The following is a 129,046-nucleotide window of genomic DNA, read 5'->3' as shown; positions in this document are numbered from 1 at the left end:
CACATTTAGTAACTGTTTGTCAAGATGTGTCTGCCAGAAAGAACAAAGTGTGTTTGCAGTTTTTCACATCATTGACTCCGCGAACACACTGCCCTGAATCCTGGACCCTACTCTCTAAAAAAAATCGAGTGAAAATTTTCACTCTAAAAAGAGTGAATGCAAAAAGAGTGAATTTCGAGTGAAATCGGAGTGAATTTTGAGTGAAAATGCTCATTTTCACTCATATTGGAGTGACGTCAGGGATCACTCGAAGATTTTGGAGTGATCCCTGACGTCACTCCAAAATGAGTGAAAATGAGCATTTTCACTCAAAATTCACTCCAATTTCACTCGAAATTCACTCTTTTTGTATTCACTCTTTTTAGAGTGAAAATTTTCACTCGATTTTTTTTAGAGAGTACTGGTTGCGGTGCGTTCAAAGAGTCGACCATGATGGGAACACACCGTGTTCACATTGTTAAGACGTTCAAATTTAACTCTCTATGTTTCACACTGGTTTTTTTTTTCATTTGCAGAGGTACAAACATTCAAAATAATTACTTGTTTCAGATTTTCGTGATGTACTCAACCCTTGAGCCTCGATATTTTGCTAGAGACGCGACTAAGCTATTCGAGGTCACCTCTACATGTATTTTCACAAGAAACGGGGGGAAACAATCTTTGTCATTTTGTTCTCATGATATTAGAGGATAAGAATACTAACCATGCCAGTCTGACAGTTTGCGAAAAAAAAAATCATCACAAGTATTCTCACCGGATTTTCCTGATCATCCTAGTCCTAGTTATGTTGACAATCATCCCCCAGTGGATACCTTCCACTGTCTAGTGAGTAATGGAGCTTTAAAAAAAAAGAACATTACTGATGCCCATTATAGTGAGTGACATAATATATGTCCTACAACCCTCATAAAAAGATAGAAATTTCCGCAGAATAAGAAAGAAATCCAAGTTGAACATAACAATAACAATCAGATGCTAACAGAGCGAGCGTTGAAAAAGTCAAACAAACTAACAAACAAACAAACACTGTGCTTGTGACGTCCCTATTTATGACGGTCATTATATCATTGATAATGACGTCTCATTTTTTATTCGTCACGTGAGTTATCTTTGACGAGTCCCAGCGGGAAAATTTTGTGTGTTTGTTTGTTGCTGCTTTTGTTTGATACCTACAATTGTAATTGCGTTCCAGAGTGCTTGTATTGTATAGCACGTGCATGTTAATAAACATATTTTAATATCCTTAATGTATTTCGGTAGTTGCTGGTCATAATAACTTGACCTCTTTGATTAACCAACAATAAGTGGATTGTTGCTTACGATCATTTTGAAAACAGTATCGCAGAAGTCACAATGCTGGAGCCATGGTGTTACCATGGACCTTATGGTCCATGGTGTTACCAACCAGGGGCCCTCATATACCCACACTGCCCGCGACATGACACTAACGATATCGTGTCTCGAAATCGTGATCGATCGCTGTCATCTCGTGTCGTCTGGTGTGTGCGTTGCGTGCTCCCCAGAGTGTGTTAATCAACGCTTGACAAGCTAAACTCTATTATGTATTCCGCCAGGACGCAATTTTCCTTCTCTAAATCTCGACTCGGCATAATAAACAACGCGAGAAGTCCACTAGTGCCTGTCAGTGACAAATATCCACAAACGAGATGACTTCAATTTTCCAAATTTGGATATAAGGCATTCCTGCCGAGATTTAGCGGAGAGCGAGAAAGGTCTGTGTGGTTACAATCAGAAATGTGGTTGTGTCTTCATCCTGTTTCTTTAATCTTTTGTTGCTCTGTAATGGATGAAGAAATTCGTATCCTTCGCGAATGCTTTAGATGGGTTTGCTGATGAATTACTGCAAATTCAATATCTGCCATATACATCACACTGCAGCCAAAATTTAAAAACAAAGATAACAGAGTCTATGACAGAATAGTCAACTCGCACTGCTCTATTCAGTATTAGTTTTTCTTTGATTTATACTAGTACATCGCTTTATAATCGCTATGTATTTAAACTTCCCAACGTCAGGAGTGAGCTTACATAGAGCTCAACATGTACTAACTTGAAAAGTAGAATCTTTCAAGCAAGAAACAAATACATGTCTTAAAAAAGAAAAAAAAAGAAGAAATATGTTTTTGTTACTGGCAGAGGTTTATTGTACAATAAACCACAGTGTTGGCCAAACTAGAGCAGCTCAAGCGGTGTGTGAAATGGCACATAAGTGTGCACCATTGTATTCGGCGACCTCTATAGAAGTCTGTCAAATGAGTCGACTTTCCCAAATATGTATGTCGACAAGTCGACTTGCCAAAATAATTTATGTCGCAATGTCGACATGCACATTTCGCGAAGTCGACTTGGCAAAATAATGTATATCGTCATGTCGACATACTTTTGGGGAACTCGACTTGACGATATACTGTGTGTGGCCATGGCATGTTAACTTACACTCTTTGAGAAGTCGACTTTGCGTGATAATCTATGTCACCATGCCGACTTTTTTAAGTTGTTACGTCGATATGGTAAGTTACATAATCATTTTGACATGTCGACATGATTATGAATATTGAGTCGACTTGATAAGAATTTAAGTATCTCGCCATGTCGCAAAGTAAAATGGCACTTGAAAGCTTCCAGCAAGAAGGAACCTCTTGGAACGGTTTCGTTTCCCTCGATTTCTAGGTGCACAGTAAATCTCTGACTGTCAGTTGACTGTGCGGGGAGTCCAGTACCTATGTCGTTGGCCAAGTCGTCGCGATCGGAGTCTTTTAATTTCTTATTTCTCTGCGGATGCCGAATTCACAGTCGTCTGGCCTGCAAGCACGCGCTTCGAAGAGATCAAAATAAACAGCCAATTCTACAATCACATTATTCCGCCCACTTACCCGTAAACAAAGGCAGCGATTAATAATTGACATGTACCGGCGTTGCCTTTGACTTTCTTCCGACTTTCTCCCCGGACACGACCCCGTGCGAAGCCACTTGTCAAGTTTTAACTACCAGAATATGTTGCACATACGAATCGGGGCGACACTACCTCAACATTGTATGACATCGTTAAAGTAAAGCCGGGAAGTAAAGCCGTTGAGTCAAGCATTGTAAAAATTAATAACGCCAATGCGATGCAGAAATATGCTCTGAGCGTAACATATTTTATGGATGAAAATGAATTAGTTGTAAGTTATGGTTTCTACACGATGATGTTTAAACTTATCAACAAACAGCAACAGTGGTTTACAGGCACCATTAAAAAAATACACTTTTCCTTAAATTTCATTCGAATTTCTTCAAAATGATCGAGAAATCATATTCCTAATGAAATGATTACACCAACGATAATTGAACTCTGCTTGATCTATATGCAAGTATGTAAAGAAAGAATCGACGACTTGGAACAGTACAAAATGTATAATGTATTGTATGTGTATATGTATACGCATATGAATATGTGTATGTGTATGTATATGTACTATGTATAAGTATATATTTATATGTGTACATGTTTAGGCGATATGTATAATTTATGTATGTATTATATATGATTAAATGTAATGCATAATCTCATATATACTTCACGCGAAGTTTATGTTTGTTTGTATATTTTTTACACATCAGCAAACTATATATTAGGATGTAATATTTGTTACGTACCTCCCATTGCCAACAATGAAAAAAAAAAGTTCCAAATTACGAATTCGTTCGTCATTTTCATTTCTTCCCTTTTTGTAAACTTTTTATTCCTGTGAAACTCACGCACACAAACAAATTACAGCACGAAACAGAGGGTGGCCATTAATTCGATAACATACTTTACCCCTAGGTTGTCTACTGCAAGATCATGAAAAAGAACATTGGAAATCATTTGTTCGCATCTGATGTTTGTCATTCAATTTAACCCTACACCTTCTAAATCCCGCGTTTTCTAACAACCATCTATGACGTAATTAAGTGACAATCAGCGGGCGATCATCTTTTATCATCGTGGCAATTACACATCATTCCAGGACGTAGGTGTATATGTCATTATACATCAATATGAGAGGGAGAGCAAGAGAGAAAGGTGAGGGAGGAGGGAGTAGAGGAGTTTCTACAACAACTACAATAATTAACTTTGTCAATTAGAGTGCGTCATAGAAAAACGATTGGAATTATGCTTCAACTTGATAGTTTTAAAAGTATCTATGCACTTACTACACACTGCGCCGAACGGACGACGGATATCCGTTACAGTGGTAGAACATTTATTCGACTAGACCGTGTGAACGGAGAAGGACCTCATATATCACGTGATCACTCTTTGGAGACTTTCACGTCACCTTCCATTGTGACGTTACTCGGTCATTACCGTTGTTTCGCGGTTCGCTGGTGGGAAGCCGAAAACCGATCCGCCTCCTAGGTAATCTTGAATATGATATCCGATAAAAAATACAGATGACTGATGCTCTGATTACATTTATTAGACGCACGATTTAGACAATCGTATAAGACGGCAGATGGGGTAGTCTCCGGGGAGCAGAGAGGCGGTAATGGTATAATGTTGCACTCGCATCGCTATGTTCAAATTCGCGCCAAACATTAAATGACAGCGTCATAAAGTGAATCCAGTAAGAGACACTTCGGATTGTGGCAATAAGGTGAACCCCGTATGCCATGATTAAAAAGTCTTTTAATTTTAACATAAATCAATCAAGTGAATGCGTTAATAATAAAGGGCCTACTTTTTTTTCATCGTAACACCAGCAACTTCAAAAAATCAAAACTCTAATCAGATAGTCTGATTTTCCTCAAACGCTCACTGATGTGTTCTACTAATATTGCTGCATTCACTCAATCCGCATGTATATGAAAGATGAACTTGTCCTTTGAGTGCGCATACTAGTGCTAAAGCTCGTTAATTAGAAGATTCTTATTTTGGAAGTTGTCATTCGGAAGGCTCGCTTTTCTTGAATTTGATGATGAAAAGCACTTTATAATCCGAAAATGAGAAGAAAGGGTTCTCGAATCCAAAACTGATAAATGGGGGGGGGGGGGGAGGAGGTAGGCTGCTGGCTTCATCATCATCAATAAGGTGTGAAGCCTTATAAGGAATTGTATAGTTTGGGCTGAGATGGGGATTCAGATTTTAACTTATTGCGAGATAATTAGAAACCACTAACGAAAAATTAAAGATCATACAATTCTCAGAGAAATTTAAAGTGTTTTTGATGAAAATCGGTTTTGAAATGGCTGAGATATCCAAAAACAAAGTAAAACAAAATGGTCCTAATAAAAGGTGGCTCCCACCTTTCATTTATCATTTTTGGATATCTCAGCCTTTTTAAAAACCAATCTTCATCAAATGAGCTTTGAATCTATCATAGAATGGTATTCTCTTTTATATTTCATCACAGGGTTTTGTTTTTCATTACATAACAAAAAGTCCCTTCTCACCAAAACTATGCCATCCCTTTAAAATTCTCCAGATTCTTAGTTTTACATCTTTATGCAGATTCTACTATTCCGTTTGTCAGATTTGACTCTCTTTATGAAGACCAACTTGAACACGGTCTGCAATTGATTCTTGACACTTCCGTAGATTTTCTTTTAACATTTATTTATTCATTCTCCACTCATGGGAAAGATTTCCCTTTCAGCCATAGTTGGGGCTGATTTTCAAAGGATCAAAGTGCAACAAGATTTAAACCCCTGTGTATCGTCGGCGTTGCTGTGAGTTCACAACGGTAATGCTCGTGAGTAATAATAATTGAACTCGTGTACAGCATCGGATGCTTCCAATCTGAAGTGATACTGGATACACAAAAGAAAAAAAGACAAAGAACAAACTAATTTCGAGTCAACCAATTCAAAGGAGTTTGGCTATTGGATGAGTTTATGAGTGCAAGCACGTGGTGAAACATTGTACCGCATAGAGATACACACTAAGAATATCTCTATGGTCAGAGTGGCGTATCGATAGAAAGTGTGTGTTACTTAAGAGTGTGCTGCGTGCGTGAGTGCGTGCAAATTTGCAAAATCACTTTCCGTGTGCGGGTGGATTCTCCTTTCGTGCATTGTCTTTCTGTAAATTAATGTGACATTGAATCGAACCCCAAGCATTGTTGAACTGACACGCATGATAGGATTAACATTTCTCAAAGACAATGAGTCTGTATTGACTGGGTGCAATGTCCCCCTTGAATATCATTCGTCTCTTGTCTTGGTTTGGTTTTAGTTTCAAAAGACCATTATTCTTTCAGTTGCTCGACATTTATAACGTTCTCGTATCATTGCTCGATGTCTGTCTGGCTTTATTTCTGTGCGTTTACTTTGATGTAGTTATGCCAACTAGTTCATAGCATTCGCTTCACAAAGCAAGCTTTAAAACACACTCTGTGTTAGAATATAGGCCGTCATAATATTCCAGAATCAGCCCATACCGGTGGTATTTGGGTAAATGTTTCACATGTGATTTTGTTTTTCTTTCTCAACACACGTCGCTGCAATGAAGTACAAGTTTAACGTTTGATTAAGGAGTTGAATTAAATGAGTTTGTTATAAGGCGCCTATGATTCCACTCGGCGCTTTCTGCCTTTATGACATCCTCGTTGGACAGGCCCGTAACTAGGGGGGTTCAGGGGGTTCGAGCGAACCCCCCCCCCCCCCCCCGCTAGCGAGCAGGGTGAAGAATTGATTGTTTTTACATTTGAAAATATACCCCTCCCAGAGTGAGACCCTATCCCGCTTGGTTGCTTAACTCCCTCAGAAAGGTCCACTATTTCCAATTTTGACCCCACCCCCCATAAAAATCCTAGTTACGGGCCTGCTGGATTTAATGTAAAAGGTCTCCCCAAATGCATAAACTCGAGCAAGAGGAAGAATCTTCAGTGTATTCGAAAGAGAGCTGCCAAACTTACTTTTACTTTAGGAAATACCTCCTTGCACCGAATAGAGGTAAAGTGTTTCTTTAACTAAAATAGGCCGCTTTAGAGCATTTCATGAGTGCAACAAGTCATCTAGCGAACATGAAAACGACGGAACTGATAGAACTTAAATTTACAATTATACGAGCAGGTAAGCCTTTAGATGAGACTTGAACGTTAATTAAATGGAGAATCATTTGATCTAACTATCAGGGAATTGATTCCAGAGATCCGGGGTTACCTATAAACCACACTGAATAAGATTATACACACACACACACACACACACATATATATATATATATATATATATATATATATATATAATAATAATAATAATAATAATGATAATAATAATAATAATGATAATAATAATAATAATAATAATTATTATTATTATTATTATTGTTATTATTATTATTATTAATAATAATGATATTAACTCTATAAACAGTCATCTTAGCCAAATCACTATACAGGTGCAGAATACTCCAAGCCAATCATGCCAATGACTCTTTTCATCAAAAGAAAAATAAATAAAGACGTTGGAGACAGCGTAATGTCAACCAGTGGGAGACTTGCATGCATGCACGGTGTTAATGACATCATCACCTCAAGGGATTGATTTAAGTTAAATCTCATTCTATTCTTTGCAGTCAGTTTAAAAACACAGTTAAGTTGTTCTTATGAACGATGATATTTTTGTTCTCCCCTTGTGACTCAGTTATATATCCTCATGATTAGGCAAACGTGCACTTGCAAAATTCCCCCAACAATGTCCAAGTGCATTATTTATACCGTTATTAAAGATGCATAAACTGAAGCTTTAGCTTTCAAAGACCATACCAAGTAAAGGCGGGAAGTCTTGTAATGATGGGGCAACCTTTCACCCAATTGAATTTGAGACATCACTGTATGAAGCAATCATTTCCTGATGAGGATTTCCTTTGTTTTGGCAAGACTTTTTGAAGAAACATCTTAAGTCGATTGGGAAATTCTCTACTCTCAAGTAGCGGAGGAACCGGCGGCATCAAAACGTATTCGAAAGATAACAACTTGTCAATCAAAGTTATGTTCTTGAGTAATCAAGTGTGGATCTTGACAACCGACATACCTTTCATATAAATATATGCTATTGTTGCAACACAACTGAGTCCCATTTTATTAAAAAAAAAGTATGCTATGATAGCAACTCCTGCTGGAATAGCAATGGTCATAGTATAACGACAAGAATCAATCTCCCTTATTGGCTGTTGCTACAAAAAGTTGTCATTTTAGCAAAAGTTGCTATTCTATCATCTTTCATAAAATGGGACCCGGGGTGTTTCATAAAGCTGTTCGTTAAGTTACGAACGACTTACGAACGGCTGGTAATCAGTTCTTGTGCTGAATTATTGAAATTCTGATAAGTATAGCACATCACAACTGATCACCAGTTGCTCGTAAGTTGTTCGTAACTTTAAGAACAGCTTCATGAAACACCCTCAGGATTTTTAACGGAAGAAGGAAACATGTCATGTTTTTGCAGAACAGGAAATTTGATGAAGACTTTTGAGATCACTTTCCATCTTGCTTTTGTGGTTGCTACTATATTATCTCTACTTTTGTATTTTATGACAAGGTGTGAAACTTTAAACAATCCTTAACTTTCTTTTTTTTTATTTCAGGTTCGAATTTGATGAAACCTCGTTCATTTGGTGATGTTTGATATTGCTATGATCTAAATACAACAAGATGGAACACGGACTAAAATTACATTAAAATAATGATTGTAAAACCGATAATCTGTAAATGTAATGACTATGGTATGATTGAGTCAGAATATCAATGAGGCAATTTTCTCTTTCAGGCCACACATACACAGCGAGTATCGTAATATTGTGGTATCAACAGTAACCTTGTTATTGCAACCACGATGTTTTATCACTTCCGTGTTTGGGGAGTTTTTATAGAGATGAATCGGAGTTTCTCTACGAAATCTGATTAATAATAGCCGCAGAATGAAAATAGCATTGACCCGTGCAAGTTCTGGTTCCTATCAAAGTGGAAGTGAATGGATCATAGTACTATAATGTTATCAATCACTGGAAGTGATAAGTTCATCAAAAGCCATTTAATATTTCTTCCTCGGTTACATGAACGGTTTCGTGCTTGGTCAGCGCCATGCACGCATACATTCTTTTAAAAGGAGAATTCCACCTCGTATCCAAGTTGACCAAAAAAAAAATGAGTATAAAGATACTAGGATAACATCGAAAGAGTTTCCTGAGTTGAAATAAATATAGAAGGCGGTGAAATCATAAAGAGTCATATTGTTTGGGTATTTTGCTTTTTTTTTTAATGAAGCAAGGATCTTGGTTGAAATGTCTACAGTGCACAGATGGGGTGAGAAGATAATTCTTTATCTGCACCTATTTATTTGCTTTGCACTTAACTCTGTTGAAAGGCATTACAGATGTATGCTTATCTATTTCCAAAACTGCTGATCACTAGATAATATGTATTTTTATCATAGTATTCATAAAAAAATAACTTTTGGTATCAAAGCAGTTTTTCTACTTAAGCATTCCTATTTTTGGTTATGGAAAGTGAAAATGACAGTCGAGTTTATTGCTTTGTCGAATTGTATGCGTTTTTCTAGTTGCCTTGACAACGCTTGAGACAGGAAATAGAAATATACTATACAAAGTATTATGTGGCGGTTGATTAACATCGGATGTAAGTCGGATGTAAGATCACGTTCATCATCAATAATTCTGTTTTCATGTATACTAGTTTCGGAACTGTTGGACTTCCCCCGTGACAACCAATGTTTCGATTTTCATTTGAATATCTATTTATAGATACATATAGAAGAGACATGCGAAGAAGTCTTTAAAAGGCACCGAAGGTCCGGATGGAAAAAACACTGACTACATTTCTGCAACCTGCGACGATTTCATGCTTGCCTGTGACTGAGCCAGGAATACAAACTATAATCATTCCTCCCAGTGAAATACAGACGAAGAATCCGCGCGACGTATTGGTCTGTTGGAGAGTGACGTCACAATTGCTTTGGTTTCTCTCTCCCTCTGTACGTCTTGAATCTCAAAAATCGAGCGGAGTTGGAAAGTCGAGAGCAGCTCTTCAGTGATAGTTCATGGCTCATCAGTGACAGGAGCATTTCTAGCGGAACCACGTGCAAAAGGATGCACACATGCCTGGATGTATAGCTGCGCATGACTTGTTGGCTACTTGAAGTTTTGGACGTTGAATCGAGTATTACGCCACCAGTATGTGGAGTCAGTATTTTCTCCGACCTGCGACTGTGACAATATAACCAAAGAATTTGACACTTTGCTTTCACTGGACGCCATAAAGGGAGGATGTCCTTTCGGTGAAACTCAATGGTTGGATCAGGGGAAATGCATATTTGCATAGCCTTTCATTTCCAGCGGACGCAGGTGCAGCTGCATTTTCTTACGTAAATTGAGTATAGATCCTTGATGTCTTTTGGAGCGAATTGGTGAAACAGGATTGTGTCCGCACTGATGTATTAGTGTTCGGATTGCTCAAAACCGAAACATTTTCTTGCTATTCCCATTGATTGCAATGAGCCACTGGCAGGCCTATCGACCTATCGGAAGAGAAAGCTAGTGTAGAAACAGACATTGGAAGTTTGAGGAAGCCCGGACATCTGTAATGACACATAGAGCAAAGAGATGCTATAGTCTTTAAGTTGTCATTGATTGAGTCTTCACGTGTACGCATTCATGGAATACACATGGAATAACTTTTGGCTGACAATCTGAATCGGAAGAGATAAGTTTCCGTACCATAGTATAATTAGAGTACCGATTACATCCGAGCCATCATTCCACTACCCAAGATGTCAGTCTTTGCATCAATTATCTGTCTCTTCACCTTGTGGTTGAGCGGGACCTTCCCGGGAAGCTTGGCCCAGCTACCGGCCTGCACCGTCCCTCCGGATGGGACGGTCACATCAGGGATATGCTCCTGCTTCGCGTCCCAGGACCCTCCCGCTTCGGTTGTGGACTGCAGTAACCGACAGTTGACCGAAGTTCCGCCTGGCTTCCCGGCCAATACAGCTTACCTGTGAGTGTATATAATCATCCCTTTTTAAGCTGTTTTAACAGAACTCTTGAAATACATTGTGTATCGATCGAATATTGTAATTAGTTAATTGTTGGGTGGTCATGTCACGAAAAAGCATCAAATAAAACCACAACTGCATCTTCAGGTTGTCTATAAGTAAATAAAGTAAAATCAGGCAAACATGACAGATGTTTCATGAGAATTGGACACGGAATATGAAAGTTATGGGATCGGACAGTTTCACTGTATATTTTCAATAAAGTTATGATAATGTTATCACGTCACAACTCTTAAATCCTTTGTTTGTATACAAAATGTTGTATATATCGATGTTCTGTTCAAGCTTCTTCTTTTGTTTTCAGTTATAATTTCATCTTTGCTCAATTTTTCACTAATAAATTATTATTCGATTCTGATCAGTTTCCCTTTGTTTGCGTTTATTACAATTTCATCTTCATAAATCCAAGTCAGAAGGAAATTTCGATGCAGATTTATACATTCGTTGGCAGGTCGAGAGAGATATTTGAGAGGATGACATCTTCATCTTAGCTGATATGTGCAAAATGCTTCTTAGAAACATTCTAAACTTTAGAATAATCTCACTTTCTTATTCTGTGTCTGACTTTGATGACGCTATACCAAAATGTTGTTTCTTTGATTTGACTCTTTTGTTCAAAACTAATTGGAAACAATGAGTGGAGCATCATTTGATAAACATTTCGCTATATTTGTGACAAATGAGTCACTATATTCACAGCCATTATGATGTATGAGGATTTTTCAACTGTGTTGCTGCAGATGGATATCGATTTTTTTTAAATCTAGTTTGCTTTTCCGAAGATTTGTTGTTTCAAATGTTCGTTGATCAAAAAAAAAATGAAATAAGGTTCGTTATTCAGGAGATTCGTTATTCCGAAAATTATTATTCCAAAAGAGAAACGAGGTTTGTTATTCCGAAGGTCCGTTTATCCGAAAACGAAAAAAGGTTCGCAATTCTAAAGGGTCATTAGTGTCCTCCTTTTTCACTGTTTTTATATATTTTTGGATTAATGAACCTCCGGAATAACGAACATTATTTCACTTTTCGGATTAACGAACTCTGGGAATAAGAAACATCACCTATTTTATGTGGGAACAAATTGATCATTCATTCATTCATAATGTAGAGTTTTTGTTCTATTTTTTTTTTAACTGAGCAAATCTATTTACAAACGACACTCTTAATAATGATCGAGTTATAGGCCTATCAATCGATGTCATTCACCCTGCAATTTGTAATTGCACTGAAACTTGACTCCATGCATGTTGCGATGCGTGGAGATGGAATATGATATTATAGCAATGACCTGGCTACTCATAATTATCCAACCAGAACCTCGACAAACGTGCACCTAGAAAATCCAAGAACTACTCTTGCCAACCAATCCATACATTATGCTGGTCCTGACATCTGGAATTCTCTTTCTCATGAAATGCGACTGTGCCAAACAAAATGTACTTTTAGAAGACAAGTAAAGAATACCCTTCTTTGCAAATATATTTTAAGCAATACCAGTTGCATGGTTTTTGCCTGTACCCCTATTAGTTCACGGGTTAATTTTGTCATGCGTGCATCACGTAGACATAATAGTACGCTTAACGATTGAGTCTTTCCTTGTTACCAGAATTATCAAGTTTGAATGATGTAGCGTACCCCTCTTCTTATTTTCCTCTTTATCTTTCTTCCTTTCTGTCTCCGCTCACATCCCTATCTATGATCCACTGAACTGCATAAATATACTTTAAAAAAATAAGTTTCTGTACATAATTATGTGTAAGTTATCCCTACTGGACGTCCCATTCAAGCTTTACAACTTATGACGATCCACACAAAATGTATAATAACATATTCCACGTACTATTATGTGCATACTTGTGTATAATGTATATTATGCATTTTATGAATTAATCAAATCAAATCAAATCAATGACCATTTCGGCAATCTCTTTGTGCAAAAGTAGAATAATCTGTTCTACGTATGTGTAAACGCAAGAAACGCTGTGAAATCAGTTTGCGAAGTAGCTACTTTGATACACATCTTTTGAAAAGTATTTTCATACTTCATGATCTTTTTTTTTAATTTCTGATCTAAATATTTTCTTCGTTTTCCTTCGTTCTCTATTCTGAACCACACTGCTTCTGTTATTACCTGGCCGACAGTTCCCTGCAAGGAAATTCGATCACGTCATTATCGTCTTCTGCTCTTCGGGGCCTGTACCATCTGAAAACACTGTGAGTATATTCTCAAGTCAATGGCATACTGACACAGATATAGATGCATACGTTCAATGATTATCAGCAAAGACAGCAATGCATAAAAACGATATGCATTTAAACAATCTATATTTATTTATCTATCTATCTATCAATGTATAGTTTGATTTCAAGAAGACAACTTCTTTTCTTATCTTGCATCAAAGAGTGTAAATTAAGGTAATATTAACTTGTTCGATTAGCGTCGCTTAACCTATACGTTAGAAGAAGGACGATCGAAGAAAGTATTATGTAAAGAGACTTTACTTTACTTTGCTTAGATTATGCTAATGTCATATTGTATGCTTCCGTCGGAAATGAAATAAAATGAAATGAATGAAGAGTTTTCGAGCCAAAATGCAACAGTGGGTGTGACGTGTTTTGACAAGACATTATTGTTCTCGTCTGGTGATGTTTTCATCTTAGTCAGCTGCAGGACAACGGCTTGCGGACCGACCTGATAGCCGAAGGGGCTTTCAGCGGGCTGGAGAACCTGACGTCCCTGTAAGTAAATGTAGCAGACACAGTGATCTGAAGAAATTAAAAAAAAGATAAATAAATGTGGAGTTGATTAAAAGAACATAACTGTATTTTATATCCTTTCAAAATGTGAAAAATCTGTTGAGAATATGGACATTAACTTCCTCCATGCATCCTTAAAGATTTGAAGGTCTACAGTGTATCCCCCTGTTCTCTATCTCTCTCCTTCTTTCTTCCTCAATTTCAAGTACTTTACAACTGCAAACTATAATGGATTGGTAAAGGGAAAAAAGAGTAGTTTACAAATTTCAGGATTTACAATCTTTATTATCAGTTACGCCAATTTTTCTTTCAAAAAACGCTTCTTAAAGTAATTATCGACATTTTTATCTTCCTTTCCGATATCGTCGTCTTCTTTGACGAGGTCCAGTTGGGATCAAGATATTACCACCTCCCTTTCCTTAACAAATTCTTCGAAAATCATAATATAAACCTTTTTTGCTCTCATTCGCGTTCCCATCTACCATTTCACCGTATACCTGGTGTGAATATCGATTGACAACGGTATGAGGTACATTACAGACCTTTTCACCCTAGTTAGTGTCGCAGGAGTATAGAGTTCCCATCACGTTTGCGACGTTATCGGCGGGAAACTGTGGCATCTCTGTGACGTCAGGACAATGTCGGCCTGTCATCATCGCTGTAATCTGACGAATATTACTGCGTGACGATCATAAGCAGACAAATAAATCGTAAACCATGAAGAAGTTCTTTCACGTTTTGCGTCGGCTTTGAATAATCATACTAATAATTGTGTGTCAAAGTATTTTGACGTACATTATACGTCATGTTTACTAACATGATCATAACATGGTTTGTAATGACCTATATCGAATGCTCAAACGATATAATGTTAAACCCTCCTCTGCCCAGGTAAAAAAAAATACACTTAACAATTGATATATGTCCGTAAATCATATATCAAAATGGTAATCAATAAACGAGAAAAACTTGACCTGTAGAAGGACGTATATGTCCCAGACGAAAATTTGGGTATAATATCGAGAGTTGCATAAGTGTGGCGGCCATGGATTCTTACACGAAATAATATCACGGATATTAATTTCCCAGTGGAACGTAGTCCTGACCTACTTTCGTTTTCAGATAACTGGTACAGATAGAAAGTAATAGAAAGTCGGGAGAATAAGGGGGGGGGGGGGTAAGAGCTCGCAATGGAGAAAATTTTTCAGCCATGGAAGTGAAAAGAATTCCTGTATCTGTCATCGGAGAAATCCGCATCAAGATTTCTGTGATCGAGGTCGCGAACCTAACACGTAATGATCCGTTAAACGCGAAACGCTCTTGAACTCAACTCGGTTGTACTGCGTACGGTGCCGGTGAGCCTTGTTCAAGACTGTTGGTATCATACTTTTTAGTAAAAACGGTGCAACGAGCCTTACGGTTCCGATGGTTTAAATTACCAATATACATGTTGCTTTCTGCTAGCATTTGTACTCCATGTATACTGCTGTATAATGTACTACTACAGGCATTCCATTACTTCTACCACAATGACAGTCATATGAAATTATGCTAGTGTTGCGTTGTGGATTAATTTCATACACACACATATATATATGTATATATATATCATATTTTATATATATATATATATATATATATATATATATATATATCATATTATATATATATATATATATATATATATATATATATATATATATATATAGTCATTTACCTTGGGCGCACGGAGACCGCTACCGACGATCTTCAGGCGGAAGTTAGGTGTGTGTGTGTGTGCTAAGATAGCAGCTCAGTAAGGTTGTTCACAACCTTACCGAGCTGCTGCTATCTTAGCACATACACACCTAACTTCAGCACGCCTACCTCCACCTATCACCACTAAATGTTTCCCGCAACCGGTTGCCAACTGATTGCCGGCTTGCAACCAGCCCCAATGTGAATTGTACATCACATCTCTTGATAAAGGGCAGGACCCGAAAGCTTGAGAATAAAAATCAAACTGTGAGGATTCAAGCTACGTCTATCGTCTCATCCTTCCTCTCACCTAACACTACTAAGATGCGACGACCCAGGGGTCTAACAACTGAAAACACACCTTTCACACTATATATATATACGAGGGGCGACTGAAAAGTTTTGAGCCTAACATAGAAAGGATTAAGATATGAAGGCCAAATTTGGTCCATGAAGTCTTCATTATATCTTAATCCTACCAACCAAATTTCTTGGTCATAAAAATTTTAATCCCTATTTTACAGGTTCTTGAACTTTCTGTATCAGGTGATTCATAAAAAATGGACAAAATGATCACAAAAGGTGTCTTGTTTCACCAGGACAATGCTCCAGCGCATTCATCAGCGGTTGCAATGGCAACCATTCATGACTGTGGGTTTCAACTAGTTCTGCACCCATCGTATTCACCAGATCTAGCCCCATCGGACTTCCACCTCTTTCCAAACCTCAAAAAAGATTTGGCTGGACAACGCTTCACCACTGATGTGGAGGTCATTGATGCTGTCTGCTCCTACCTGGAGGACCAACCAAAGAACTTCTACTGCAGCGGCAAAGAGGCACTATGTCACCTCTGGAGGAAGTGTGTGGACTCACAAGGGGACTATGTAGAAAAATAGAGCAATAAAGTACTTCTGCCTCTTACCATCTCTTGAAGGCTCAAAACTTATCAGTCGCCCCTCGTATATATATATATATATATATATATATATATATATGGTCTCCGCCGGGAATCGAACACGGGTCTTTGGCATGGAACGCCAACGCCTTACCGCTCGGCCACGGAGACGTCATAGCGCTTCAGGCAGACCCAAGCTCGAATACCCGACGGCCTATATATATATATATATATATATATATATATATATATATATATAGTCCTAGATAGGCCCCATATACATTGTTTACTTATGTATTTATATAATATATCAATATTCAAACAAAGAGAAAGAGAGAGGAAAGGAGAGAAGGAAGATATGAAATGTGGAAGTCGTATTTTCTGTGTTTTCCTCCAATTTCTTCTTTGTTATGACTTTGACCCCATATTTTCTCTAATCTATTCACCCTAACATCAGGGACTTGTCCGGGAACCGCATCCTACTTTCTGATGTCATGGTCAAAAGCCTTCGACCTCTGACGGGCCTCAAAACACTGTAAGTTGACTCGAAATTGAGGAAACATTTTTGGCTCATCTGAGCCAAAAGCTCTGAAGTTTGTTATTCATTGTCGTCGGCCAGTCGTGTTCGCGCGTCGTGCGTAAACCTTTTACATCTTCTTCCTGAATATCGATAGCTGCTTATCGATAATGGTCTCCTCCACCTGTCTACTTCAAAGATATGCCATGAAATATGTTTACGTATTGTTCACATGATCATATGTTTGTAATGATAAGTCTTGTCTATATTTTCATGACTTAGAATCAATTTGCTATTTTTGATTTTGTCGTACTTTTTTTTCTTTACAAGTGAAAACAAAAACTTACTGAAACCGGAAACTCCATGATAGCAATAATAAGCACAGAATCTGCTGCTGTACAACGACAACTACTACTATGCATTATGTCTCACAGGCAGTTGGTAAAAACGTTTTCACTATACCTCCGGGTCATAATAACTTATGGAATAGCAAGCCCCCAAAAATAAAAAAGAAAAGAAAAGACAGAGAATCACTAGCTAAAGGATAGCCTATAGACAGTTATAATGATATACACAGTGTAACACACACCTGCATGCGAATGAGGAATCAAAGCGAATCAAAATTCCGCTGAAATCCAAACCCAAATGTCATTTCCATCAATTCACTCGTTTTTGGACAGGGGAAGCGCCTCGTATAATATAAGAGAGTTACCCTCGTTGCCTCCAATTTAGAGGGTTCGAGTAGCGATGGACATGATACTCAAATTGGAATGTTGCTCTTGCGAGCACACCTTTATAATTTATCTGCGAGTTTTTACGAGGGGAAGGGAGACTTTTGAATAAATCCAAGTTTTATGGGGAAAAGGCAGAATGTGGAGCGGTTCAAGTTTATTTCTTCTTTCCGGGTCGTAGCTCGCCTTGTCAAAACATACATTCATCAAGGGTTGTCTGCTGCGTTAATTGAAATAAATCTAGCTTAGATAGAAGACGATGGAAAATGGTACAATGTTGTGCTACATATTAGAGCAAGGAAGAGGGTAAAGAGTTCGATGAGCCAATATTCCTTCAATCATTGAATAATGCGCGAAATTTGCAGACTTTACAGGAATTCGATATATTACTTTGTAATTCTATCGGAAATTGCAATAGAAATGACAGTAATGTAAGAATACATGAATGGATACATTTCTTGTTATAATGGGAGTACCAGTATATTATGGACAAACATCATAAGCAATGCAACAAGTACATGTACAAAAGAAAAGCTTTGCATTCCCATCATTCCCAAGCAGTACTGCTTGATTACCTGCATGCTATTATATCCAAACGTCCAAATGATTGTATCATGATTTTGTTATCAGTCACTGTTACTATGATGATATCAAATTATTAATAGAGATAAAACTTACAAAAAGTGTATATTTATAATCGTCGTGTTTGTATTAATATTCCTGATACCGTGGCAATAAGAGTTATAAAATGACTATATTGATATTGATAAGCATCATCGTCGTTGCACTATCTCTCATCAGCATGGTATCGTGCTATGGTATGCCACTGAAAGCGAATGTATGTAGATTATGGCTTTTCTTTTGTGATAAATAAATCTCAACCAAAATTATACAATCCTTTTAACATAATCATTTGCCGAAGTCTGATAAGTTAGACGCTCTCTCTCTCTCTCTCTTATTCTTTCTCTTATTCAATCATTCTATCTTTCTATCTATCTATCTATCTATCTACCTGTGTGTCTATCTATCTATAACCTATCTATCCATCTAACTATCCTCTCGTTTCCCTTTCTCGCTCGTTTGCACTCTTGCTCTCTGCAGGACACTGACCAATAACAATATCCATACAATCCACCCCTCAGCGGTTCGGATACTGGATCGTCTTGAGAAACTGTAAGTCACACGTTGCCCCTTAATTGTTTTGTTTTGCTTGTGACGGCGTATATGTGTGAGTGTGTTTGTGTGTTTGTCGTGTGTATGCGTGTGTTTGTCGTGTGTATGCGTGTGTGTGTGTGTGTGTGTGTGTGTGTGTGTGTGTGTGTGTGTGTGTGTTTGTATCTGTCTGTTTGTGTGATGAGTGTGAATCTCAAACTCAGCACCTTCAGAGAGTGATTAGAATCGGAAAATGAGTACTGTGTGGGAGTAAAACGATCGGCTCCAACCTCTATTCAGGGTCCATAGCAAGACATTGCAAGAGGCAATTAGCTCCTGTCCCGTCGTGTCATATTCGCCGAAGATAATAACAGAGGTAATAAATGTCACATTGTTATCCAATATCAGATGATACCTTACCAAACATTATCGTTTACAGAGAGACAAACCCACATACCGAAACTGAGGAGAAGTCTCCGTGAATTTCTTCTACTATAAAAGACGTTTTCACTGTGTGAATGTGTAAGGAAATATTTCAAAACCGAAACAACCCAGACAACTTATCCGTTTGTGATAGGGAAAGGCATTCATTTGAGTGGGAGGTACATAATATATATATATATATATATATATATATATATATATATATATATATATATATTTAAAGGACGTTTATATCGCACAGCTATCATGATTCTGATACTCTGGTGGGCATTTTACAATAATAGTTATGACATACATGATCTTAACTTAAATAGCATTTTTACGAAGGTGAGTTTATATATACAGTATATATAATATATATATGTAGGCATTTAGGCTATATATATATATATAGGACGTTTATGTCGTACAGCTATCATGATTCTGATACTCTGCTGCGCATTTTACAATAATAGTTATGACATACATGATCTAAACTTAAATAGCATTTTTACGAAGGTGAGTTTATATATACAGTATATATGATATTATATTATGTAGGCATTTAGGCTATATATATATATATATATATATATATATATATATATACGTGTATGTATATGACACTGTGAGCGAGAGAAAGACAGCTTGAAAGAGGGGGAAGAGAGAGAGAGAGAGAGAGAGAGAGAGAGAACGAGAGAGATCAGCAGACAAATTGATATTTTGGAATGAAAAAGTATATGCTACCATGGTAACTCCCTGTACTGGGGCTCTCCGACAGCTCTGGCCTTACACTAATGTATACGCAACCCATCATGTCAGCTTAAATGAAACCTATGAGTATGCACACGATGTGTTTCGTGTTCTTCAAGGCGACACAATCGACAGTGGGATTTTTCAAAGGAGTCGACTGGAAAGTATGCAGTCATCACACATTTTCAGCTCTGTACAGAACTTTCTACATAGCGAAATATTGAGGACGTTTTTAACACAAGTCCCAAGCAAAACAAGCACGTTAAGAATATTTCATGAAACAGGAAAGCACTCATAAATATCACACACACACACACACATACGAGACACTCACGCACACAAGAAAAAAATTCCATCTTTCATTTGAACCTTATAATTACATAAAATGTGTATTATATCATTCCTTTTTTTTTTTCGTCTTCTGGATCAGCGACCTCACTGGCAATCAATTGGTGTGCGACTGCGACCTTGCTTGGTTCAGGAACTGGCTCTACAACACGGACCACCTCGATCACCGAATCATGGGCGTCACCTGCTCGGCGCCGCAGCAGTTCTTGAGGAGCTCCGTTACGGATGCCGGCTTCTGCTCATCCGGTGAGTTGTTGCTCTGATCTATACATAGCTCTTGTTCTTATTCTTGCTCTTGCATTTGCACTAGCTCTTCATAGCTCTTGTGCTTGCTTTTGCTCTTGAACTTACTCTTGGTTTTGTTTTTGTATACCCGTTCTTTATTGCACTTATTTCTAGCTTTTCCTCTTGCTCTAGTCCTCGGTCTTACTTCTGCTTTTGCGATAAATTGTTCTCGCTATTGATGTTGTTTTTGCGCGCGTTCTTTATTGCTCTTGTTTTAGCTTTTGCACTTGCTCTTGCTGTTGTTCTTGATCTTGTTTTGCTTTCGCTTTTGTTCTTGTTTTTGTAGTTGTTCGGTTTTTCCTCTTGCTTTTGTTCTTGCTATAAAATTGCTCTTCTTGCTTGGTGTTATTTCAATTTACAATTCTGTTTCCCCCCCCCCCAAAAAAAAAACACACAAACAAACAAACAAACATGGAAGCATACATGCTTTGATACATTGTTGTTGTTGTTGTTGTTGTTGTTATGCAACGGTATAATAGAAAGAATACTTCTACCTAATTGTGATAGCATAGATCAATACAAATGTAACACACGCATTATTCCCTTGCTGGAAAAAAAGTGTGACGCTTACTGAAGAAATACAGAATGCAGGAATACATCTTAAGACATTTCTTTGTCCTTGCTCTTGCTCTTTGCGTTCTTTTATTTGAGCTTGATTTCATTCTCGTTCGAGGACCCGTTCTTCTCGTTCTTGTTTTTCTGCATATTCTTGGACTAATTCCTGTTTCGTTCCTGCACTCAGCAGGTAGATGAGTCATATAGAGGCATGAGGCATAAGCCCCAAAGACAAACCTGGGCCTTGGTTCATAAAGATATTCGTAAAATTACGCATGACTGTACGAATGACTGGAATATGAAGTGCCAATGAGTGTGCCCATTATTTTTCCCCTTACATTTTAACAAAGTACAGCTGTAAGTCAATATTTCATCTACGTTGGGGCAAAAATATACTTTCAACTAAAAACGTGTGTTAAAACGTAAAAATAATCATCATCTGCAAAGTTCAATTGCAGCTATTGAAATTAACAGTGATTAAGAAACCACTTAGCTTGCCATATCTAAGTCATTCGTAAAGTCGTGCTTAACTTTACGAACAGCTGTGTGAAACAAGTCCCAGCCTGTGTTTGTAGAGAAGTAATAATGAATTTTGCCGATTTTCCCTTTTCCAGGCCTGTAAACATGGTAAAATATGTAACAAATGAGATGGAAAATGTCAAGTTCGTCGTCGAGTTGTCACTCATGTATTTGCTGTCAAACTTTGGCTGCTGTGAGTATTAGTAATCGAGTGGACTTATTTTATAATGACTGACTTATTTCGTATTTCGAGAGCTCTGTACAGATGCCCGATCCGAAAAGAGGAGGAAATTTCTTAGGTTACAGCTTTTAATGAACTAATGAAGAATGAGTGTACTAGCAAACAACATGTCTGCATCATCTAACACCTCAAGATGATTCTAACTTAATATCCCTCCAGGTCGGTGCTACTCCTGTGTAGGGGATAGCGATGAGGATTGTAACAATAAGCCGGCGTCCGAGCAAGAATGTAGCACGAATGAGGTAAGTCTTCAGCTCCACTGGCATTCATCCGAACAATTTAGAGTCTTTACCACCGTCGTTTGGCCTGTCCTTGAAAGATCACACTATCTATTATAGTCATGAGATCTCAACTTGTTCAAGTTGGATGCAGAGCCCACGAGGGCCCAAGGTGACAGTTACAAATGTTAAAATGTAAAACAGAGGTAATTATCAATTTTCTCCCACCACTATGATATAAAGTCAGGTTTGTTAATAACTATAGTCTCCAAGTATAGCCTATGTAGATGGATGAAAAATAATAGTGACACACTGCTTTGCTTTGTCGGTTGGTTGCTTTTGGTAAACGAGGATGGGAGGTCTGTGGTGGGGAGTAAGGGCCAAAGGCTTATTATGTTGTGAGCAACGATGTGAAAAAAAAAAAATTAACAAGGGATGCCCTCCCTTCCACCTTTCTGTTGAGATGAGCATGTTGAAAATACACTGTTAAAGACACAGCTTAAGGCCAATTCTATGATTTGGATGATATAGCATGCATAGCCATTCCTTTTGCAAATAGTTCCGAGCCGATGCCGAGTAACTATAATCACATATTATCATTGTAAAAGTGCTAATATATGCCGAAAACATGAACACCCGATAAAAACTTACCAAATAAACAAACGTCAGCAGTTGATTATGGGAGAATATTGACAGTGTGAGTAAGAGCGATATGATTAGTAAGTTTGAACTGTAGTCATATTGAATAAGTGACTAAGCAGAGCAATTACAGATGTACAAGAGATTTGTGATAGTTCCCGATTAAAATCAGTCTTTATCAAATTTGCGTTTAAAGTCAGATGCTAAACAAGTCAACAAAACTGAATAACTAAGAACTAGATTATAAATACTACTGACATCTTTCAGTTCCGATTGTGCTTCTGCGAGTAATGTATGAATAATTATCCAATGTTTTGATGATATCTCCTTGATCGAACAGTAGGCTGCTCTGAACAAATTAATTATATTGAATATCCACTAAACTCTGACGTCATATTCTCATGATATGCACGAAGATTATTTCAAAGTAATGGTTTAAGAGTAACGTCAAAGGAACTAACGCATCTCTGGAGGAAATGTATAATTAGAGATATTTGATGAATGCGACAAAAGGAAGAATACGAACAATATCTGTCCGAATATGAAGCCATGTCTATCCACCTGATTGCACTCAACTGTTTCTGACAAAAAAAAATGCTAACGCTAAAAATATCACTGAATTTCACAATTTAGTTAACCTCTTTCTTCCAATATAACAGACCCACTTCATAGTTGGACCTAACCTCTCCTTCTAGGCCAAAGAAGATAAACGCCCTAAAGTCTAGAACTCTTGTTAAGTTGTATTGGCGCTTTACTTATATCTGCGTTGTTCAGTTTTTATTGTATCATCTATCCCACTGCTCCATTCAGGATGCGTGTCAGAACGAAATAAGGGTGTCCAACGGCGTTTATAGGATCGAGAAGACTTGCAAGCAACTCCAGGCCTGTCGCAACAATGTTGCCAACAATGTCAACGAGTGCAACAATGGAAGCGTCAACTCTGTGTGTCGCACGTGTTGCCAAGGTAACCTGTGCAATGGGCCCGCTTCAGGGGTTGTCGGTAAGTTCTGGCGGGAACGTGTATACCCACACTTTCTCATATCACATTCATACAGAGTAAGACTTTTTTTTTATTATTATCATTAGTAGTAGTCAGGGGATTAGACCAGGCGGTCAGTCTCGATAAGTGGGATCTCGTTTGAATCCCTAAGCAACAGAGGTAGTACTAGTCTTGGAAGTGGGTAGGGCCTGCTCACTCACTGAATAGTCCACCGGAATGTAGTTTTAGCCGTCTGCTCCGCAGCTTTTTTTTTTTTTTTAACATCCTCATTGTTACTTCAAATGAATTTAAACTCATTTGTGCGTGCGGGCATGTTATATGATTGGGTGGATTGCTATAGAAAGTACGTGCCTCTGCTAATGATTCTATCATTTATTATGGTCTGGATGTGTTGATTCTGTTTACAATCATGTACTCTGTGGTTTCATTTATTTTATGATAAACGAGGCAATCAATATACACAACGAACTTTGGTTTGTCGTCCCCATGACTGCTTATTCAGTAAATTAGATCAACACCAACAAGGAAGTGGGAGTACTCAAATCAGTTAGGCCCCTATTTGGAGTGTTACCTTTAAGAAAATCCCGGTATACTCTGGTCCAAACAACTCGTATCTATTGAAAAATTATACACTTGCCAGGTTGCTCGTCTTGAATTTGTCATCATTATGCGTAAAAGCACTATCACACTCAAGCAACCAAGTAGGATGTTTATAAAGATTGCACATGTGACTCTCAATACCTAATATCATGTCAGACCACTGGATGTATACCCTGCTAGAAATAACACAGTGTCCCACAGTGTGTTTATAGTGTGTTCACATAGCTCAATTTGTGAAAACGCTCGAATTTAAAGGACAAGTTCACCTTCATAGACATGTGGGTTGAGTGAATGCAACAATATTAGTAGAACACATCAGTGAGAGTTTGAGCAAAATCGGACAATCCGTTAAAAAGTTATGAATTTTTGAAGTTTCTCCTCAGTCACGGCTGGATGAAAAGACTACTATAGCTGGTGATGTCACATGAGTACAACGATATAAAGAAAGAATAAAGAAAATTCAGCATATTTCCATTTTTCTCGCATGACAAAAGAACACTCGACTTCTCTCTTTCAGAAGGCAGGGGTAATAATATTACCCTTAATATACGTCAGTAGCAAGTCGAAGAACTGTGCACTTTATTCAAAAAGTAAAGTTTTGTGAAATTCTCTTTTTATTTGCCTTATATCGTTGTACGCATGTGACATCATACACTGTAGTAGTCTTCTCTTCCAGCAGTGACTGCGCAGATACTTTTTTTTAAATATTCGTAACTTTTGAACGGATTGTCCAATTTTCCTCAAACTTTCACTGATGTGTTCTACTAATATTGCTGCATTCTCTCAATCCTTATGTATATGAAGGTGGACTTGTCCTTTAACAGTGTGAAGATGATTTCACACTGTGATGTGGTTTTCACAGAGTGTTCACATAGTAATGCTTTGTTTCACACTGTAAATTGATGACTCACGTTGTGTTCACACTGTTAAACGCTCGAATTTAACAGCGTGAAAGGATTTCACACTGTGTTCACACTGTGTTTTTCACACTGTGTTTCTCAATATTGTTGTACACTGAGTTCTTTCCAGCAGAGTAGGAGTAGTGATGTTGAAGCATGACATGGATAAACCCATTATATATATATATATATATATATATATATATATTGTGGATTAATTGCTGCGAAGAGTTGTTCTATATGCAAAAGCTCGTGCGTGCACGCACTTTGTGGCTGATCGAACCCCCAATTTCCTTTGCTAATGAGATGACCAGCGCCTTATTTAGCCTGACCTACAAATATCACAGAGTTCATGTGTGTGTGTGTGTGTGTGTGTGTGTGTGATATTTTTATTTCTTCCTCTCCTTCCTATTTCTCTCCATCTTATTTAACTCTACAGACAACTATGTGCTACCCGGGTTTCCCGCCGACCCCAATTTCTCAGAGCAGACAACAACCGCTCCATCGGGAAGAAGTTCAACAATGCAACCATCACGTACGTGTTTCCTTACAGTAATCGATCTTTCTTTCATCTTAAATCTGTTACCCTATCCTTTTTTTTCAACGAGTTCCTCCCTCATCCCAGTTTTGTAGTAGTTGCGGGGTTTTTTTTCTCCAAAGTATCATTATGTTTTTTATTGAGTTTAATCATAACCAATCGATAGATATTAGAATAAAGATACTAGTCCGGCAGCCAAACCCGGATTTTGGGGCTAAGGTTGCATTGGAATGTTATAGTTTTTTTTTTAAAGTGATATTGAATATTTAGACCTTCTATTTTATCAATCCACATGCTGGAGCTCTGTCAGCATTGAGCAATTTGAAATATACGCTGAAATCCAAGATGGCCGCCGGCGGCCATCTTGAAAATGCTATTTACTTTTTTTAACCCCCCTAGCGCATAAAAAATGGGCATTGAAGGTTTTTAGGAATGGAAAATTCAAATCTGAGGTTAGTTTCAGGATATTACTATGTTTTGATGTCTTAAAATAAACTGGCGGCCATTTTTCAAGATGGCCGCCATATGAACATGCTGTAGTGTAGACTATGTAGAATCGCGCAAAGACCTGACTTATCATTTAAGTTTTCCTCTTTTTTTTGGACAAGGGAGGTGCATAATGTAAAAAAAAATATGAAGAGTAAGGCCTAAAGCTTAGATTCATTGATAAAAATAATACAGGTTAATCCTGTTATAACAAAGTCGTTTATAACGAATGACCGCTTACAACGAAGCAATGCTAGCTGAAGTCCCGATTCTCTGTAAATACAAACCTATAGCACAACGAAATTCGCTTATAACGAAGTGTTTTATGTGATCCCAAGCATTTCGTTATAACAGGATTCGACTGTAGTATTATCAGAAGTATTTCAAAATAGTCATGTTGCCTTTCTGTATACATTATTGGAATACACATTCAAGGTATCTCTTTGATATGATTTGTTAGATACTTCTTGATTGTTTTGAAAGTGATCTCTTTTGGGTGATACAATATAATGATCAAACTGGAACCTTAATGCCTGTTGAAGTTTTTTTTTTTACATCACCCTGCTGTTGGAGGATCTGTCGTTGCAGAAGAGTACCTGAATGAAGTGCTTGTTCCCTTGTAGTGTCACCATTGGTTACACTGCTACAGGCAGAGGTGATAAAACAGATCTTCTGTTCTGGCAAGAAGCAAATATTTAAGTTTGTCTACTAACTGACCAAGAAGCAACCCCTGTTGAAGTTCATCCAGATTGGTCACTAACACAGAGGCAGGATTTGTCCACTAAACATTAGGAAGCCGACACCATCATTGCCACGCAAGCCATCAAACTGGCATCCGATGAAGGAAGTTTCACTCGAGTGATCGCCGACGATACAGATGTGTATATCCTTCTGCTCCATCATTATCACGAGCAAGGTCTTACATCACCTTTCGTGATGGAGTGCCCAATCAAAGACAGGACAGTCATTGACATACCTGCAACAGTCAACAAGCACAAAGATATCGTCCACCTGATGCTGCCTGGTCACGCACTGACCGGCTGTGACACAGTTGGGGCATGTTTCAGCATCGGTTAAGGAATTCTGCTGAAAGTCCTTAGAAACAATCCTGGGATACGGTTGGAGTCAGTAGGAGACATTGAGGCTGACATGGCTGATGTTATGCGTGAAGCGACTGCACTTATTGGAGCGTGTTACGGGCAACCAAGTGCTACATCAATGACAGAGGCACGTTGGAGCACATGGCGATCAAAAGTAGGACGACCAGGGGCAACGAGCATGCCAAATCTGTCTTCCTTGCCACCGACAACAGAAGCCTTCACTGAAAATGTGAAACGTGCCCACCTTCAAACATGGATTTGGAGAAAGGCCCTGGATCTCAATCCTACAGTACCAGACCCAACAAAGTATGGATATATGAAGGAAGAGAAAACAAAATCCCTCCTACCAGTGACACTTTCTCCAGAAATAAAGCATCCTCAAACTTATTCAGTGTACATGTTCCAGTGAAATGCCTTGCAGAACATCTGGCTGTGGCTGCCATCAGGCCTGTACAATATTTTGTGCGTGTAACGGCTCATTAACTTGTCGCAATGACCAAACGAGAGAGGCAAGAGATATAACCAGCCATCCAGAAGAAGCAGATGAAATAGATGCATAAACAGTAAGTATCTTCAGGAAAAAGACTGATATTCAGGAACATGATCCATACATCTGAACCCAAAAGAGATCACTTTCAAAACAATCAAGAAGTATTTAAAAAATCATATCAAAAAGATACCTTGAATGTGTATACCAATAATGTATACAGAAAAGCAACATGACTATTTTGAAATACTTCTGATACTACAGTCGAATCCTGTTATAACGAAATGCTTGGGATCACATAAAATACTTCGTTATCAGCGAATTTCGTTGTGCTATAGATTTGTATTTACAGAGAATCGGGACTTCATCTAGCATTGCTTCGTTGTAAGCGGTCATTCGTTATAAGCGACTTTGTTATAACAGGATTAACCTGTATTATTTTTATCAATGAATCTAAGCTTTAGGCCTTAATCTTCATAATTTTTTTACGTTATGCACCTCCCTTGTCCAAAAAAAAAAGGAAAACTTAAATGATAAGTCAGGTCTTTGCGCGATTCTACATAGTCTACACTACAGCATGTTTATATGGCGGCCATCTTGAAAAATGGCCGGCATTTTATTTTAAGACATCAAAACATAGTAATATCCTGAAACTAACCTCAGATTTAAATTCCCAATCCCTAAAAACCTTCAATGCCCATTTTTGACGCGCTAGGGGGGTTAAAAAAAAAGTAAATACCATTTTCAAGATGGCCGATTGAGAATAATAGTGCCAGTCAATGATTATAATGATCATGATAATCATACTTTTCTCTAAATGCTAGATGTATCAAGTAACTGGTTACAACAGGAAAGTGGAAGAGTATGATATCATCCTACCTCCGAATTGACAAAGTTGTAATATGCCCCGCCCACCCACCCACCCCCCCCCCCCCCCACCCATCCCACATCCCTACCCCGGTTGTCATTAGAATATCTCAGCTCAAACATTGCTTCATATTTTTATATTTTCCCCGAACCCTTCACTCTCTCCATCCCCTCAGCCCCCTCCCCCCCCCCCCACTACTGCCACTTGGCCGCCTAATATAGTCCACCCTGATCGATTCCCCGTATAATCATCATTTTCTTGATTCTGAGCACCAGTCTCACCATGGAGCCGAAATCTTCTATCCTGTCCGTATTATGATTCAGTGTGGTCCCGCTCACATTCTCATTAGATTTCATACGACGACGCCAGGCCAAAAATGACGGCGGATTAGACAACAATTTGGAAAGACCAGCACCGAGTATTTATACCACGTCCTTAAAACCTTTGCACGGAACAGCCTTAGAAGCTTTCATAAATGTCTGGATAATTTTGCAACATGAAGTATTGTTTTTGCTCTGTTGAACACAGCGAAAGAAAAAAAAAACCACAGCACAATCATAAAATAAGTTTATCATGCTCTACCTTGTTCGCCTGATATTGAGGGATCAAAGTAAACTTTGAAAAACTGAAATCTTTCGCGTAGACATTAAAAACTTCGGCACTGCTGAAAAGTAGAAGGTCGCTGCAGGCTGAATTATTATGCTGTCATTTTGTTTAAATAATTAATAATAATATACGTGGCTCTTTACAAAAATAACTGGCAATATCGCAGCGGTCTCAACTATTATTAGACCTAGTTTATAGACACTACTAATACGAGAGGTGTAACTTCACGCTCTGTAGTTCCAGTTTCAGGTTGGTTTATTTCTCCACTTGTACAAAACAAATTATCATGACATAACAATAAACGCTCACATGAAAATATGGATAAGAGGACTTAAAGAGTAAGTACTTAAAAGAAATATAGATATAATTGTCTGTGTGCACGAACATGCATGTTAGATTGGATCGTGAGGTATAGTTAGAGGACATTGTCATCAATAAGGAGTTTGCTTGACTGGGATAACAGCCCGTGGGCGATACTTGATTACACAGTCACATATTATAAAATGGGCTTTAGAATCTCTGCAATCTGATTGGTCAATTGTCATGCATTGATTTTTACCGATCCACACTGAGCCATGCGTCCGGTAAAATCCGAACTTATGGCTCAAGTCTTGTACAGTGTAGTAGGTGTACCGGACGCATGATGGGGGAAATGGTTGTACATGTATTTCATGAATTTACGGGCCCATTTTATAACACAAAATGATGCACAGGCCTATTTCGTGGATCATAGCAGTGATAATTGGATGCTCTCGTTTAATTTTGGAACGGTCTAAAACCCACTTTACCCCCGCCTCCCTACCACCACTTGTGTGTGTGTGTGTTTGTGAGTTTGTTTGTGAGTTTGTTTGTGTTTGTGTCAGTGAAACCTACTTAATAGAAAGACCAGCAAAAACAGAAAAGGCAGTCCTTGAAAACAGGTTCATCAGCATGAAAAATGGTTTGAAGAGAAACAAAATGTATGGGAATATCAACTTTAGCAATGGACAGCTCTAGATAAGCTAGACGGTGAAATATCACACCATTGTCAGAGGTAAAACCAATTTTTTTCCAACATATTCATTTTCTAGGTAGGTACTATGAATTGGCTGTGGCCCAGAGAAGCATTTCTGACACAACAGAACACAACAAAACGCACCAGCAAATACACTAATTTATTCTGACTATAGCGAGTGAATCAATTCCTGTACATGGGCATCACCCATTACCCCCCTTTTCTTTTCTTTTCTTTCGTATTTCATGTAGACATATAGTTGTTATATCAACAGCAACTTCGACACACTTCGCACAAGAGTTTACCACATGCTGCAAACATTACTTATTCTGTACTTCAGGCGTGCACGTCCAAATCCATGCACTATAATCCATAGCACGCGCCAACTTACCGTCCAAAGATGTTATAATACTATAAAACGAATATAAGGTGGACTGCGTCACGTGCGTTGTGCGCCGACATAGGTTTCATCCGCCATTTTGGAAAGGGGCATCGTTATCTCAGGGTGCTTTTCAGGCACGGTACACCTGGATTAGACGGGGAACACACTTAAAATGCCCTATAAGACGTGTCTGATTTGATTATTTTAGAAGTATGCAAAAAGTAAATTCATGGAAATTGTAGGAATCTAATTTCAAATGCATTGTGTTCAAGAATTTGGCACTTCATTATGATTACGAGTTTCCTCCGAGATCACTTTTCCCTTTACAAACTTTTAGCTGATTTACCCTCAGAGTGCCAGATTAATTTCTTGTCCATAGGCTGAAGTGTGTAAAATTCTTGACATTTGACCCCCTGGCACAGAAAGGATAAAAAAACAACAACAATAATAATGCGCTGCACATGAATTATATTATTATGTGCAGAAAAGTAACGCAAGGCCTGTGTTAAAATAATGATCGTTTGTAAACGATTAATAACTACACTCCCTTCACATTCACATATTAAATACTTCAGGTAAGCAGCATGAATTTTATTCTCAGCTCTTCAGTAAGTCTATGTCTTTATAGGAACCAGGTGGAAAAATAGCGTGGTGTTCTCCATCAGCAGTGAAATTAATTTTTTAGGAATGCATCGTGCAGCAAAGTGACCTCTAGAAATGTAAGACTTTCTTTGATAATTCAATGTATCACACTTCAGTCTGTGATCGTTGATTTATTTTTTGCTTTTCTAATGTGTTAGGTTCTCTATGAGTAAATTATTGTTCATATTGTATTTTGATTTCTATAACCCCAAATTGGTATATTTACAATGAGAAAAGTCAACATGAAGTGTCCTTTGATTTATTTGTACCCGTTCGATGCGTCCTCTTCTTTCTATTATGACCAAAATGAAGAAAAAAAAATAAGCAATGCACACTTTTCACAATAAAATTTCAATAATATAGCCTTGATTTTCTCATCTTTTTACATATGCAAATGTTTGATTCACGTACTCTTACTCAAACCTTATCCGTCCTTCTATTCATCTTTTAATTTAACCCGTTTAACCCGCCAGCACTCTATCGTCTTTGGTCCTTACCATTTGAAAAGTACATACAGGAGAAGCACAGTGCAGAAGCATAAGTGTATAACCACTTTTTGATTGCGTTACTTTTTATGTAAGCCTACATCATCAAAATCTTAGAGTTGCTAAATGCTAATGCATTATGGAAAAACATACTGAAAACGTCTTTTGTTACTCGATATTGTCTAGAAAATGTTATACACTGATATGATTATTATGTCACTCTGCATAAAATCACGCACAGTCGAATAGGGTATCCAAGCTCTTCTTGCAGCTCATCCCATTTTAATTATGGCAGACCGCAATCCCACAGCTCTGTTTGTTTGTTTTTGTAGTTCCGTATTCCACATTCAACAAAATAAATCACAAGCAAAACAAGAAATTGAAGTAGTGAATTGTAGAATACAGCAAACAAAATAGTTAGGCATGTGAAATATGAGGAAGTTACATAAATGTTCTGTTTGTACTTGTTGTAAGGCGTAGATTCCCAGATGCTGACGTGAGATGAATTTTTACGAGAAATTTACAATTGAAAGAAATGACAAATTATGAAGTAGGGAATTATAGACCTCGGAGAATACAAGAAAAAAAAAGCAGAAAGAAAACTAGAAATGTCGCTATGGTGACTGATGCCTTCGCCATAATGCATGATTCTCCCAATAGGTGTACAGTACAATGTCTTCACAATGTGTGATGACAGTTTCACATAACTGGCAAAATATTGATATGACAGGTTTGTCAGAAATGTCTTGAATGTTCACTTTTCTCAAACTGGGTTTGCTATAATTGTCTAAGAGTGCAGGTACATATATTTGGGGAATTGAGGATTTTAACTTGACTTCTGACCGACCTTGTTATAAGTTTATGCATTGAGTAATTTTTAAGGTATGAAGATTAAGAGTGTAATTACAGTACAAAACATTTGTACTGTAAAGAGTGTAATTACAGTAAAAAAGAGTGTAATCACAGTACATCTAAACCTGACCTTTGATCTTTGACCTTCTGGCTGAAAATTTCCCAGAGAATCTCCAATAGGTAATACATGTATATATTAAATTTTAAAACTAATAATGCAAGCATTGCATATACTAGTATATGAGGGAAACAGTACAATTTTGAGGAGTTGACCTTGACCTTTGACCCCTGACTATTGACCCATGACCCCTAAATTCCCTAAAATAATCCCTGCCAGTCAGTACATGCATATGTACCAAGTTCCATGAAGATATATTGAACCATTTGAGAGAAAAGTGAAATTGCAACATTTTCACCTAATCTTTGACCTTTTGACCTTTGACCTTATGACATGAAACTCTCTCTGGAGAATCTGTACACAGTAGTACATGTCTACACTAAGTTTCAATAAAATACCTTCTGGCATTGCATAGATATGGGGGAAAAACATTTTTAGCATTTGAACTTGACCTTTTGACCTTTGACCTCTGCCTGATTTCACTAAAAAACCCTCAACTATTTGCCCCATCATACATCATCCTTGGACCAAGTTTGGTGAAAGCTGCTTCACCCAGTTTTGAGTTATCACGTAAACAGATAAATTTTAGGATTTGACCTTGATCTTTGACCTTTGACCTCTGTCCGATTTCACTAAAAAACTAATCATGTAATTGTCCTATCATACATCATCCTCAGACAAAGTTTGGTGAAATTTGCTCTACCCAGTCTTGAGTTATCGCGTAAACGGATACAATTTCATGATTCGACCTTGACCTTGACCCTTGCCGATTTCACCCAAAATCTAATCAAGCAATTGCCCCATCATACTTTATACTTTGACCAAGATTGGTAAAATTCCAGTCAATATTTCTCAAGTTATCGCGTAAACGAATGCGGACGGACGTACGTACGGACGTACGGACAACCCGAAAACATAATGCCTCTGGCACCACTTCGTGGCGGAGGCATAAAAAAATAATGTCCGCCACACCAGACTGCTAGAGAGTGGCGTGATCAAGTGTGGTGAGTTGTGCACTCTTAAAAAAAAAAATGATTTGGTGAATCAATACTTTAAATGTTGGCACTCCTTCAACTTTTCTGTAAATGTTACATTTCATACCACTGATGATGGCTTTATAACAATGTACACAGTATACTTACATGAGTTGTCTGCTGTAGACCCTATGTGCTCAGGCAAATTAATACAGATACGTCCATATTGTTTTCCCAGTTGCCAGCACTGTGCCCACCTTTACGCCGTGGCAGTCTGCAGCCGCCACATCGCGGCCAACCACGAGCTCGATGACGACGAACCAGTCCGAGTATTCGACCACCTGTCCCGAAGAGACCCTATCGGACGAGCACGGTCAAATCACATGGGCAGAGACAGCTCCGCGTAAGATAGCCGATGCAGCTTGTCCTTACGGCTATGTCAGTTCACCGTCAACGCTAGCTTCTAGGCAGTGGTGAGCAGTATAAAATATGCGCGTCGAGACAACGCCGCCAACAGTCAGTCGCCAGTCTGCTGTATCTTCGGGGGGGGGGGGGGGGGAGAGGTAGAATTTATCCTGAAAATATGTGTAAGCGAGACAGACTAATTACCCGACACCTCTTCATTTTTTTAAAATGACATATTTCACGTTCTCGTTTTCTGTTTCTGAGATGTATCTTCTGAAGTAGTGCTGGTCCGTTGTCCTAGAAAAAAAATTCTTTATGGTGAATTGTATAATTATTAAATTCCTTTTACACCATGAAACCACACACGGTATAGTGGCTGAGGTCCCGTCCAGAGAGGGAGTTTCGTTACACTTGATCTTATCGTAGGATTTGCTTCGTATTGAAGTGATCTGTGATACTATTTTGCGACGACTGCACCTTATGCTACGATGGATAGCATGTGTTCTAGTTGTGTTTTGATGCTTTTCTTTTGTTGTTGTATCAAACCCAGCTGCATATTTTTTCCAGAGTCATCCGTCACACATGGTGACGTAAAGTGAGTCCAGACACGCCTAGAAACCCTTCTGATTGATTTTCATATAATATACAATATCTTCGGATGTATCCATTTCTCAGCACCCTAGTCTCTGACAAAGCCGTTTGGAACAATCCCGATTTAGACGGATGTCTCAATGCAACTGCTGCACTGCTGATGCTGGCCAACACTACTGTAACACCTGGTAAGATGACGAAACACCTAACCTTTATCTTAAGACTTAAAATTGGCTTTACAATCACACCGTAGCTACGCAGTGCATGTTTTGAATTCCTTTTTGTTCCCGCTTTTTCTTAATATTATTCTCTGATTGGTTTGTCAGATTGTATTTGTAATCTAAGATGCCTATTTAAAGGCTGGACTGGTTGAAGACCCCTTGATCTGTCACATGACAGGGGAAATCCCGCCTTATTCATCATGAAAACAAGAACAAACAGAACTGCGTCTCAATATGATATAATAATAACAGTCCTAATTGAACGCGTAGCACTGCTTTAGAGTATGTATAGTTTGCAGGCACAAACCCTTGTTGGTCGTAAAGGAGTCTGTGCCAAGACTGCTACATGCGCCACATGCACTGTCCCATAGGCCATGTACTGTACCCTCGTTGAGAGCAGCTATACAGCAGAGGGAATATGAAAGAGATGCTTAGGCACAGACTCCTATACGACCAACAAGGGTTTGTGCCTGCAAACCAGAGTATGCATGCGGCGCCAGTAGTGCTACACTTAGCAATGTCTCTGACGTCACGGTGTTTTTCTCCGAAAATGCAGAAAATGCAGGGAATATCTCTTCCGAACTGCTGACCTTGACGAGATTGCCGAAAACTTTGACAGAAGACGACATTACCCTCGCCGTCGACACGATGGAAAATATCGTCGAGGTCGCCGGCGACTTCGGGAACAACAGCGAAGCCGTGGTGGAAAACGTGATCGAGACGGTGGCCAACCTCACCGGAGCCAAGATGGAGATCCTGCTCGCTAGTCAACAGAGAGATGAGAGTGCAGCTAGGTGAGTGGTGATGGTACAAAAGGAGGGTAGCAAAAAAGTCATTTAAATTTGAACACAAAGTAAGAAAGTTTTGAGCGTTATTTCATTAAAACCCAAGTGATATCAGGCGTAGTCATGATAGACAAGTGAGATGAGGCGGTGATTATCATCACCTCAAAACATCAAACTATATAAATATATAAATATATAAACATATATATATATATATATTCATATATATATATACATTTTGTACAATGCGCAGAGAGTCGTTGAGCGAGTCATGTGATGTTCTGGTCGACAATTCAGGAATTGCAAACCCTTGTATCTAAAAATGATTACCGGTACTCAATTATATAGTTTTCCAAGCCTATATAATGTCATGTTTTGATGTGAAAGAAACACCTGATTCTTAGAAAAGAAGAAGATAACTTAAGTTAGTGAAGACTTGTAAGAAGGTGAAAAGCGAGATGAGGGGATGAAACCATTCTACATTCTTTAACCCTGTCTATGCCAGTGAGTCAAAATGTCACACACAAACCTATAGACAGGTAACAAATGTGGCACGTAGCGAGTTAAATAACATGACGATGCTCAATGCTACACGTGAATCATAAGATACCACATCTCCCTTCATTTCATATCCGATATTAATGAAATTTAGCTACCACCATGTTTTGCCGATTTTACCACAGTTAATGAATGCCATCTAAAATACACCATGGAATGTATCCCACAACCATGGCGGATTCATTGAGGTATGATATCTAGCCGCTTTTCCCGATTCATACGACAGAATTCTCCACCTGGTCGATGAGTTAGCCCTCAACGTTCGTTTCGAGGACGCCGTCTTAGAAGCGACCACCGACCGCGTCGACCTCGTCATTGTCCGCATCGAGGGTGACGTTGAGGGCGTGACGCTGAGGAGCGTTCTCGACGGCGACGGCCATGCTGTGGTGAGTTACTTCCCCTCCGCTATTTCTGTCTCAATGTGTTTGTTTGTGTGTGTGTGTGTGTGTGTGTGTGTGTGTCATTTAAGCTGGTAACAATCGGGAGATATAATATAAAATTTCATAGTGTGTTTTTTTAGCACATTTCTCCACAAGTTGCCGAGACATTTTGATGGATCCTCTGCCTCCTCTGTTTGATTGTAATCTCGACTCATTATCAGATGATTCTATATCGTATTTACGTACGTTTTCTCCCCGGTGAAAAGGCCGGTATCTTAGTAAATGACCTGAATCGTACTTGTCCATGCACTACGACTTCTGTGTTTGGAGTTCAGCCGATAACAAAAAGCAAAAAATAAATAAATAAATAAATAAATGAAAATAGGAAAACGAAGAAGCAAAATGCACCTGACATGGCCTGATATATCCCCTCATTCACTTTTCAATCTGAAAGACAATGATGGCAAAGCTTTTAGAGATATCCCTTCGTGTGTTCTTGAAGTGCTATACATTGAAACTTTATTTTCTCTTTCCTCACACAATCTTATACTGTTTTACGTAATCGTGTTTACCCATAAAGCCCGTGCTCACTCTGAACGGAACGGACCCAGAGCCCAACCTCGCGGCCCAGGCGTCGATTGAGCTCCCAGCTACGTTGTTTGCAGATTACAAGGATATGTTTGATAGGCTTCGATTCGTGATATATAAGGACGTCACCTATTTTGAGGTAAACACTTTGATCTCCAATATCATGAATGTGCCTTCAAGAGTTTATGGAAATTCAATAAGAAAGAGAGAGAGAGAGAGGGGGGGGGGGGGAGATATTGCCCTCACGCCAGACGGGCAAGTTGTCGAAACTCACAGAACAATTTAAGCACTCACAAAATTGAGTGTTGTGGTTTAGCGGATGTTTCTGAAAGGAAACATGATCATACTTTAATGTTCTTTTTTTCTACTATTCCTCCTCTTCGGCTTTGCCAATTAGTCTTGTCTTTTCCAGTTGTAGGGCCTATTTGTAATTTTTAGCTAAATAAATAACTGAATAGATGATAAGTTGATATAAAAGAATAAATGAATGTATGAATTGTTACGACCAAAATCACTCCGAGAATGATCGCACAAAAGAAACAATCAACTGATGTTCAGGCGGTTTATTGACAGTGATATTGTGGGTACAGACTGGTAATCGGCGTCACATCAGTACAACAATGATCAATAGAAACAGTTATAAATCGGTAGTGGAATCACTTACACGTATTAAATAATCCTTTGAAAGTGTCCAAATACGATGTTCGATGCACAGACGAATGATCCGCGACGCACCGATGAATGATTCCTCCGACGTAACTCCAGAGGCGCAGGTTACGATAGTCCACGGTATAGATCCGGGGTAAAATCCACGATATGTGTCCACGGCGAAACGTGCAGAGTCCAAACGTTGTGACGACCACGTCCAGTTGATGCGTTGAATGATGATTCACTTAATAATGTTCAGCTAGGAATCCAGCCCGTCACAGCTTTGCCGTAGCAATGTCCATTGATACAAAAATATGGAGTCCAATGAAGGCACATTAATTCTCTGCAGGCAAAATGTCTCCCAGGCCAAGTATCTCCACAAACATAACAGGTCAGCAGGTAACACAGGACTGACTATAACAAGTCGCTTCAGAGCCAGAAGTGACGTAACTCTCAGAGCAGAGGTGTTGGGTACTCTGCCTACTGCAGAATTTCTCTAGCTTATATACTATCTATTCACCCCTTCTAGCACATTCTGTAACTCTCTCCAACCTGGGGCCACACATTCTAGCTAGTCCAAGTTCCAGGAATCCTGGATGACTCACTGCCTAACTATGTACAAATTACAAAACATCATTACCAAAAATAACTACCAATCACATTGGGCTACAGGGACAGTGCCTCACTCAGCCAAACATGTAAGCACTTCCCAGAAAATTCTGGAAAGGGTGAAATCATTCTAGATTGAGTGAGTTATAATGTATTTCCTGTTACATGCATGTACTCTATAGCTACATAGTATACCACCTAGAAAATTCTCCACTGATCTGGTCAGCCTGTATGTACAATATCTATACCACATAGAATGTTCTCCATTAATCTGGTCAACCTGTGTACATGTATACACATTAAAACAATCATGCATGCAGTACATCACACATGCACATAACTACTAGTGTGTACATTTGTGACACCATCCCCCATGGGAAAAAGAAAGCCTTGCCGTAGCAAGGGTTTCTTTTACCTTCACAATGTCTCATTATCATTTATAATGAATGTGAGGTAAAATCCAAATCAAGCTACAATAATCACATACTATCACATGCCTTTTGGATAGCTGTATTAATTCCATGTTCTCTTTTCATGGATACCATTTACAATGATATTGCTTGGATTCTCGGAGCTTATACAATCATATCAAACTGTTTTGCACACATTAATGAATATGCTAAACACATACACTGGAAATGATATGCGGTGAAAACTTTTCACCTTTGATACTCTCTTCATGTTACACTCTTGACAGAGCGTCGGCAATTACATTGTTTTTGCCTGCCACATGTTTGATTTTGAGTGCATATGGCTGCGTCATCATGCTCCATCTGAACAACCTGTTGTTCTTCATTTTGAACCGGTCTAAAAAGACCAAGGGGTTGTGGTCAGTATAGACCGTGATCTCCCCTTTGCTATTTGTCAAGTACACTTCGTATTGCTGGAGGGCAAGGATGAGACTGAGAGCCTCCTTCTCAATTGTGGAGTACTTCTTCTGGTACGTGTTCAATTTTTTGGAGAAGTAGCTAACTGGTCGTTCAGTGCCTTCTTCATCTTCTTGGAGCAAAACCGCTCCCACTCCTACATCGTTAGCATCTATTGCCACCTTGAATGGCTTTGAGAAGTCAGGAGCTGCCAAAACAGGCTCATTAGCAAGGACTGCCTTTAGTTTCTCGAAGGCTCTTTGACACTCATCAGTCCAGGTGTACTTTGCCTTGCCCTTCAGCAGGTTTGTTAGGGGGGTGACTACAGTGCTGAAATTCGGTACAAATTTCCTGTAGAAACCAGCCATGCCCAGAAATCTGAGCAACTCCTTCTTGGATTGGGGGATGGGAAAGCCTAGTATAGCCTCTACCTTGGCTTCTCTTGGCAATACTTGTCCCTGACCGACTACATGCCCGAGATACACTACTTTGGCCTTTGCAAATTCAGTCTTTGCCAGATTAATCACCAATCCGGCCTCCTTGAGTCGATCAAAAAGTTGCCGCAAGTGTGTAATGTGCTCCTCCCACGTGTCACTGTACACTAGGATGTCATCAATGTATACTACACAATTGTTAAGTCCGGCAATGATTTGGTTTGTCAGCCGTTGGAAGGTGGCCGGAGCATTTTTCATGCCGAATGGCATTACTTTGCATTGGAACAAGCCATCTGGTGTAGCAAAGGCAGAAATCTCTCTGGCTTTGTCGGTCAAGGGCACTTGCCAGTATCCCTTTAGAAGGTCTATCTTACTGACATATGCAGAATTTCCGACCCTGTCAATGCAATCTTCTAGTCTGGGAATGGGGAAAGAGTCTGTTTTCGTCACGGCATTCACCTTTCTGTAATCTATACAGAATCTTTGAGACCCATCCGGTTTGGGCACCATGACGATTGGAGAGCTCCAACTGCTTTTACTCGGTTCTATTATGTCATTGTCTAGCATGTATTGAACCTCTTCCCTTACTTTTTGCAGTTTGCTTGGGTTTAGTCTGTAAGGGTTTTGCTTGATAGGGTCAGCATCTCCTACATCAACATCATGTACAGCCAGAGGGGTGCAGCCTGGTTTGTCTTTACACAATTCTTTGTACTCATGTAACAGACTAGTCACATCTTTCCTCTGATTTTCAGGTAGGTAGTTCAGTGCCTCATCTACTTTCCCTAACATCTCTGAGTTAGACAACCTGGCACTAGAGGGCTCACTTCCATTCTCATCTTGAGCTTCTTCCTCTTCATCTACTTCTTCTACCACCTGAGCTACACCTACCGGCTGACTAGCCTTTCTCTCATAGTACTCTTTCAGCATGTTTATGTGACACACCCTCTGATCTTTTCGTCTGTCTGGCGTACTGATCACATAGTTCACATCATTGAGTTTCTTTTTGACACAGTATGGGCCACTAAACTTGGCTTTCAGTGGTTCACCTTGTATGGGCAGCAGTACAAGAACTTTGTCACCTGGGTTGAAAGTTCGGGCTTTGGCATTTTTGTCTGCCTTTCTCTTCATAGAGTCTTGTGACACTTTCAAGTGTTCCCTAGCTACCTCACAAGCCTTTGAAAGCCTTTCACGAAACTTTGACACATAGTCAAGTAGGTGGACCTCATCATCCTCAGTCATGAATTTCTCTTTGATGAGCTTCAGTGGGCCCCTAACTTCATGACCGTACACCAACTCAAATGGGCTGAAACCCGTCGACTCATTTGGGGAGTCCCTCGTTGCGAACAGCAGGAAAGGGATGCCTTTATCCCAATCCTCGGGATACTCCTCACAGAACGCCCTAATCATTGTCTTTAGGGTCTGGTGGTAGCGCTCCAACGCACCTTGGGACTGGGGATGATAAGCTGATGACTTCAGCTGCTTCACACCCAAACGATACATCACCTCTTGAAATATGCCTGACATGAAATTTGACCCTTGGTCAGACTGCACTTCCTTGGGCAACCCATACCTAGTGAAAAACTGTACTAGAGCATCTACCACAGTCTTAGCAGTGATATTTCGCAATGGGATAGCCTCTGGAAACCGTGTAGACATATCCATGATTGTCAAGAGGTACTTATGACCCGACCTAGTCCTAGGCAAAGGTCCAACACAGTCAACTAGAACCCGACTGAATGGTTCTTCAAACGCAGGTATCGGAATCAATGGCGCCGGCTTCACTGAATGCTGTGGTTTACCAGCCACCTGACATGTGTGACAAGTCTTGCAAAACTCAGCCACATCCACATTCAACCCTGGCCAATAGAAATGCCTCATGATCCGATCCTTTGTCTTTCTGACGCCTAAATGGCCGCCAACAGGTAACTCGTGAGCAATCCTCAAGATCTCACCGCGGTAACTAGGAGGGACAACAACTTGACGGACCACCGTCCAATCCTCATCAGCTGGCCTATGGGGAGGTCTCCACTTCCTCATCAAAATGCCATCTTTGACATAATAGCACTCAGGGACCTTTTCAGCCTCAGCCTCAGAACACGCCGTCTGAGACAAGCCTTTCAACTCAGAGTCTGCCTGCTGTGCTTCAACCAAGGAAGACTTGCTAAACAGCCCATCACTGTTAGCCTCGGAGCCTAATACAGCAACCCCATCATTCAAATCCTTGAAAAAGGTTTCTGCCAACCAAACACCGGAATTCTCCTCCACATCAACAGAATCCGCATCATCTTGAACAGCTCTACGAGCCTGAGACCTAGTCACAACACAATCTGGGAAAATCCCAGGAAACTCCTCCTGCAACTGCTCAGTTTCAGCAACCACCACTGGTTTCTCCGAAACAACTGGAAACGCAACCACCTTGTCCCCAGCCAAGTCATTCCCCAACAGGAAATCAATCCCTGCCATGGGCAACTCAGGAACAACTCCAACAGTGACAGGACCAGAAACTAGGTCACACTTCAAATCCACTCTATACAGTGGCACTGACATATAACTGCCATCAACAGTCTGAATCAAGACTTTTGCATTCACTGCACTATCTGGTGGAAAAGTCATACCACCATCCACCATCAAGGACTGAGAGGCCCCTGTATCCCGCAGGATGACCACTGGCTTACCTGCCTCACCAGAAGTACATGGGGTCACCTCACCATCAAACAAAAAGCTACGATAGCTCTCATCCACCTGCTTCATCCTATCTTTGAATTTGGGAGATTGACTTTCAATGGCCTGTGTTTCACTGAACGGGACACTGTTTTCGGGTAGGACACTTTTTGATATGACAAGTCCCAAGTCCTTCTTTGTTTTGTTTTGCAACTTCCAACACTGTGACTTTACATGCCCTGTCTTGTTACAGTGAAAACATTTGATGACATTTGCACTTGTACTGGACCCTTTGTCAGATTGAGGCTTTGGTGCCGATGAAGTTTCAGAACTCGTGCCTTTTTCAGGACCAGCATTCTTTGGACTGCTCGACTGAATTTTGTCTCTCTTATTTCCAGAGAAATTCCTGAAAGGTGGTCTGTTGTCATTTCTGTGGGTCAGCTCATACTCATCAGCCATCAAGGCTGCTTTATGCAAACTTGTCACTTTGTGATCATCCAAATGCGACCTCACACTGAAAGCAACACTCTTTTTGAATTCTTCCAAGAGAACAACCTCACGTAGGTTATCAAAGTCCTGATCCACTTTCAGGGATCTGTACCACCTATCAAACATCATTTCTTTTTCACGAGCAAACTCAACATGTGTCTGGCCTGATCTGCGGTACGAATTTCTGAACTTGTGTCTGTACGCCTCTGGCACCAACTCATAAGCGTTCAACACTGCCTTCTTGACTGTAGCATAGTCACGTGATTGCTCTTCAGAGAGAGATGAGTACACATCGGCTGCTTTGCCGACAAACACACTTTGAAGGAGCAAGGGCCAAAATTCCTGTGGCCAGTTCAAACTGTTAGCCACCTTCTCAAATGACACAAAATATGCATCAACTCTGCTTTCTTCAAACTTTGGCACCAATCGAATGTTCTTGGCCAAATCAAATTCAGAGGGAGCCTTTTCATGATTTCCAATTGTCCGTGCATGAGTCAATTCCATCTCACGCAACTTCATTTGCTGCTCCATTTCGAATTTCCTCATTTCTATTTCTCTTTGTTCTCTTTCCCTCTCTCTTTCCATTTCTCTTTGTTTTTCCTTTTCCTTCATTTCCATTTCTAGTCTCATCTTCTCTTTCTCCAGTTCTAATTCCCTTGCTCTTTCTCTCTCCTTCATTTCCAATTTAGCAAGCTCAAGCCTCGTTTGATCTGAAATTTGAGCTAGATCTTGAGTGTCAATTTCTTCTTTGAGCTCCATGTGACCAGCTACCAAGTCAAGAATCTCTGCCTTTCTTACACCTTGTGGAACATCAACATTCAAATGCTGTGCAATAGCAGTCAAATCACATTTGCGTAACCTTTGCAAATCCTTGAGGGACAAATCTGTCCTCTGAACAAATGCCTGAACATCCATTGTACTGATTGACATTGTCACACTGTATTACATACAATATACAATTGAGCAATCAACTCAACCGGTATTTTGTCTGTACCAATATTCTGGATTCCGGAACGTTCCAAATTCTAAGTTTTGGCTTAAATTCACTTCCCGGACAAGCCCCCAATTTTGTTACGACCAAAATCACTCCGAGAATGATCGCACAAAAGAAACAATCAACTGATGTTCAGGCGGTTTATTGACAGTGATATTGTGGGTACAGACTGGTAATCGGCGTCACATCAGTACAACAATGATCAATAGAAACAGTTATAAATCGGTAGTGGAATCACTTACACGTATTAAATAATCCTTTGAAAGTGTCCAAATACGATGTTCGATGCACAGACGAATGATCCGCGACGCACCGATGAATGATTCCTCCGACGTAACTCCAGAGGCGCAGGTTACGATAGTCCACGGTATAGATCCGGGGTAAAATCCACGATATATGTCCACGGCGAAACGTGCAGAGTCCAAACGTTGTGACGACCACGTCCAGTTGATGCGTTGAATGATGATTCACTTAATAATGTTCAGCTAGGAATCCAGCCCGTCACAGCTTTGCCGTAGCAATGTCCATTGATACAAAAATATGGAGTCCAATGAAGGCACATTAATTCTCTGCAGGCAAAATGTCTCCCAGGCCAAGTATCTCCACAAACATAACAGGTCAGCAGGTAACACAGGACTGACTATAACAAGTCGCTTCAGAGCCAGAAGTGACGTAACTCTCAGAGCAGAGGTGTTGGGTACTCTGCCTACTGCAGAATTTCTCTAGCTTATATACTATCTATTCACCCCTTCTAGCACATTCTGTAACTCTCTCCAACCTGGGGCCACACATTCTAGCTAGTCCAAGTTCCAGGAATCCTGGATGACTCACTGCCTAACTATGTACAAATTACAAAACATCATTACCAAAAATAACTACCAATCACATTGGGCTACAGGGACAGTGCCTCACTCAGCCAAACATGTAAGCACTTCCCAGAAAATTCTGGAAAGGGTGAAATCATTCTAGATTGAGTGAGTTATAATGTATTTCCTGTTACATGCATGTACTCTATAGCTACATAGTATACCACCTAGAAAATTCTCCACTGATCTGGTCAGCCTGTATGTACAATATCTATACCACATAGAATGTTCTCCATTAATCTGGTCAACCTGTGTACATGTATACACATTAAAACAACCATGCATGCAGTACATCACACATGCACATAACTACTAGTGTGTACATTTGTGACAGAATAAAAAGAAGAAAAATACATTGATTGATACATGAATGCATAGGTAAGTACATTTATTGATATGTAGATGAATGAGCATCATATCAGGTAGCCTACTACATGCAAATGGATGCATAGGTAGGTAAATTACTATGGTCTGGAAAATGTCACAGCTGTGGAATGGTGAAGAAAACACTTGAATGACATCGATGCTGCCCGATTCAAACTGCAGAATATGCTTTGTTTCATGAGAGACTCTTTCATTTTTAATGGTTTTATTTTATTAACCTAGTAAACCTACTGCATACATTCTCTACAACTCGCCTTCTTACGTCCTGTTGAATGCCGTCCCTAGCATTCACCTACTGTACCTCTAGAAGACCCTAACAAACGTCCTCCGAGGAGAGTGCATGCTCGCACAACGAACGTGATGTTACCGAGAACCATTTTGATGGAGTCTCAAAAGGAAATGTCAGCACAAAGCTCTCATTGCTAATATCAGTCTCTATTTCGCTCAATGTTGTCTTGATTTGTGTTATTTTGGAACAATTTCAAAACTTCCATATTTCTGAGCCCGATTTTGATGAAACTTTTAACAGCATGACATTCTGTTCTGTTGTGTGCATTGAAGATCATCCGCAAAGCCGGTGAGACACGCTACAGTGATGAAAGAACGAACACGCCTGCCGTGGTTAACACGTCCGCCGGTGACGTGGAAAGGGATGCCCTCAACAGTGTCGTCATCTCGGCCACTGTAGGGGATCTCGATATAACAGGGCTGAATGATGGTGTAAAGACGTCATTCGTCCACCAGAGCCCAAAGGTGAGATCAAAATAAAAATAGGAAGTGATATATCGTTATTCCGAACATGAAATAGAGTTCGTTAATCCAAACAATTGTAGCGCTGTTCAAAAGCTTAGTTATTCTAGAAGCTCGGTAATCCGAAAATGAAATAGGACTCGTTAATCCAAACATTTAAATGACGCTTTTCCAAAGGTTCGTTATTCTGCAAGTTTGTTCATGCCAAAAATGAAATAGGGCTTGTTAATCCGAATATAGAATTTGTAAACTCTGAGAAACTGCGTTACCATACTCCTTCAAACGTCTGATAAGCAAATATTTCACAATCAGCAAACCTTTCTGTGTTTGTTTGTTTGTTTGTTTTAACTCAAAATGACTGACTTTGTCTGGCAGTTTTGTGTGTCATATGTTTACAGATAGCACACTGCTTATCTAGTCTGAAGCAGTTTTGATTTGATCCATGAAATAAAATGTCTGACTGGTTCTTCTTTCAGAGAGCGGACAATCCCACGTGTGTATTCTGGAACTCCAGTGGATCTGGTTAGTATACACAGTACAGTAGCAATATTTCATAACCTATGGGAAGAACATTTACACATGATTTAATGTTGGACGTAGTGCTGAACAACTCTGATGTGTTCATGAGTGATTGTAAACAAACACACAAAACAAACAAACAAACAAACCAAACTAAACTAAACCAAACTAAAGCAAACCAAAGAAAAATCAGAATATACAAAAGTCAATTATTAGAAAACAGAATGCCTTGTTAGGTATCCGTGTGTCCTGATAGAAATATTTCGTATTTATTATTTTTCCTTTGTTTAATTTGTTGGTTTGCCTAATTAGATTCTGTCGTCAGTATAGTACACGTGTAAGCGGGCTACCAGGATTACGCACTCTTTGTTGACATCCTGCCTCTTAAAGATCTGGCAATGTCTTCGAAATAACGACAAAAACCTTATAATTCATCATACCTTATTATGACATCAAATTTGGACACCAAAGTTTCACACGTATGTGTCGAGTGAATACTATCTAGCTTTTAGAGCATTTATTTGGTAAATCTTTGTTGTCTGTCATTTCTGCATTCCCATGGGCTTCATTTACTGGGTTAAGGGTCATGGTCGTCGGAAGGTTGCCACGTTTTGTCAAGTGAGGATAACAGGACGGAGTGTGAATGCGACCACCTCACCAACTTTGCGCTTCTCATGGTTAGTACATGCATCATCGGGCTGCTCGTAATTTTTGATCGCACTGTTGAATTACTGAACATGAATCTGATCCTGAAATTCTGTTCCTCATATCTTTGGTCAGAAACTAACTAGCGGGACTCTGGCTTTATTACTTTTTCGAAAAGTTATGAACAATATTAGTTTGTATTTTGCATATTTCTCGCTGGGCATGACATATTTACAGCAAACTAATCTATGCTGTTGTCAATCAAATATTGTGCACATACCGATGTCTCACACCACGTTAAAGCTGGGACAGCATATAATATGAACTCAAAATGGAAAATCAAATCTATTTTTGTTGTTGTTGTTGTTATGAGACAATATTTTGATAAAAATCTATCCCTTGCTTTAATTTGTATGTGTTGGTATCATCCAGCAATTTTGACTTTTAGGGTGAAAATGGTTATAGTTTCACATTATTGATAAAAACTCACAATGATTATTTGTCGCATTGTCTCAGTCCAAAGACCAATATCAGAGAAATCCACTGGAAGAGCTTTGGAGGTGATGTCATCTGCACCTCACATGACTTTTTATGGATAGTTGCGCCATTATCAATAATATCATTCGGTGTAAACACACAAAAAGTTCTTTAACTTCCTTGTTATGTTCAAGTTTTAAGAAACTGATTTTACTTTATAGATGTTTTCTTTGTAATGTTACTCTCAGTAAATAAGATCGTATGCTCGATCTGTATTGTTATAAACACCGTAGTGAAAAAGAAGGAACCAGCCTGAGTTTCGAATCTGCTTCACATACTGCTTACCGGGCCGCGACACAACCACTGAGCTGAAGCCACTCTATGGCAGTGACACCGCCATGATGTTAGAACAAAATAGCCAAAGCCTCACTTTTCTTTCATTTACTCGTTGTCTTATTCATATCCCAGGCCAGGGCCCCGTTTTTATAAAACTTTTTATCAGTGACAAGTTGTCATAGTTGTTATAAGCTACTAAAATCCCTGCATCTTATTGGCTAAGAGCAAATTTGTCACAGAAATGTGGCAGTTGTCACTGATAACAAGTTTTATGAAACGGGACCATGTTGATACTTTTTTTCACTTGGTGTTCATGATGACATATCGAGCATACGATCTTATTTAGAGCAATTGTAACAAGGCAACCATTAATATCTGCATAATATGTAAGTCAGAACACCCCTTTAGCGTATTAAAGGTCACTTTCTTCAAGCCATTGTCGTCTAAACAATTGAATTTTGCTTTTCTTTCCTCGCGTAATCAGGATCTTTACGGCGTCACCTCGTCGTACGATGACGGGCATCAGAGGGCACTATCCATCATTAGCTACGTCGGCTGCGGCCTGTCCATCATTGGACTTACCTTGACTTTCATATCTTACATGATGATCAGGTGAGATCCTTTGGACGGTCTTGGCTCTTTGCTATTCTATTTGAGCAAGCATTTTCAAATCATCCAATGTGACACATGAGGAAACAGTGTGTAATGATTTCGGGTGTAGATAATGAAAACATAGTAGATGAGGATGTTAACGCAAGTTTTTATCTTTATTAGCAATTAGAAATGTATTCTTGGGTCTTTTCTATTTGTAGGGTTTCATCTAAAGGGTTTCATTATTACATTTTCAAAAAGTAGTGATATCAAAGCCCCACAATTCTACATCGACCTATGACTACTCGCAAGTTTTCACTTATATTGCCTTTTGAGAGGTGAAAGACGCAAAAAATGGGAGAATTCGAAATATCGTAACACAAGTTGTGTAATTGATCTTAAGTTGCGTGATTAACAACTTCTTTCATGAATCCTCCCTGTTCTGTTCACCTAAATTTCCTCTCTTTAGTAAAACCAACGTAAACATGGTGTTAAAATATTGCTTTTTCTCAAAATTAAAGATTCAGTGAAGTATAGTTATGACGCTATTCACGCGTACATTTTCATTGAATGTAGGCCTACATCAAGACGAATGTTCCTCAGTGTTGCTTTTTTATACTAGATTCGATCCTATTTCCCGGCGATTAAAGCAATCAGATATCCGTGTTTTGATTTCTCAGGACCGTAAAGATGGCCACCAACAAGAAGAGGTAACAGAGTGACCCCTCCTCCTCCCCCTCTCATTACCCCTATTTTCCATTGCATGAATCCTGCACACTGTTCGTATTAAACGTATCACCTGTTTCTCGTTTTCTTCAATTGGTGTACAGGGATTCATTTCCATTTCTCTTCGTAGCTTTTCACTCTCTAATCCGACGATCCTGAATGAAGTTGCTGACATCTGTAGGAAAAAAAAACCTTTCCCGCTACAATCATTTTCTTTCAAGCTGTAGATAATGTTCGTTGAGTGCATGCGTTGTGGAATTACTCAAGTATTTCATTATTGATTTGCCTTATTGTTTTGACGAAGAAAGAGAACATATTATGAAGAGCTTTAACGCAAAATGAGCTAAATCCACTTCTGTTAAATTGAGATATTTGTGATTAAAGCTGCTAAAACAAAGAAAATAATAAACTGATAATAAAATACAGGCTATTTTTAATCATAACTTTTAGAATATTCCTTGTTATGTTTAAAAACAAGTGAGGGATTGCTGGAAAGGCTTAATTTTGCTCTATCTAATAATGGACTTACTTTGAAATGTTTAAAAAATGGCGCTTAGCTCATTTTGCAATACAACTCTTCATATTTTCTTTAAATCTTGGTTAAAAAGCAGACATCACGCGGATAGGAGCTGTGTATGTATAAGTGGTTGTGAGGATTTTGTATGTTAATGTTACTTTGATCATTTGTCCTTTTCTTAAAGCAGAAATTTATAGAGAATCTAGAAATATGACAAGTTTGATATCTACGGAAAGCCAAGAAGCTAGTTAACAAAACTGGATATCTTTTAGACGATGTAACGTTACCCCAAACTGTTTTTGAGATTGAAAAAACACCCAATTTCTATGACCACGTAGCTCCGTTCGCTACAAGAAACTTCGGATTTGAGCGACGTCATCAAATGTGTATGAGCTGATTTGCCGTACGGCTATATGAGACCCGCTCTGGCAAAACCCGAAACTTCTCGGCAAATGTGATTTCGCGCTACAGCCCGAAAAAGGTAAAAAAAAAATGACCTCAGGGACCAAATTGACATTTTGGTATCACGTTGTAGGGGAAATTTTCTAGTTTCTGATTGATATCAACAATATTTCGAAATATAACCTACAAAATGTGGAATTTTGAAGAGAAATGTGGGATGTCAATCTCAAAAGTTGGCCAAAATCTTACGTCTAAAGACCAAATCGCCTTCGCTTACGGCGATAATAACTGTTCTTTTGGCGATCGTGTCCTAGATATTCTGCTTTGAACCCTGACATGTTTGGTACCTACAGAAAGCTCTACCTCTGCTTATTCCAAATATGGTCATGGCATAATGTCATGCTACTCACTTTCATTCATAAATTCGTCTGAAGCATGCGTAAGTTTATGAAAATCGTCTCCCAGACGCGTAAACAGCCTGTTACCAAGACACTAATCTTGATCGAAATACGTGCAACCTACGTGTTATACTATGGGGATCGCTGCAGCAGCGGTGCATGCTTGCGTGCAACACGATTGCTGCTCAGCACGGAAATGTTGCAGTTTCCCGCTTTGTTAGACTGTTCTTTTTAGCAAGTTGAGGTAGAAATTAGAATGTAAACCAACACACAAGAGAAAAAGAAAGTCACATTTTATCTAACAAACCTTCATCATGCAATTTCGAAGAAGAATCAAGCTGAAATCACGGCATCAAGGAATACCTCTTCACTGCCGATTCTGCTGGTACTGTTGTGCGTACACCTGATCACGGCGATCGCGAATCTTGAGCTGCTTACGGTAGGTTTTGTGCTTTTCAAACGTCGTATTTCCGTAAATTTATGGGTGTAAAAATGATTTCCAATCAATTACAGCTCTTTGACTTAGTTATCATCCTTCATGAGTATGTAAGATTACCTCAGCTATACGCAATTCCCCAACAATGATCGATTTGTTGTGTCAATAAGAACAGCAAATTGTGGCTGTACGAAGGAACAGCTGATCACGGCGATCGTGAATCTTGAGCTGACGATAGGTTTTGTGCTTTTAAAACTTTGTTTTTCCGTAAATTTATGGGTGTAAAAAATGATTCCAATGAACACAAACAAACAATTTCACGACGTGAATATATAGTTTTGGCGGACGATTTATTCTAGATTGACAACAAATTACACACAAATTCCCTGAAAAGTGCACACAGTTTGCCTATAGATACGTAAATCCCACTGGGTTGCATACACATTTGGTGACGTCGCAGATTTGGCACTTTTCGTAGCCGTATCGAACTTTTTCCAGTGCTCAATTTTGTAAAAATAAAGATTCTTATATTCAAAGCAGAGACAACTGTATTGCATGATTTATGTCAGAAATTAACCAAAATAACATTAAATGATGGAAAACAGTCAATTTATATGATATTATTTCCTATAAATTTCTTCTTTAAATCTATTACAATTGTATTTGGTACTTGATACCACCATAAGTGATTCCTGTGCACCGTAGTCTTTTGTCAAGATATTATGATACGATGGTAAGTTGTGAATAATATTGACCACTCTGTGTATTTCACCCATCGCTGCTCAATTCTGCATCAAATTGTGATAAAAGATATCTATTTCTGTGCCACACTTCTCCTTGATTTTCATTGTGAAATTTGCTTACTTCTGTCAGATTTTGAAAAGTCTTCACTACTCTCCACAAGGTGACTTAATACCACTCTTCTGTGTCACCAACAGCTAACAATGTTTGAAGAGTTTGGTCGCAAAACGAGTTAGGATATTTGTGATTAAAGCTGCTAGCCCCCCCCCCCCCCCCCCCCCCCCCACTAACAAAGAAAACGATAATAAAATATGATTTTTGTTTAGATTATAACTTCACAAATATTCCTTGTAATATAACAAGTGAGGTATCACTGAAAATGTTTAATTTTTCTCTATCTGATGACGTAGTTAGTTTTAAATATTTGAAAATAGCGCTTAATCCATTTTGCGACCAAACACTTCAACTATTTGCACTTTGTTTCACGGGCGAGACTCGACAAATCACAAATCACCGCAAAGAAATGATGTATCTCATCGGTACTTTATCCTTATCTGAACTGTCCACGATTGCAGTAATAAAAGTCTCAAAGTTCAACATGTGAAATCATTCCTTTCTCTGCTTTGCCACTCGACTTTTTGAATGTACGCCATCTGGAGGAATCTGTTGTGTATTGGATATCTTGGTTTCGAATCCTGCCTAGCTTAGGATCGAAGATTACTTCACACTATTAAGTTCGGTGTATAATAGTGCACATCAGTGGTGCGGTAATCCATGGCCGGGCTACTCTCGGAGAACTGTGAATGCACTATAGCTGGACAGCCTGGGTAGATGGCATAGTCCATCTTTTCTTTTTCATTTATCATCAATGACTTCTAATATGTACAGTATGAAAGGGATTCGTATGCTTAGGACAGAACTTGTATGACATAGCTTACTTTCTAGCTATACGCACTGTTATTCCAATCATGTTACTTTGTTCTCTCTGCGTCACTGTCTGTAACATCGTCTGCATGCCTGTGTTTGTGTGTTCAGTAACGCGTAGAGTAGGAAATATCTTACCTTAATTCTTTTAAGTTTCAGCGTACTCATTCTTCTTGACTGTTAATTCCTGCGCCATTCTATTTCAAGCATCATCTCCCCCCCCCAAACACCAGCATTGATCATTACTGATTTGAAAAATTTTCTGACCAAACCAAATATCAGTTTTACTCGTTTCTCCCTGCGAGAGTAAATTATATGAATTACAAAGGTGCGAGCATGGAAAAGAATAGACAAAATTTGTCTCATTGTTGACTCGTAAACTGCAACAAGCTGGAAATCAATGCCAAGACCTTGTTAGACCATTGTGAACACATCATATTCAATTCTAAAAAAAAAAAACACACACATTCGTACGCCTTTCTCACTAGCAGAGATTATTTCATATGAATATGCAGATAAATACAGTGTTTGTTTGTTTGTTTGTTCTAGTAGGCCTAATTATGTACATTAAACTCATTAAATACTTTGGTGGGAATTCTCCTTATCTCCTCTCTTAGACAACTCCGCAGTGATCGTCGTACTCGCGTCCTGCTCAATCTCCTCGTCGCCCTCCTTCTCATGAACGTCTTCTTCATCGTCGATGCCGCTATCAGCGAATCCGCCATTAGCGAGTCCGCGTCCGGTAACCCTGGCGACGTGTCCTGTAAACTCCTGGGGGCGCTACTCCACTTTGGTCTCCTGACAGCCGTGGCGTGGATGGGCCTCGAGGCCTGGCACATGTACCTCGCCCTGGTGAAGGTCTTCGATAGTTACAGATCACACCTCATGAAGAAAATGGGCGCCATCGGCTGGGGTGAGTCACTGCACAGACCTCATCACAACTGTGAATAGAATGGACCAGCCCGAAAAGATAGTAGCAGAAATTGCTGAGATTTTATGAAAATGAGGCAAACCAGTTTGATAAGAACTGACTACTTGTTGTTGATAGGCTATGCGAATATCTTTGGAAAATGCGCCTTAGTTTGAGATTGGAGTGCTGGACGCATTTTCTTCTACATTAGAAATTTGACTTGTTTAGGCGTAGATGCAGAAGACGCGTGCAATGTTTGAGATGGAGAATTCATAGTCTTTTTTACAAACCTAAAAATCTCTGAGCGTGCATTGAGCAGGAAAACAGTTTTGAAACTCTAGGATTTGGTCCATAATTGGTCTTTGCGAGTGCTTCGTAATGGTTAGGGGAATCAGTCGGAACTAAAGGTGTGCCTCATTGTCATGGCCAACATACTAAATGTCTGGTTCCATTTCTAGCAATCTGAGATTTTCATAAAATACAGATATGATTTCAGCAGTATGATATCAGTAATGCTCCAGTTACCTATTCTAGGGTCGATATCGCGGGCCTATAAAAGCCACTAATTTAGTCACCTATTTTTTTCTCAAATTTTTATTATTTTTAGGACTTGATAACGATGTCGATGCGAATGTCATACGGCTGTTGCTTTCTTATATCCAGGTCTGCCACTCGTCATTGTCGGAGTTACCCTAGGGGTCGACCTGGATCATTACGACTTCTACCAAAACTTGTGAGTTGATTAGGTATTTGTTTTCTCTTTTGACTCTTACTGTGATTAGTCTGGTTTGGCGAGATTTCTGTTTTCCCCGCAAGAAGAAAGTGACAGAACAAAGAGTGAACGACAACCTTGTGTCTTCACATTACTGATTATTCAGTCGAGTTGTTTTTCAGTATAGGAACTGATTGACAAATCGCAATTCATCGACGTAAATGCAAATGTCAGTCAGTTGTAAACTTGTAACTTTTTCACTCTTCTTAAAACTTCTTGATTTTCCCCCCTTTTCACTGCCCCTCCTGTCGACCCTCTTATACGATTTCTATTTTTCATTTTCCCTTCATTTTTCTGGATTGAGTGTAAAGGAAGAACCTGCACAATAAGTCGTTGTAACATCATGTAAAAGTACGAGCGTGTGTATGTGTGTGTGTTTTTTTTCCCCACCAGTTGTTGGTTAGAGGTGGGCGGCGTCGTGTTCTACGTCACCTTCGTGGCTCCGGCCCTCTTCATGCTTCTCTTCAACGCCGTCATCTTCTGCCTGGTCACCAACCAGCTCTGCTCGCTGCGTCGACGCTCGATCTCCTCCTCGGAGAGTTTCGACGGCGCTTCGCAGCTGCGCGCCTCGCTCAGCATCACCGTGCTCCTGGGGCTCACGTGGGCGCTGGCGATCTTCATGATCGGGGAGGCGGGGCTGGCCTTCAGCTATCTCTTCGCCATCTTCAACTCCTCCCAGGGGCTCTGCATCTTCCTCTTCCACTGCGTCCTGAACGAGGAGGTGCGTCTCGGCTGGAGGACGATCCTGTGTCCGCAGTGCCTCACTCTCGAGGAACTGGCGAAAACCAGTTCGGGTAAGAATAAACTTGTTTGTTTGTTTGTTTGTTTGCTTGTTTGTTTGTTTGTTTGTTTGTTTGTTTGTTTGTTTGTTTGTTTCTCTCTCAGTATCTCTCTCCCTCCGTCTTTACTTGCTGGCATGTATATAATTATGTAGCTATTGTCTCTCTTTCCGGTTGATGCGTACGCATGGTGTCGACGTGTGGCACGCACATTGCACAGGTAAAATCGAACTGGAATTACAAAGTTCGAATGAACAGCTTGCATGCTAGTGAATCATGTCGGAACGAGAATGTTGTATGTACCGTGCGGGCAACCCAGAATCTATTATCCTGCACGGATTTATGATAATAATGTTCTTTTGCACATGAGCATCATATGTTGGTGATAATAATGATAATAATAATAATAGTGGCTACTTGTATAGCGCACAGGTCCACTTTTCAGTGCTCATGGCGCTTCAAAAATGAAAAGATATCATATATTTACATGCATATATACATATTCAAACATTTCAACAAATAAGAAAATGGTAAACAAAAACAAATATATACCAAATAAAGAATACAACATATACCAATTAAAAATACAATATTGATCCAATATTAATGACAATGGCGTTAATTTATGTGCTCGGGGTTTTCTCGCAGGTCAACAGTTCAGTAACAGCAGCAGACAAGCCCAGCTTCAAAAGCGACTGACCCTTGAGCGGACGGGCGACCCCAACGGCCACCTCAACCACGAACCGATCATCTTCGAAGAAGGTAATTCAATCTTTCAGCGATAAAAGTGAAAAATTACAATTCCACCACCACCATCACCTCCACCACCGCCCAGCCGAGCACAAAAAAGTACTTAAAATTAAAAGTATGGCGACAATAATAGGCTATAGTTAAAATGATTTTGTCAGTGACGATGCTTGGGATGATTAATGATGAGATTAAGGAAATAAACATTTTAAAGTCATATGATCGATACGGTAGATTGAAAAAAAAAAGGAAATGCATAGTAGCAATGGTAGGCGTGAGAGGATGGAAGTACCGACATCCTTCTGCTGGCATTGGAGTTTTGGAAGGCTGATGTAATCGACCTGACAAATGGGTATGTTTTTCACTAATGCTGTTGTTGTTTGATTCTTCTGCCCTAGGAGTGCCGAAATTCAACCCATTTCAGGTCAGGCCCGATTCCTATCCGGATTCAAGAATCTGAGGACGCAAAAATAAAGAGGATTTGACAGTGCATGGCATTATCATTTGGCTCCTCAGCGGCAGGTTGTTACATCCATAATGCCATGGGCATGGAGTGGATTTTAACGTTTTGTAACAGTCGGGACACCGGCCTCGACGAATATGATGGTCCAACATGAAGAACTTGCGCGATATGAAGACGGAACGCACCGACTTTTTTATTGAAGTTCGTGTAGCGACATCAAATGTCGCTCTCTGTTGTCGGATCTGAAAGAGAACTGACGCTCTGACCCGTGAAGGGAGGAGTTTAAATATGAAGGAGTGTTTTTGTTTAGCTCTTTAATGTTCCATGACAGCTTCAGCACAGCAGACGTGGATGGAAGTAGCCAGGGTTGACAACCAGCAAAGATATGGATTTGATTTATTGATTGTCAAATATAGCAATTTGTAGGCATACCATGGAGTCTGTGAAAATGAAGAGGCTAAAATTGATGAATCAGTAATGGTGACTAATCGCACATACCGAATGCAAAACTACGGAGGAAAAAAATCTTGTTCTCACATTTGAACAAGACAAAAGTTTATGAGGAGTTCAGAACGTCATTGTTTTTGTTTGTGTGTGAAAGGGTGGAAATAGCCTGTGTATAAAATTCAGCTTACAACACCTGACTGATCATGCTTGTAACGTATCGGCGATCAAAAGTAATACTAGTACTCGCTTTATTTTTCTTGTATAAAAAAAGTGATTAAAACCATGTTCGACATAAATGACTGAACTATAAGTGTGTGCACCTTGCTCTGGTGTTTAACCCGCTGCATGTCACATCAATTTGCTGTCTATAGGTATGTGTATGCACATTGTGGTACAGAAAGAGTTAAAGGTGCGCCGACAATGTGCGACATTTTCCGCCTTGGAGACGCACATGCGTGACTGGCACGGAGCAGCAATCAGAACCGCGTGGCATACATGGCATACAAAACTGCGTTTGAAGTTCAACGCCTGCAGGGCCGAGTATGAACACGTGACTTAAATTCGCGTCAGCCATTGGCTACGTTCTTATCATACGTTCTGCGCTCATCGCCGTTTGATCTCGCCACTGTGCAATAGTTACTGAGAGCTAAACGTTTAAAACGTCATTCTCTAAGGGCGATATTCTTCAAGGCCGTATGAATGTATCTCTTTCCTATTCTTATGTACATATCAGTTACTTAAGAAAATAGTTTGAAGAATGGAATTAAAAATGAAACTGTAATAAAGCTCTTTGGATGCAGACAAAGAAAATGTTGTGTGGTTATCACATGCTGTCCCCAGATAACTATGTTCATTGTGACCTAAAACACAAATAGGAAAGGTGTCTATGTAATCATTGTTTGATGCACACTCTAAGGCTATGTAGTCCCAGGTGGATGGTGCGCATCGCATCCTGGCATTATGATGTGTATATACGTAAAGGTTTTACTATCGAGCAAATTTATGTCCAGACTACTAGTATTTCCTTTTTCCTTTTTCTTTCTTTAGTGAAATTATGAAGTATCCTATAATCGTGATGTCGAAGTCTTCATACTCAAAAACGTTCCCGAAGCGTTAATCACAAATGTCTATACACAGCTGAACATTATTCCTGAATCCCATCTAGGGGCTGTGTCTTTTACTTGCCCGGATTCGTTAGTGTCTAATTTGTAGAAAGTTGACGAATTTATAGCTGTATACATTCATCATCTCCAGCATCAGAACCTTTCTGAATCGAATCAATATGTAGTTTTTCAAATCCTTCTCAAAACCCTCGTAGCTTTCAAACAATAAGAATCATGCAGACTAATATTGACTACTGATGTGTGGTGTCCTATATTATAGATCTAGTATTAAACGATTTCTTTAAATAACATGAACCAGAATTCCTCAACAAGATGGCCACTGAGCATGCTAAGGACATCGATAATATCTATAACTCAACCGTTACGTGGACATGTGTTCTCATGTCATATGGCTTCTTGTTTCATGTGGGTTTAGAGCGTCTTGTTTTCCAAAGTGTGTTTTGTGTTGCGACACGATGCATTAATTTGATATCTTGTGAATTTGGGACTAAGCATCTCGCGTAATAAATTATTTATTAACACTTGCTGACGATTCTTTTTTTTCTCATTATCCTTACTGTTTCATGTGCAAAAAAAGACTTTGGTTTACATCTGTATTGAGCTATTGTTGATGTTGGTCAAAAATTAAAAACAAACAAATATGGTTTTCCATAGAAACGTAGGTAATTGTGGTGACAGGACGAGTAGGAAAAACTCCTAAACTTACATGATACATGAATATCAAATGAAAATTTAATGCTTATCGAATTCATAATAGCAACAATAAAATGATTTTCCTGGTTGTACATGTTTTGAAGATATATATATATATATATATATATATATATATATATATATACTGTATGTGTGTGTGTGTGTGTGTGTGTGTGTGTGTGTAAAGACCAAGATTTTATTATACACATTTTCAGGGATTACGATTCTGTACTTTAATCTAAACAAAACAAAGACTTACTGAAAAATGAACACACAGCGAGACAGACCAACACGCACACATACACACAAAAGCACTTCATCGCTTCTGACACCAGTACAATCCAATTTATTGTGATAAAAACAAACTTCTAAGAAGACTATTAGTAGTCTTGATATGTAAAGTACATGCATCATAATGATATACACTTTGTAATCAAATCAGACTGTGTAGATATATACAAATACACATATATGGCAAATTCATACAAGTTCAAACACAGTTTCTTTAATGTTGATTAAGATCAAACCACAGTTATTAATTTCTATTTCAACAGAAAAAAAAGAAGAAATATTATTGCGATGAAATTGATGGCGTCTAAATTTTCCGTGATAAATTTTAATCTTTACAAAAATTGTATCACATAATTTCAGAGATAAATTCAGAAAGTCTTGCATACTTAACTACAAAGTTTAGACAACAAAATATGACAAGGGTGACAATAATCCCCTTCGGTACATTTTTTTTTACATATAAAAACAATCAACTGTAGATATTGTACTTTCATACAACACTGATGAACTAATTTCCCTGGTCAGCTATTAAGTGGCTTCATTTGATTACATTTTTTCCTTTTATATCATAATGAATCCAATTTCAATTCCCTTGTTTCATGCATAGTGGTATTTCCGACTCTCATCATGCTTATCTTTTCGGCTATTATTGATGTTTTTGTTCTCCGTCTTTCGTCCTCCAAGCTGGAGTTTGCTTGCTTTTGTGGAAGCTCGCCTTTTGTTTCTTTCAGACTATACAAAATTCAACTATTAACTGGAATCTATCAAACGTTAGAGAACAGTGGGGGGGGGGCGATGCCTTCGAAGCTTTGCGATAATTTCGCCTTGCCATGACATTCTATGATTATTAAATTCATTGGTCTTCATTTTGTGTAATTTTAGCACATTTCATTCGGATTCATACATAGGATTTAGAGTCTGTTGATGGCTTCTTTTCAGCGCAAAATATCCTATACTTTTCAACTATAGGCCCTACATGTTGAAACTTGTAATATGCAATTCCATAATATACAGTACTACAAAGAAAAATCTACGCAGTTTGAAATCTATGCAGCAAAAAGAAATATGTTACAAAAATATTTCTCAGTTGAAAAATGAGCAAAGAAAATGGGATTCCATCAGATTTCTCATTACATTTTGGTCTACCAGTACACAAACTTACTATCGCTACATATTTCACCGTGATCCTTTGTGTTTCAAGTGCACTTATGCTTCGGGTTACTTTGAACTGGCCCTGGCGCCCGCTGTTGAAAAATAAGGCGTGATTTGTCTTGTCTCCCACTGAAATTCCTTGTGGCTTTTTTTTTTTTTTGGGGGGGGGGGGGTGTACTCCTCGGCATTTTATACACAAAGTGTTTATTCGAAATTTGGCCACGCATTCTACTGCATACACACACACACATGTTTACCACGTAGCACTACGCGTATCTTGTGAGCATCTGAAATAGACACGAGCATATCGTGATCACGAGGACAGTCGTTTCCATGGAAACAGTGGAAGCCCCGCCTATGTACTCGTAGTGATACTTCTGGAAGCGAGTTCGGGACAGCATCCATTCCCGCGCGCTGGCAGAGAGTGAACCGTCCAGTTTTTCCCGGACTAATTCGTTGTAGGAATTGTACCAGTCAATCTGTAGAAAAAATGTCAATGCAAGTACTCCAAAAGGTAATACAGTTCTTCAAAACATATTTAAAACAAGTAGAGAAATCACGTTATTGAAATCAAATTTGCAAGATAACACAAGGCAATTAAAAAGATGCAATTAAGTAAACAAACATGTTTAGATCAGGTCTCTGATTTGAACACGAGGTTGATCCGACATGAATTTTTATTATTTTATGATAAACGCACGCTATGTAAAAAGAAGCCTTTGCTTTCTGTTTTTATGTTGTCATAGTTATGGCAAATTATGTAAAAAAAGCATCGTCGCTCGTTTTCGTTTCGTCTCTATGGAAAACAAAGACAACTCGCCGCCTCGGTCACTATACCACACGACTGCATTAATTGCAAATGCTGAAATACTCTTTATTTATACTGTTTCCAACATGCAATTTAATTCATGTCACACGTGTAAGAGAAAGTGACCTGTTGGTCCTACTGAAGATTCTACACATAACACTAGTCATCTCTGCTTGCATATTGAGTTTTTTTCTTGACTATTATACACGCTCGTTCTTGCTGAAGTATAGACCAGCAGAACGCATGTAAAATGCGTTATGAAGTGATTTTATCTTGATATCTTTCGTACAAAACATAAGAAAATTGGCTGGATAAATAAACCATATGTCTATATGCATCCCAACAACTTCAACAAAGAGAAATAGTAGTTATGATTACATGATAGTTAAGGTTAAAAGTATTGTTTACCAATGGGAGCAGTGATTAAAAAATGTTCCATTTATCGCATTATGTGTATGTCAGTTGTATCAGAATAAACATCCTACCATATAAACATTTTGCAATAAAGCCTAAAATATCGCTTAGAATCATGTACCTGTACTGCATTGAATTATCTTTTTTTTATTTCTTTGATGGAAATTAATAAACTATTGAATTGAATTGAAAATATAAGGAGATATCACTATTTCCTCAATAAAATGAAAAAAAAAACCCTGAGAAGTCAAAAAATAAATACACTTCGTATAAAAATATTTCAACGAAGATTATACGGTTGGAAAAGAGGAAATATTATATGATTCAGTTAGAATAATAAAAACATGATATAAAGAATACATGGAAGATATTGAAGCAGGCTGTGAATATATCAAAATAGGATTCAAATATCACAAAATTAAGACATGATAATAAAATTTTTGAAGATCCCAATGATAAAGTTAATATTTTAACTCTTATTTTTTCAATGATATGGGGAAAATCTGGCAGAAAAAGTACCACAGTCAAAGACGCATTCTTTTTATTCTTAGGTCAATCCACCTCTAGTTCTATTTTTTTTTTCGTTCCAACTACAAAATATGAAATAATAGATATTGTTACTGCAATGAATGATAAGCGAAGTGCTGGTTATGATGATATAAGTGAATTTATTTTAAAAAGAATTATAGACAATTGCTGACCCACTTTCACATATTTTTAATTAATCCATATTAAGTGGTGTTTTTCCTGAATTTATGAAAATAGCTAAGGTTTTTCCTTTATCTAAAGAAGGAGATGATTCTGATATAATTAATAATAGACCCATTTCTTTGCTTTCATCTTTATGTAAAATTTTGGAAAATTGATATTTACAAGATCAATTAATTTTCTTAATTTTCATAATGTTTTTACAAATTCTCAATTTGGGTTTCGTCAGAAACACAGCACCATTCATGCTCTTTTGAAGTTTATTGACCACGCCGCGCATACTATTGATAATCATTCTCATCTTATTGGTATCTTCCTGGACTTCTCCAAGGCCTTCGATACAATAAATCATGAAATTTTACTTTATAAATTGTCTCACTATGGAATACGGAGACGGCCTTGGAGTGGTTGAGGAGTTACCTACAAAATCGAAAACAATACGTATCTCTGAACGAGAACGACTCAAATCTAGAATTCATTAAATGTGGCGTCCCACGGGGTAGCTTATTATGACCTTTACTTTTTATCATCTATATCAATGACTTTTGCAGATCATCTGACATACTCTCATTTATACTTTTTGCTGATGATTCAAATATTTTCTTTTCTCACCAAAATCCAGATACTCTCGTATGCATCGTTAATTTCGAATTGAAAAAAGTAACTCAGTGGATAAGAGCTAATAAACTATCACTTAATCTCCAGAAAACTAAGTACATGTATATGCTTTTTAGCAATTCCATAGAAGCTTCACGCAGAAATATCATTTTTGATGACACTACTAGAAAGTGTATCTCATATAAAATTCCTTGGTATCATAGTGGACGATAAACTTTCGTGGAGGCCGCATATCATTAACATTAGTACAATAATTTCACGTAATATTGGTATCATAAATAGGCTCAAGTCTCATATTCCATTGTCCTCTTTGTTGACGTTGCATTTTTCTCTAATTTTACCTTATCTTAACTACGGACTCCTAGCATGGGGTAGTGCCCATCAAACTTTACTAGATAAATTACTGTTACTGCAAAAAAAAAAACAAACAAACAAAAAACAAACACTTCGTATTATTTGTGGCGTCCCGCCACGTTCCCATTCAGAGCCATTATTTACTAAATATAAGATTTTGAAAATTAAAGATATGTATCTTTTTCAACTTGATCAGTTTATGTTTAATTACAATGCAAATGCACTTCCCTGTATTTTCAATTCAATGTTCCCACGGAACCATTTTTTTTTTCAAAATGATACCACGAGGCAATCTAAAAAATTTCATGTACCCCTCCTGAGAACTTTATTAGCTCAGAATACATTTATATACACCGGTCCTAGATTTTGGAATGTATTAAGCTGTGAAATAAAAGATTCTCCGTCTTTGCATTCTTTCAAGCGCAAGTTAAAATTCTTTCTGTTAAATCGTCTCTGATATTTTTTCTTTGTTAGTTAGATCTCATCAACCTCAGGGTTCATCATCCATCCACCAATCAATCGATCACTGAATTCATTATTACGTAATGAAGTAGCCATCACAATCTTTGCACAGCTGCGTGCAGTACCAGCTCTCTGAAGCACATCCTAAATCACCCCCTGTTCCATTTCTCTAGTTCAGCTTGTAGGCATTCTCCTTTTTCCCCTTTCTTTCCTTCCATTCTTTCCATCTATTCTGTCAAGTCGTGTCATGTTTTTTTGTGTTTCTCCTGTTTTGTTCCGTTCTGTCGTAAATTATATTTGTGATAAGTGTTTGTAAATAAGTAATTCATAAGTTTGTTCCTTTTTTTTCTTTTGAGTGGTTCACAACATTCAAGCTTGCTTTTTAGTGGACCTCTCAATTCTTTTTTTTCTCAACTGAAGCATAACTTTGTACTTTTTGTCAGTATGCATTCTTTTGTTCATGTGTATCATTTATCTCTGCAAAGTCGAATGTTTATATTTATGATGTAATTCCAGATTTATTATGTGTTATGTTTCGTTGGAAAAAGAATGAAAATAAATGAATTGAATTGAATTGAATTGAATTGAAAAATCATAACTGTAGACCGTTTATTATATATATAAAAAATGTTATTAAACTACTGTTCACATTTTGTATATTTTACAATATTTATCATTGATTGTTGATTAACATTTTTGTATTGGTTGTTTCTATCCCTAGCTCACATTTTAGAACCATTTTGAAGCCCTAAAGCTGGGTTTTTGTTTCGTCTGCATATGGTAAATAATGCATTTACTGTTACCTGTTTGGGTGTGAGATATTCAAACTTAATCAGCCTCGGCTCGAAAGGGACGTAAGACATCATCTCAAACTCCAGATACTGGACGCCCTCCTGCGAGAACTATTGGACAAGGACACAAGCAAAGAACATTGGTGCGGAGCAACAAATATAAATATGGCTAAGGAGGAGTTGATATCTTCATTAGATAGCAGGGGGTAGGAATCGCGCTCTCTAACGTGCAGACTGGCACGGGATGCTCTGACTCGACTTGGGTGTTTCTACTTCATTATCATAATAGAGAATATTAAAGTACAGCAATTTCTGCTCACATTCCATAGATAGGTCTAAACTACTGTCTGATGCAAATTATGAACAACAATAAACATCAAAAATATCTATTAATTGCAATGTCTATAGCATTTGCTTGGATTTTGTGTTGGTTCGTTGTTATGTTTTAAACATGTATTTTCCTCAAAATGTAAGGTCTTCAATTTCCACAGATGATCGATTTGCTCTAATTATGAATGCTGTAATTCTCATGAGGACATATGAACATTTGTCGGCGATTAAAAACATGCCTTGCTATTTCAGCAATCGAAATGTTCTCTCAAATTCAAAGACGATCTGTCCTCTGTTTCAAAGAGAAGAAGAATCCAGCAAACTTCTCACAATGTTGAAAAGTCTAAACTTACTTCCTTCTGCGCCTCCACGACTCTCATCACGTTCGTAAGCCTCACACCAAAGTCGTTATCCGAGTTCAGGTCAGGATCCAGGTAGTAATAGCCAGGGCCTAGATATAGAGGAGGACATTTATACGATAAAGAATAAAATCTACTACAACTAATGCCCAACGTTCGAAGTTGCCATGGTTGCTGCAGCTTAACCGTTGACGAAGACAGGGCAGGTCATGAAGACAAGAAGGAATTATGTACAGTCAAGGAGAAATAAGGACGATAACTACACGTATGATCGAAATACGTCAAGGTGTCTATGTTGCGCCGGCACATGCATAATATTTTCGTTGTTTCCATGGAGACATTGTTTCTTTTGTGACGTCAAGTTTTGTCGTCAATATAATCAACTTGTAATCCGTAATGAGAGAAAAAAAAAATACAAAAATCAGCAGCCTGGACGAGATTTCGGATTGCGCCTTTAGCAATCGGATACGAAAAAATACGGGGGTTTTTTTTCAACTTGTATGAGCTCTATTAATCGCTTCTCGAAGGTGGGTAGTTCTTTAGCCTGTTTTGATTCTTTGACAAAAACTGAATGGTTATAAATATTAAAATCCCGGAAAGAGTTTTTTTTTTTTTTTTGGACATGCAAATTTAACAATCCACTGCCGCCATTACCATTATCAGAAAAGGCAATGGATTGAATTCATTTATTTGACAAACCCAGTGGTTTTCTAAATATTTTCATCACAATATCATCCTACCAAGAATTAAGCAGAATCCTTGAATTGATTTCCCTTCCGGCTACAATCGCGAGAAAGAAAAAAAAAACATCGTGAAAGCCAGTAATAATTATTACACAAGATAGAGACGATGCTTTTAAACTTACCGTTGGAAATGATCATGTTGGGGTAAAACACCTCGTCGAGCGTGTAATCACCAATATTTACTGGCGCTGTCAAAACAATAACAGGTATACATAAAGGAACGGTCGATGCAGGAACAGACATCTATACAGTCATAACACTAATTGAATCGAACACGAAAAGATCAACAGTCAAGTTATTTGCACACAGTCTGAACTCTCACGAGACAACCTGGTCCGAAAACTTTCTCCTCTTTTTATTTTCTCCATTTTCTTCACGAGCTATCTCCCTTCTTGTTGGGATATTTGCGATCAAAGCTGCTAAAAACAAGGAAATGATAAGAAAATACGGGATATTTTCTGTAACATAACTGTATATGTTCAAGAATATTCCGTGTTGTGTTACAAGTGAGGTACGATGGAAAGGTTTCATTTTGTTCTATCTGATGATGGACTTACTTTTGTACTCTGACATGTTTAAAAATGGCGCTTAGGCCATTTTGCGATGAAACTCCTCAGTACTATATATGGACTCATTAATCGGAATGGGTTGCTTAAAGAACATGAGAACTGAACCATAACATGTCCGGTGAATGAATAACAAACAAACACAATAAAACAACAATAGCAATAAAAACAACAAAAGGAACAAACAAACAAGCAAACAAACGAACGAACAGACCAATACAAAGTGAGATATACCTTCATGGGCCAAGAGGTACTGGCCAACCCCGTAGCCAGTGGAGTGAAAATAGTCCAGCCCGTAGTCCCACAGAGGCTGGCGGGCGAGAGCGTCTAGATCTCGTCCTAAATAGACGCAAAGCAACGTGGATATGCAAAGTTAACGATGTAAAGGTTCATAGAATCTTTTATTCGTTAGTCAATTGCAACTTCCTAAGCTTTGTAAGCGGGGAAATACCCATGGTATTTCAGACTTGTACAAAGGAGGTCCCGGATTCGAATCCAGGGTACCATCATCGTTCGACACGATCTTGTTTTCCACAAAGCGTGTCAATGGACGCCCGACAATTCGGTTTGAGGTTTATGATAACAGCAAGGCCCTGTGAATCGTTGTACGATGACGAGGCGACCTTGGTAAATATAGGACCAGACGGTAAAAAGCGTGTTTGAAATATCAACAACAAACAGATTAGTTGCAACAATTAGTAGATTTCCGTGTGCTGCATCATTTATTCTATGATCACAGAACTCGATGTTCATACTCAATTATGTTGGAAACGCGTTATATACTGATAAGTGAAATTTCATCTGTTAAAAAGTGTGTACAGTTCTGGTCGAGGTGAAGATTTAGCTTTTAACGTTTTGTGAGATATTCAGAAACCACTCTATGAGATGTCAAAGAGCATGCAGTTCTAAGGGGTATCAAAAATTTATTCGATGAAAATCGGTTTTGATATGTCTGAGATATCCAAACACAAGGTGAAACAAAGAGATACTAATAAAGTTGGGGCATGTCGCCTTTTATTCTTTGCACTTTTTGGGATATCTCAGCCATTTGAAAACCAATTTTCACCAAATAAACGTTGAATCCTTCTTAAAATTACATGCTCTTTCATATTTTATAAGAGACTTTTCATTATCTCACTTAGGAATGTTCAAAACATGAATCCCTACCTCAACAAGTACTGTACAGTCCCTTAAGTCAAGTAAAGCTAATCGAATAGTCCATCAATGGCAAAACAGACACTATAAACTATTTTTATGAATTTCTTGGCTCAAAATGCGAGCAGTAAGTTATTCTACAAGGCCAACTAGTAATGCCTTATATAACAACGTTCATGATTACGATCTTATCTTACGGAGCAATCATAATCGCCTGAACAAGTATGTGTCTATATAATCGTTTATGCCTATAAACATCAATACATGAATATCAATATGTATATATGTATTAATACAGTTGTATATGCATCATATCGCGTATATCATGATTATCTCCTCTAAGTATTTGCTGAAATATATGATGGATGTACTATTTTCATAACATCTTCAATACGTCAATGATCAATTCTATAAGCTTACCATAAACATTTGATCGAAAAGACGCCATCGCAAGATCGATATGGCCCATCAGGACACGGGTGTAAATTTCCTTTGAGGAAAGAGACCACGATTTAACACAAATCAAATCATTCTCAAAAGGAAATGTCATTCTGTTACAACGGTTAAATGAACAAAAGTGGACGAATTACAAAAAAAGAAGAAGAAAAAGAAGTTATAATCTAATTATCTTAAGAAAAATGTCTAAAATCTTGAAAGGTTAAGTAATAGTGAGAACAAATAAAAAGCTATTTCTGGTAACCTCACCATTTCGTCATTTCCGTCAAAATAGTCATTTACTTTGCACATCAAAATTGTGTAATCTTTATCAATTTTTTGTCATCTCCCATTTCCGTCAAAATCGTCATTTACTTTGCATATCAAAATTATGTAATCCTTATCATTCTTTTTTTCTTTTGGTCATCACCAACTTCCGTGATTATCAGTAATCATTTCAACTATAGGCTCAAGCGAGGGAACTTTTCTTTTGCCAAAGAGTGAAATAATCACACCGGTGCAAACCAAACCTACAAGTTTAAAGGGAGAGGAGATCACTGAGAGGGCAACAGTTTAGGAAAGCCATATTACAAAGCTTATAATGTAAATGCATTCTCCTTACTCTTTGAAAGTCGCTGGGTTGGACGTGTCTGTAGTTAGTTGGGAGGTCATACTCGAGGTCAAAGAATAACGTCCGGGTCAAAGTGGTTGTTCCTTCCCTGTGAGAAAACATAAGAAAATATACACAAACAAATCTCAACCAGTTGCCTGTTCTGGGAAAGCACATGTAGTAGGCCTACATCTTTTTGATTGTTGAAGGGATGGTGTAGTTTTGGTTGAGATGGGTATACAGATTTTAAGCTTTTGTGAGATAAGTAGAAACCACTCATGAAATGTTAAAGAGCATACAATTCTGAGAGGAATTCAAAGTTTAATTGATGAAAATCGGTTTTGAAATGACTGGGATATCCCCAAAAAGTAAAACAATCACTCCTGATAAAAGATGGGTCCCACCTTTTATTCAGATCGCTTTATTTTGGGTCTCTGGGAAATATTAATCAACGTGTTCCCCTTTCCTCTCAAAATTTCATTGTCACGTAACAGACATCGTTTATCCTTTTTTTATGCCAATGAGTCAATATTGTGCACTAATTCAACACAGACACGCCTATGGACAAGAAGCTATAGTGTGAAGGGAATTAGAGCTGCTATGACTCATCAAGAAGGCCAGCCTTACTTTCCATCAGTTTCATATGTATTCTTAAGCCCGCCCAACACTATACGACTCACGACCTAATGACTGACAGACTTTGGATCTGAAATAAACAAGCGGTGTTTATTCTGAGGATATTGTGATTTATTTTGGATCCAAAGTCTGTCAGTCGTAAGGTCGTGAGTCGTATAGTGTTCGGCGGGCTTTACTTTGACTAAGAACGCATGGCGAGTTGGTAGGCTACGTACAGGTGGTATCATCCCACGAGCTCAGCACCCACGAGTCATACAGCCCACGAGCTTGACACTAGCCAACCAAGGCCCATGAGACTGACACTGCGTCTACGTAGATTAAGTCCCGTGATGTAACATAGGTCTCGTGGGCCTATTTCACTTGATGTCGCGCTCATGGACCTATAGGTTGTTTAGTACTAGTATCAAGCTCGTGGGCTGTATGACTCCTGGGCTGTATAATTCTTGGGCTGTTACATGACTCGTAGGTTGTATGACTTGTGGACTGTATGAGTCGCGGGTGTCGAGCCCGCGACGTGAGCCCGTGACGTGCACCCGTGCATAGATTACGATGGGTGAAACTTACAACAGTGATTAATTTTAAACGCACAAGAGGCAACGAAATCATCCGTAAAGTTATGCCATCTTACCTGTACTGTGCGCCAATGTCATAAAGGAACATCTGCCCTGTTGTGATAGGGATGTCATCCTCCTCCTCGGGACTGTTAAGGATAAAGAAACACATAAGATGTTATTGCACTCAAAGCATTACAGACAAAGAAATCGAGAATTTTCTGTACTTAGGGTAGTAAGGATCCAGCGGATGACAGAATCTTTAGTGGAGATGTGCTTGACTGGGTTAAAAAAGAAGCACGCCCAATGGGAACAACAGGAAGAAAAAATGGGTATCACAATATTGTATATAACAATATTATGTAAAATATTGCGTCTATAGATTAATGCTAGAACAAAGAGTAAGAAATGTGGTCTAGTGTGAAAAAACGAGTCATAATACTGATAACTCTACCTTAAGGATTCCACGGAAGAGTTCGAGAGATAGGAGGATGACGTGACCATGTTAACCCTAATACCCGAAGTTAAGACAGTCATGTACAATATCAACAGGATGCTCAGGTGCTGGTCCTTACAGGGTTAATGAACCTACTCAGGGGTAAACTTAGCAGCAGTGGCACAATATATATGGAGTACATGTTGAATACACAATCCCATTCCACTTTATCCAGCGGGGAAAAAAGGCGGACCCGTTAGAGTTATCAGTTGAGTACCGCACCCTCTTTCTAATAGACATATGAATAGTACTAGACCCTCACGCTTCATTCCCAGTGACTACCATTTAAATGATAATAGTCATTAACATCACAAAGTCCTATGAGTGCTAATGTATCATTTAAAATGATATTGCACTACCATTACTCTAACATGATCGTTATCAGTTTCAACGTTATCATTAATAGTAATATTCACCATAATGATAGCAATTCGTACTTACTGGTAATAGTAGTCAGCAGTGTTGGGACCAATGGCCGCTATGGTCTCATAGCTTGGATACATATAGGACGTCTGTGCACTGAGCCATGAACACAGACAGGTACACACATACACGCATTAAAGTATAGAATACCTATACAAGAATCGATATTATCCAGCACGTGTCCTCAATAGATGATAAATTGGTATACAAGCATCAATGTTTAGAAGAAATGGCCTGAAGATAATGACTAGTATACAATATGTTTTGCTCTGACGGATGTGACGGGGAATTATTCATTGTAACATTATGTGACAGGTTTAAAGGAAACCAAAACCCAAAGAGGAATGTGGATTGAGTGAAAGCAGCAACATTATTAGAACACATCAATGTAAGTTTGAGGAAAATCGGACAATCGATGCAAAAGTTATGACTTTGTAAAGTTTTGGTGTTGGAACCGCTGGATGAGGAGACTACTAGAGGTTATGATGTCATGTGTGGACAACAATATAACGAAAGTATAAAGTGAATTCCACAAAAATTTATTTTTCATGAAAATTACACATCCCATCAACTTGTTACTAACATATGTTAAGGGTAGCAATTATTCCCCCTGCTTTCTGAAAGCGGTTAGTCAAGTGCTCTTTCATTAAGCTAGAAAAGTGAATTTTTGTGGAATTAACTTTATACTTTCTTTATATTGCTGTCCACACATGACATCATAACCTCTAGTAGTCTATTCATCCAGCGGTTCCAACACCAAAACTTTAAAAATTCATAACTTTTGCATCGATTGTCCGATTTTCCTCAAACTTTCACTAATGTGTTCTAATAATGTTGCTGCTTTCACTCAATCCACATTTCTCTTTTGGTTTTGGTTTCCTTTAAGACAGCCATTCCACTAAACTCCATTATCTCCTTTATCTCTTAAAATCCTATCCGTCACAATCTTTAACTATTAACGAGCAAAGTCTAACTGATGCTTGAAAAAAACATAATCCCCGATGAATACGTTAAAATCTAAATCAAATCCATGATTTCATACAAAATCATTTGATGCACACAGAGTTCAGCCATAATAAGAAACGTGAAAATCAACATAGAGGCAATTCTCATTTCATCACAGTATTAGGCCAAATCAAAGCTAGAAATATCGTTCTGTACAATCAAATAACAAACAAACACCCCCCCCCCCAAAAAAAAAAGAGAGAAAATATACAGGAATTTCAGTAATACTGTGGTACACGAGGGAAAAATCACAAAAGATAAAAGTCGACATGAAATAAAAGCTAATCAATCAAAGTGTCAACAGTCGACATGAAATTTGAAAGTTCATCAATCAAAGTGTCTCTATATGATGTCCACTTACTCTCGCAGTGTTTCGGTCCGCTCTGACACCATCCATTCGGTTAGTGTATTGATATCACCCACAGTGGGATCCTCCATTTAGAAATTGGGGTGAGAGGAGGAGATGGAGGGGATAAAATACTTTGTTTCAATTACAATGTACTTCATTATGTAGGGTATTACTTCTCCACATGGCGTGTGACAATGACACTCCCCCACCGCCATTGTGGAATCACTATTGATTTCTGCCCTGCTCTTCCAAGTTCAATTTTTTCTTTCTTCTCTCTTCCTTTCATTCCTTCTTTCTTTTGTTTTTTTTTTCTTTATCCATTTTTTCTCTCTCAGTCTCTATTTTTTCATCTTCTTTCAACATTTACATCCCAAAACAAGGCACATTGTATAATCATTCTTTTAACAAAGAAATATATGATTTTTTTTAGAGAGAGCAAATGTTTCAAGAAACTATATGCTGTATTTATTAAATATGAAATACATGCAGTTGTCTCAGAAAGTGCTGTGATTATTTCCTTTTGTTTTCGTATAGGCTTATACGATAACGTAAATCAATGAATGTCGCAGCGCCGGAAACGGCTTATTTTGGACGTTATTATATTATAATACATTTATTCAACTTTGTTATGAAATGTTCAGAACTTACTAAGGCGATGTTTACATTTGCAAAATCGTGAGATACTTACGTCCATGGTATGCAGTCTAGCGCTCATCCAATATATCATTTCTACCATATACACAGAATCAACGAGCTAAACGGCAAAGGAAACAAGAACAATGACAGGGGAAGAATTATGTAGCATGGGCGAAATTGTCTTCAAATTTATTGGATCAATAATCAACGTGCACTTGCATAAAATAAAATGTCATATTTAGCCATTGTTCAGAGGTTAAGTAATTCAACTTGAATTAATCGTGTCCTTTGATCTGTAGTATACAATTTGATAAAGATTTTGCAAACAAGAAGAGTAAAATGCAAAGTGGCCATAAATTTAATTAGTTTTAAGTATCTAAAGAGTGATATTTGCGTCAACGAAGCAGTTTTCACTCGAAGAATGAATGCATTTTAAGATCAGCGTTTACAAACAATAAACATTAACATACTTTTACCGTTAATCTTTCAGCAAAAGCTTTGGAAGAATGGGAAACTGAATGTATGAGTATGATCATTGTTCCTGTAAATTGTAAAACCAGAAATTCAGTAAAAATCTCGGCGCACATTTCTCAAAATGCGGAGAAAACGCTCAGTGATTTCTGCTGGGGGGGGGGGGGGGATCACATGAAGCGTTTTGTCCGACAAATTTGTCGTTCAGATTTAGTCTAAGCCATTCAGTTGCAAGGATTTTAAGAGTTTGTCAGATGGAAAAAACAACAACAACAACTATCTGACACGAAACTCTTCATGAAATGCCCCCATCAGTGCCCCAGACGTTTGGGTGCCAACTACAATGGGGTACTTACGAAGGCCTCCTCCATTTTTTCCCGCTCCTTACTGTTCTTCACGGCCTTCATGAGCAGAATGGGAGACGGTTCCATCAGGTATTTCCTCTGTATTAATGGGAGTGTTTAATAGGATAAATGGCTGATATCTTTCTAAAATAAAAATAAAATGAAATAAACACACACACTCACATTCACGTTGCGAACTGAAATGCAGATTTAAGTGTGCACACAAGGTCACTTCGAAACTACAATGTGTATTCACATTCATGAAAAAATGTAAATGGACGCCACATGCATAAATTATCTATAAAAAAAAAACCTACTCAGATTTCGGTAATGGCATTGGCTCCGATTGCAACTAGAAAGCAAAACAAAATGGACCTATGATGTATTATATATGTAATTTAGCAAAGATTCTTGAACAAGGCATTATAAAAGGGATACTTTGGAGGCGACAATTATAATCACCTTATCTGACATGCAATGTCATGAGTTGAAGTGAAACTTTCACCGTTTTTGTTGGTTCAATATTACCGATTCATAATCATAGTATCATCAAATTCATCTTGAATTTTGATTGCAGTTTCCGTAGTAAATATAAAAAGAAAATTAGGGAGAGAGACAGCTAAGACAGAAATAGATGGATAGATAGATAGATAAATAGATAGATAGATAGATAGATAGATAAATAGATAGATAGATAGATAGATAGATAGATAGACAGACAGATATAAAGCTAGATAGATAGATTGATAGATTAAGATAGATATAGATAGATAGATAGTTGGATACATAGAGATAGATAGATATATATGTAGATAGATGGATAGATAGATAGATAGCTAAAGATAGATAGATACACAAATATAGATAGACAGATAGATAGATAGATATATATAGATAAATATATAGATAGATGATTAGATAGATAGAGATAGATAGAGATAGTAGATAGATAGATATAGATAGATATACAAATATAGATAGATATATAGATGATTACATAGATGTAGAGATAGATAGAGATAGTAGATAGATAGATATAGATAGATATACAAATATAGATAGATATATAGATGATTACATAGATGTAGAGATAGATAGAGATAGTAGATAGATAGATATAGATAGATATACAAATATAGATAGATATATAGATGATTACATAGATGTAGAGATAGATAGATAGATAGATAGAGGTAGATAGATAGATAGATAGATAGATGAATAGATAGGTAAGAAGAAAGATAGATAGATAGATAGATAGATAGATGAATAGATAGGTAAGAAGATAGATAGATAGATACCCCCCCCCCCAAAAAAAAAAAAAAAAAAAAAAAGCGGGAAAAGTGAGCTCACATCGTCGTCGCCGACTTTCGTCATGATGGCCTGGTAGACGAAGGTGTTGGTGTCATTACTGAACCAGATCTTCTGGCTGAAGACCAGATCGTTGGGTTGCTCGAGATCATCGTAGAAGGATGTCACGTCCTTCACGGTGATACAGTCGGGCGCTAAGGGGCGAACATTATACTGGTATTTATATATTCTATGTATAAATAAACATCCTACATACAGAAATGCAAACACACATACGCACACAGTAGTAGGGCGCTGTAAGGGGCAAACGTATATTTGTATATTTTATGTATGAATAATCATCCTACACACAGATATGAATACAAGCACACACACACAGTCGGGTGTTAACGTATTTACTGTATGTATCAATTCAATTCAATTCAATTCAATTCAATTCAATTCAATTCAATTCAATTCAATTCAATTCAGATTTATTTTTTCCCATCCAGCAAGGAGTGAAGCAAAATATAATAAAGTATATAGCATGCTTAAAACAATCACATTGTTCAATTAATTTCAATCGAGGGAACATACAAAACGAAAAAACGAACAATAAACATCCTACACACAAAAAAGCTAACACGCATACATACAGTTGTCGGGCGCTCACGGGTAAACATTTATTTATGTATTTCATGTATTTATACACATCCTATATAATACATAGAAAAAACACAAACACATTTATATACGGTTAAATCATTATAAAAACTATCCTGTTCACAACACACGCATAATTATATATTGCACAATATACGCAGTTAGATTATAATGTTCATGATTATGTGTGTGTTTTGTGTACGCATATTTTACGACAGTCTTCTGCAAACCCATTCCCAATACATGTACCATAATTCAGTCAGATCACTTGTTTTGATTACTCCCAATCGACGTGTTTTCTTATTCTTTTCTTCAATATGTTAACAGCTTATTGTACATGTATAAATTTCAATTATGTTCGCATGTACACACTGTATGCCTTATTGTATAGAAAAAGAAGAAGAAATGACTGTATTTCATTTGTAACATATTCAATGCAGAAAATTCCGGATAAATTTATTTGAATAGAATTGAATTGAATTGAATTGAATTGAATTGAATTGAATTGAATTTTGAAGAAATATATGTGTGTAAGGAGGTATGCCTACTAGGTGAAGAAGTACCTCCTTGGTAACACCCTGGAGAACATGAAAAAAAAAAACATTTTGAGTATAACCAGACGCAAGAAAATTGTAACCATGCAAGGAGTGCTTACAGCCGGTGCAGCGGGTCGTGTCGAGCTCAAGGTGTTGGCGCACGGGATTGTACTCATTCTGATCGTTCTCAATCCGACCGGCTGCATCGAACATGTAGAGACTGGTAGGGGGGAGAGCGATGTTATGAAGACATTACATCTCATTTGTGAAACACCAGGAATAGGATGGGTGTAGGAAAGGGGGGAGAAGAGAAAGGGGAGAGGGGAAGTGAGGAAGAGGGGGAGATGAGGAGGTGGGAAGGGCTAGGGATGTGGGAGGGAACGGGAGGAGAAAGCAGAGGAGACGGAGGAGGAAGAGGAGGAGAAGGAATAGAAGGGAATGTTTACGGGGAGGAGAAGGGAAAGAAAAGGAGACAGAAAATGGGGGTATATGGGGAGAAAGGGGGAGGAGGAGGGGAAGTAGAAGGTAAAAGATGGGAGGGAGAGGGAATGGAACAGAAGGGGAGGAGACCATGATGGAGACTGGTGGTGGAGCGGGAGGGGACGGAGGAGGCTCAGGAGAGAACCTGGCTCTCTGCCATGCCTGTAGCTATGAAAGCTCACGCGGTAAATGTAGGCCTAATGATGGCCGTGTTGAACAGTCTATCAGGTGAAATTGAACATTTGTTCGGATTTGCATGGAATGGCGTGTCAATTTTTTTTTTTTTTTAGTATGTAACTCTACAAGTTACATTCATAAAGTTTTCAATATGAGCAATCACAACTGATACGTTATCATCAAAGTGTTGACCTTGCTTGGAAAAACATGATAAAGCAAAAGGGTTGTTCTCTACTTGAAATAATGGCACATCTCACTGTACTATTCCATGTCATCTCGATACATTATCTGATGAAAATATCAAATGCTAGCTTTTCGAAGCTATGAATGAACAAAGGAGGAAGGAGACGCCGATTAACCTTAACTGTAAGACTAGTTCAGATTAAGAACATAATGGACAACCATGACAACTGTGACGTGTGTGAACTCTGAAGGATCATACTTGATATAGGTGAGTCCGATGGCAGCATAAGATATAAAGAGAGGGTTGAATGGGACGTCTTCACCTCGAATGTTGAAAAGCCCTGAATGAGAATATATGTTGAATATATAATATATATTATTATTATTGTTATTATAACATATATATTATATATATATATATCTTTTAATTGTATGTAAGTTGTTGAGTTAACTAAGCAATGAAATATAAATTGATTCCTACTCTGTTAAAAAAGTCTTATAAATGTTTTACACCGCTACAACATACAATAGTATGTTAATGACAATGATGCCATCCCACTGATAGTTTTGTCAGTTTTGAAGACTGTAACATTCTATCGTGAAGGCAAACATTGTAAACTATTTGATGGATTTGATTATTTGAATATGCAAACTGCAACATCAATTTCAAACATATGACTAATAACAACCTATGTTTTTTAATAGTTGCTTCAGTTTTGAAATACTTAGCCATAATGAGTCCAATTTTACATGGTCATAAACGCTTTGAATATTTTTCCGTTAAAATGAACATTATCATACATATATGCACATACAAATGCATGTATATAATTGTATCTATCTATTAATTAATTTATTTATTTATTTATCTATCTTTCTATCTATCTATCTATCTATCTATCTATCTATCTATCTATGTGTATGTGGGTCTTTCCGTGTGTTTATTTCAACTACGTTGATCTTGACGTTAAGAATCGAGCAGAACGTACAATCATCTGATACAATATACAATATATTGTCATACATGCGATTTCATCGAGTCCGTTCACAATGAGAAGATCCACGCCCCTGGACGCCATGATCTCCCGGACGTTCCGGAAGTTTTCCGGATTGTCCGGCATTTCCTGAAATATCTTCTGCTGCCACGTATAACCTGTGGAGAAACGGACGGAGGAAGACTATACAATAGTCAGGGATCGACACTATCTCTTTTCTCTGGTGTAGCCAGTTCGGGACACCAAAATCTTTGAATCTGATATTTTGTTTGATGTGCAGTGACCCGAAATAAATGCGAAAGTAATAATCCATTTTTAATCTTAGTTGCCAGATCGGCCAACCAAATGATAAATTTGGTGGCCCGACACCAATCTTTACCTTTGGGAAGAATGATTTAAAATTTTTTGTCAAGACATCACATTTTTTATGCATATGTGTAGGTCTGTTGTATCAGAAAACATCCTACCACGTAAGATTTTTGCAATAAAGCCTAAAATATAAGGAGATATCAGCATTTTCTCATTAAACCATTACTGTAAACAGTTTAGTCTGGAAACATTTTTATTGTAACTATTGTTCACATCTTGTGTATTTAACAATACTTAACATCGATTATACGGATTCAAATTTTAGTGGTTGTTTCTATCCAAAACTCACATTTAAGAACTACTTTAAAGCACTAATGCTGGGTTTTTGTTTCATCTGCAAATGGTAAATTATGCCTTTAAGTGCCCGTAGGTGAGGCGAGATAGCTCTGCAACGTAGACAAGGATTGAATGAGAATCGATTTAGATACATTTTAAACGTTACAAGATCCCAATGTTATATGTTGTTTTTTTTTTTAGTCTCAGGGTATAAGAAAGTGGAGATCCCTTCAATACCGCACTGGTCTCAGCATCAGTGAAATAAATCTATACTTGACAATTAACACATGGTTGCTTTTTGCATGCACCATGTGATGAGTTTGACGGCAAAACGACTTAACTTCCACTTGTGTCTTTTTGAGATATTTGCAATTTAAAGCTGCCAAAGTCAAAGAAAATGATCCGAAAATATAGAATATTCTTAATCATAGTCATAACTTCCAGACTATTATTCTTGATATGTAATAAGTAAGGTATGACTGGAAATGTTTTATTATGCTCTATCTGATGATGGACTTACATTAAATATTAAAAAAGGGCACTTAACACCTTTTTGCAATCAAACTCTTCATGAGGTTTTGATGGAAGTCGGGACGATGCCTACCTGTGTACACAACCTGGTCTTGAACAAAGAGCTTCTCCCCTGGATAGGGGTCCTTCTCGCCTTCTAGGGTTATCCAAGACAGATCGACAAGATTTTTGTCCGGTTCGGTATGCAAGATGTTCATGGAACGCTCCTCTAGAAAGTTTGTCTCTTCCAGTTTATACCAGTCTCCTGGATATCATGAACAAAATGTAACGAATGAATATACAGCCCAAAATAAAAATGATGTTTTTCTTCACTCGAGGACTCAGCTGGCTGTTATCAGATTAACACTGATCATCCATTCCTTATATTTCTGCTTTTTATGATCTCCAGTCATAACACTTTTCACTTATAGAAATGTATGGCTGATCTTTGAATATTCCTCTATTGTTTTCATGTTGCTTTTTTGTTTTATAAAATGTGACTTTCTTCTAGATCCCATTATAATGTTAGCTCGGGGTCAAGTAAGAGTTTGTGTTCATTTTTTTTTTTTTAGTTTGTCTGTCATTCGTATAAGTCATTGATAAGCTATTGAGGAAGATATACAAAGAAACGACGTTGAAGCTTTCATGTAGATCAAAGAAACTGGACCTATCTTCTAGTACCTGAAGCAGGTATCAGTTCTTTACTGCAGTATTGAGTAAGTAACAGTTATATTCACACCTTCCAGCACTGTTTTGCTTAGCCTTTCCACTTCCAAAGTGCCAATAATCGTTATCATACTCTTTTCTTTGCTTGATTATATCAGCGTATAAAATTTCCATGTGTGCGGTATCATGTGAAAGTATCACAATAGATGTGTTAATGTGTGTATGTTGGGGTTGGGAGGAGTAAGAGGGAGGGTAGGAAGAACTTAGCAAAACTTTCCAGGTTTCCATGACGATACCATGGCAACAGCCATTATTGATTCCGACTACCACGACCTTGGGTCGTGCTAACTTACGGTAAGGCATGAGTAGCGGATCGTAGCCAACTCGAGAGCCAATGTCCATCCCAGCGCCCGGCAGCTCGCCGATTTCCAGGTTCTTGTCGTCCCGGATCAACCACTCCCACGGAGTCAGGTAGTTGGAATCTCCTGGAGAGGGAAACAAAATGGCGTAGTGACAGTTTCAGAGAGAGAAATCAAAGATTGAGAGGTTTAAGTGTAAGAATTAACAGTGGAGGCACTGTGGTATCAGTGGATAAGATTCTTGGCTTTGAAACGGAGGTCCCGAGTTCGAATCCCGCCGTGTGCGTTGGTCCTCAGACAAGTCGTTTGTATCCACGATATCCCTGTCGACTCGGGCGTAAAATAATTGGGTACCTGGAAATGCTTGGGTTATATCGATGACAGTGTCCTCTGGAAGAATAGAGATAACACCGAAGAGGCTACTCTAGTCAAAAGACCGTTACTATAAGCACAATGTCTAAGAGTACATATTTCAGGGTTTAACATTTTAAAGTGAAATCGCCAAAGAATAACATGCCACGTGTGAAAAAAAATAAAAATGAAGGCTCTACTAAATTGTATTTCCCTCTAACACTTTACGTTCTGAGATTTCAGCTCTTCATATCAGTATATCATCTCCTTAAATCTCTTGTAGTTTTAGCTCTGATTGTGTAACTTCGACCATTTTGCCTGTGATTAAACCCATTGGATATATTTTTCGCTCAAGAGTCTTTAACTATGTTCATCTAGCACATCTCATGTCAGTATTTTAACCCCTTACTTCTATGATGTTGTTCTTCACTGTTGTTGTATTTGTTTGTTTGTTTGTTTGTTTTACCCCTGACTCCTTCCAGTTGGTATATCACCGCTATGAGGAGACTGCAAATTACAAGCCCTATCTAGTTTTAAACAGTCCCCTCCATTTCCAACAATTTTGATTTCACAGCGCTTTTTGTGCTTCATGAATTTCTCTATTACAATTTTGTACTGATTCTCTGTAATTGTGTATAATGTGTCAATATTTTACTGTTATTGTATATTTGTTGGAAATGAAATAAATGAAATGGATGCAGTCTTCGACTCACCCAGGATCATGATCTCCCAATCACAAATCAACTGCATCCTAGCTAGGTACTCAAACCGTGGCTCCGTCCAGATCGCAGCTCTCAGCTGAGTCACGATAGCATAACCTGTTTTGCAAAAAAAAAAAAAAAAAAAAACAGAACAAAAAAATACAAAACAAATAAATGAATAGATAAAACAAACAAACAAAAAATAGAAATAAACAGAACAAAACAAAACAAAACAAAATGAAACACTACTGGACGTTTTCTAAAAGTGACAACACGACATCGCACTAATAGTCAAATCAGAGGTGAAGACACACAGGAACTGTTATTCAGAGGATACTCTGCGTTATGCATACAACAATTTTTTGCAATTATATATGTATGACTAAATAAATAAATAGATAAATGACTAGATTAATGAATAACAATAATAACAACAACAATGTGATAATAATGATAATAATAACAAAATTAATAGTTGTAATAATGAAAATTATTATTATTATTATTATTGTTATTACTATTACTATTATCATCACCATTGTTATCCTTATTATCATTGATGATATTTTCATTATTATCAAATTATTATTATTATTATTATTATTATTATTATTATTATTATTATCATTATAAAGATGAAAACATTCCGCATTATGACCACACACCAGGATTTATATACCACATACGATTTAATCATAAATTGTGCAATCATTTCTTTGTGATAGATCCAGCAAAGTAAAGTGATATCTTTTGAATCTCTAGCATTTAGTTCTTCCATGAACGTAAAATGATACTGAAATAAAACTGACGTACTGGTGTTGTGTCGTATCATCCTGTTGAGTAGAATTAATAAGTGCTTTGACTGATTTGTTTGTATATTTTATTATATATATTTGAATCGTCTGATTCTGTCGTCAGCCAAAATGGGGGTATTATCCTATGTAGGACACCAGTTGGTCGGCATGAATAGAATTTTAACATAAATTGAAGCAGAGAAGAATCAGACAAGAAACTGGCCATAGAAGCTAAAAACATTACCAACTTGATTGCAGATGACACATGATCACGTGTGGGATATTACAGTGATTACAGTGATTACAGTGATTTTTATTTCTTGAACGGCCCCTTCAGGGGCATGGAAGAAATACAAATGAGTACTTTACAAATGAGTACTTTACAACAAATATAAAAATACATAAGAAGAAAAAAAATATACATACATGTATAAATAAAAGCTCTAACAGCAAGCAAGTAAAGGCAAGAATTGTTTGAAATTAAATGCATGTATACGGACTAATAACTAAACACAAAAACTAAAAAAATGAAGTCTTAGCTACCATGTTTGTACATAAGTTTACAATTAAAAAAATTACTTGAACTTTGACATGATGATTTTACAAAATTTTGAAAGATTCTTTAGTTGCTTGATAGACTTAACATTAAATAACTGATTTAACTTAACGACATTAGGCCTGCGGTAATAGTAACACTTAACATACTTCCTACGCTCGTCAATGAAAAACGGGCATACCAAAACATAATGAAATTCATCACCCTGTATACACAACGAACATTTTTCAAGAGGTAGATCAGATGAATAACGACATTTGGCAACTGGCAGATTATGATTACCACATCGAAATTTCCTACCTCCAAATCTAACAGATATTTTTCTAAACCGGCTTCCTGTTTAAAAATTCTGTAATTGAAACATAAACGATTTCTATTAACTTCCTCATTCCAGTTTTGATAATCTATATCATGTAATCTACGGTCCACTGACGACTTAACCCAATTCAAATTTAAAGAGATACCTTCATTCCACAGGTTTGACATTCTACAATTGTCTAAAATACTTTTAATTTTTAAGATCCATCTGGAATGGAAATCATATTTTTCATGAAGTTTTCGTAACAAGTTGTAAACGGTATAAGAAAGTTTAGATTTTTTACCTTGGCTAATATTTGCCCAAAAATTAACCATACGCATCTCCACCTTACTTGCGAGAGCAAATCTACCAACTTCGCCGTACACCATGCATTTGGCAGCGCCACAATTTAATTTAAGCAAGCTTTTAAGAAATTTCCTATGAAATATCTCGATACAATCTAGCTTCTGAAAACCCCACACTTCACTACCATGCAATAAAATCGGAACTACAAGCTGGTCAAAAAGCTCACACTGAATATCTACAGGTAGGCACAATTTCTTCGCCTTGCTAATTAAAGCAAACATAGCTCTTCTCGCCTGATTAACCTGTTTATTTATTGCTTTATTAAAGGGACCATTATAATTAAAAGTAGTTCCGAGGTATATATAATCATTCACAACATTAAGGGAACTATCACCAGAAGTAAATTTGGGGTAACTGCGCACTTTTCCACGAGAAAATATTACAATCTTTGTTTTACTTGTGTTAACAGACAATTTCCAAAGCTCACAATACTGGTGTACAGTTGATAAAGCAGTCTGCATTTCGTTAGCAGACTCAGCCATAACTATTGTTTCGTCAGCATAAAGTAACACATAAATAATTATCATTGTGACCTGTGTTTCGAAACAACACCAACGCCCACTTGGAGTAGGGAAATATGATCAATATTACTATTTTCCAGAAAACAAAAGACACAACAGAATACAACATTTACCGGATAAAAGTGTATTTGCAGGTAGGTATGTATACGTTGTACCAAATCTAATCTACTCAGTTTTATCCTCTGCAAAGCTGTTTGAAATGGCCAATTGAACATAATATTATAAACACGTATAGACAAGCAAAACAAAATACAAACGTTAACGAAGATGGGAGTGATAGATCATATTGTATACTCACCGCCGGTACCGTTGAATCCCGACATCCAGTAGATACGCCGGTCCGGATCGGCTGGGTACTCGCTCTGTTCCATTTGGATTCATATCATATATAATATTTGTTACAGATACAAAAGTTAACAGTTTGGTTTTTTTTTTTCAAGAAAGCCATAAAAGGAAAATTTAACAACACTTTCACAATGTGTATATATTAGTTTTTAAAATGGCTACCTCAACAGTGTCATTATAATAACACAATCTCGCTCTGTTCCATTTGGATTCATGTTTTACATATACAGTATTTGTTAAAGATACAAAGGTTAACAGTTTTTTAAAGATTGACAGAAAGAGAAAGTTGAACAACATTTTCACAATGTATATATATTACTTTTCAAAATGGTTATCTTAACAGAGTCATTATAATAACACAATCTCGCTCTGTTCCATTTGGATTTGTATTATATATTATATATTATATATATTATATATATATATATATATATATATATATATATATATATATATATGTATATATTTAAGATACAAAGGTTAACAGGTTTTTTTCAAAGACAGACATAAAAGCAAAGTAATACTCAAACAACATTTCCACAATGTGTATATATCAGCTTTCAAAACGGTTACCTTAACAGTGTCATGATGATTACAACATGATCTTTGTAGCCTTTTTAGTGTTAGCACTGCTTACCAAGTGGGCTTTATTAGTATTATTCCCTCAACATTGCCTGGTACCCATTTATACACGTGAGTCGGGATGGACATCATAGGTAAATAACATGTAATGATAATACAGTGTAATGATAATTAGCATTGTCCCTATTATTATGCGCTCAAGAAAAATTGATACTATCATAGAATGTACATTTCACCACTTGGCGGGCCTCGAACCTGAGACCTCCGTTTGAAAGTAAAAAAAAAAAATCTTATCCGTTATACCAAAGTGTTCCGATTAATCTTTGCAGAGCTTACTTTTCTATAAATAGATGTGATCCTCGAAATTGACACATCAAACACACTCAACATCGTTTCATTCAGTACACTAATGTGTCTTTCTTTTTTTACTACCAAGAGAAAATCAAACTTGCCTCCTTGTAATAAACGGGTAAAATAGCTCTGATTTAATGCCATTATATTGGTAGATGTTATGAAACAAATGATACATGCAAATGAAGCTTTTATTGGACTGGAAGTACTTACGCCATGTGAATCGTAGCCCGGTATAATGTATGCCTCGTACTGGTAGTCAGGCAAGCTCATCTGACGTCTGAGCTCCCGCAGACGAGGCGTTGAATCGAACGCTCCTGGAGGTTCGTACTGTTAACAGAAAAAGCAAAAGAAGAATTTTAGTATACATCTGTAAACAAACCAATGACAGAACTGTAATTCTATGTATAATTTCCTCGCTTTCTCTAATTTGCTTTTGCAAATGTGACCTTTGGGGCATATCCCTGTTTCACAAAAAAAAAAATGCAATAAAAAAAAAACACACACATATGGATTTGGTTCCTCAAAGAAATTAATGCTTACATAGTTTTTGTCGATGTAAAAAAAAATGGTAGAAACGAAACAGGTCACATATCAACAGTGCAGTGTGCACACATCACAACCAATTTACTGAAAACAAATGTGTCAGCGTAAAAAAAAAAGTAGTCAATGAGAGAAAATCAGGCTACTACAACGGAAAGACACGATACTTCGCATTTTGTGAGATACACAACACACACACACAAACCCACTCAAACAAACAGACTTATACACACACAAACACACAAATAGAAATAATCTGTATATATATATATATATATATATGTATACATATATATTAAGAGTTTGTTCGCAAAAACCGATAAGTCCATTTTTGAGGATTTTGAAGTACGGTCTCTGTCATAAAGTACAAAATAATACCTTTAAAATGATATATTGGTCACTACACATAAAGGTACATTTTTGGAGTTATGGTCAAAAGAAGCAAAAATTTTCTTATGATTCACTTTATTTTTCTTGACCTTTAATCGCAAATATCTCCATTTGGCAAATATGGACTTATCGGTTTTTGAGAACAAACTCTTCATATATATATATATATATATATATATATATATATATATATTGGGTAGATATCCGTCGGGAGATTTGATGTACTGGCTCCACGAAGAAATGAAGAAAGAAACTGGTACTGGTAATGCATTTTTGGCCAACAAAGCAGAAGTTTATTCCACTCAAAAATTTCCGCGTCCCACGCGTCTTCTTTCAGACTCCTGAAGAAGGCGTGGGACGCCAAAAATTTGAGTCGAATGAACTTATTCTTTATTGGCCAATAATGCAATACCAGTTTGTTTCTTTATATTATGATATATATGATTATATATATATATATATATATATATATATATATATATATATATATATAATATATATATATATGTCTGTGTGTGTGTGTGTGTGTGTGTGCGTGTGTGTGCGTGTGACGGAGGAATGACTCGCAGACGTTGCAGTAATGTTCACTATGGCCTTTTATTCTCCCAAGCTGTCGACTGTGTAACCAGTCTTTTTCAAGGGCTTGATGAGACATAAACATAAAAGCAGAAAAGCAACCAATCTGCATGCATTTGAACAGAATAAGGCAAAATGAATATAAAACGGAATATAGACAGCAACATGACATTCACACCAATTTGCATACATTTAAACAGAATGAGGCAAAAACAAGGCAAAAGAAAATCAAAGAAATCAAACAAATATATAGAAAGCAACGGAAAGGCAATATTATCACACGTCTGCGAGTCATTCCTCCGTCACACATACCTAAAGATAATACAGCACCCACAACGTACGAGGCCAAGCCCGCTTCACCTTAAAACATTATATATATATATATATATATATATATATATATATATATATATATATTATATGAACAATAATTTACCGGTGTAGACAGATCGCATTGTCTTAAGTCGAGAGCAGCTCGTCGATTCCTCCGTGCGGGATGGCTTCGGGCACTCACCACGTCAATCACCGCCCCTGAGTATCAAAATGGGAAGACCGTCACTGCGAGTGACTATTTTGCCACAAAGTAAAGATTTAGGTTCGATATAAACTGTTTGACAAAATGTTGAAAGTGAATATGCTATTGGTAAAAAGAAGAAGAAGTGGTGAACATGTTAGAGGTAAAAATGTAACAGTGAAATGCAGTATTTTGACTGCCATCTTTATCAGGCTGTTCTATATCCTACAAATTTTTACCCATGAATTTTTACGTTAACTAATGTCATATTCCTCTTTGTATCTATACGGCCGATATGATTACCGCTTAAGTTTTTTTGTGTTTTTTTGTTTGTTTGTTTGTTTTTACCTGTGGCATTTTAATCTCTGACAATTTTACCACTCAATGATTTGTCGCTTTCTCTGATTATGGGACCAATAGGCCAATACAGGGGTCTAATCATTGTTTGTGGCAGGAAGGATATAATAATGCATTACGTAGCACATAGACTGCTGAAATGACCTACATGCATTTGTAAGAAAACAAACATAAAAAAGAAGATTCCTGTCAACACGTATCACTGCTTCCTTCATCTACATACCACGTACTTGATATTTGTCGTGCATCTAAGAAACTAAGCTTGTAAAACGAAAAAAAAAATGAGTCACAGTGTACATGTTGTATGTGTGTATCTCTTAAAGCACATTCTTTATCGCTGATATATGTACCGGACCCATCACGCCCAGTTATGATGCATAATGACCGTATGTAATATATGCAATACCCAACATGCAATACCCAACATATCATATTACATGGGGCATATATCCTTCGGACACAATGTTTCAGCATTCCCCGAAAGGAACAAGAATGAAGATTACTGTACAAGGTCTTACCACTAAGGGCGATGAGTATCAAGAATAAGCTCACGCTGTCCATAATTCGAATTCCTCTTGTGGTAGCTTAGTCCTAGAAATATTCCAAATTTGATTCCTTGTGTCATTCTTTTTCACACCTTGCCGCTACGAAAAATTGGCGCTTCGATTAACCATTTCCACAAGTGCGCCCGCGCGTACGATTTATACCCTGCACACGCACGCTCTGAAATTTATATAAGGGACCGATCTCATACCACAATTTGCATATCTCGTTAAACAGATGGACCTGACCCTATATCACAGAACTGTTGACACAACATTTCAATAGATTTCGCATCAGGAAAAAAAAAACAACTTAGGGACCCTAAGTATGATACAGGCAGCAACAACAAGTAATAATAGAGTGCATTTCTGCTAGTGAATCAGCATTCAGAACATGGTTTGAAACAAACCTATAATTCGCAAATGGCTTGTCGGAATGTATATATTTTTTAAAGCTAACGTCCGCTCGACCGCGAAGTAGTACAAACATCGCTATATGCTGATGTGTGTTTATTAACCTGGCATCCCCTTTGCCGTGTTGTCAACCATTTTTGTTTGTTGGTACGCTCTTCGGTTTGTGTGATTTGAGTTAAATATTAACCAGAGTCCGACTAGACAAGATTGCACAGAGGGTATTACGGATTGGTACCTTGCGATGATTCATTGTTCATCGGCAAATATAATTTTCCCCAACTATATAGTCATAATTTAAGGGAATGATTAAGGTATGATAACGTGTATGTGTGTGTGTGTGTGTGTGTGTGTGTGTGTGTGCGCGTGTGTGTGTATGTGTGTGTCACTGCATTTTGTCTTTGTAAAGTGTAAGATTGACATTATTTGGACAATGTTGTGTAAAATGTAGTTTGTCTCTGCATAATGTTTGCTTTTGTTTCTTGGAATGTGAATTTTGTGGTATGAAATTAAATGAAATTCGAATAAAGCATTTAAAAAGTGTGTATGTGTCCACGCTCTGGAGAAAGTCAGCTTAAAACTGACACTACTCTAAGGGCAAGGATGTGAACAATAATATTAGCTTGGTTCAGCGCACCTTGGACGCCTTGAAGACGCCTTACCCTGTTCTGTTGAATTGTATCGTGTAACAAAAGTCTTGAATGTTAACATAATTATCACGACCTCTCAGTTTCGTAATATACATGCAATGCATGAGCCCTATAGAGAAATTAACAGTGAGTTAGTTTATAGAACGTGAAGATATGCATGTATACAGATGTATGTGCTTTTCCACTACATAATGAAAAACAAAGGGTACTTGAATAAATGATTAATAAGTAACTATGTTATTGCAACAAGTTATCGGACTGATAAGCTTCATATTCAGGAACAATGATGTGACGAAGGTCAACAATACGTTTTATGTTTTGTTTTTTATTTCAATGACGAGGTGGTCGTGGTATCGCTAATTATGTGGAACGGTTTGGCAGCTTGTTAGGGTAGAGTGAAAATAACACAGACATGTAGGCTAAACCTACGGGGAAGATAAGCTGGGCAAAACTGAGTTCTGGGATGTTATGAAGTGAAGGATTTCTAGCTGAGTCGTGATCGCATGTGCTATAAAATGGTACGTACCTATTCTCAAACTGTGTTGTATAAGCATTTTGAACGTGTTCTCCGTGTGAAGTTATAAAGTGGTTCTCAATCCATATGGCACTCGAGATGTCGTACAAGTGCCCTGGGATTAGAAAGGTAGTCAAATAGACCCTCCAATTATTTCTACAAAACATGCGCTGTGTACTCAGTAGTGGGACCTATACAGTAGGTCTGCTATAGGTAAGACATTAAACATAAGATCAAATTCTGCCAGGTGTGTATTTGCTTCGACAAAATGTTTCACTAAAGATTAGCCTATTTTGCCTGCCTTATAAAAATGATTCGTATGGTTTGGGTTGATAATAACGTGATAACACCAAGGCCTAAATACAGGAGAGCAGAGCATACACAAAACAGACTACCCTTGTTAAATAAGATTGACATTGCCTAACCTTTACAAGCATCATTGTGTGTATGGACGAAAAGTCACAGGATATGAAAACAATGGGTGTTTGTGGAAGTTAGGCAACTGCTGTGCTGGAAAAAATTGTGTGAGCAAACGTTGTTTTTTATTTGTTCGTTTTCTGACTCCTGAGACACAGGATTAAGAATTCCAATTTCTCATAAAATGATATATTTGTGGTGGCACTCCGGCAACAGTTTCATACCTTACATTGTCATACTTCAAAAATCTTATTTCCAGTTTCATCTCATTTGCATAAGAAAAGACTTTATTCCAACTTGAACAGTAGTCATCAGTATTGATCCCAAACAATTATTTTTGTTTGTAATAACAGCATTTGATGCACTGGATGTCACCACGTTCCCATCTAGAATTCTTACATTCCCCCAAATAATAAAATGATTCGAAGGACAGTCCAAAAGTTGGAAATCTCAATATTTTTGTTGTTATGGAAATTAAGTTAAAACCAAATTGACTTTAATTGGTATAGATAACAACTAAGTTACATCAAAGGGCTGTCAAAGCCGTACCGATGTACCATCATTCCATCATTAACATATCGTATATGATATAAAAAACACAAGAATTTTTCAAGGGTATGAATGATTATTTTGTCAACTATGTATGAATAAATCTTATCTTTCCCTTCTTCAAAAGGACTCCACTTTGCAAGACTTTGCGAAACGACTGGACACCACAAATACCGACGTTCTGCTTCTCACCTTGGAAGAATTAGACAGTTACGTCACAGATGCAGAGGACGAGGATGTTGCCGATGAGAGGATCAGTGGTCTCTGTCAAATGATTCCGAGATTGATGGAAATCATCGCAACGACAGGTGATGAAGATATATTGGTAAATATGATAATAAACCCACCGTGTGTCACTTTTTGAGTTTCAAACTACTAGTATTCCTCACTAATTTTATTGATAGGTCCAACATTTTAAAGAGTGAGATAAAAAATTGAGGGGTAATTAAAGAGGCGTGGTGTCTTTGATGGTTTACAAATTCTTAGCTGATACTCAACATTATTTACATTTTTGCGCCTATTTCTACATTATTTGTTATCATTAGTATGAGAGTTTTGTAATGTAACTTTATTTTATTAAGCAGAATACCAATATGCCGGGTTAAATGAAATCAAATGTCATGTGTAATCAGTCAGCGGGATATATGAAATATGTTTGAAATCGCAAAATTCTGAATTCATTAGATTCAGAATTAAGTGTAAGGCATGGCTCGACACTAACTTTTTTGTTTGGTGGCCCGCCCCAAAATCCTTAATTTCAAATTTTTGGTGGCCCGAGATAAAAATTTGGTGTCCCGAAAAAAGAAACAATAAAAAACATTAAAATTCCTTTTTTTTTAATGAGTCAAATATTTAAGTTTGATGATAGTAAGAATTAGAAGTTGGACATATCTATACTTATAAATAAAATCTAACAAACTTGCAACACTCACTCTCGGGCACTCATTCAGTCCTTTTCAAACATTAAAATTCTTTTTTTTTTTAAATGAGTCAAATATCTAAGTTTTATGATAGTAAGAATTAGAAGTTGGACATATCTACTTATAGATAAAATCTAACAAACTTGCAACACTCACTCTCGGGCACTCATTCAGTCCTTTTCATCCATCCTTTAAACAAATTCAACTGCTAATTTCCGCCGCAAAAAGTTACGAATTTATTGACATACTTTTCAAAAAATTTTGGTGGCCCGAGGCGGGACACCAAATTTGCCCTTTTTTGAAATTTGGTGGCCCGACTTTCATTTTTGGTGGCCTCGGGCCACCAGGCCACCGTTAGTGTCGAGCCCTGTGTAAGGACTCATAGACCGTACGCTCTCGAGTACATAAGAAAAAGCAGGAGCAGATTATAGACTTTTATTAACCTTAATATAAGATTTTTGGTCATACTCCAAAGTTATGAATAGTAGTATTAAGCAATGACGGCACCAAAACTAAAAAAGAAAAAGAAAAAAACTGTTTAATCGATTGTCCGACTTTCTTCAAACTTTCACTGATGTATTCTATTAATATGATTAATACTGCTGCTTTCACTCAATCCATCCATATCTTTATTTTGGACTTTGTTTTCCTTTAAACTCGAGACCAAATTTAATACATCCCACACCCCCATCCCCACCCCCACTCCCTTTTTATCACTTGCTCATGTTTGTGCATTTACCACAGCTAAGATCCCTGGATATGTTCATCCACATCACGTCTGGCAGCTGGGAGCAGACTGAGCAGGCCGTCGAGGCGGGAATCATCCCACTCCTCATACCAGTCCTATCCTCCGACAACGACATCGTCCTGGATGTTGTGAGTTACCATGGCAACGTAATGAAAGATGCGAGATGCCTTATTAGTAAGGCTATATAACCGCAGTATATACCATACATGCCATGTCATACATACATACATAAATGAAAGCTAACCATGAGCCCTCATTACAATGATAAACAACAACAACAACAAACAAACAAACAAACAAACGAACAAAACTGGGCAATGATGAGCACCGTTAATTTGTCCTCTTTTGCCGTTGTTTGCTTTTCTTATACTCTAAAAAAAAACCACATATTTTTACTAGTCATTACTTTTTCATGGAAACATTAATTCTTCCTATGAGAGTTCGTATGACAGAAAGAAAACGTGCCATGAATGATTATGAACGATGAGATCTACAGGAGCAGGTCTTTGTCCTCTTCCGAACCTGTTTGTGAAGTCTAGGTTAAAGAATTATCTCAATATTTTTTTTCTTCCGTGCAGACTCTCGCGATTTTCGGCAACATCACGGACGAGGGAACGCAAGGAAGAGATCTGGTCCTCAACTCAGATATATTAGAACCGCTTGAAAGGTGAGGTAACAGGTGTAAACAAAAACAGTGCGAAATGTAACGACCATTCCCTATTCTTAAATGGGTTCATCACATGGATTCGCGCCAGATTTGGTTTCATTGCTACAAGGTCTATACTATTGTCTACAGTTTTGCCCAAATCTTGCCGACTTTTATCGATGAACAAAAAAGTGAAGCGGATGGTCAGAAATACAAGCAAATACATAATGATCCGCACAAGGTAAGATATGCGACACACCAGAGTAAACAAATGTATAAATGAATAAATGAACATATTAATAAATGGATAGAATATAACATTGAAATAAAATAATTGATGCGTATACTTGTGCCGGTAAGACTAGTGTAGCATATCCATTCTACTAGCCCTCTCATACGAATACAATTCGTCATTCCGAAGGTTCGTAAACGCGAAAATGAAGCGAGGTTCGTCCTTCCGAAGATTTGTTTATACTGAAATTAATGAAAAAGTTCATTATTTCTGAGGTTCGTTAATTAAAAACGAAAAAAAAAAAAACGTAATAAGGTTCAAGTATAATTCCAAAGACTTGTTAGCATTTACCGGGTTTTTTTTTTTTTTCGAATAAACGAACCTAACTTCATACTCGGACTATCGAACGTCATCCAGCCGTATACAACTTGGTAGTTTTCGGGTAAGAATGATAAGAAAACTGAAAAAATAAAAATAAAACAATGATAAAAATAATAATCTTTAATTTTACAGCATCATTGAAGACAGTGAGGATGAGCACCTGTTGCAGCTGGTGGTCCATCTGTTATATAACTTCTGTCGCTTTGACCCATTCCCGGACTTTGAAAAGGTAGGAGTCTTGACCACTTTTCGCTGTGATATACGTAGGACAAAGGTTTTAACATGTTTTGGGTTTATTTGTTTTTTTTCCTCTCGGTCTCTTTCTAATGAACTCATTTGCGTTCTTTGTAATCGTAATCTTGAAATCCGACATTTTGCCCCGAATTTTAATGTGAAAGTCAGAGAGAGCGCGCGGTTTGTATTCCGCGTCGGTTATGACGTTGTTGTTGTTGTTTTTTGTTTTGTTTGTTTGTTTTTTACACTGATATGTTTCAGTTTTCTCTACGAATTGAAAAATAAACTTTTGTCGCATTGTCCTAAAATGTCAAAATGCGCCCGGTATTTAAGACATGAATCTATATGATGTATCATGACAACAGGAAGTATCACTGGTAGTTGAAAAAGAAACTCAATGTGACTTAAATATAACGAAAAACAAATTGAACAATGAGAAGTTAATGAACATCTAGGGAGAAATGTAGTCTTGAAGAGTTAATGAAACACTGATACAAATTGTTCCCTTAATTTTCCCCAATTATTCGAAGTTAGATTGACTATGAAGCAGAGTTTAAGTTTTGAGTGTTGATCGTACAGTTTGCAAACATTTATCCACATGGATTGTTGTCAAGCAAATGCAGTCCATGTGAACTACAATATCTCCTTTCCTTAAAAATTTCCTGAACGTAATTTTCACAGATTGAACCTTTCATAAGCCCACTTTGTCGAGCGGCGTCGAGTGACGAAGAGGATATAATCGTCACCTCGTGTCGCACTCTCGCCCTCATAGCCGAGAAGGGCGGCAAGAGACACATTGAACAGTTCGCTGACGCATCCCTCTTCGCGCGCCTTCTTGACGTTGTGACGTAAGCAATGCGGTCGAGTTCCTTTGATGACGTAAATTTCGTCCCCCTCGTAGTATTTCATTTTCTGTTCATCGCCTTTAATGCAGTGATCGAGCCATGAAAAAAAAAATATATATATTTCCGTGATCTTAATGGTGTAGCACTCCAGCTAACATCTATTACGTTTGAATATTGATCTGATATGTCAATTACGTCAAATTGCTTTTTGTGTTGTTTTAGAATTGGTAGCAAACTTCTATTGATCATTTTCTTGTCTTGTCACTATATTTTCATCCATATTGCGTTTGCTTATTTTCTAAAGTTCCACAATCATGGCAGAAAAAAAAAGGAGAAAAGTTTGATATTTCATTTTTGATTTGATGTTCCATCAATACTAGTATTTCCAAGCAGTGGTATGTCTAATTTTCTTGTTATCCTTGTGTTGGTATGTGTGTGTGTGTGTGTGTGTGTGTGTGTGTGTGTGTGTATTCATATTCAGCTCCGAGGACCTGCCTGAAGCACAAGCTGCATTAGAATTGATATGTCAACTTGCAAACGGCGACGAACAGCAGTCCATGGTGTGTACACAAACCAGCTAACAATTCAGCTCTATAACTTTTTAGAATCCCTTGATCTAAAAGTCATATACTCTTCAGCGGTAGATTTGAACCTCCTAATTGTAACAAATATTAAGTGAATACACAAGCAAGAATAGTATTACCGCTTGTGTCGTGAAAATCATATTGTCTATAAGTCATTTTCTAAAAGTAATCCACATTTCAAAACTATCGTATGTATATATCCTTGAAATGAATACATCATGCACTGTTTATGGATTGCATATTGGCCATATATAATCTCTTTTTTTTTTTGTATTCGTTTGCATCTGGGTTCTTTGATTCTACTCCAGTGATCAATAACTTCTCGTTTAACAACATTGTTTCTCTGAAAATAGACTGAATGTTTGCAATGATATTTTTTTCCAAAACAAGGACACTCATAAAGAACATGACTAAAAGATTCTGTTTCGGAACAAAATGCATACAAAGTATCATTTGCAATGATCGATTTGAAAAGATTATATCTATTACTTTTAGAAATAAGAATACTGTTAGATAATGTTTCTGAGGTTATATCAAACACACTACGACTATTTAACCAATGAAGATTGTGTATAGGCCTATTGTTTCTGTGTATGTATTCATTCAATATTGTTTATGAATTTCGTTTGGTGTGTGTTTTTTAAATGAATGAATAAAGTACTCCTACAGAGGACCCCCCCCCAAAAAAAAAAAAAAAAAAAAAGTCAGTCATTTTCTGTCGAATATTCCGTTCCCTCTCTCTTTTGGGGGCAGGCGGTAATAAAGAGCGGCTTTCTCTCGAGCTGCCCACGTCTTCTGGCTGACAGAGGAAAACGTGACGTCATATCAACCCTGACAGCTAGGACACTTGCTAACCTCACCGCTGGATCTCCGTCACAAATTCAGGTTAATGCTCATGGCGTGGTTCCTGCTGTACACGTACGCTTTTATTCATTTTTTTTTAAAATAACTTTGAATGCGCGCGCGTTTTTTCTATCATCATTCAAGGAATGAAAATGCAACATTTCGGAGTCAAAATAGCAGTGTATCATTATCTCCGACTTCCAAGGACTGGATACACTGACGTTTTTAACATTTGTCGTTTACAGCAAAGCCATACAGTTTGAGTGAGCTTCTGTGTTTGTAACTCTGCGTTCGTTTTGTGTGTGTGTGGGGAAGAGAAAAAGAGAGAAGGCTCGGTGGATAGGTGAGAATATTTATTATTGTAATCTATTTACTATAGATGAAACGACACTGAATTCAAGCCATGTCTTTATTATTTTCTGGTTCCAACTTTAATAAAAGTAGGGTGCCTACGTGATATCAACATATACCGGGTTGTTTTGAAGTGAATGGTTATCACTGTGTGCACAGCTTGTTATAAATTTCTTCTTAGTAAGAAATAATACAGGACAATATGATAATCTAAAAGCATTACTTTTCGGTCAAGAGTAGTGCTGGACTCTTCCTCTTAATACCCATCTACTTGTTAAAGTCATGTTTGCTTGTTCAATTCCTCAGGCTCTCGTTGATTCCAAAGTTGTTCCGCATGTCATCAAATTGCACGGTGTAGCCGGTCCCAAGACGCTATGCGAAACTCTCCGAGTTATCACTAACATCATCGACAGGGGATCGGAAGATCACGTGCGGTAGGTACAGTCGAATACATTACAGTGCACTCCCTTTATAACGAACACGGTTATAACGATATTCCAGTTACAACGAAATAAAAATTCAAGCCGCAAAATAGTATCAGCTCTATTTTAATTGTTTATTTGTTCGGCTATAACGAAATTTCGATGTAAGGGAAGAAAACTGCAGGTACAGAGGACTTCGCTATAACGGGAGTCCACTGTATAAAGAATCAGCCAATATTCCCACAGATGAAGGCACAACACACCCAACATTATTTTGTGTAAAAAAACCCAACTCAAATCATGAAAGAAAGAGTGAAACTGAAATGTCCTATATAGGCCCTAACACCACGTTCTAGCTACTCTTCTAGTCCCTTCCTTTAAAAACATAGGTGAATATACAACGAAATGCAGTGTAATTCAAAGCTTGCTCCATCATGTCCATTCAAACACAATGAATTTATTTAGTAAGCTTTCCATGGAATACCTTTTACACAGCTGAATTTTAATAATTGTCAAACACTTGCTATGGATGGTGGTCCTCTGCATTTTTTTTTAATTTGGAATTATTTCAGCAAGTGTAGATGAAATAGAAATATTGTTATAACTATATTGTTTTTGTACTGAAGACAAAAATGAAGCGGACTGAAGATAGAAATGTATACCGTCTTTATACGGAGTTCCGTGATTACATTTCCCTTCTTTTCCAATCAGCTAGTTGTGTGTTGTGTTAATCTTTTAGTTTGTACTGTTTGCAATATGCAAACTGAAATGTATGAAATCAAAATCAATTCCAGATATCTCGTTGCACAAGGAGGCGTGGCCGGTCTCTGCCAAGTCCTGGATCGGGAATTATTATTGGAGCAGGAGAGTTCTAGAGGGGCGTGTCTGCAGGCGATGGACAGAATACTCAGAATAGGTCAGGAGGACGCCACGAGGTCGGGAACGGGGAACGCCCATGCCCAGATGGTCCAGAAGAGTTCAGGTAAATCAAGGAGGATGGAGCCGGGGAACGCTTTCGAAGAGGGACGCCCCTTGGGAGGTACTAGGGGCTCGCATAGTACCTCCTTGGGAAATATCGAGGTTCTCATGCACGTTTATCATAAAGCCGATATTGCAGTGATAATCGCCATGATCGCATATAGATCATTAAGACTATTATCTTTTTTAAACCACAAAAGCCCCCCCCCCCCCCATTTTCCACTCTTAGATGTGATAGATCAGCTGCTAGTTGTACAAATAAAGCTGTTGTAATTATTATACGCCTGCTGTGGTATTAAACTGGTTTATTATCAAAATAATCAGAACCACCGTATGTATAATTTATATTCATATCGCACACATGAAATGCTATATACAAAGGGGGGTTTTTATTTTCGTAGGAGTAACATTAAGAATTACGTCGCATTGATCGTTAATCGGCGATCACAAAATACACTGTAGCACTTTGCGAGGGAATATCGAAATACTGGCTGCATATCTGTGCACGCCTTTGTATAAAGTGAAAGGTTTATCATAAATGTTACTACTTCGTGAAATCCCCGCCCACAATACGAGTATCTTTACGTTCATTCATTAATTCCATTCTAATAATTTTTTAAGCTCTTTGCCTTAGTGCTTTTTACCGTAGCACTTTTTCATTTCGTTTTTTTTTTTCTAAGAAGTGAAGCGAGGATGTTTTGAAAATCGGAAACATGTTACTGTAATCAAGATTGTCACACTTTCTTTTGCATCTTCTACTCTGTGGATAAATGAATGTGGATTTATGATCAAATATCTTCATCTTTATTTCCAGCGGTGGAAAAGCTGACTGCCTTGAAGGGTGAAGCGAAGGACGAGGAAACCCGATCGAGAATCGAGACTCTTTTAAAAACATATTTCCCATGAGGAAAAATGCAAATGATTGTGGACACCAACAATAATGGTATCAGATGACATGATGAGCAACGCCGAGCAAATATTCTGCACTGTCTATTTGGTCATGGCATAATCCAAGGCGGTCTTGCAATCTCATTACTGTACATTACATTATGAAGAGAGTGGAATACATTTTAACGGAACTTGATGGTATTGCTTATTCCGAAGTGTGTTTGAGCTTTCCAACTGGGATCTTAAATCTATGAGAGACTCTGCTCTGATGTAAGATCATCTTGTCAGGATGTCATTTCAGTTTGTGTTTGTTTTGAGCTGTACAGAAATGAACCAAATTTTCGTTATAGCTGCGAGAGGTCTAAACCTTCCGCGAATAATTACGAGTTATGGCGTTTTCTATGACGCTTTATTTTGATCGCATTTGCAGTTGGATAAACAATTAAAACGATGAGCATATACTTAGATGCAGTGGTCATTGGGTGCTCGTCTTCTTGCTACATGAACTTCGGAAATCTGTTGTTATAAATGCAGTTCGTAAGTAGAGCCTGCCTCGAAAACTCTGACGTACACTGCCAAGCTAATCTGTAAAACACAAGATCAAAGGCCACTCGAAAGTCTTGTAGGACAGTAAAAAAAAAAAAAAAAAGTGCAATATCTAATGTTGATGAAACGAATGACCGGCCAGTACGCGTATATTGCGACAACTTAAAAGAGTTTTGTCGGCAGGAACGGGAGCGGAGAAAATAATTATGTCGACTACGCGAATGTTGACATGTGTAAGACTTCCACGAGGTGTACTGTTTACGCATAGTATTACTTATATGTATATATGGTTTATTCAAGTAAAATGGATCTATAGATGCCGTGGAAGAGAAGAGAAAAAATACAGTAGTCAATCCTGCTGACCAAAGAAATCCAAATATACCCACAAATTTCCTCGTATACCCGCAAACAACACTCAATATAACTGGTAATTGAAAGGCAACGAACTGAAGAAAGATTAAGAACTCGCCAATATTTAATACATGTACGATCATTCGCGCTTTATGCACTGTATTGTGTGCAGTCAATAAATACAGACAGTCATAAATGTAGGTGAAGATTCCCTTTGTTGTCATAATTGTAATTTCTTGCAGGTCTTTTGCAACAGTAATATCATATAGTGTAACTTCACTACATACACGCCGCTTATGAAAAACCTAAACGGATGAAATCTTCGGTATGTAAGTGGTCAAGGGCTAATGGCAGGGAGATGCTTGTGTGCTACCTACTTACATGCATGCCTCTCAAAATGCAAAAATAAATAAATATAGAAAGAAAGAAAGAATAATTTGTATTTGTATTGTGTTGTTTGGGGGACGTGAAGACATATTGTTATTTTGGAAAACTTTCTATTTTCGCGACGTTGAGAGCAAAAACAAAACAAAGCGTTCTGAGCAATTACATGTATTGCATCCGCTCAATAAGGTAGTTCGGAGTTAGCTCATGGGCGCATTGGTACGAATGACCTTTCTCTTTTCTCAGTCGGTTAGGGGCACTTCACTCGTTTTAGAGCGACATAATGCATAAGCTTTACATAACAATTTATGGGATTCACAATCCTGTTCAAACAAAGAATAGAGTTGCGTAGACCAGATGAGCAGAACGATCCGTCAATTTACACTTGGGAAAGCATCCATTTCATCATTTTGCATTGAATGTATTGACAATCTCTTTCTATTGATATTGCCAAATACCACTTTTGCTGTCAGGTGGATGTGCTGGCAAGCAGCATTTACAAGTATCTCATGAATAATCATTACATTACAGATGCTTATCCCAGTGAATTTAAAAACCATTATGCCTGTTGGTCCGAATGACCTTGTTTCTGCTCATGCGCAAAGTGGAACTATGAACTGGCTTATTCACGACACAGAGAGCTACTTGATGCAATGATCATAATGACGGGGGCACCATTTTACTTTGTAGAGGTTGCAAAAGTAATCTAGAGATACTTTGCAACATGAAGCAGGGAGAGAGGAAAACGGCCAACGCAATCGTCAACGTCTTTAACGTCCGCGTCACAAATCTAAAGCTCTCTGTTTATGTTTTTCATGGAGTCTCCTGCAGAATCATCATGAAACTTTTTGTCAGTGATTTACACTGACAACTGTTAAAAGCTACTGAAATCCTTGCGTCTGATTGGCTGATAGCAAATTTGTCGGTGAAAACCTCTGACAAACTCGTTGATGAAACGCCTCCCTGGAAACCTTTTATAACCCCCTCTGCAGAATACACATACGCTACTTCACTTGTCATACCAAGACAGCAAGTACAACCAGTCTTGAACAGGAGGTAACAGGCCAAATCAATGTTATACGATTGTCAAAACTATAATTATTATTTGTCCCAACACAAGAGTGGATCATTCAAAATGGGCATTAACCATCTTTCTCATATTCTTGTTCAAAGTTTACGACATCACAATTTAATAAATGGAACCCCAATATTTCATAGGGTAAGAGGTGGTTGGGTCCAATTTGAACCCCCCCCCCCAAAAAAAAAAAAAAGTGAACAAAAAAGATAAATAATTATAAATATTGTATTTTTTTATGCAATAAAAAAGCATCAACATTAATTCATTCAATCATGATCTTTACAAGGAGAAGAAGAAGATGATTTGTACATGACATTAAACAAGAAATAATTTCCACTAATCTCTGGATGATAGCTTTAGTTTTTCATGTTTACCCATTGTGTAGGGATGCTGGGTGTGGTATGTTGGGGGGGGGGGGTATGTTTGAACAGCGTCTATCACAATAGTTTAATTTCAGTTCCTCAAATTTCAGTTTATTAAAACGGCAGAATCTGCACCCCAGAATACAGGTAAATAAGACAAAGGGCTTTGATCTTACATTTTTAAAAATGTGAATAAGGAGATATGGTTGTTTGGCATATAAAGTACACTTCTTAATGTATCTTTACCCAAGGCTTCAGAAAGAAAAAAACAAAAGACATGAACATTTTCCTTCTTTTTATGTGAATTAGTGTAGGTAGATAATCAATTTGGCAAGCAAACATTGTATTGGAAAGAAAATTACCGATTATATTACCTTAACCTAATGCAACATCTGCATAGCTGATTTCCTGTCAGCGCTAATCAAGCACACTACACATCTAAGAGCATCAGCTGTGGCATTTTTATCTCCTGATGGGGATCAAGTCAGCGGCAGCTAATCAAGGTTAGATATATCAACAGCCTAACTTTGAGTCCCTTAAGTCATCAGTACTTTGGACTGGGGGCACCTGTAACCTTGCTATAAAAAAATTAATTAATGTCGCTGGATTCAGAATTCCCTAACCACTGTGAAAGTATTATCAGATTCACCTAAAACATCATAATATTATACCAATTAATAACATTGTATTCATATTTACACTAAAGTATCAAAGGTACTGCCGGCTGCTATAAGTTCTTACAGGTTTTTTTTTTTCTCATGCTTTTCTGTAATTGTTTGATGGAATCATTAAAAACAAACCTGAGACAGATTCTTAAAGAAAATTATCAAAAATATGCCACTTATTACTCAAACCTTCAAAATTAGGTAAGATTGTAATTCTGTAAGAAACCACCAAAACCCCCAACAAGCATATTTTCATGCACACTGGAAAATCAACCCTTGTGAATGATTTTGTGGGGTTTGATGATGCAAGGTTATGACCAAACTTGCCATTGTTTATTTCATAAGCCCATCTTTACAGCATACCATTTAAATACAAATTCTTGTGGAGTTCTTATGTTACAGTCTGGTCATAAAACACAAAGAACATACAAAAATTGACAGTTCTTTAAAATAGTTACTGTGGTTCCCAAGACAGCGCCACACATTTTCACTCATGACATTCCTGATTTATGCTTACAGGTGACCCCAGTAATGCTCTCTGCAGAGAGTGATATAGTGTCGCTGACTAGAAGTTTGGAAAAGTTCTAAAACTCTTCGTCCAGTGCTCGCATGATGTTCACATATGAGCAATTTTTTCTTAATTGGGGCCACACAAAATAAAGTCACCAATCACATCATTTTTGTGCAAATCATCAAAAAGGATCTACAAAGGGGACAGGGCTTAATAGGAACAAATTTGATTTTCAGTCCATGTTGCTTATGATGCGAGTCCCATATACTGGAAACCGTGTATGTCATATCTTGAACTCGTGGAAGACACAATGATGAATCATTCACAGAAATGTGAATTAAACAAAAAATTTACAAAACATCTTTACTTGTGGATATCAAACCCTTCTGAGCTACCATTGGATTGCAAAAGATTCAGACAGGTAAGGCATTCTTATCACACAGTCCGGATGCTGGATGGAGATTCATGCAAAGCAGTGGTTAGCACATGTATGTATAATTTACAGCCAACAGTCACCATGGTTTAATAAATATGAATACACACTCACTTTAAAGATGATTTATGCATCATAAACACAGATGGTTATGCCCACATTAGTGTTGTCCCAGACATAATGGTTTTTGCTTCATCTGTAATCATCATCAAATTGGCACTACTGAGTTTCACTGCATGTCTTATATATAGAGACTGGATGAAACTCATTAGACTCATTACATCTGGACAACATCAGAAGGAAATATACAGCAGTTTGCCATATGAAGACATTTTGATCTTCTTAAATGTGTGGCCAATTTGAGAACTAGGAATAATTTAGGAATTTAACCAGGGACTCAAATGAAGGAGAATTTTGTTCATTCTACCATATGAAGCAAAGCAATAAAAAATTGAACAGTAAAAACATGATTCAAAGATACAACACCACATCACACAAACATGGTTTCTGTGAACTTAATGGTTTGATAAGTATCTAACTTCAATAAACTTTAGAAAGATCAATATGACCCTTTCTGGTCATAGATTACAGATAAGATTTCTATTAACCATAGTCTTGTTTGTATTGTATGCATGGAGAATGGAACTAAGAGCATATTGGTTTTGTATGTAATTCATCTAAAAAGTAGTTTGGGGCAAGTGCTCTCATCCATAAAATAGGACTGTGGGAGATAATTCAAGCTTGTGCTTTAATCTAATTCTACGCACAAGTCAAAGTACACATGTGGAACAATGGTTTTCCATAGACATTTAAATAAACCAATTTCCTTTACAATATTATGGTATTCTATAAGCCTGAGTAGAACTACTCTCCACATTCAGCTAAAATGCCACGAAGGCTGACCAGACCCTTACCATAATCCTGTGCAAACATGACATATGTGCAAACATGACATGTCCACATCACGGCATGCAAGTTTTGTTGAAATCGCACACGCCCCGCATCTATCGCAAAATATGTATCTCATCAGAATTACTTTAAAAATATCTACACATTGTGGAATCATAGGTGCTTGGATGTAAATTTGCAATGTTTATGCACTCGCTTGGGGCACACGGTTGTGCTGTTCACTCAGTGCAAAAGTTCCACCACTTCTGGCCGCCGCCCCTAAAACCACACCTTGATGCAAGTTGGTTCTCGATACACAGCGCAGCCATCACACCGGCCAACCGTAGAGACTGCTGCTGCCGGGGTTGGCCTCACGAGGGCTCCTGTCCGGCGCCTGTCATAATTCGGCGGGCGGCCGAACCTCCTCCATGTAGTCGAAAGGTCCACTCTGGCTCAGCTGCGAGACGGTGCGATCCGAAGTCTGATCATCGAACTGGGGATGTGGGCAAAGAGAGAGTTGAATGGTCTAGGATCTTGCAGCCTTCAGCATAGTCATTGCAAAGGCTCTTTGAAATTGTCAAGTTGGCCATTTATGTGAGAAGTTACAAAACCAGCTTTTCGACTGTCTGAATCTCTTTTTATCAATATTTTATACATTTCACCTACATTAAGGTAAAGAAACAGAAATATCCCACAGAGACAACTTGGCTCTGTGATTACAGCAAACTTTGAATTTGACATCAAACCATGGCAAAAATGTTACTCATGGCGTGGTACAATTTAGAAACATAACTAGTCCATACTTTCTCAATAAACCTCTTGGAACACTTGGCCTTATGAACAAATGAAGAGTTTCATTGCAAAATGGGCCACGTGCTATCTTTAAGCATCTTAAAGTCAGACCATAATCAGATAGAGCTAAATTAAACCATTCTAGTGATACCTCACTTGTAACAGAACAAGAATATTCTTGTAGTTATGATTAAAAATGTCGGTATTTTCTCATCATTCTCTTTGCTTTTTATTATTTTTTGTAAAATTGCAAATATCTCAACATAACAAGAATGGAGGGTAGCCTCGTTATGCAATAAAACCCTTCAAATTTAACATGACCTTTGAAATGTGTTGAGTGTACTGTAGAGCAAAAAATGTTCCCAGCTTGAAATATTTGGGAATTGGAGCCGACGGCCTTTTTAGCGGGATGAAATTTTTGCTAAATGCCACTGTTATCAAATGCATTATAGTGGAGACAAGAACTTTCATGTGCATTCTAATTTAGCGAATCTTGGCTCTTGCAAAATTCGCAAATTTAAAGTGCATGTGAACATTGTGGGTTTTCAAGTACCGGTACTGTAAAAGTGGATATTATCGCGCGAGTACTTTTTCGTGCACGGACGGGTAAGATGGATTTCATGTGTTTTTAATTCTGCGGAATCAGGACATTAACCACTGGAACATATGGCATGCAAAAATATTTGCATGCTTTTATTTTCGTGCTAGCGTCTGGTTGTGCGAAATGTGCGAAAATTTCCACTTTTACAGTACATGGTGTGGAACAAAGTCCACCTAAAGACTGTACTCACATTCTCTTGGCTGCTGGCAAGAAAGCTGTCGTCTCCTGAGATCTCCTCTGAGATCTCCTCTGTGATGCTGTTTGTTCTCTGGCTGCTCGTCCCTCTCGGCGTCTGGCTCGGACTATCCTGTGAACTGCTGTTAAATCATTGAGGGCGAGAAACATGATATTGGTGTTTGGGCTTTCTAAACATCCATCAAGGGCAAGAAGAAGAAATATTATGCAATACATTGAATCTTTGTGTGTTTATAAAGTAATACACTTTAACACAGCTTGCACGGCAAATTCAGAGGCCATTCATTCAACAACTTGTACCCAGAAGTTCTGACAAATCCTCGGTGTAAAACGTGACAATTATATTGTACATATGTAGATCTTTAACGGTATTTCTTAATGATTTTCTCCATGAATTATATGTTATTTCCTGCATCTACACAGAGGACAGCTTATGCAGCCATTCTGCAATGAATGCAGCCTGAAGTTCAGGCTGATATGTAATTACCTCATTTACAAACCAAACTTAAAGATAAGTAACTATATATCACCTTTTGACGATCAAAAGGGCATTACTACTGTACATTATTCATGGAGTTAACACCTTCTGGTTCTAAACTGACAATTCAGTCTAAACAGTGGGCACAAGTGAATGAATGATCATAAAGTCACTTTGTATGCATGCATAAGGACAAGGGTGACCATGCCGGTCAGTGATGCCGGACAGACGCCCAAAGTTTCTGAGTCTCACCTCTGGAAGTCATCCTCGTAGTCCTGGCTGGCATCGCTCTGCAGCGGTTTGCCCTTGTTTGATGCCTCGCTCTTCTGCGAGAGATCGAAGCCCAGCTTGGAGATCTTGTTGTCGATCTCCTCCAGATCGCCCCAATCTGGGCTGCGGGAGCCTGCAATCAAGAGACCAGATGCTCATTAAAGGACAAGTCCACCTTCATATACATGTGGATTGAGTGAATGCAGCAATATTAAAGGACAAGTTCACCTTCATGGACATGTGGGTTGAGTGAATGCAGCAATATTAGCAGAACACATCATTGAGAGTTTGAGGAAAATCAGACAAACTGTTCAAAAGTTATGAATTTTTGAAGTTTCTGCTCAGTCAAGGCTGAATGAGAAGATTACTTTAGATTGTGATGTCACATGTGTACAACGATATAAAGAAAAAATAAAGAAAATTCAACAAATTTTTTCACTTTTCTCGCATAACAAAAGAACACTAGTCTTCTCATCCAGCAGTGACTGCGCAGATACTTTAAAAATGCATAACTTTTGAACGGATTATCCGATTTTCCCCAAACTTTCACTGATGTGTTCTACTAATATTATTGCATTCACACAATCCACATGTATATGAAGGTGGACTTGTCCTTTAATAGAAAACATCAGTGAGAGTTTGGATAAAATCAGAAGATCCGTTCAAAAGTTACAAATTTTTAAAGTATCTGTGCAGTCACTGCTGGGTGAGAAGACTACTACAGTGTATGATGTCACGAGCGTAGAACGATATAAGGAAAATAGAATTTCACAAAATTTTTATTTTTTGAAAAAAGTGTACATTTCCTTGACTTGTCACTGACGTATGTTAATGGTAAAATTATTCCCCTTGCCTTCTGGAAGAGGGAAGTCAAGTGTCCTATTATTATGCCAGAAAAGTGAAATTATGTTGAATTTTCTTTATATTTTCTTTATATCATTGTACACATGTGACATCACAAGCTATAGTAGTCTTTTTATCCAGCAGTGACTGCGCAGAAACTTCAAAAATTCATAACTTTTGAACGGATTGTCCGATTGTCCTCAAACGTCCACTGATGTCTTCTACTAATACTGCTGCATTCACTCAATCCACATGTATATGAAGGTGCACTTGTCCTTTAACATCACGTTTGTTCAAAGTAATGAATTCCTGTGGCGAGTGGTTTTTATTGCAACTGATTGACAAATTGCACTTCACTGATGTTGATAAATTATCATTTATGTCAATGAAGGGCAGTTTGTCAATCAGTTGCAATCAGATGTTTCGTTATCGGTATCGAAATAAAAAATAGTTAATCTTATACGATGAACACTCACACAAGCAGATGCTTGACAAATGTTCTGAGTCTTTGTTCTTTCTTCTCTCCATTGTTTAACTTGATATAGTATGCTTGATTTGATGCCAATTATGATTTAAATAACATTATATGCTCTCATTGGCATGATCTGGCCTGAGTTTGCCTGCAAAGGCATTCTCCTATTTCTACTATCTATTCCCTGCACAGTAACATTCACATTTGGCATTACATTTTATAGGAGGGTCTATAATGAGATCAATGAAATCATTCAAAATGGTATACATGTATTTATCAAGAGTAGCTTGTTTGGAAGGGCTGGTACTTTATGTGACCATCTCTTTTACCCTACACCTCATTTTCTAAGTAAAACTGAATGATTCCACAAATGACTGCCCCAGAGACTCCAACCCCAAGCCCCTTCTGATCTGGAGATTCTCCCACCTGAAACCCCTAGCAAGCGGGAGACTCCAACTTGACGAGTGCGAAGCGCAAAGTCCCTTAATGCGGCCGGGGTCCAAGACCCTGGAAGCTCTAGGGTTCTAGATGCTCTCTCATGCTATTTCAGGCTTATTTTTCAACATACGATGGTACTAACAATCATATATTTTCGCTTCATAAAACTTCATTTCATACAAAATGAACGGCCATCCAATGATATAGATTGCATAAGGGGACTGATGAGTTTATTCATATCCTCTGCTAATGGAGTTGAGATTGATTGCAAATGAACCACAAGTTGTCAGCTTGTTAGAATGAAAAATGTCAAAATAGTACGACTGTACAAAATGGCGCTGCTGTACAGAGCAATGAAGCCCATAACATAAACTGGCACCAAATTAGCAATTCATAACTGAGACTCTCCAATGAAAATGTATGCTGACCTTTGGCACCTCCAACAGGGCTGATTGGTGGAGCTCCTGTCAGTGATCCCAGGCCACTCCCAACAAGGGGCGGGGCATTGCTGAGTGAACTCAGGGCTCCGGCTTTGGATGGGCTGAGGGGCGGAGACGAGGGTGGGGCTTGCTTTGAACTCCTGCATAGGTTGCATTGAAGAAAATGAAGAGTACAGTGGGTTCCTGTTATAATGAAGTCCTCCAGACAGGCAGTTTTCTTTCATTATATCAAAATTTGGTTATATCCGAACAGTATAGTATATTTAGATATGTACATGATTATTTTGGGAACTGAATCTTTATTTCACTGTAACAAGAGTTTTGTTATAACCATGTTTGTTAAAACGGGAGTGCACTGTATCATGAAAAGTTTTATTATGACCAAAAAGCCTGAGTCCAGAAAACTTGACGTACACTATAATCGCATCATATACAAACAATACTGACTTTGCAAAATGAAATCTTTTTAAAGGACAAGTTCACCTTCACATACATGTGGATTACGTGAATGCAGCAATATTATGAGAACACATTAGTGAAAGTCTGGGGAAAATCGGATAATCCGTTCAAAAGTTATGAATTTTTAAATTATCTGGACAGTAACTGCTGGATGAGAAGACTACTACAGTGTATGATGTCACATGCATACAATGAAGGAAAATATAAAGAGAATTTCACAAAATGTATCTTTTTGAAAAAAGTGCACATTTCCTCAACCTGTCACTGATGTATGTTAAAGAATGTTAAAGATAATATTATTCCCCCTGCCTTCTAAAGGGGCAAGTCAAGCATTCCTTTATTATGCAAGAAAAGTGAAAATATGTTGAATTTTCTTTACGTTTTCTTTATATTGTTGTACACATGTGACATCACAAGCTGTAGCAGTCTTCTCATCCAGGAGTGACTGAGCAGAAACTTCAAAAATTCATAACTTTTGAACTGGTTGTCCAATTTTCCTCAAACTCTCACTGATGTGTTCTACTAATATTGCTGCATTCACTCAATTCACATGTCTATGAAGGTGAACTTGTCCTTTAATGAGAAGGAAGACCAATGGTCACGGCAAATCTTTCTTCTACATGACAAGCTATCAAAAGTCAAGGTAGAGCAATAGCAAGGATGGATGGGAGATATCATTTAAAGGTACTGTTTACCTTTGGGGGCACTGATATAAAATTTTTTTGAGTTTTAACATTTGATGCATATGTGTAAGTCAGTTGTATCCCAAAACATTGCAACATATAAAAATTTTGCAATAAAGCGACAAATATTAGGAGATATCACTGATTTTCTTAATAAACCATAACTGAAGACAGTTTAGTCCAGAAACAATTTTATTACAACTATTGTTCACATTTTGTGTATCAAACAATCCTTAACATTGATTATTATGACTAACATTTTTACATTGGTTGTTTCTATCCCTAACTCACATTTTAGAAATATTTTGAAGCACTAAAGCTCGGGTTTTGTTTCATCTCCATATGGTAACTAATGCCTTTAACAGCAGACACTTCACAAATGCAAAGACACTCGGTCCTGTTGGCTTCAGTACCTTGTTCCAAATGCCTTGTTGCCCGAAGGTAAGGGATCGTCGAAGAATGCGTCGCCGTCGTCACTGAGACTGCCTCCCTTGGATGCTGAAGCCTGCCCTCTATTGGCCAAGGGGGAGAAGATGTCATCATCCGCCTTCTTGACGCTGTCCTCTTTCTTCTTGGTCTCAGTGGCAGGCACCAGGGTTGGCTGGATGAGGTGTCAGATAGAACACAACATGATAAGGACCAGCATGTAGACACGGATTATCTATTCTCTGATGAGGTGATTCAACTAAAAATCAAACCATCAGTCATGGTTGCTACCGCTTCAAACTGCTTTAATACTCAGAGTGCAGAAATTGGGCTTTCAACTTTGCTATGACAACTTCATTTGCTTCATTGCCACAACACGATATGATTTTTAACCTCTTTACACTTCTACTTCATCATTTCTTTACTTACATAGCAGTGATAGTGCACATGAGGTACACAAAACCATAAGTTGGATTTTTTTCTTCTCTTTTAAAGAGCACAGTGAAATACAAACAGGAGATTTCACAGAAAATTACAACTGGGAACTAAAAATAGTTTTTAACATGAAGACAATTAACCACACATAAAGGTAAAGATAGTGCCATCAAATGCATTGATATCAAAAGAAATGATTCATCTAAACCAGAAAGAAGCATAAAAAATGTACATAATTTATAGCATAACAGCATACAACCTTTAATATACTTGAAATAGGTCAAGAAGAATGTGCTTCCGAGGGAAAACTTGAATGAGGGGTCATTTCACAAATTCATAGAATAAGAGAGTAATACCAAAGTAACATGGCAAGGATGTAAAGTTTGAAGTTCCTGGCTTCAGCTGCTTTAATGTGTGATACTTAAAAATTTCTGGTATGATTTTATAGCACTGCAAAAGCATTACAAGTAAAACATCTATACAAGTCCTTCTTACTGGATGTGGATAGAGGAGCTACAAAAGTGCATCTCAGGGGGTGCGTTTGAACGATCTAAAGCGAACCAAAGCGAACTGAACTAAAGCGTACCATACCGAACTGTGCCAGTTTTGGAGCGTTCGAGCGCTCTGTAGGGAAAACGTACCTCATTAGTTATTTTTTTGAAAAGGTCATGCTTGTTTGTAGCAAGAATGTCAACCACCTGGCGCTTGAACTACTTACAGCTTTCCCAAACAAAGAGAATGATGTCTTTGCATTGTGACTTATGCGCATGACACGCATGCTTTACAGCGAACTTTTGGAATGCTTTGGTACGCTTTTGGAGCACATCGGGAAGTGGTCCACTTTTAGCTCGGTACAGTACGGTACAGTACACTTTAGGAGCGGCGTGGGTACGGTACGGTACAGTTCGCTTTAGGAGAGCGCTCGAACGCACCCAGATATTCTGTTTCCCATGTAAACGTAATGTGCAATATGTGTATAAAAGTGAATTTTTGTATTCTTTATAGCATGTGGAATAAACAAATTGAATCATACTGAAGTCTGACCATGATCCTCTGCAAACCTTACCTTTGACGACGGTACGATGTCGTTGATGTCATGTGACACTACGCTGCGACACGTGACAAACAGTCTCCGGTACATGGCCAGGAACTCGTCAAAGTCGATGACTGAAATGTGGACAGCGAAAAACACAAATATCACTCTGGAGAAATGGGTGTCATTTGTCCATGAGGAAACTTCTCTAAGGATTTTTGTACTAAGGATAAATTGTCCTGGAGGGTAGTAGTTTCTATAATCATTTAAATTATTACTGTCCTTAAACAGCATAACTGCATCTTAGCTGCTGAAATCCACACTTGGTGCACTTTATAATGTTGCCATACAGAACTCAAGAAAATCTTCTACAAATTTGTAGAAGACCATTATGAGAACTCTACAAGCACTGCTTATCATGGAAACACAAAATAGTTGTTTTTTTCCAAAGCTCATGTCAGACAGCTTAAAATAGCAACATACTACTAAAGCTGTTATTTTTGTGTAGATATTTTCTCTAATGAGGAGGTCACAGACATTTTTGTGAGATGTCGTTTTCGTGATTTGACACCGAGGCCATCATAAGCACACTAATGCCTGTCTGTTCACTCTGGTTCATTAGTGTACATGTACAATAGTATAAACCTGAGTGCATGAAGTGGGAATATTTTTGCATGTAGTTCATATTGTGGCCCAACAGTGATTTGCAAAATTTGCGAAAATTAAAGCCCCATGCAAATAGCAGCTGTAAAATTATTTGCTGTGTGAATACATACCACTACTGAAATCCCGGTCTCCTGCCCGAAACTCATCATTGACATATCTTTCCAGCATGTTCCTGTCCAACAAACAACAACAAAAAAATGGGTAAAATAAAAATACATAAACAAATACATTCATATGACTTAGTAAATATTTTTTTTAAAATAGCATCAGAAGTATCAATGTACAGTATACTGTACTCTTTCCATACTTAATTTCCACGTTCTGCACTTTCAATCATATGGGAATAAAAAGAAGTTCATGTTTGGAGGGACAGGGTAGAAAGATTTTGTATTTCAATCCCAGTTTAAAACCACAAAGCTTCCTCTTTTGGTAAATTATCATCAATATCTGAAAAAAGCATATTTGAATCTGATAGCAACCATGTCACAACATACAGTCAAACCTGTCTTAGCAATCACCCGTCTATAGTGGCCACCTGCCATTTACAACCACTATAAAAAAAAACCAATTCCCTCCAAGAAAAAGCATGTTAAAAACCTGTCTATGACGGCCACTTTTGGTCTCCCTCAGTTGACTGCTATAGACAGGTTACATATATGTTATATATGAAATTCAGAAAAAAATCATTTTAGCTAATAAAGGTAAAAGCATGTTCCCATAAAAAGATATATTAGAGTTGATATTTGTTCTGTTTTTATATACATTTATTCAGCTGAAATATCAGATTTTTGTCATTTCTGTGTATGAAATAAATAAGAAATTGTGAAAGCATGACATCGTCAACTTGCTGATATGAATATTCATAGGGACTGGTCAAGAAATGTTTTCAGAAAAAATGTGAAGTTTTAAAATGTCCTATCTTCCTTATTTCTTATCCGATTTTTGTCATTTTTGTATCGTTCTGTAGGGAATATTTTTCTCTTTCTTTTGAAGTTTATCTATTTGTGGAGTGGATTTCCTCTCTACGAAAGTTTGGTACATCTTGCACCTTACATCACAAGCTAAAGGTCTGGCTGCTAATGCAGGGCTACCAAAATTCACACATGAAAAACATAGAGGTTAATGATAGAAAAAAAGAATCAGTGAGTTATCTGTTTGTTACATGCATCTCGAAAGGCAAAAAAAAAATCGTTCCTGAATGGGGCTTTAAATTTTCTTCTCATGACAAGCAGACATATAGTCCAAAGTTTTCAGAAAACCTTCTGGTGATCAAAGGAAAAAGACTCAGCAGTAACTGCCTCTATCCTTCATCCCCCTTTCCTTTAATACTCCCTTTATCGTGGTCTTTATTTCAGTGTTTGAAATTCAGTGTCTACATTTAGCACTACATGCTAACCTGTGGAAGGTAGGAAACATGTCCACAAAGAGACTTCGCAGCTCATTCTTGTCGATGGATCCACTCTTATCCTGGGGAAAGCGACGAACAAAACACACATGCACGAGTTATTGTGAAGATGGTGCAGAATGTGTTGTCATTCATATACATGTTATGCAAATATTATTATCTTTTGTGGTACTCTTTGGATGCATGTATGTATACATGGCATGATACAAACAAGGAATTTCAATATTTGTGTAACAAAGAGCTGTTCTTATTGATGAAGTTAATGAGTACAATTCTTGACTCCCTTGTCACTATCGTTCATTAGACATACTGCAGGAATGACTTTGTTGTGAAATCTCTGAATAAAGAAAATGCAGCCTTGCAGTGCAACTTATCTGGCAAACTTTCTCACCTTGTCGTATTTCTCAAATTTATCTCTGGCATCTGTGATCTGAGCAGTGGTTAGGTCCTGTTTGAGTGAAACACACAAGAAAATGTTAGCAAAAATGATTACACAATATATCAGTGAATTAGAAATTGAACTATTTCTGTCATTTCAAGCATACTCAGCACTTATGCATCAAAGCAAACGAACAGTCAGTTTCTGTCAAGCAATAAACTGTAGTTGATGTTGATATTTACATTAACAATGTGCAACAGAAAACATACAGGTACATGTTAAGGGCAATGGTAAGATTTCTAATGAATTACAGATAGGGAGATTCTTTTCTCAGGGGTGTCAATTTTTACTTGCTTGAATATCTGTGAGCGCTTCATATTTATCAGCTGCTACCTCATATAAAAGGAGCTAAATATCTCTGTTTTACCTAAAGTCTCAATTTTTTTTTCAGAGCTACACTGTATCACAGCTATTGGCTGTAGACTTTGTGGAAGAATTGAAGAATGGAATAACTCATGAATGTATAATATGCTACTTTTCTCGCAGCTAAGTTATCGCACTCCGGAGTCAAATCCAACAGCTTTACAACACACATGTTACAGTGCAGGTCACACAAAGTGAAATTTACAGTTAGTCTATAGCATAACTTTTGCATACAGCTGTACGTAGCTAAATAGTTTCTTGAAGTCTATGCTCAAGCTACACAGGGTGTGCAAATGAAATACAACAAATAATCACAAAATTATCGATCAGAACTAGTTAGAACAGGCATATTCAAGACATTCAGAAAACCTATACACTTTTCCTCTTGCCCTCAAAAGGAAGTGGTATTTGGGCAAGAGCCCCATACCTTTGACAGGCAAGAATTCATTCCTTTCAGTTGCCCCTACAGGGGGTGTTACATTAGTTATGTTCAGACGGTGATCCTAACTTTAAGGACAAGCTAACTTCCAAGATAAGCTCTATGGGGCGCCAAGTGTCGAACAGTCAAATTTGTAACGAAATCGACTGTGCAACACTTGGCATCCCACGGAGCTTATCCTCAACGATAGCTTATCCTCGAGGTTCAGGATCACGATCTGAATGTAACTATAGTTTCCCAAGGCAATTGAGTTTGTAGTACTCTGAACTCAACGGACAATCCCGATCGGCACATAAAACCCTACAGCCTTGTACACACTGGCCAAAGTCCCTGGCATAAAAAGAGGTGAGTAGTAGTGAGCTGTGTTTTAACGTTGAGAGAAGGCTTTTGAGTGATCTTCTGCTCGCCTATTGAGTATTGAATCAGTTTTTTTTTTCTTTTGACATACAAACTTATCAAATCGGTATCCTCAACATCAAATTCTTAATGTGCTGCAAAGGATGAGCAATTAATACGCTCAATGTTATCTACAACATTTACCTACTTATCTATGCTAAACTACTCACGAACCAGATTATCTCACTGATCTCAGAGGTTGAACTCTGTCATAAAAGTCCATTTATCAGATGCCATCAAATGCTTAAATTGTCATGAAAATACCAGAAAAGGCCTCCATCTCTTTAATATGTTTCAGGGCTTTCAGTTTCATTTGGTAGGACATGTTAGACCTTAGCATCAAACTTTCAAAAAGCTCGAAGGTTATTGAATCATATGAAATTCCACATCACAACAAACCTATCATTATGATTAACTGTAGGCCACTCTACTGCATCACATGTTAAATGTTACTATGGTCCGGAGAGGTTCAATTCAAAGGTTAAAGGTTAACACCAATTATATCGATACTCTGCACACAGGAGATGGCAGCATCAGCCTTACCGGAGGTGGGAAGACTTCACGTCTTGACGGTTTCTACACAAACAGGTGCATTGTAAAGCACAAGGGGGACAAATACCGTAAGCCCCATAGGATCTCATGCATGCACACATTTTACCTGCCATAATGCAACACATATACAATAATGTACATGCAATTTTTGCATCCACAGTGTAAGCTGCCCATGTGACATTCATCCTGACATGATATACTGCGACTTGATGATCGCTCTGCTTTACATGTAGGCATAGCGTTGCAATGAAACAAGTTGTGAGGCGGAAAGATTTAAGTAACATTACAACACATGCATAAAGTGAGCAATTTTACATACATCTGCTTGCATTACTAAATAAAAATGCAAAACAGATCAAGTCACAAGCAAGGTGGTGCCCTACCAAGCTGCAATCACAAACAAAGACATCAACTAATGCACATTGACTGCAAAAAACAACAAGAAAACAACAATGACAACAACAAACAAGCAGTGGATTTTCACCCAGTACACTGAAATTACATTTACTTCTATTATTTGGAGTGCAAGATATTAAAGAGGGATTGATTTAGTATGGATGACAACTCTTGCTCTGCTTTGTTGGAAGTTGTCTCAAGATTTTATCTCCCTTGGGAATAGGTCTGTTGTAGCACCATTAATATGATTAATGAATATTGCTGGAATGAAGAAGTAGTGTCAACTGTGCAGAAATACATAATTGCTGTGAAACAAAAGATAATAATCATGAAATGATATCCGATGCACATTTGTAAGTGTTGGTGTGAAGATCCTAATACGATTGAAAATATTTGGATGTGATTGATCATCATCACAATTTTTGATGATCACAATTTTTGATGGTATGTGTGTAATTCATGATCATTCTGTGGTTCTTATAATTGATGAAACAGGTGAGCAAGTCTCTGAATTTAACTTATCAGGGATTTTTACTTTCGCTAAAAAAAACCCCAACATACATATATTTGAAAGGGCATCACCATTCAAATGCTGAAGCATGCATAACACACTAAATCGCTAAATCAAGATTCATGATACCTTGTGCCTAAAAATCTTTCAAAAACTCTTACATCTGCTTCAGTTCTAGCTTTGAATTAGAAGGCAGTTTTTCAATTCATTTCAAAAGGATGGAAGACAATGTGCCACATGCCTCACATTAGCTTCGAGAGAAACTCCACTCAGCTTTCATATCAATTTTAACCAATTGATTAAATTAACATAAACAGGAGGGGAAAAGATTTTGCCAAATTACACAAACGTGAGAAAGTGATGGAATCCTACAGTTTTACTCTTTATGTGCCATGTTTGCACGTCCGACTCAGTCGATGGCGTGCCAACTTCGCATATTCTGCTCAAACCCACAAACCCGCTCAAACCGATCAATAAATCGCCTAATGCCGCAGTACTATGAAAGTTTTTCTCACGCTTCCGTTCATCTCACATACAAGATTTTGTATAGCTTGCATGTTATGTAGTGATTGATTATCAAACTGTGTTCCCTGATAGATTTGTGTGTAAATTCAAAGTTTCTGTCGCTGTTTTGTGTGCAAAAGTCATGCCTTTACACTAGTGTAGCTACTGGTCATTTCAAAGAAAATTTGAATCGATTTGTCATACAATCGTCATCAAAGCAAAGCTTGGTGTTTCTCTACATCTTTGCTCACAGCACGTACAACTTAACAGAAATCTACAGAAGTTACATAGATTTGAAAAACAGAATGTTTTCCAAAAAGCATGACTATGTTGGTGTCTCAGAATAATGTGGCACGCAGGGGGTTTCCACCATGGCACATAAAGAGTTAACACATTTTCAAGAAACATCATCACTGGCTGAAATAAGTCACAGCTCTTCTAATGGCTTGCACACAAATATTCTCTGATGAACACCTTCTTTTGAAAGTGATTGAAAAGAAGTTGTATCCTCAACAAAATTTTCATTCTAAGACTGCAATCTCAAAAGAAAAAAAAAGACTTTCTTCTTCTCATAAAGAAGATTCAAGACTATGGATCTAAACCATGATTCTTCTCAGCATTTTTGTTAATAATTTATTCCTTCTTGTTTGGTTCGACTATTTCTCGACTTGAAAATGGAATGGAGCTTCACTGAGCTGCCTGAACTTTATGCATAACATGAGCAGGGAAGCATGCATATTTGCAGATGGGATTATGCAAAGTGACTTGTATCATATTATGCAAATTGAAAATGCATGCAACTAAATGTCTAGTGAAAGAAAAAAAAAAATGGTGTGCCAAAATGCATTATGGGCCAAAGGCGAACATGAAATATTGGTCTACCTTGGGAATCACAAAGTCATCCTGCAATAAAGAAGAGATTATCGATGTTTCAGGATAGATCATTAACCAACATGATGCAAACTTCAGCATTTCACAACATTTCACCTGATCTGTATGAAGGACTGGTGCCTATTAAACCTAATAGATACACTTCTGGCACTCTGAATCATGACAGTTTGGACTTTGGAATACAAAGAGGTCAACACTGCCTTGTCTCTTTCAGTGCTTCTCAATTAATGCTTCTCATGCTTACATCTGCTATAAGCTTCATACAAGCATTATCTAATGAAGTATAGATAATCATGCAAACTTTATAAGTACTTCAACTTGAAATGAATATAAGCCATGGCTCGACACTAACTTTTTTGTTTGGTGGCCTGATGGGGCCACCAAAATCCTAAATTTCAAATTTTTGGTGGCCCGAGAGAAAAATTTGGTGTCCCGAAAAAACAACAATAAAAAACATTAAAAGTCCTTTTTTTTAATGAGTCAAATATTTAAGATTTATGATAGTAAGAATTAGAAGTTGGACATATCTACTCATAAATAAACTTCAACAAACTTGCAACACTCACTCTCAGGCATTCATTCAGTCCTTTTCATCCATCCTTTGAACAAATTTAACTGCTAATTTCCGGCGCAAAAAGTTATGAATTTATTGACATACTTTTCAAAAAATTTTGGTGGCCCGAGGCGGGCCACCAAAATTGCCCTTTTATGAAATTTGGTGGCCCGACTTTCATTTTTGGTGGCCCCAGGCCACCGGGCCACCATTAGTGTCGAGCCCTGTATAAGCTCTTGAAATTATGAAAAGCAAAAACTTACAAGAAAAATGTGTTTCATTCTGGCTCATTTCAGTGAGCTTCACATGCTTAGGATTTTGTGGCTGAGAGTACAGTGTATTTCAAAGCAAACATAATATCACCACCTTATATTTTCTGTGGTGTGATTTTGTTTTTTTAATAGTTCAGCTGGACACAAAATTCACAGAAAATATCCATAATGCAAAAAAGTCCATGCTTATGTTTGTGGGTCTGTTTGCAGTGCAATTGTTGAAAATATATCTGCATTCATGTTATTGGGTGTGAAATCATAGACTTTATAGCAAAGCTACAACTGTATTGTGCAACAATTTAAACTAATACACTGTATATAAAATTTATATTCAGTGCACATACAAGTAAATGCTCCTAGGATGCGGGCCCGTTGCCATGGCACCAAACATCATCCCATTCTGAGTATGCCACATCTCCAGACTACACAACTCACCTCGGCCTCTGACCCCGCCCTCGGTCTGCCCTTGGGCTCGCCGCCATCCTGGCTCCTCCGGAGGACTTCACAGAGCAGCGGCTTCCCCCGTGCCTTGTCCTCCCCCTTGATGTTCAGTTCTGCTGCCAGGGCATCCCTACCCTCATAGGCCTCACCCTAGATTCAGGAATGAGTTACGCTGAAAGTTTAATAGTTCAGTCAAACTGGTTCGCAAGTCTGGGACAGCACCTCTTGACAGGTTTTCTCCTTTTAAGAAATTTCTAGATGTGAGTGATTGTTTCAAGTCTAAACGAACACCTCAAAAAGAACACCACTTCAGGGGTGTTCTCCGTGTAGATTTTGGATGTGAGTGCTTGTACTGAGCCTAGGAAAACATCGTATAAGGGGTTTTCTCCCTAAATTTTTGGGTGTGAACACTTGTTTTGAGTCTGGGATAACACCTCTTAAGGGTTTTTTTCTCCTTAAATTTTCTTGGTGCAGATGCTTTATGGAGATCTTTAGTTTTATCCAAAACCTCCTTTGTTCCCCAGGAAAGCCCTAAGTTGGCAAGACACATGGCTATTAACATCACACATACACATGTTCATATTATGAACGAAGAACTATTTTCCCTATAAACTGGGTTCATAGCTTTTCTATGTGAAGGCTGCGCTGCCACACAGTAACTTCTTAAACCACTTATCATAGTATTGACTGGTCCCCAGTTTAGGTGTGTGTGCGTACTTACATTTAGTCTTTCTGTTTGTTTGTTTATTTATTTGTTTGTTTTGTTTGATTGTTTGAACAATCAATCATTAGAAACTGCTGGGCTTTTTTTCTCTCTCTTAGCTTGATTTCAATCTTGCTGTTAGGTACATTTTCACAAACAGGCCTTACATGAAAATCACATACAATTTGTAACTACATTACGTAGCCAACAGGGGTAGATACTCAAAGTGAAGCTTAGCATAAAGTCATCCTGACAATAACCTTTAATATTCAACATAACATAAAACAAAAGTTTATGGAACACAGCGATGGCAATTTTAATACCAACAACATGAATTCCTTGGGATTCCTTACACAAATCACAGAGCAGAAAGACTGAAACTTTCTGATTTGAGAGTGTTGAATTAATAATCTGAGTAGGAAGTCTATAATATTTCAGATGCATACTTACAATGTTTGTTTCTGGGTTGAAGACAGCCGCAGTAAAATCAAGATTAAAGTATTCCAGGAATTCCTTCACCAAGGCAGCTGTTTGGAAACCTACCATTTGTAGATAAAAGAAAGAATGACAGAATGTATAATATCATTGGCTTAAACCCACATCCCGCACACACATACACTGTACATAGTGTACAGTGTAATTTTCGTTTGTTTCATTTCCATCTGAGAAAATGGCTATACAGCCCATATTCAGCTGCAATAACATATTTTTTATAGCAATTACAGTACATGCACTGAAACACACGCACAAAGCTTCTTTTCTAAATGTGCAAACACCAAAATGTCAAAACTTTGAGACACATTTCATTACTGGTACATATACTAAAGAGAGAGAGAAAAAAAACAAAAACATTGCTTGTTATCCATCACAGTACAGCAGCATCTGTATAAAGTCTTCATATCTCTAGACTGCATATTCAATCCTTTCATCATCCACAAGAGATTGCATTTGAGCAAAATCAGTATCTCTTGCCATCCATCGTATCACAGTAACATCTGTGAAAATTCTGGCTCTCTAATCTGGGCTCTGATATAATCTATCATCCCCACATGATCCACTCACTTGCATAACATCAGCTTGAAATGAACAATACGTAGCTATGTACAATTCTCACTCAATCTTTAACATTCAAAAGCTACAAATACTGTATGATTCAAACAACAGTTAACATGTGATGTTGCAAAGTACAAAATGCTATTCATCCCTGGACATCTGCAAGGCTCTTCAATGCAGCATATTGACAGTGTCGTGCTGCATGTGACATTTTCATCTCAGAGTATTGGACATAAAAGGAAGATTGTGGTTGCTGCTGATACACACAACTATGTATCAATATTCAACATTCTCAGTTGACGGATATCATCTAATTTGTGTATGCGTCCAAATGAGGCATACTATAAAACATGTGAATAATTGCCTCTCTCTTGACAAGACAAAAACTTAGTGGGTTGTCTTTGTCGAAAGACAAAATACTGATACAAAAACTCAGTGTTACAAATAAGTGAATGGTTGTATTTCAAGGAAAATCAAAATGGTGGAAATGAGCATTTTAAATAGCAAAGAGCTCATTTTCTGCAGTTACCCTGGTATGTTGTGTGAAAATTTGAATTGGATTACATTTGTACCTTCTTTTGTAGCCAAGAACTTCTTCAGATTTTCATTCACGAATGGTGAGTTCTTCTTTCCCGCATCCTGCTCCTCAAGTGCTAGGAACACGCTGGCTCTGAGCTCTGCCTGAGATATAAAGAAAAGATTATGTTATCTTTCTAGTCTCAGTAAGCTTTTTGTTGAGTACAAAACAAAAGGAAAAGAGGATTATGGGGATGTGTTGCTTGAAGGTTTGGAGGTTTGAAGGTTGAAGGTAAAATAGGACTATCACACAGAATCATAATGGTACATTGTGGTAATTGCATGCAATTCTCACTTACAGTACCATATCCTAGTATTTCCGAGTTACTTTCCAACAGTACTCACGTCTTTGTACACACACACACACACAAAAAAAAAAAAAAAATCAAAAAAAAAATCTGGATTTGGCTGGAATGAAGACATTTTGTCCTCATTTCCTTTTTCAAAATCAAATGTTTGTTTGCTTGTTTGTTTGTTTTTTTCACGAAGGAGCTAGAAGTAGAACACAATCTATGCAAAGAGAAAGAGTAAATTAAACCAGTCTTTTTTAAGGCAATTCTCGAGTCTTAATAACGCTACAAGTTGGTTGCCTATTTAACGACGTTTATGTTGGATTTTACGAACCAGAGCTTAGACACAAAACATATTGATTTCGCATTGCAGTGTCAATAAGTCAAGCCAGGGCAGGGGTAAATTTATCTACACATGTAAGCTGTAACGTTATGTTATGAATTACAATAATAAAATTTTACATCGCGTAGGGCCTAGTGTCTATTCACGTAACATATTATTGAACGTATGGGACTGGCAACATCTCACACATACATACAAATTGTACATAGAGCACACAGTTGCCGTTGCAACATCACTGCACTGTCGTGTTATAATAGGACAGAATGAAGACTTACTCGTATTTTTCCCAAAACGCCATTATTCTCGAGGGTTTGAGCAACGAGATCTCTCAGTTCTGTGTCTTCATCTGCAGACATTTTGGAGAAAATTTGGTATTGACTCACAGAGAGTTCTTCTTCTCCATACAGAATACCATAAGAAACGAAAGTAGCGGCGAGTTGCAGTCTAGTCTTGGGTTTCAGGTGTGTTTTATTATTATTTATTTTTTTCCTGTTTCATACTAGTAGTAGTAGATTGTAATAAATCAGCTACGGCATGCGGTGGTAGTGTGCATCTGTCCCCGGCTTTCTGCTGTCATGGCAGCCCAAACTATAGCAATAAAACGTTTTTGGCCCCTTTTTTCAGAATGTTTTGACACTAGCAGGAAGTAGTACTGGGTCTGAAAAAATTACACACTTATCTTCGAAATAAACGTAGTCTCAACATCTTTGTATGTTCACCCACACGTCACATACTATTATGCCAGGGAGATCACCTCCCTGTTTATACACAGACATCTTTTATGACTCAGCTTACACGGTTTGTTTTGTTGGTTGTTTTTTTTTTTTTTTTTTGTCCTTTTTTTTGCATTTGAAGGACAGTGTTATTCAGTAATTCACAGTTCCATTTCAAAGCTCTGATGAGTTTCTCTTTCCTTGCATTTATACATAGTACACCATTCGACTCATTTCTGTGTATGCATACATTTCATACTTCCATATATTCATATAATAGGCTTACATTATGTTTTGTGTGTGTGTGTGTTTTGATATTGTCAGTATGTGATGCTTGTAATGAGGAGCATCATAATCTAACTTTAAAGGACAAGTCCACCTTCATATACATAAGGATTGAGAGAATGAAGCAATATTAGCAGAACACATCAGTGAAAGTTTGAGGAAAATTGGACAATCCGTTCAAAAGTTACGAATATTTTAAGTATCTGCGCAGTCACCGCTGGAAGAGAAGACTACTACAGTGTATGATGTCACATGCGTACAACTATATACTTAAGTAAGGAAAATAAAAAGAGAATTTCACAAAACTTTACTTTTTGAATAAAGTGCATAGTTCTTCGACTTACTACTGACGTATGTTAAGGATAATATTATTCCCCCTGCCTTCTGAAAGAGAGAAGTCGAGTGTTCTTTTGTTATGGGAGAAAAATGGAAATATGTTGAATTTTCTTTATTCTTTCTTTATATCGTTGTACTCATGCGACATCACAAGCTATAGTAGTCTTTTCATCCAGCCGTGACTGAGCAGAAACTTCAAAAATTCATAACTTTTGAACGGATTGTCTGATTTTGCTCAAACTCTCACTGATGTGTTCTACTAATAATGCTGCATTCACTCAACCCACATGTCTATATAAAGGTGAACTTGTCCTTTAATTTATAATGCAGAGATACACATCTACTGTTGCAACCAAAAAAAAAGGAAAAAAAAAACCCTTGAGATGAAATGTCTTCCTGTATATGTTTTATCTTTATGCCCACTTTTTTCACCTCTATCCTCCTTTTCATCCCCCCCCCCCCCCCCCCCCCCCCCCGGCACATCCACACGCATGCACCAAAGACAAAGCAAAACAAAACAAAACAAAACAAAAAACATCACATGGCAACACCATCCGATGTCACTTCAACCTGCTCACATACACTCTTGAGTTCTGTACTCTTCTCTTTGTATTTGTTTGTTTTCTTTAATTAGCAGTTGGTAACTCTCCAAGATTTCTCATCTAAGCATCTGTATGTTATATGTTAAGATGTGTCTGTCCATTATTATCTTCTTGTACTTGGTTCCTTCTATGTCTTGTCCAATTCTCAACCTATGTTCATTGAATCATCTTAGTATACGCAATGCTCAATATCACACTCGTTGCACATAGCACAGGTACATATCTCACTTAAGCGGGGTTCCCACTATCACGATTGGCGCCACGATTGAAATCGTGGTCTTAATCGTGCAGCAAGCGTGATGGTCTTATCAGATTGTATCAGATCTTAAGGTCAATCGTGGCAATCGCGTTAATCGTAGGAAAATTTTGGACGGTTCAAAAATTTTCTACGATTAACACGATTAGTTTTTGATCGTGATCATCGCATCACATCGTCTGGGATCGTATCCAAACGCAGCAAATCTCTTCTAATCGTGCTTCTTAATCGTGTTAATCGGGATTGACTTTTTCACTTCACTTCCGCTTATTATTATAATTATTTTTTGCCCATTTGCCCTTATTACTCATAAATTAATTTATTTTGTATTCTGATAGGAGGTAGCCTGCATCTTTAGATTATTATTTCCAAATGGTAAATTGTATGACAGTGTGGGGTTTAATTGTCGTAATTCTTAAGGTACATTATCAAAATCATTTTTTAATGATTTCATAAAATGAAAGTTGTATTACAGATTTTAGATGTTTTCATACATTATGTTAATGATGTTTTCATTAATGAGTTGTTATTATCATTATACAGATACACAAAACAGGATATGGGATAACTTTTGTAACGAAAACAAAAAATGAGCAAAAATAAAATGGCAATTGTATGTCTGCACGTATTGACTAACGTCAGTACAAAGATGAGAATAGTTTAATGAATCGTGCTTAAATGGGTACATATCAAAGGCAAATGGTTAATTTTTAAAAGTATATTACAGATTTTTTTTTTTGGGGGGGGGTGCAGTATCCTGCTGTTTGTGTATTGTACATAGTAATTAAGAGTTGTTGTTTCATCAGCCATCGTTTGACCCCATTACATCTATTTTGACACTTTTCAATGTCTTTTTTTGTATGTTTGGTAGAGCATAATTTTAGACAAATGGTTATTTTCAACTCTCATTATTACTGCAAATGTAAAGGTGACCATTGTCGTGGATGTGAGATCACCCGTATGATTATGACAATGAAGATCACTCTTATTATTTTTCACAGTTAGTAATGTAGCAATATACCCCAGCGAAATAATTTTGCGTAAAACCTCCTTTTTTGTTAAAAAGTGACATCATTTTGATTAGGGAGTCACTTTTCTGTTATGTGTGTGTATCAGTTATGTTAAACATTGTTAAGTAAAACACTAAATCAAGCCGAATAAACAAAACTTTTAATAACCCATGAGATAAAGACATTTTGAAATAAAAAGGCATATGATACATACACTTTGCGAATGTGAAATCGAACACATGTCATAAGCAATACTATCCATTCGGCCAACTTTCTTATATCAAGCGTATATAACACATAATACTATCTTACATAACATTCAAAATGATCCCATCCTCTTTCTTAGCTTCCATTTCATCATATAATTATTTTCTTCATATATTGGAGAGAAAGGTCATTTTGTCTTGCTGGGGTTTTTTTTTTCTGGGGAAGACGGGTAATCATCTGATCTTAGTATTTGGGTTCGTTATTTCATTCTTTTTTGTGAGGGGGGAGGATGAGCATGTCGATTTAATAATCTATTAATTTCTTTACGTTTAATATTAGACGAGGGAATATCTGAGGTTATGACTGGCCTGGGTGCTGCTTTCTCTCTGATAACATAATCGTCATTAGCAATACAGCAAACGTTACGTTGTCATCATCGTCAACCTGTCAGCCTTGCCATCATCAATGGTTGTGGATATAATTAATAGGCCTAATCACTCTGCATAATTTAAGGGAAACAATGAAATCCATCGTCAGCCGGACTATAATATTCCCATTCGGGTCCAATCGCGCCTTAAATGGGGGTCGCTTCTGATCCCGATCGTAAAAGATATCGTATCTTATCTCAGCAGCCCGTATTGGTTCGCGGTATTCGTATTGGAACGTATCAGTACGTTGCTGCACGTACCAGATCGGGGATCCTCATCGTAATGGTCATGTTAGATCGGTACCAATCGTGAACTCAATCAGGACAATCCTGTCGGATCGTATTTGAACGGCAGACCAGATCGTGACAGATCGTATCGCTTGAAATAGACTAATCGTGACCATATCGCATCCAAGCGTACCAACACGTATTGACTCGCATAACCTCGTATCCAAACGTGAAATTTCAGACGAGTTCAACAAATTTTCCACGATCAGTTACGAATGTCCAATCGTGGCGTTCGCAATGGATCGCACGATAGTGGGAACCCCGCTTAATTCAACATCCGCAACACAGACACTGACAAAAGAACACACAGACACACAAATTTGCGTTCAGTAAGTCATTGTACACCATAGAGAGGTCTGCCTTACCAATATTAAGACCGACAGATTCAGAAAAGGCAATACTGTGCACAAACTCACACACAGACAATAACTCAATTTGACAGCACAGAGCTATGTGTATTTTGACATTTTCATTTCACCTGGTCATTCTTATTTTCGAGATTTTAACATCTCTACATGATAAATACACAATGTGCAACATGTAAATGTCACATCTTGGAACCTTGTAGCATTCTATCGATCATGTACAGTATTTACCTCATTTCACCACATAATAAAGTTTATTTTTCCCCCTCTATCTCTCTCTGATAACACAATTTTCTTTTGGCAAGGCTTGCCCTATATGATATACTCTCAGCAAAAAAAAAAAAAAAAAAAAATCTAATCACATGCTATCATTTTTATGTTCTATCCCAAAGGTTTTTGCCTCAAATTCAAATAACTCTGACTTCATTCAGCATTGGGCAGCTTCACAGTTGCATGGTGGTATATTCTTGGTATACCATACAATAGTCTCAGCCATATATCAGATATAACTCAGACTTTCCTATAATTTTGAGAGGAAAATGAAAAAAAGAAAATAAGTCTCTGACTCTGTTGTTTACTTATGCATTATACCAAATCAGGGGCGGCGCAGCCGTGGGGGCCCGGGCCCCCACACTTTTTGTGCACCATACAAAGGAATACATAAGGTGTCATCACTTTGGGCCCCCACACTTTTTTCAACCCGGAAGTATGTAAGAGGCACTAAAATGGGATGGGAGAGAATGAGCTGAGGACCTTTTTTTTTTTTTGCTTGTTAGCTCATGAAACCCAGAAGTGGGCCCCCACACTTTTGAAAACAGTGCGCCGGCCCTGCAAATCACCCATAGAATTCTATGATAGGGAGAATATTGCACAACACTTTAATATCTTAAACTTTGTGATTGACTTAACATTAGGTAATTTCAATATAATATAAGTGATATGTAATCACGAAATAAAAGTGAGTTCCTCATCATATAATCATATTTGTGATTACATGGTCATTGTTTGACCATAGTTCTGAGCATATCATTCACCTTACAGCACATCAAATATGTTGGTCCTTCTTTTGAATAATTTCTACATATTTACATTCATGTTACTCTCCATAACATGGAAATTGATATTTCAAACGCCTTTTTGAGCACAATCCTACTGAGGAAAAAAAAAAAAATCTGAAAATCAAGTTGATATCAGATGAGCCAACAGTTCCCTGGCAAAACAGGGTGTACCCGATTTTCCTTTCAACCCCCCTAAAAACAACAACAAAAACACACACATATTTGCAAACAAAAAAACAAAAACAAAAATAACTTGTCTGGAGTAATTGAAAATTGAAAATTGAAAAGCGCTTGAATGATGAAGAATACGGGAAGAACTAATATAATGTTCACAGCACATCATGACCTTCAGATATTTCTCACCGTCACCTCAAGCTTACCAAAAGACACCCTGGACACCAAAAAGAGGTATGTGAGTTATCTACAATGTCGATTTATTCACTCTTCATTATGTTGAGGTGTTTTGTTTTGTTTTTTGTGAATGAGTGTCTGTCTCTTTCTGTGTGTGTTTGTTAGACTGGAAAGTGACTAGAGAATCTACATATTCTTGTTCCTGTTGTACCACGCATCAGTTAAAGGGTACTGTTTACCATTGGGAGCAGTGATTTAAAAATTTTTGGAGTTATCACATTTGATGCATATGTGTAGGTCAGTTGTATCAAAAAAACATTCTACCATATAAAAATTTTGCAATAAATCCTAAAATATAAGGAGATATCACTATTTTTCTCATTATAGCATAACTGCAGACGGTTTAGTCTAGGAACAATCTTATTATATCTCTTGTTCACATTTTGTATGTTTACCACTTCTTAACATTGATTATACTGATTAGCTTTTTAAACTGATTGTTTCTATTCCTAACTCACATTTTGGAGCTATCTAGAAGCACTAAAGCTGGGTTTTTGTTTCATCTGCAAATGGTAAACAATGCCTTTAAAGATGTATTGCTTGGAAATTTAAGTGCCTGCATGAGGTCTCCAGTGTTTGATTGACTGATTGATTTGAAGATACAGTTGTATATGTTTTATGTGACCGCAAAGAGAGCAATGAATGCTCATAAGAAGCCAAGCAACCAACCAACCAATGGACCAAGGACTTTAAGTTCCCTCTGAAGGACGAAGTAATGAAGACAAAGTGCCTGGCCTAGAGGCTGCTGGACTCAAACCAACATGGCAGCAGTCTCTAACGAGATGTAGGCTGAAGTGCCCTCTAGAATATGACATTACTATGGTGCACTGACCGTAATTACAAACTAACTAACTGTCAAAAGTGCAAAACTAAACATCAAAGTTGCCTGGATACAATTCCTCTGCAGAAAGAGTTCCCAATCTTGCTCCAATGGGAAGACAAAATTAGGATGAATATGCTTGTCATTTGCATAGAGTGCATAGAGTTGAAGTTGCTGCATAATGGTTCCAATTTTGCAGACACACATTACTGTATATGGTGCCCAAGCTGTATTTTTGCAAAAGTTTCATTTTTGTGAAGTTCACAAATCACTGATGGACCGGGAATTTAACAACACACAAAAATGTTGCCATGAGCTAGGGTAATAGTGCACTTTACGATAC

At 37.7% G+C, this 129,046-nt stretch overlaps 4 protein-coding genes across 4 annotated transcripts; 2 read left to right on the top strand and 2 right to left on the bottom strand.

Annotated features, from left to right (window-relative positions):
• Positions 1-10,776: 10,776 nt before the first annotated feature.
• LOC139742528 (adhesion G-protein coupled receptor G4-like) lies at positions 10,777-57,023 on the top strand. The gene is made up of 25 exons (XM_071653059.1): positions 10,777-11,003; positions 13,204-13,275; positions 13,723-13,800; positions 16,908-16,985; positions 18,800-18,871; positions 20,457-20,620; positions 22,134-22,216; positions 23,642-23,831; positions 25,770-25,865; positions 29,159-29,227; positions 34,101-34,335; positions 34,943-35,046; positions 35,636-35,873; positions 36,649-36,808; positions 37,383-37,529; positions 45,903-46,094; positions 46,568-46,613; positions 47,193-47,287; positions 48,553-48,680; positions 49,340-49,369; positions 53,421-53,716; positions 54,377-54,446; positions 54,879-55,279; positions 55,913-56,026; positions 56,410-57,023. Exons 1-25 carry the CDS (start codon positions 10,777-10,779, stop codon positions 56,469-56,471), a joined length of 3,447 nt encoding a protein of 1,148 aa, XP_071509160.1. The 3' UTR covers positions 56,472-57,023.
• Positions 57,024-60,311: 3,288 nt separating this feature from the next.
• On the bottom strand, positions 60,312-85,167 carry LOC139742551 (xaa-Pro aminopeptidase 1-like). Its single transcript, XM_071653082.1, has 21 exons — positions 85,028-85,167; positions 83,835-83,898; positions 81,014-81,118; positions 79,944-80,075; positions 79,019-79,189; positions 77,799-77,927; positions 77,034-77,115; positions 76,054-76,154; positions 74,799-74,950; positions 73,458-73,544; positions 72,683-72,748; positions 72,007-72,077; positions 70,659-70,736; positions 69,799-69,870; positions 68,547-68,643; positions 67,910-67,979; positions 66,569-66,673; positions 65,891-65,956; positions 65,020-65,117; positions 64,349-64,447; positions 60,312-60,660 (listed from the first exon to the last, which is right to left on the bottom strand). The coding sequence occupies exons 1-21, from the start codon at positions 85,085-85,087 to the stop codon at positions 60,448-60,450; spliced, it is 2,118 nt and encodes a 705-aa protein (XP_071509183.1). The 5' UTR covers positions 85,088-85,167; the 3' UTR covers positions 60,312-60,447.
• Positions 85,168-89,410: 4,243 nt separating this feature from the next.
• On the top strand, positions 89,411-98,367 carry LOC139742526 (uncharacterized). Its single transcript, XM_071653058.1, has 10 exons — positions 89,411-89,440; positions 90,405-90,602; positions 91,942-92,073; positions 92,524-92,612; positions 93,337-93,433; positions 94,120-94,286; positions 95,674-95,785; positions 96,368-96,495; positions 97,278-97,522; positions 98,276-98,367. The coding sequence occupies exons 1-10, from the start codon at positions 89,411-89,413 to the stop codon at positions 98,365-98,367; spliced, it is 1,290 nt and encodes a 429-aa protein (XP_071509159.1).
• Positions 98,368-103,964: 5,597 nt separating this feature from the next.
• On the bottom strand, positions 103,965-122,333 carry LOC139742550 (centrosomal protein 43-like). The gene is made up of 14 exons (XM_071653081.1): positions 122,201-122,333; positions 121,289-121,397; positions 120,114-120,202; positions 118,955-119,110; positions 117,686-117,706; positions 113,595-113,651; positions 113,195-113,265; positions 111,909-111,970; positions 111,133-111,266; positions 109,652-109,815; positions 108,085-108,236; positions 105,886-106,036; positions 105,151-105,274; positions 103,965-104,060 (listed from the first exon to the last, which is right to left on the bottom strand). Exons 1-14 carry the CDS (start codon positions 122,279-122,281, stop codon positions 103,965-103,967), a joined length of 1,467 nt encoding a protein of 488 aa, XP_071509182.1. The 5' UTR covers positions 122,282-122,333.
• Positions 122,334-129,046: the final 6,713 nt, after the last annotated feature.

The sequence above is a fragment of the Diadema antillarum genome, unplaced genomic scaffold, assembly GCF_040938485.1.
Source record: "Diadema antillarum isolate AM-2024a unplaced genomic scaffold, OU_Dant_1.0 seq00001004_RagTag, whole genome shotgun sequence".
In the NCBI taxonomy this organism is placed as follows: domain Eukaryota; kingdom Metazoa; phylum Echinodermata; class Echinoidea; order Diadematoida; family Diadematidae; genus Diadema; species Diadema antillarum.
The sequence above is the reverse complement of the archived record's forward strand: the minus strand, read 5'-3'. Positions and strand labels throughout refer to the sequence as shown.

Coding starts and splice junctions, on each gene's coding strand:
- LOC139742551 (XM_071653082.1), bottom strand. CDS start 85,087: ATGAGCTTGCCTGACTACCAGTACGAGGCATACATTATACCGGGCTAC. Junction 80,076..81,013: donor TTGGGAGATCATGATCCTGG/GTGAGTCGAAGA, acceptor TTCCCTCTCCAG/GAGATTCCAACTACCTGACT. Junction 70,737..72,006: donor CGGACCGAAACACTGCGAGA/GTAAGTGGACAT, acceptor TTCATGGCTCAG/TGCACAGACGTCCTATATGT.
- LOC139742528 (XM_071653059.1), top strand. CDS start 10,777: ATGTCAGTCTTTGCATCAATTATCTGTCTCTTCACCTTGTGGTTGAGC. Junction 22,217..23,641: donor AAGAATGTAGCACGAATGAG/GTAAGTCTTCAG, acceptor TGCTCCATTCAG/GATGCGTGTCAGAACGAAAT. Junction 25,866..29,158: donor TTCAACAATGCAACCATCAC/GTACGTGTTTCC, acceptor CATTCTCATTAG/ATTTCATACGACGACGCCAG.
- LOC139742526 (XM_071653058.1), top strand. CDS start 89,411: ATGTCGTACAAGTGCCCTGGGATTAGAAAG. Junction 92,613..93,336: donor ATATTAGAACCGCTTGAAAG/GTGAGGTAACAG, acceptor TTAATTTTACAG/CATCATTGAAGACAGTGAGG. Junction 96,496..97,277: donor GGATCGGAAGATCACGTGCG/GTAGGTACAGTC, acceptor AATCAATTCCAG/ATATCTCGTTGCACAAGGAG.
- LOC139742550 (XM_071653081.1), bottom strand. CDS start 122,281: ATGTCTGCAGATGAAGACACAGAACTGAGAGATCTCGTTGCTCAAACC. Junction 111,971..113,194: donor ATGTTTCCTACCTTCCACAG/GTTAGCATGTAG, acceptor TTTGTTGGACAG/GAACATGCTGGAAAGATATG. Junction 104,061..105,150: donor TTGCCAGCAGCCAAGAGAAT/GTGAGTACAGTC, acceptor CCACATCCCCAG/TTCGATGATCAGACTTCGGA.